Consider the following 144,179-nt stretch of genomic DNA (forward strand, 5'->3'; position numbering starts at 1 on the left):
CCGTGTACTCGAGATAGATGCGAGTAGTCTCTTGTATGTGGATGGAAAGTATGCCAAATATCGAAAATGTCTCCTTTTTTACAAATAGTTGTCAGTTTTTTGGCTTGTTTAACTAAGTTTTTATCTACTAAACCATCATTAGGAATTTTTTTATCCAGGCTCGGATCCATTATACAGTTAAAATCACCCGCTATGAGTAGGCAACCTTTTTGAATCTTTTCGGCTCTATCTATAATTTTTTGAAAAAGCAAAATAGGATTCTTATTTGGAAGATATACATTAATGAACGTAAAGATAGATTGTTCTATTTTACATACAAGGATAATAAAGCGACCCTCAGGGTCTAAGTCCTGACATAGAATATTTATTTGTAGATTTTCCACAAAGACAATGGCTACACCCCTCTTTTTTTTTCCGCTAAAGAGGCCTGAATTATTAGTGGGAATTTCTTACCCCCCCATGATTGTTTATCTGACTTTTTCCAGTGGGTCTCTTGGAGGAAACCCACTTGAATATTGTTTTTTATTAATGTATCGTAAAGTAGGCCTCTTTTTCGCGGTGAATTTAACCCTTGGATATTGAGAGACATAACTCTTATAGCCATTTAATAACTAATTCTCTCCTCGTTCCTCCTCCCAATTCTAGAGTTATATATAAACAGGACACTACTCCTGTTATCAGTGGCGACTCTAGAAACAATATATAGGGGGGGCACACAAGATATCACATTCAAACTGGGGGGGCATTAATAATTTCCAAAAATAATGTTCTATGGAATTATACTTTTGTTACTGGGCTAAAATAATACTTGATCATTCAACATGGGAAGCCTGAAGCCACAATTGAGTGCAACTAATCCTTGAAATAAATATTATAACACAATAAATAACTTTTCCACTAAATGATTTCAGGGCCTTGAACGTTTTGTCCCCTGAAGTCACTACAACTTCAGGAGGGCATTTTATCTCTGGATAAATATAAATTAAATAATTCCTACTGTAAGTTAAGTGCCAGGAACAGATGACCAAACACACACACCAACACAGGCTCTGTCACACCAACACCCAGACACACACACCAGGACAGGCTCTGTCACACCAACACCCAGACACACACACCAGGACAGGCTCTGCCACACCGACACCCAGACACACACACCAAGACAGGCTCTGCCACACCGACAACCAAAAACACACACACACACACACACATCAGGACAGGCTCTGCCACACCCACATCCAAACACACACACACACACCAGGACAGGCTCTGACACACTGACACCCAGACACACACACCAACACAGGCTCTGTCACACCAACACTCAGACACACACACCAACACAGGCTCTGTCACACCAACACTCAGACACACACATACCAGGACAGGCTCTGCGACACCGACAACCAAACATACACACACACACCAGGACAGGCTCTGCCACACAGACACCCACACACATCAGGACAGGCTCTGCCACACCCACATCCAAACACACACACACACCAGGACAGGCTCTGCCACACAGACACCCACACACATCAGGACAGGCTTTGCCACATCCAAACACACACACACACACCAGGACAGGCTCTGCCACACAGACACCCACACACACCAGGACAGGCTCTGCCACACTGACAACTGAACACACACATCAGGGCAGGCTCTTCCACACCCACATCCAAACACACACACACACACAGACAGGCTCTGACACACTGACACCCAAACACACACCCTAGGACAGGCTCTGCCACACTGACAACTAAACACACACCAGGACAGGCTCTGCCACACCAACACCTATACACACACACCCGAGGACAGGCTCTGCTACACTGATAACCAAAAACACACAAACAGCAGGACACAATCCACGTCACAGACGTCTGCATCAGGATGGATTTTTCACACTGCATTGTCGTTTATACCCCCCTTAGTGTTTTTGCCCCTGCTGCCCATATATATTAATATTAGCCCCAGTTGCCGATAGCAGGTATAGATCAACACATTAACACACAAACCAAGCTTTGCATGGATAGATCAACTGAAATTCACCTGTGATCTCAGCACTGAAGATATATATCAAATAAACAGAATCAGACATACAAATCCTGTATTTGCAGGTATACAGTAGTATATGAAACGTAGCATTGCAAGTATAGATCAAATAAATACATGGAAACAGCATTGCAGGTATTAATCAACTGAATAAGACATATAAACACTGTATTTGCAGGTATACATAAATAATGTATGGAAATATATAGATATGGATCTACAGAATAACGCAAAAACCCAGCTTTGCAGGTAAAGATCAATTGGAATTCACATAAAAACACAGTATTAAAAGGTATATTTAAAACCCCCTAAATTACATGCATAGATCACAGGTTGCGCACCCCAAAGCCGGCCCTGCCGTCCACACTGCCCACACAGCAATCACACTCCTATCATACCCAGGCAACCAGTAAATGCTGGTACCTAGGCATGATGGGACTGTGCTTGCTGTGATTGCTGTTAGCAATCACACTCCTATCATGCCAGGTCAGCCAGTACATGCTGGAACAGGGTGGCTGTAAGTGATGTGCAGACCCCATACTGCTGGCAGCATCAATACACAAGGGGGGCAGCTAGCTAGGTTTTAGCATGTACTGGCTGACTTGGCATGATAGGAGTGTGATTGCTAACAGCAATCAAAGTCCCATCATGCCTAGGTTCCAGCACTTACACATCCAACCAGTAAATGCTGAAACCTTGGCATGATGGGACTGTGATTGCTGTTAGCAATCACACTCCTATCATGCCAAGTCAGCCAGTACATGCTGGTACAGGATGGCTGTAAGTGATGTGCAGACCCCATACTGCTGGCAGCATCCATAGACAAGGGGGGCAGCTAGCTAGGTTTCAGCATGTACTGGCTGACTTGGCATGATAGGAGTTTGATTGCTAACAGCAATCAAAGTCCCATCATGCCTAGGTTCCAGCACTTACACATCCAACCAGTAAATGCTGAAAAATAGGGATGATGGGACTGTGATTGCTGTTAGCAATCACACTCCTATCATGCCAAGTCAGCCAGTACATGCTGGTACAGGATGGCTGTAAGTGATGTGCAGACCCCATACTGCTGGCAGCATCCATAGACAAGGGGGGCAGCTAGCTAGGTTTCAGCATGTACTGGCTGACTTGGCATGATAGGAGTGTGATTGCTAACAGCAATCACAGTCCCATCATGCCTAGGTTCCAGCACTTACACATCCATGCTATCACACACTTCATTCACAGATTCATTCCCTCAATCATACATTCTCATTCAAACTCCCTCCCCACCCCCTTGCCTGCACTGCAGCTCCTTGATGCCGCTCACAGACTTCAGCAGAGGGCGCGGCCTCCCTCTGCGTTCTCTGGTAAAGCACAGAGGAAGCGGGACTGGAGCAGAGTCATGTGATGTCACGTGAACTCTGCTAGGTTCCGCTTCCTCTTTACAGTACAGAAGACCCTCCCACAGGTAAGTAGCCGGGCTCGAGGTGCGGCCCGCGTAAGATCGGTTGCCTTGGCTGCCGATCTTACTCGGGCCGCACCCTCTCTCTCCTCCGCGTTTAAAAATAAATTAAAAAAAAGAAAGAAAGACGGGATCCAAATTTAGCAGGGGGGCAACAGGGGGGGCAAAGATTAACCTAGGGGGGGCAATTGCCCCCCCTTGCCCCCCTGTAGCGACGCCACTGCCTGTTATAGACTCCCTATCACAAAAAAGGAGTACTCTACCAGACAAAAGCTCCATCTAAGTTCTTTCCAAAACATTATATTTGGGAAGAAACTAAGGTGCTCTGCGTCTAAGGCGCAGTAGGCGGAATGTTATACGGTAGGATCCTCTACTTTTAATTGTAAGTATCCCTAACTCGCAGTGGAGACCAGAGAGAAAAAAATAAATAAATAAATAAAAACCCCTTATAATATGTAAATATATATATATATATATATATATATATATATATATATATATATATATATATGATAATAATTTTACAAAAATAAAAATAAAGAAGTGTCTAATATATCCCCCTAAAGTGTTTAAACGAGAATTTCATACTATTTCTTATATAGATATGACATATGTGTCCCTGCAATAATTTAAGTTTAATGGCATTTAATAACCACACTGTTAACTACATAATTTGTGTTCCCTGTTTCATATATAATAATATAGTCCAGTGTAACTCTAAGAGAGTTTATTTGTTATAGTACTAATTAATTGAATTTAAGAAAAGACAAAGAGATAGCTCTTATATTTTTTATTGTATCTTAATCTAGTAAGAAAAGACTAGAATCTAGTATATCCCTATAGTGATGTAAGTTTAATGTCACTTAATACCAGCCTTATTGACTGGATATTTAGTATTCTCCATTTCATATATAAATTTTAATCAGAATAACCCTGGAATAGTTTATTTGTAATAACACTAATTAATTTAGTTAAAGAGAAAGGCAAAAGGAGAAGGAGTAATATTACATTTTAATATAAAGAAGTGTCTAGTGTATCCCCCTGAGGTGTTTAAGCGGAAAAGTTCATACTATTTCTTATATAAATATGGCATATGAGTCCCTGCAGTAATTTAAGTTTAATGCCATTAAATAACCACATTAACTGCATAATTTGTGTTCCCCATTTTTAAATTGTAACAAAAAAACACAAAATCTAGTGACGATGCGTAAATTATAAGTGATTTAATATTTAGAGAAAAATTTTCATACTATTTCTCATATAGATGTAACAAGTGTGTCCCTACCGTAATTTAATTAAAAAAAAAATAAAAAAATTGTAATGTGTAAGTGTATGTATGTATATTTGGATTAATAATAATTTAACACTAATATTAAATTTCAGTATAAAAAAGTGTCTAGTGTATCCCCCTGAAATGTTTAAGCAGAAAATTCATACTATTTCTTATATAGATATAGCAAATGTGTCCCTGCAATAATTTGAGTTAAACGGCATTTAATAACCATTAACTGCATAATTTGTGTTCCCCATTTTTTATTATAGCGAAAGAACAAAATCTAGTGACGTTTCATAAATTATAAGTGATTAAATGTTTAGGGGAAACTTTCATACTATTTCTCATATAAATATAACGAGTGTATCCCTGCAGTGATTTAAATTTAGTATCGTTTAATACCAGCCCTATTGACTGGATATTTAGTATTCCCCATTTCAAATATATATTTAAACCCGTGAGACCCTAAGGTAATTTGTTTGTAATAGTACTAATTGATTTAATTTAAGAGGAGGAAAAAATCAAAAGAATAAAGACCAAGCTCTAGTATCAGTGCATAAAAAAAAACACCTTATAATATGTAAGTGTATGTATGTATATATAGATTAATAATAATTTAACAATAGTATTACATTTAAATATAAGTGTCTAATATATCCCCCTGAAGTGTTTAAGCAGAAAATTCATACTATTTCCTTATATAAATATGGCATATGTGAATGCAGTAATTTGAGTTTAATGGCATTTAATAGCCACATTAACTGCATAATTTGTGTGCCCTATTTTTTAATTATAACAAAAGAACAAATTCTAGTGACGTTGTGAAAAATAAAATGTTTAGAGAAAATGTTCATACTATTTTTCGTATAGATGTAGCGAGTGTGTCCCTACAGTGATTTAAATTTAGTATCGCTTACTACCAGCCCTATTGACTGGATAGGGGTTGTAGTGCAGTATTGTCAGTGTCTGGCTCAATGTATAGTGATAGGCACACATTGACGTCAATGTGTGCCTCAGTATATAATAACAGTTATGCTGTACCCCTGTCAATGTTTGCCTAACCATAGAAACTATGCAGTTTTAAAGTGTGTGTAGAGGGGTGCCACATACAGTATATGCCACAGGTGCCAAATACTCTAGGTACGCCCCTGCATCGTGCAGCAGTCAGACCCAATGGCCATGCCTCAGCTCTTTGTCCCACATCTTAAAAGGGGTGGGGTGAAGAGCCGAGGCACGACCATAGGGCGGCGCAGTGCGTGCACGCCGGCCGCTTTAATTTCATTAGGCGCCGGTGGAGTGACTGCCACACGACGGGCGCTTTCAATGTCGCTCGCAGCAGCTTTGGTGGCGCAATGGGCCAGTTGACTAGACTTGCCCCCAGGCCTTAGGCTGCCAGCCCTCCCCTGCCGATGTGGCGGCAAAACGAATACGAAGACACACAACACGACAAATCTTCGTGTTTATCTTCATTTACTAATCTCCCTGGGCACTTTTCCATCTAGCCTACCTTATCTACGCAGCATTGCAGAGGTTAACGGGAGCGGAAACACGTAAATTCACCATCAGGAATTAAAGGGCCATGGCCGTTACATAGATTACCTGCTATTAATTTGGAAGGGCGGTGCAGACTGCAGACTCTCCAAGTTGCGCCGTCAGGAGTTAAAGGGCCAGGCGAGTGACTTTATTGGTCGCCTGCTGGGGCCTCCTCTGGCATCAACCAATCTACAAAAATGTGGGACCGCTCCAACAACCCAGAAACAGGTTGGCAAAGGAAGGGGCAAAACAGGTGCCTGTCGCAGTCCTATGCTTTTGGAGAAAAAAATCACCACCCTCTTGCAACCGTTTCACTTTGCATAAAGCCGCCACCATCTTGTGAGAGCCACTTTGCCTCTCACTATGGCACTTGTGATCGCTCCAGAGTGTGATCACATGGCGCCCCTGCATATTTGTTTAGTGTTTCTGAATGCTTCAATATTGAGGCATTGCAACAACACCAGCTGACCGAAGAAAGTTTTTTTAGGCTCATTTAACCCTGGTAGCTGTTCTGGTAACTAGGTGTTCACTTTACCATTACCATCTGGCTGCTCAGCATTGCATTCTTTTGCCCTAGTGGGAAAAGGTCCTTGGATGACTGTATTGACATGTTATTCAGTAGAGCATCATTTTGTTTGTCCAAATTATTTTCTTATCCTTATAATGGGATAAGGTACTTACAGCACCAAAGAGACTAGGTGAAATGTTTTTTGTATGCACCGTTTGTATCCAAAAACACTACTGCTCCTTGTATCCAAGTCAGAAAAAGGACACAGCGCTTAGCTAATGCTGTAGAAAAGTGTACAGCTCTGATAAAGGAGCTTGGTTGCTCTGAAACCCAAGTGGTTTGTTTGTGTCTGATGTCAAGATATGCATTAATGTAAAAGAGGTTAAATACAAAAATTTCATAGTTCTATGTTGGATATTCAGGATAATTACAATATTATACAAAATATACAAAGTTTATATTAAATTTGAGTAAAGGGCATAACTGTCTCTTTAATACCGTATTTGCTCGATTATAAGACGACCCTGATTATAAGACGACCCCCCAAATCTTAATATTAATTTAGAAAAAAAAAGAAAAAGCCTGAATATAAGACGACCCTATAGGAAAAAAGTTTTACCAGTAAATGTTAATTCATTTAAACTATTTTTTTAATAAAAGCTATGATTGAGAAAAATATTTTGGTTTTATTTCCTTCTATTTTCCAACCTGCCCCCCAGTTATGCACATCTGCCCCCGAAATGCCTTATACCCCCTATATGCCACTGTGCCCCATGATATGACTTTTAACCCTCTGAATGCCACTGTGCCCCATGATATGCCTTTTAACCCTATATGCCACTGTGCCCCATGATATGCCTTTTAATCCTATATGCCACTCTGGCACTTAGAGGGTTAAAAGGCATATTATGGGGAAGAGTGGCATATAGGGAGGTTTAAGGCATATAGGGAGGTTTAAGGCATTTCAGGAGGCAGAGTGGCGTATAGAGGGTTAAAAAGGCATTTCTGGAGGCAGAGTGGCATTAAGGGGGTTAAAAGGCATTTCACAGAGCACCCTGCCTCCAGAAATGCCTTATGCCCCCATTTAACACCCCCCCCGCCCCACTTACCGGTACTTCTGAGTCTCCTGTCATGTAGCTGGGGCAGCGTGTAGACTCACGCTGCAGCCGGAAGGAGGCGTGGCTAGCAGCGGGGGTTGTCTGCTAGCCACGCCACGCTGTCAGAGATCAGAGTTCCTTGCGCCGGCGCCGGCGTTATGCACCGGCGTTATGCACGCCGGTGCCGGCCTTAGACGTTATGCACCGGCGTTATGCACCGGCGCAAGGAACTCTGATCTCTGACAGCCGGGGAATGTCTGCACGATGCAATCAGACAACCCCCGCTGCTAGCCACGCCTCCTTCCGGCTGCAGCGTGAGTCTACACGCTGCCCCAGCTACATGACAGCTGCACACCGGGGACTCTGAAGTACCGGTAAGTGGGGCGGGGGGGTTGAGACAGGAGGATCCAGATCCCCTGCAGCTGCGGGGGATCTGGATCTTAGTCGTCTCATAGTCAGACTTTGAGGTCTGATTATAAGACGACCCCGTTTATAAGACTTATAATCGAGCAAATACGGTATATCTCTTAAGTCTATAGTCTATAGTCTTGATGTCTTTATATATATTTCTATCCATATACACCGATCAGCCATATCATTATGACTACTGGCAGGTGAAGTTAAAAAGTAATGGATTCCGCTTAGGTGCGCTCGTATAAATCGGTCCCAAAAAATATATACATAAGAAAACGAAAGACTTGATAGTGTAGAAATCAATGGGACACCTTGTATCTTAAAAAGCTCGCATTACACTCACAATATATCTGTGATGTTCTGGACCTTCAAGATCTGTATGTAGCTTGCATGTCAGGAAACACAAACAGGAGAAGACCATAGGGTAGTAATTTCACACAAAGAAGATCAAAAGGTGAGATGCACTTATACTTAAGTAGATATTCACAGTTGGTATATAAATACCATGGGTATCCAGGTATAATTGCCGTTTGATATTTGTTAAAGGTTCAATCTGCAGATCCACGGTCTGGTTCACCTGAATCCTCTGGTTAGTTCCTCTGGTGTTTCTCAATATCTCCAAATATATAGGTAGATATAAAGTGCAGGTGCAATAGGGGGTTGGTGGGAGAACCTGGTATACCACTCAAACCACTGTGAGCCTCTCTTTAAAGAGTTAAGAAAAATCTCAATTTATTATGGGACCAAGCCCAATGTGAAATAATTTATCAGGGAGAATTCGCGTACATGATTATAAATAAATATTCCAAAAAATAAATATTTAAAATGTCTAAAAGTCCCGAAAAAGTAGATAAAATCATTGTATATAAAAAATTGTATAAAAGGCCAATAAATACTGGTAAGACAGTTCCTTAGTATCTCGACGCGTTTCGCCACCGTGGCTTCCTCAGGAGTTTGTCCGTCCAATGTTCCGCTCGTCTTTTATGTGTATGGCGCCATCTTCCGTTTTTTCACGTCTGTGTTCTGTCCTCTACCTCCTCCTTCCAACGTGATGACGTCTACGTTGTTCGTTCCGCCTCCTAGAATCTGCATGCCGTCCCACAAGGGTGTGCAGCCTTGCTCTTCCTCTCGGCGTTAGAATCCGCTGCCTCCTTCGTTCTAAAACGCTGCTCCACTGGCATGTGGTGCTTCAACGTATAAGCGGAGTTATAAAAGGATAGAGGTTAGATGTAGTGGACATGATTTTAAACCTTTTTCTCTGGCAGCCTACTGCTCGTATGTATTATAAAAGTAATTATTCTATGATCCCATATGGAGCTGAATGTTGATGTATAAGAACAGATAAAGAATGAGAACAGATAAAAAATGAAAAAAAATGGGTTATTATGAAACAGATGTTCCTTCTTAAATAAATAAATGTTTACTCTCCTAATATTAGTGTTGCGTATTATTTATTTATTTATATTCTTACTTGTATGTGTATGTCTCTTCAGGTAAGTACTGTATTGTTATGCACATTAATGAAGTGTGGGATAAGAATTCCCCATCTTTGGATATAAACAAGGGTCACATACAGGTAAGTAAAAGGCTGGTATCAAGCCTTTTCCCCATCTTTGGATATAGACAAGGATCACATACAGGTAAGTAAAAGGCTGATTTCAAGAGAAATAATAATATCAAGAAAATAGTGTATTTTGAGTTCAATGAGGGCTCCCAGAAATCAACTCTTAGTAGGGGGTTAACATGTTATGGATCAAAAAAGGGGAGGGAGGGGGCATCTGTTTAACCACATGGATCTATTTAAGGGTGGACCATAAAAAGGACCTGGTTCATCAGATAAAAGCTAGTATATCTAGTTCCATATTGAGACCCCCTTTTTAAAAAGTTTTTAATTTAAATATCCATTCTGTCTCACGTTTAGACAGGTTCTCCACATAATCACCACCCCTCCAATTAGGAGGGACCCAGTCTATGCCTATGATTTTTAGGGTTTCGAAAGAGAATAGGGGGCCTGTATTACAATGTCTTACATAGTTACATAGTTCATAAGGTTTAAAAAAGACCTAAGTCCATCAAGTTCAACCCTTCTACCTAACCTTTCTATTCTTGATCCAAAAGAAGGCAAAAAAACCCTAATTAAGCTACTTCAAATTCTGCCATCAGGGGAAAAAATTCCTTCTTGACTCCAAGAGGCAATCGGATTTCTCCTTGGATCAAGAAGCTCTAAAATATTAATATTATTCTATTTATATCCCTGTATATCGTGCCTTTCTAAGAAAATATCGAGGCCCCTTTTGAAGGTATCAAATGTATTGGATAACACTACCTCCCTTGGAAGTGAATTCCATACCTTTATTCTCCTCACTGTGAAGAATCCCTTCCTTTGTCGTCTATGAAACCTGCGCTCTTCCAGTCTCAGAGGGTGACCTCTTGTTCTCTTCATAACTAGTATCTCCCAATCCCCTTATTAATTTCGTAGCCCTCCTTTACTTTTTTTAATTCCATAATGTCCTTTTTAAGGACGGGTGCCCAGAATTGTACCGTATATCCAAGGTGAGGTCTTACCAACGACCTGTACAGAGGCAAGATGATATCCTCCTCCCTTGAATCAATACCTCTTTTTATGCATGCCAAAACCTTATTGGCCCTCGCAGCTGCTTGCTGGCATTGCGCACTGTTGTCAAGTCTGTTGTCAACCGTTATTCCTAAATCCTTCTCATTGGTAGTTTCCCCCAAGGATATTCCTTTTAAAGAATAGGTTGCATTTTTATTATTTTTACCATAATGCATAACTTTGCATTTCTCTATATTGAACCTTATCTGCCACTTGCACGCCCAGTCCCCAACTCTGTCTAGATCTTCCTGCAATGAAAAAACATCAAGATTAGTCTGAATTACCCGGCCTAATTTTGTGTCATCAGCAAAAACTGTGACATGGCTCTTAATGCAGCTTGGGAGATCATTTATAAATAAATTAAAAAGAAGAGGACCGAGGACAGACCCCTGAGGCACTCCACTTAATACCTGCGTACAGGCTGAGAAACATCCATTCACAACAACCCTCTGCATTCTATCTTTTAGCCAATTTCTAATCCACATACAGACATTTGCCCCTAAGCCTATTTCTGTTAATTTATAGGGTAGCCTTTTATGCGGAACCGTATCAAACTTGATGAAATTTTCTATTTTAAATGTGTTAAAGTTTATTTTACACTTATGATCAATGAATTTATTTATATGTATATAGAGTATTATGCACATGATTTATTGATTTGTCAATATGCATTATATGCAAGAGGAGATATATGTATTTTTTGCACATTATCACTTTAATTATTAATCATATTTATTTATATATTATATTTATTTATCAATAGAAACTTTATGCACTTTATATTTATATTTATATGTACATATTTATTGGGCTCATTTCTTGGAGATGTACTTAAGGTTTATGTTGGCATAATATAACTGTTGTACAACCTTAAGAAGTTCCGAATCGAAACCTAGTGCGCCGGCGCGGCGATGGCCGTCCTGAGGTCCTGCTCTCGGTTGGGCGCCCCGCCCGTGGCACGCAGGCTCGGGAGATAAACTCTCGGGCTTGCGTGCCATGGGAGGGGCGTCCGATACGGGGCAGTGAATCGTGGGGCGGAGGCGCAGCGCCGGCGCCAATTAAGGTTTCGGCGCGAAACTTCTGAGGGGAGGGGTATAAATATTAGTACAAGATAAGGAAATAGCAGCGACCCCTTGAAAAAGGAAAACCGAAACGGCGTTGGGGAAGTGGATGACAATATGGGTAAGGAGCACATTGCTCTTAGTTATTATTCTGATTTATTGGAATTGCTTGAATATTTATTATAAATGTCAACAAGTGCTTTATATATCTATTAACTCCATAGTGAGGATTTTGAACCATATAAATTCTTTATGATTATAGAATGGATAGGTGCACTCTATATAGAGTAAGATACAATTGTACTTGAATGATTCAGCACTGTATAATTCTTATGATGGTTTACATGCACTCAAGACACTTTATATATATATAGCCATATTGCCTCCATATGCTCTTATTATTTTCCTATAATAACCTCTGTTGTCTATATAATGAAATGTTTTTTAGGAATTAAATTTTTGTATAATAAAATAATATATTTTATATAAGGGCTTGTGTGGAACTCCCCTTTTTTTCTGTTAGGTGTACAAGTTTACAGGAGTTCCCCTGTTTTTGAGGATGAGATCCTTTATACATGCCACAATATTTATAACATTATGTTATTTGTGAAAAGTGTGGTTGGATTCTTTTGTGTTACATTTTTGGAAGTGCAGTTTATAAAATATTTGATCTCGTATGTTAGTCCTGTTTTTGTCCCTATAAATTGAGTGGTCTTTTTGGGAAGAGAGGTACACATTTTGCAGTGCCCACAAATAAAGAAGCCCTTTGGTTTATTATCCAAAAAAGTTTTTTGTTTGGTTCCCTTTAGGGGAGAGAATTGTTTTGAGGGTCCCTGCTTTTTTAAATAAAAAATTATCTGTGGTCTTTTGGGCAATAGTGTGCCTAAAACCTTGTCATTTTTAAGGATATGCCAATGTCTTTCTAAAATGTTCTTAATTTTATTGGCTTGTGTATTGTACTTAGTGAAGAAAGAAAAACTAAAATCCCTCCTCTTTTGTCCTTCTATCTTTCTTTCTCTTCCCACTAGTAGTTGACCCCTATCTAGGCTGCTGTCTAACCTCTCGACAGGGTACTGTTCTTTCTTCGGCTTTTATTTCAAAGTCTTCTTTTTTGGTACAATTTCTCTTTGCTCTCATTAATTGTCCTTTCGGTATGTTATTTCACCATAGTGGATGATGGCAACTGGTGTACTGTATGTAGCTGTTTTTATCCGTGGGCTTAGTGTCATTCCTGGAAAAAATTCTGTTATGTTCGAAGAATAGTTGTACATCTAAAAATTCTATTTGTTCAGTGTGGATGTTGGAAGTGAACTTTAAATTGAAATGGTTATTGTTGGTATATTGTATAAAGGAATGTAGGTCTTCCTGTGTGCCCTTCCAGATTATTAAGATGTCATCAATGTACCTCTTCCAGAGCACCAGGTCTGCACCATAGGGATTGTTGCGCCACACGAAATCTCTCTCCCATTCACCAACAAAAAGGTTTGCATAACTAGGTGCAAACCTGGTGCCCATTGCCGTACCGCATAATTGAAGTAAAAATTTGTTTTCAAACCAAAAATAATTGAACTTTAGTATGAATTCTATACATTCTAAAATAAAGGTCTTTTGTGTGGGATTCATATCTTTATCCCTGGATAGAGTTTTGTCAATTGCTTCTATCCCTTGTTCATGGCTAATAACTGTATATAGTGAGGATACATCCATTGTGGCCCAGAGCCAGCCCTGGGACCACTGTATGTCTTTAAGAATGTTTAAGAGGTGAGTAGTGTCTTTTAGGTATGCTGGAATTTCTTGGACATACTTTTGTAAAAAATGATCTACATATTCCGACGTGTTACACGTTAGAGACTCCAGGCCACTTGTAATAGGTCTATCAGGAGGTTCCTTGAGATCTTCATGTATTTTAGGGAGAAAACCGGTGCTTTTGGGTGTTCCTTTCTCAGGTACTTATGTTCTTTGGTAGTCAAGATGCCTTTCTCTAGCCATGCCTGCAGTATCCCATATAATAGAGTGTTTTCTCTAGTTGGATCTCTATATGTGGCCGTATCCCCTAATATCAATGGAAACATACATCAAGACAAATTTTCACAGCATTTTTTGCTCATTTCTGCCAAGGGTGCCAATATTAGTGGAGGGCACTGTATACCTTTATACAGCAGTATAGCTTTTTCTGGTCACTTTTGTGGGTTAAACACCAAGAAACTACCAAAATAAATATAAATACCAGCCATATGAGGTGTTTCCAAAATCAAGGCAAATACCTAAATAAAGGTTTGTCTTTTTTATTTTTATTACTTTGCACTGGCTATGTATATTTTTTAATAGAATAAACTGTGAAAAAAATGTCTTCTAAAAACCACAATATATAATTTGTGGGGATGCACTGAATGAGTTTCTAGGAAATCATAGTTGAATAAAGATGGAAATGTAAAAATTATTTTTTTTGGAAAGCATTGTAAAAAAAAAATGCTGGTCATTAACGGGTTAATCATAGCCTTAAATAAATGTTACCAATTTAATTATGTATTATGCAGGGCCAATTTGGAAATGTTTTAACAGCAGAATAAGTCTAGTTTGGTCCAGTTTAACACATGTCTAAATCAGCATATTGTAAATATCCAGCTCTATTTGGTGGCTTAAGTTAATCTATCTCAGCTCATTCAATACCATAGACTGAAATACAACATTTTTAATCATAAAAACAATAACGGATTTATCTCACATAATTGGATAGAACCCACTATCTCAGTTTATTTTAGTTAATACATATCACTTTAAGCCTCATCATTACAATTAAACCATTTATCTAATTTACTAGGGCAATGTTTACTTTATTTGAAGTTGCTTGCTGTAGTATGAGATGGTTTACTTTAGTTAGTGTTGAGAAATGTAGAATTTGCTTTTCAGCTCAGTTATATTGGCCACATAGTCATATAGCCATAATTTAGTTTGAGATTTCCATCAAATCCTTGGACCAAGTGCCTAAACACTCCACACCAAGAAAAGAAGGGCATGAAATGAATGAACTTGTTGCATGGGATCACCTAGCCCCCTGGAACCTGCACCAACAGATTCAGATAACAAATTGCTAGAAACAGTAAAAGAACAGATTTTGCAGACACTGGATCCTGGACAATGGCTTTGTGATGAAGCTATTGAAGAAGCCATAAGCTACTTCATCTGCCAGAGAAATCTTACAGAAAACATTTTGATGTGCCCCACCTACATTTACCAAAGTTTGGTGCGAGGAAGAGCAGACATTTTCTACAGCTTCTTGGGGGAAAATGTCGCCTTAAACAAAGACATTCTGTTGGTTCCTTTTAACACAGATTCCTGGGACTCCGGACAGCACTGGTGCCTTGGTGTAGTCCTTTTTAATACCAGGGAAGTGATAGATTCCATGAAGGAAAAAGAAAGAGCAAAAGACAATTGTGACATATTATTGTCTATTGCAGCTGCTTGTTACCAACTAGCAAACATGTTTTATCAGAGAAGAGTGGATGGCATACTTGTGCGAGGACTCAATTGAATGCTCACTCTATCATTTTTGGGAAGCCATACAATGACTTTGTGAGTCACCATGTCTGGAAATGGATTGCTGTTAACATAGCACAACACAAAGAGTGCAAATGTAAAACACAGAACAGGAAAAAATGGAGCAGTGGTTCATATAGTAAGCACAAAGCGCTTCTGAAAATGAACATGAATGTCACTGTATTTGAAAGACCATTGGTTACATATCTTTCATCTCTTCTCCAAAATGAGAGTAGCAGATGATCCACATGTGCAGAGGATGCATGCCCAGAGACATTTTCTCCCTCTGATTGCATGGTTTTATGCTGCCTCTGTCGCTAATGGTATCATACAGCATGCCTTTTGCAAAGCACCTCAAAACTGCCAACATATTACAAGTGTCACCAATGTTCAAAATGACTAAGATCTATATATGTCAGATGTTTTTATCGCAGAAAAAACAGTTTGATTTTTCTCCCATTATATGCTATGGGCATTCACTCAATTCTGTAATTCACCTGCCATTCCCTAGAAAACCAATATAACCCCACATAATCTGAGTTTTAGAACCTATAACTGTACTAGGGGAGTATATCTGCCAAAGATCTAGCTTTTATGTCAGATGGTTTTCTCTGAAACAATAGTTTCATTTTTCTCCCATTAGATCCTATGGGCATTCACTCAATGCTGTCATTCACCTGCCATTCCATTGAAAACAGCTATAATTCCACTTAATCTGGGTTTTAGAACCTATAACTGTACTAGGGGAGTATACATGACAAAAATCTATCTATTTTTCTGAAACACAGGTTAGATTTTTCTCCCATTATATCCTATGGGCATTCCCTCAACACTGTCATTCAAAGGTCATTCCCTGGAACACAGCCATATTTCCACCTAATCTGACACTTAGATCATGTGTCTGTAATAGAGGAGTATGTGTGCCAAAGATCTACGTTATATGTCTGATGTTTTTCTCTGAAAAACAAATATAATTTTTCTTCCATTATATCCTATGGGCATTCACTCAATACTGTCATTCACCTGTCATTCCATAGCAAACAGCTATAATGCAACATAATCTGAGTTTTAGATCCTGTGTGTGTACTAGGGGAGTATGTGTTCCAAAGATCTATATGATATGCCAGAGGGTTTTCTCTGAAAAACAAGTTAAATTTTTCTCCCATTACATCCTATGGGCATTTGTTACCTTGTCGGCGGATCCGTTGTGTCCTCGAGCAGGGGAGCCGAGACGCAGCTCGCGTGGGCAGTCCCCTGCTCGTCCCGCTTGCGGGAGACGCGGTGAGGTCCGTCCTGCCGCTAGACACACGCCCCCGTGTGGATCGAGAGATCTAGACGGGACGCGCGCCTCGACGTCATGAGAGCTCAATACTGTCATTCACCTGTCATTCCATAGAATACAGCTATAATTCCACTTAATATGAGGTTTAAAACCTATAACTGTACTAGGAGAGTATACATGACAAAGATCTATATGATATGTCAGAGTGTTTTGTCTGAAAAACAAGTTTCATTTTTCTCCCGTCATATCCTATGGGCATTCACTCAATACTGACATTCACCTGTCATTCCATAGAACACAGCTATAATCCCACATAATCTGAGTTTTAGATCCTGTGTCTGTACTAGAGGACTATATGTGCTAAAGATCTAGATGATATGTTTTAAGATTTTATTTAAAAATCAATTATTCTTTTGCTTTTTTTTTTCCAAATGATTTTGAAATAACAAAACACTATTTGTAATTATTGCCCAATAACTTGCAGGAAAAAGCAAAAAAAACAAACAAACATAAAAACATTGGGTATTTCTAAACTCAGGACAAATAGTAGAATCTATTTAGCAGGTATTTTCATTAGTTTTTGCAGATGTGTAAAAGATTTTTCAAATAAAAAAAATTGTGTAAATTAGATGATATGATAAAAATAAAGCCCTGTTTGTGCTGAAAAAAACAATATATAATGTGTGGGTACGTTATTGAAAAAGAAGAAAATTACAGCTAAACAGCAACACTGCAAAAATGTTAAAAAAACAGACTGTCCCAAAGTGTACTACGATAGGGTGACCATATATCCCCGGATTGAGGACACTGTCCCCAGACAAATTATGTACCGGATGCAGGGCAGGTTTAATGTCCTACTTCCAGAGCTGCAGAGCTTACCTCATGGGAAGCAAGAACCCAGCGGAGTCACATGACTTTACGTCATGTCACATGACCTCGCTCCGTTCCTGCTTTCCCTGGGAGGGCAAGAGAAGTTGTTTGCATGGATCTGCAGTTCAAGTAAGGGGGTGGGGAAGGGTGTAAGAACGAGTATGCGTGATTGAGGGAATGAATATCAGTGAATGATTAGTATCTGAATGAATGAGTGTGTGTGTGATAGCATGGATGCATAAGTGGGGGGGCATGGCACAGGGAGGCTGTAAGTGATGTGCATGTATTGGCTGCTTGTGCGTGACAGGAGTGTGATTGCTGTATTAAATATATATGATTGTTAACAGCAATCCCACTCCTACCATGCCCAGGCATACCCAGATTCCAGCATGTACTGGCTGACTTGGCATGATAGGAGTATGATTGCTAACAGCAATCACACTCCTATCATGCCCCAGTTCTAGCACGTACTGGCCGACTTGGCATGATAGGAGTGGGATTGCTGTTAACAATCATATAAAAAAAAAAATTCTCCAATTTTGGTGTGTTACTTACTTTTAATTAAAGTGTGGATATTTTTTTATTTAAAGGTGGGCAGGTCATTTTCGGTTTCCGTCAAGAGCTGCGGGGAACTCTCCTGTCTGACAACTGGGGAAGGTCTGCGCCATGGATGCAGACAACCCCCGCTGCTAACGGCACCTCCTTCTGGCTGCAGTGGAAGTTGCCTACGCGAATCGCATAGACATCTACCCACTACCCCGACTACACACCAGGGACTGAAAAGCACCAGCAGCGGAGGTTACCAGACCTCTAATTGAGGTCTGATTATAAGATGAACCCGATTATAAGACGAGGGGTATTTTTCAGAGCATTTGCAGAGCATCTGAAAAAAAACTTGTCTTATAATCGAGCAACTACAGTAATAATGTATGGAAACATAGCATAGCAGGTATAGATCAACACATTAACACACAAAACCCAGCTTTGCATGTATAGATCAACTGGAATTCACATGTGAGTTGGGGTAAATACAAAGTATGTATATTTGTAATTAATATGTGCTTGATTAAGTTTATGTGTGTATAGATGTATGTATGATAGCTGCAAGCCACTTAGGGGGAAAGTAACAGGAAAGACAGCTGTAAGAAGATATCACACCTACATACTATGTTGAGAAGGAGGGAAATGCATCACCTGGAGATAGGCATGGGAAACATAGCAAGTCAATAACATCACATCACTTGGGAACACAGGACAGGGACCTCATTTACACATCAATAGAGAAATCCCTTAAAAAGACATTGTAGAAACACACACTAAAGGAGACTAGATTGGTGAGTCTCACCTTTGGCACATCACCCACACAGCATACACACTTAGCAGCAGATATTAGATAGATGGGATGTTTGTGAGTGGGATGAATGATTGTCATCTGTATATCACTGTAACTCTGGTTTTGTCTTTGCTGTAATCTGGGTAGATTCTAATTCTCTCTGGTAGGAATCTTGGGTTGGCTGTTTTAATGTAATATCAAGTAGATTAGTAGAACTAGACATATATATTATCTGAAAAAGGGGATACGGTCATATGTTAGTTCTTGGAGGAGGTAACAAGGGTATTACATTTATCATTAATACACAATGCAGAGCGGATTATTCTCCACGCATATCAATTGGTGGTATTGGTTTGAGAGAGGAGAAGTATATACAACAATGTGAACTCAGCACTGAAGGTATAGATCAAATAAACAGAATCAGACATACAAATCATGTATTTGCAGGTATACAATAATAATGTATGGAAACATAGTATTGCAGGTGTTGTGGAAATCAAACGTTGTGCTGACCACCAGACTTCTTTGAATGTATAAAAGTTTATTCCGTATACAAGCAGCTGCAGGGAGATATGCACAAAAGCAGGCAAATCTAACAGCTTTACATTTTCACACACTATATATACATTGATAACAAAAGAAAATTAGTAAACTCCTACTAAAGGCTGGCACACTTGTAATATCTCTGGTTTTACCATAAAAGGCAAAAGCCTAACCTACATAACATTAATATGTATGATATGGGTGGGGTTTCAGTTATTTAAAGCAGACATCCTGTGCCATGAAGTTGACCCCAAGTTTACACTTATGGTCCAGTTTCTCACCAGCTGATTTAGTTTATGTAATTTGACCTATCCCCCCTCTACCATATATATCATGTTCCTCAACAGAACAATACTACCTCCCAGTGCATCAGACTCTTATCACCAAATTGCAGAAAACAGTTAACCTCTTCCTACCCACACTCTCCACATCCTAAGATTCCACAGTCCCCCCTTTCATGCTTAAAGATTCCATGAAGCATGACTCTTAGGCATTCACCCATTGTGTTTAATACATTTGTGGGCAGCCAAATCTTGGTCAGCGTCATAAACAGATAATAAACGTGTAAATTCTTGGTATTGATATTAGAATCTCCATTCGCACTAGGGGGACATTCATGAAGGGTCTTATCAATTAGAACAGGGTAATGGGCAATAGATGAGGTTGCAGAATTCCAACATTTAAGGAGTAGAAGCTTCAACACTGCTATGGAGGCAAATATGGTTGTGAGGAACAAAGCCCATATAATCAAACCATAGAAAATTTTTGATCCTAACACCCCAAACCAACTACTTATTCCCCAATCCCCAGAAGAAATTTTCAGGGAACTGTGCATTTCGAGTACATTTTTAGAGACGTCTGGAACATAAGTGCAACATTCGGAGCCCACTAGTGAGCATATCAACTAAAATGAAATCAAGAGCCATACAATTCTGTATGGCACCCAATCGTAGTGCTTGCATTTCTTCTGTAATACTTGTGAGAGCGTTTTCTGTTTAATTGGCCACCATTTCTAACATGATGGTTAAAGCTCTGATTCTTCCCCAATTATCTTAGACCCTAGTGGAAGGAATAATTATACTTATGAAATTATCCAAGCTACCCAAAATTTCTGAAAACGTGGGTTCATCTTTATGGTGCCTTTTAGTTCTATGAACCCCAAATACAACTATTGCTCTCTCTTTAGTATGTCTTATTGTAGGGAATATGTAGGCCATATAACATGATCCTTGACAATTCTCAGGTAATCTAGGAAATGCATAATTTCCACACACCTAATAAAACCCATTTAATGTCACATAAATATGTGCTTTACCTATAACCCAACATCTTCTTCCCATGCAATATTAACAAGATGTACAATGACACCTGATCCCTGCACTTACTTGTGACACTTCCTAGTTCCTACAAAAATACCTCCCTCAATATTTGTATGTTCTAAACACAAACCACCAATGGTCTGAACTACTGTTATTCTTCCTCATTTCTCTTTGAAGAATTATAAGACTGAACATATTCAATTTAGTTTTATGACATCCAGAAAGGGAGGATAAAGAGTTTTAGGGAGACCTGGGAATAGAACTTGAGTCTTATTTCTAAATCCTACGATTTCATCAATACAATAATCAGTGCAATATAATGAGTCGGGTATAAAAAAGGAACAACCCTGTCTGAACTATGAGGCATATGAATATAAACATAACACAGAGAATCTTGTACATTCTTAACATTACTATTGGTAAGAGCAATATAAGAGTTCCGTTCATAACTCTGAAATAGAATAACAAAGGATAGAAAAACAAACATTTGTAAAATTAGACTTTTTTAAAACTTCCTGCTTTCTCTGTGTTAAAATACATGTTAATTATACAATCTAAATCTTAATAAGCAACATAAAATAAAACAAAACAAGTATCTGAAATATAAAATTACTAGGAGAATTTCAGTCTTTTAAATCTTTTGGGGGAGGAGCAAGCTTGCAATGGGAGATATGGATCCAAGAAACAAACAAATCTGTGTTGTACATAATACTTGATAAGCTTATTTCCAGTGTGGTTCCTTTGGAAGGACCAAGTCTCTAGATTGGATATGGTGCACATTTTTCTTCATATATTGTTGGCTGTACAGCTTTGACCTGTAGATGTCGAGACTCCAATAGTGGCATATCCACATTTATAAATTGTCCTCTTGTATGATTTTGATAGCAAATAAGACTGTCCACTGTCCATTTTCCCAATATAAGGCCCATATCCCAATCAGCCCACGGTCCCGCCCTAGACTCAAGAGCCACATGCCCATGTCCTGTATTTTACATTTCCTCATTGTACCAGCATTTACCACTTCTGCTGGTAGGCAGCTCCATACATCTACCACATAACTCCGTAAAGAAAAACCTCCTTACATTACATCTAAATACACATTGCATTGACATACTTATTACCTAGACTAAAAGTACAAATATACTTAGAGAATACAAGCACAACATTTTTGTAATTATTTTCATTTAAGTTTGAAAAAGAAAGTGGTTAGAAGTCTTAATTTCATGGGATAGAATCTAAAAAGATGTGAACCTGTATCTGTGGATTTAGAATTACCTTATTACCTTAATGCAGATTTGTACTAAATTAGAATTGCAATAAAATAAATTCATAACCTAAATTAATCCCCTAGCTACTCGGTCAAGTCATGACTTTATGTGAACATTCTTGTTACAAAGTAACCAGTCACCAGGCGTTCAACTTTCTTTCAGATCTGAGTTCTGATGGCTTGAGAACTCTGTTAAGATATAACTCAAATCATAATGGTTAGTTCATCAATATTCTAATACAATCTGACATTGCACGTACATAAATATACTTGACATATGGATGTCGTTGTAACCTAAACTGATATTTCCTAATGAACACAATTATAATCTCACATACATTTAATACTAAAAAATATTCCTGATAGAAAATTAGGGAACTATTCCAATGAAGGGATATGGGTGTATTCTATTATATATTTTCCAAATCCAATCTGCTTAATCCATTTTACACGCATTATAACAATATCCATGTTCCTTTTCAACATTCATTCACACTTCATTCGTATCACACACACACTGGTAAAGCAGATTGGAGTAGAAACAACTTTTACGATAGCAGTTATCTTATGCGCATTGTATTCACTAGTATTAGTACTACCATACTTAGACACAATTATCTACTTGCGCTTGCTCTGAGTCTACTACATCAACGTCACCATGGCCAGTCTCCTCCCTTAAAGGTATTTATATTAATGGCAGGGAGCTCACTGGCAGGGCGCACGGCAGGGAGCTTACTGGCAGGGCAGACGACAGGAAGCCCACTGGCAGGGCAGACGGCAGGAAGCCCACTGGCAGGGCAGATGGCAGGATGCCGTGCGCCCTGCCAGTGAGCTCCCTGCCATCTCCCTTGCCAGTGGGCTCCCTGCCGTCTGCCTGGCCAGTGGGCCATACCCACTGGATCTATACCTGTGTGGAATCTTAGGATGTGGAGAGTGTCAAAAGGCAATCTGGTTTGGTAGGCAAGCAGCGGTTGAATAGCAAAAGGGCAAAATAGTCAAAAGGGCGGTCCGGGTCAGTAGCTGAAGTTCAGAAACAGGATAACAGGATCCCAGGAATAAACCAGGACCAGGTACAGAGCCAAAGCAAATAGGTAGCTGACACTATAACGCAAAGGCCCTGTCTGAGGGGCTGAGCAGGTATATATAGGCAGGGCTCCACTCAGGTAATCAGGCTCAGCTGTTCTAAGCAATCAATAACGGGTGCTCCAGAGAGGGAAGAGTGGCCACTAGTGGTTGCAGAAACACATGTCTCTCACTCATTCACACAATTCATCCACGCATTAATTCATACTCTCACTCACTCACACAATTCATCCACACATTAATTCATTCATTTTCTCACTCATTCTTACTCTTTATTTATTTCAATAAATACCCCCCCTCTCTCTCCCTTCTCACTATCTACCTCCTCTCTTCCTCCCTAAAACATTGAAGCAATAGAAATTTTAGAGCATATCTCCTTTTTTAAATTTAATTGTATCAAATAGACAAAAACAAACAAAAATTACAAAAAACTACATATACAGGATACAAAATGTCCTTCATTATAAACTATTATTTAAATATTTAAGACAAATTGGTTAAAACTACAATATACAAGGGGGGGGCGTCCCGGTGCTTGAGGAAGATGGTCGCACATTGAGTTAGCTCCCGCTCTTTACTCGGCAATGGCAGTTTTCACAGCCTTTCCATTTGCCTATATCCGAACATTTTTGCTACCCTTTCGCCCAGCAGCGAGATGTCCACCTGTAGGGGCGGAAAGCCGGGTGTTTCCTTCGAGATGCCGGACTTTTTTAAGAAGAAGGACGCCGTGCGGGGTGAGGGCCTCAGGAGTGTGGATGAAGCGGGGCCTAGCACACGCAGCGACATCGTGGACCTCAAGGCCTGCATACTATCGGTGAAACAGGACCTGCAATCAGATCTCTAAGCGGGGTTTAAGGCTATCTCTGCTGATCTTACTGTCCACTTGGAAGCACTGGTTTACCACCTTAACTCTGTGCAACAGGACCGCGAGGTGGCTATTGCTTGTCTGGAAGCCACGTGCGCAGACCTTCAGGACTCCATGGAGGACATGGACAACCGCTCCAGGTACTCCAACCTGCGGGTCAGGGGTGTTCCAGAATCCCTGGCCGATGCCCACACGTTTATCCATCGCTACCTGCGGCAACTCCTTCTTGACACGCCAGAAGAAGAGCTGCACCTGGAGCGGATCCATAGAGCGCTGTGCCCGAAACCAGGGTATGGAGAACCACCCAGGGACATTGTTATGATCTCCACATGATTGCATCTTGTTATTTTGCTTTTTTATTATATGCTATTATCGTTCTTGGGCAGCGGTTCTCAACCTGTGGGTCCCAACCCCTTTGGGGGTCGAATGACCCTTTCACAGGGGGCCGCCTAAGACCATCAGAAAACACATATTTCCAATTGGGCCGGTTGGTCTGTGGGCGCAGGCGGTCGGCAGACCAACACTCAAAACAGCCACTAAACGGCTTTGTGCACGCGCCGCCCAATGGCCGTACCTCAGCACTTCGTCCCACGTCTTAGAAGGGGTGAGACGAAGAGCTGAGGCACGGCCATAGGGCGCCAGCCCCTTTAATTTCATGAATGCCAGCCTCCACCCGCTTTTAACACTTTTGCTTTCTGGCATTTTAATACAAATAATGTGATAAAACAATGTTTTATAGTTATTTGTATGGCAAATAGTGTGACTCGGGTATGGAGCTCGACCACTAGATAAACTATATGGGGCTGGTCTCCAAATGTTTCCAGGGCTGCTTTTCATTCCCAGTCCGGCCCTGCCGATGGTCTTAGGAACCGAGACACCACTCCTCTATCCGTCTCCAAGCGGGTCCGCCCACATGCAGATAAGCCCACATATGAGTACCCGGCGTGATGACATCATCGTGTCAACCCCATCACATACAGGGTGTATGTGACAGGGTTAGCGCCATAATGCGGACCAGTCACACATGTGTAGAGACCAGCTACTGTGTAGAGAGCGGCTACTGTGTAGAAAGCAGCTGCTGTGTTGAAAGTAGCTACTCTGTTGTGTTGAAAGCAGCAGTATTGGAGGAACAATGACACTTCATAAATTATAATTACTGGGTAAATGTAAAATCATGTACTGTAAAATCAACTACTGCAAAAAAAAAAATCTGTTATGAAGTAGCAGTGACAGAACCCTCCATCGCTGGGGCCCCTGGAGAGGCCTGAGAGCCAACCTCCTCCCTATTGACTATGGGCCCAGGCCTTGTAGAGACTTCTGTGTGTGGACACAGGTGGTCAGTTTCTACTGATTTTCCCAATGTTTTACTACTCAGATTCTCAAAACTGTAATGTCAGCTGGACATCCTGTTGTAGGAAGAAGGCTGATTGTCTTTGCATTGTTGTTTGTATAGGTGTGAAGTGACTAATTGTCACTGCTGCATACCTAAATATCAATTACACAACAGGTAGCTGTTCATCCTGAGAGCTCCTGTTATCCCTGTGTCCTACCCATTGTCTGTCTCAAGGCAATTATATGTCTATCATCATTCCACATCTACGTCCCCAACTAATGTAATTATTTATGTCTCATGTCATTCTGTCCTTCCCCTGGATATTGTGTCGCAGAATTTGATCTAATCCTTCCTGACATGGTAATTAGATCATGTGATATTTGTCTTGCCCCTTTTCTTACTTGTATATATATTGCTCTGTATTTGGTTTAAATAAAAGGAGTCCTGTTTTCACATGAGTGTTGCCTGATGCTTGGGGTGGGCTAAGCTTCAGATAGCCACAGTGCCAATGCAGCTCCGGTGCAGCGACGTCCCCCCTTCTATCTACAACGCTGGTTCTGCCTGGCGCTGAAGGTGTTAATTGTTGGTGTCCCGGCAGGAGGAAGCAACAATTGGCGGGAGTACCCAGTTGGAGTACAGGTCGGTCACGTCACAGTAGCAACTAAAATAATTTTATGGTTGGGGTCACCACAACATGAGGAACTGTATTAAACGGTCACAGCATTAGGAAGGTTGAGAACCACTGTTCTAGGGGGACTTTTAAAAAATTTGAAAAAGGTTTTTTTTGTGTTTTGAGCATGTACATCTTTCTCCACCATGTGACCAGCCGTGCCCGGTTTCCTAACCATTCTGCGTTGGACCGTCTCCCTTTTTTTATTATTATTATTGTCGCATTGTGCCCGTTGTCTCTGATGCCTCCACCCTTGCATAGGGGGCCAAAGTCCTACTGAGGTGGTGCGGGCTTTCATATGTCTGAGATGTCTCAATGCATGTTCGATATTACCGGGTACACCGGTGTGTTTCCATTGTCCATTCACGTATTTGTACCATTCTGGATGTCATATTGAAACGTTTCTATGATTGTGCCGCAGCTAATTCAGTCTCGATATGGGTTCACCTCATTCATCAGCTTTACACCCGGTATGGGGGCTTTGGTTTCGACCACACTTTCACACACCAAAGTTTTTTTATTATTTAATATTACACAATATGTCTGTGAGGGCTATGGCTCCAACATGCATTCACAAACACCCCCTTAATTTTTACCCCTTACCAGTGGCGTCGCTACAGGGGGGCAAGGGGGGGCAATTGCCCCCCTAGGTTATTCCTTGCCCCCCCTGTTGCCCCCCCGCCGAATTTGTAACCACCCAGGACAGTCCCAGTCAGGTGCTAATGACGGCACCTTGCCGTCAGTAGCACTACCTTACCTTGATGGAGGTCTGTGGACCTCCATCACCACCTACCCCGGCGATCTGCCCCTCAAACTGAAGGGCATCACCGGGGCCACCCGATCCGCCCGGTGCCGTCTCGCGCAATGACGCGATGACGTCACCGCGCAACTTTATTAACAACTGACAATTGTCAGTTAAAGAGGTATGGGGGCATGCTGCTTAGATGCCTGTATATCAGGCATCTAAGCAGCTACATACCCCCAACATATACCGTTGGAAAGGTAATCGCCTCACCTTTCCAACAGTATATAGATTGTAAAAAAAGAATAACAAATATTAAGTTAAAAAAATAAAAATGTAAAAAGAATTAAATTATTTAAACATAAAGTAGTTTAACTTTAAAAAAAAAAAAAAAGTTTAAGTATTCTAGCTAAATGATCACTGTGGTAGCCAATGTTACCACAGTGATCATATAGCTATTAAAAGTTACATTCCCTTTTTAAAAATGGCCGATACTAATTTTAAATCCTATTATGCCTTTGATCATGGGGTTAAATTTAGCCAACAGTAGAGGGAGGGAATTTTTGAAATCCTGATGAACTGCAAATATTATTAAAATCAGCCATTTAGCCCGTGCGGTACGTGAGTAACCATCTCATCCCTGGAGCGCCTTGCATTTTTTTTGGGGATTGTAACGGAAAAGAATGGTGTGTGCTTCTGCGAGTGAATGGAGATATGAAAGGCGTGTGAATGGTCAGTAATTAGGGTTAAAGCCTTGACGTGGCATTACTGCTCACGTAAGAAGTTAAATTATGGCACAAAAAGTACACATTTGCAAAAACGACATCCCTTGGCGCATCAAATGAGGGGCTGCATGTGTTTCTAGTACAAACCTGGAGTGCGCAAGACAAAAATGAACATGTCGCTATGGTTAGAAAAACCATATTTTCTAGCCAAAGCGACATATTCCATCATTATTTGTGCACTCAACTTTTGTCCTAGAAATACATGTAGCCCCTCATTTGAAGCTCCAAGCGGTGTAGTTTCTTAAAATGGATGAATTGCATGAATGAGGGAGAACATGAGTTAATATGTTGATGAATTGTCTGAATGAGGGAGAGCATGAGTTAATATGTGGATGAACTGTCTGAATGAGGGAGAGCATGAGTTAATGTGTTTGTGTGTATCATAGATGTATAATTATGTAAGCAGGATGTTTGAGCCTTGGGGACCAAGATGGCACAGGCAGGGTGTATATGGGACAAAGATGGCAAATCTTATGTGTGTTATCTGGGTGCTGACCAGGTTCTATGTGGGCAGGGTGGTTGGGGTGTGCAACCTGTGATCTATCCCTGTAATTTAGGGGTTTTAAATATACCTTTAATGCCGTGTTTTTATGTGAATTCCAATTGATCTGTACCTGCAAAGCTGGGTTTGTGTGTTCTTCTGTAGATCCATATCTGCTATGCTATGTTTCCATACATTATTTATGTATACCTGTAAATACAGGGTTTGTATGTCTTGTTCAGTTGATTAATACCTGCAATGCTGTTTCCATGTATTTATTTGATCTATACCTGCAATGCTACATTTCATATATTATTATTGTATACCTGCAAATACAGGATTTGTATGTCTGATTCAGTTTATTTGATATATACCTTCAGTGCTGAGATCACAAGTGAATTTCAATTGATCTATACATGCAAAGCTGGGTTTGTGTGTTAATGTGTTGATCTATACCTGCTATCGGCAGCAGGGTCTAATATTTATATATATATTTATATATATATCGTCAGCAGGGACTAATATTAATATATATGGGCAGCAGGGGCCAATATATATATATATCAGCAGCAGGATCTAATATTTATATATATCAGCAGCAGGATCTAATATTAGGCCCTGAAATCATTTAGTGCAAAAGTTAAGGTATTGTGTTGTTTAAAGGATTTCAAGGATTAGTCTTACTAAATTGTGGCTTCAGGCTTCCCATGTTGAATGTACAAGTATTGTATTGGCCAATAACAAAAGTATAATTCCATAGCACATGAATGAAGTAGCGTCCAGTTTCGGTACCTCTTTTCAAATAAAACAAGAGACACTTCTTTATTCTTAAATTTCTTAAAATAACTTCAGCACCGCGACACTCAACCTTTATTAATATGTTACAAAGTGTCAAATATTATTAACACAACCAATTTGACACAATATATATCAATAATTTATTGTAAAATGAAAGCAAACATAACCAATTGTAACCATTTAATAACCACTTAATAACCAAATTAATAACCAAATAAGTAACCTGCTGGTATGGGCGTAACAACCTGTATCCCTGCTGAAACTGCCGGCGTCCCCTAGCGCGGCAGTCACATGACCATACGATTCACAGGGGCGCATGCCCCTGGAGTGTCCTGCACTTACACCTCTGTGCACCACAAGTAACCATACCTAGATGGTTAACTCCTGCACCGTACCAGCTTAAAAACCAGAGTACCCGGCCAAAGCAGAAGAACGCGACCCCCTTGCGCTTCACCGGCTCCCCAACACAGCCTCGGCCCTCTCCAGTCCGGACCGAACGTCCAGCAGCCAAATGTCCAGACCAATGTCAGACATGAACACCGTCGTCACGGAACAACCCCGTAACGTCACCCTCCAAGTCCCTATGCCTAACCACAACACCCCCCCCTAAAAGCCACAAAACGCGAAACCGACCTATTAACCTGCTTGCGTGCCCTCTCAATGCCAGCCAACGAGTTGGCCCCACGCCAACGCAAACGGTGAACTATCTCCGACCAAACAAACACAGTCTCCGGGTAAGCGGCCCAAAGCTGAAGCAGGTCCGCCTTAATATCGGCTATCAGCACCCGGATAGGGACCGAACATAAATCGTTCCCACCGACATGCAGGAGCAGATCATGGATTTGAACGTGGCGAGATACCTCCCAGGACACACGATCCCAATGCATACCTCGGAAACCGAGCCAGCGGACCGTCAACTGCGCGGGATCAAGACCCAGCTGCCTCCCATTCGGATGCACAGCAGCCCGTCTCGCCGCCCAGAAAACATAGGAGTAGCCCAGGATCCAAACTGCTCCTAAAAAAAAAAACAAAGAAAAACAAACGTCAAGAAACCAAACATCACAGCAAATGAGGACGAACATACGACTGAAAACGGCTAGACTCCCACCTACCCAACCTCATAATGACCTCCTGACGCAACCCCCATCGTTGCGGCACGTGCAGGGCCAGAAGGGAGGGGGTAATTACCCTCCCTGGGGGGTATATAAGGAAGGGTCATGGCCTATAGGGGTCCTGTCCTCTTCGCCGGCTCCGGGACCTTCTTCTGCTCCTGGGTCGTCGAGGTCCGGTCGATCCAGGGTCTCTCGTCCCCCCGTCAGGCTGAGCCCGGAGGTGTATGGCCGGAGAGTGGCTGCAGCGTCTCCGGCCCGCCCTGCGGCCCGTTCGGGGCCTACCAAGCGCCGGAGTTCCCGCCCGGCGAGATCTGGGAGGGCCGGTAGGCCTCGCCCGGACGTGCAGCCGCACCGGTCATCCCCGCCACTGTCTCCATCCAGCTCCGGGGAGGAGCTGGGCGGCGCAGTCGAAAGCTCCCTTACCGGTGTGTCCGGAGCTTCTGGAGCCGCCGGCGATTCAGGCCGCGACCGCGGCATCGATTCTCGGCGCCCCGGTGCTCGCGCCCGGGTGCGATCTTCGCGGGGGGGTGCTTCCCCGCTGAGGGCTCCATCCACCACGCAGGCCGTGTCGCGGCCTAGTTTGCGGGCCAGTGCTGGGACCCCGGGAGTGCTGGGTAGCTGCAGAGAGACTGGAGAGGCTGCTGCTGGCCGTCGCTCGGTGGCTCCACGCACTGAGGCGGAGGATGATCTGCTGGACACTCCTGCTGCTTTCTGGTCCGGTGATTCTGCTGCACATTCTCCGGAGGCTATGCCTTCTGCATCTCAGGGTGAGCATTTGGTTCCATTAATTTCTCCTCTTTCTTCGCACTCTGCACCTGTTAGTGGGTTGGCTGGGAGTGATGGGAGTTCTTCTGTTTTACTGGGGAACTCGCCTGCGGTTTCTGGGGATAGCTCGGCGGTAGCGCTCCAATTGCTTTCAGTTTTTCGTGATCTGGTGGCGACTTGTGGTTTGGGGGGTCAGGGTGCGCCGCCGGCACAGGTGTGGGGGTCATTTGGTGCGCCTGGGGCTGGAGGTCTCAGTGCTTTGCGGGGTGGTAGTGTTGCACCGGCAGTTCCTGGGGTGCCGTCTGGGGCTGTGGGGCTGGTAGCGCCGGCTCCGGTTACTGCTCCTGTTACTGCTCCTGTTACTGCTCCTGTTACTGCTCCTGTTAGCGCTAGCAGCGTTTCTGCCGACCCTGGTGCTGGGGGTACGCGCGCTGACGTTGATTCTGTTCGGCTAGCTGACGCTGCCTGTGGAGAGGTATATGTTTGTTTTGAGGCTCCTTTGGGTACGCATTTAAAGCAAGAAGTGCGGGACAAGATTTGGAAGAGGGAATATGTAGAAATATTTTCGCTCCTTCCTCTGGAGAAGTTCAATCTGGATAGGCCGTCTAAGAATGAGGCCACTAAAAAAGAGGATGAGGAGAAGCGGCGATACCGTTTGATTCCTCGCACCTTTTCTAATTGGCTGCAGGCTTTTGCCATTTTGGCCAGTGTCATTGGTCAGAAGGCGCCTGAGCATTGTTCCGGGTTATTTTGCTACCTTGACTCGATTGGGGAAGCGTATCGGGTTTATGGTGGGCAAGCCTGGTTGCGGTACGATGAGCAGTTCCGTCAGCACATGGAGGTGCGTCCTGGGGTCCGTTGGGACCATAAGGATATAGCGCTGTGGCTGCGTGTTATGACGCCTGGTCGTCCTGGGTCTCAGCCTTTTCAGACGGGAGCCGGCACTTCCGGATCAGGGGTGTCGGCTGGGCAACAGAAAGGATATTGCTGGAAGTTTAATGAGGGGCAGTGCAAGTAGGGCACATTGTGTCGCTTTAAGCACTAATGCTCCGGCTGTAGTGGCGCACACCCGCTTACTAAGTGCCTCAAGCGGCAGAAAGGGAGTAAGGCCGGTGCTGGAAAAAGGGGTGACTCCGGTGCGGCTGGAGATGATGCTGCCGTGGCTGATTAAATACCCCGATCGGGATGCTGCCCAGTTGCTGGAGGAGGGTTTTCGGGACGGTTTTCGCATTCCGTCTAAAGTTGAGGGTTTATCTGCTCGGTCGCGTAATATTAAATCAGCGCTTGCCTACCCGTCTGTTGTTTCTGACAAGTTGCTTAAGGAGGTGCGGTTGGGTAGGATGGCGGGTCCGTTTCCTTTCCCCCCTATCCCTGATTTTCGGGTGTCCCCGTTGGGCCTGGTTCCCAAGAAGGAACCAAACAAGTTTCGGTTGATCCATCATCTGTCGTATCCGAAAGGGCAGTCGGTGAATGATGGTATTGACCCAGCACTGTGTATGGTCTCTTACGCGTCTTTTGATAGGGCGGCACATTGGGTGAGGGTGTCTGGTAGGGGGGCGTTATTGGCAAAGGTTGATATTGAGGCTGCCTTTCGTCTCCTGCCTGTTCATCCGGAAAGTTTTCATTTATTGGGGTGTTGTTGGGGTGATGGTTTTTTTGTTGACAGGTGTCTCCCGATGGGTTGCTCCATTTCTTGCTCGTACTTTGAGAAGTTTAGCACATTCCTGGAGTGGGTGGTTAGGGAAGTTGCGGGTCTCCCTTCCATTATTCATTATTTGGACGATTTTTTGTGTGTTGGTCCGGCGGGTTCTTCTCAGTGTGCGGTTTTGTTGGCCACAATGCAACAGGTGGCGCGTCTTTTTGGTGTCCCGTTGGCACCTGATAAAACTGAGGGGCCGTGTAGTTCCTTGTGTTTCTTGGGTATTGAAATTGATTCGGGGGACATGTCTTATCGGCTCCCTGAGGCAAAGGTGGTTGAGCTTCGTTTTTTGGTTGCGAGTTTTCGGCGGCTGCACAAGGTCACTTCGCGGCAATTGCAGTCCTTGTTGGGAAAGTTGAATTTTGCGTCTCGGGTTATGCCGATGGGCAGGGTTTTTTCGAGGCGTTTGTCATTGGCGACTGCTGGTGTATCGGCCCCGCATCATTTTGTGCGGCTTACGAGATCCCTGAAGGAGGATCTTGAGACGTGGGATTTGTTTCTGCGCGACTATAATGGTCGGACGTTGTGGATGGAGGAGCCGGTCACTAACGTGGACCTAGAGTTGTGGACGGATTCCGCGGGTGCGGTGGGGTTCGGTGCTTATTTTAGGGGTAGTTGGTGTGTGGGGAGCTGGCCGGCCGGCTGGGCTAGAGCAGGTTTAACTAGGAATTTAACTTTCTTGGAGTTGTTTCCCATTTTGGTGGCGGTGGAGGTTTGGGGTGATCGTCTCGCTAATCGCCAGGTTCGGTTTTGGTGTGACAACCTTGCGGTGGTTCAGGCGATTTCTAATCTCACCTCTTCGGTTCCCGTGTTGCGCTTGTTGCTGCGCTTGGTGTTGCGTTATCTTCAGCTCAATATGTGCCTCAGGGCTTCTCATGTTCCTGGTGTTGACAATTGTATAGCTGACTCCCTTTCTCGTTTGCAGTGGGACCGGTTCTTCGCTTTGGCGCCCGGGGCAGACAAGGTGGGCACGGATTTTCCGGCTTGGATGTGGAGTCTGGGCGAGCTGAAGTAGAGGTCCTGCTGCAACGTTCCCTGGTCCCTTCTACGCGTGGTTTTTACGATCAGGTTTGGGGTGAATGGACTGCTTTTTGGGCTGAGGCGTCCAACTTGGAACGGGGTCTTAGTAGGGCGGAGGGCCTGTTGTGGCTGGTGGGTTATTGGTTTAGTAGTGGGGTATCTGTTGCGGGTTTGGGTCGCGGATGCGGCGCTTGCTTTCCATTTTAAGGCTGGGGGTGAGCCTGATTTCACTAAACACTTTATGGTACGTCTAGGAGGCCGGTTTCCTACCCTCTGCTGTTGGATTTGGTGGCGTTTCTAGACGGGGCTTGTGTGTCGCGGGAGGAGTTCTTGTTGTTTCGGCTGGCGTTCGTCCTCGCCTTTTTTGGTGCCTTCCGTATTGGTGAGCTTGTGAGCCCCAGCAAGTCTGTCCCTGGGGGCCTGCTGTTTGATGATGTTTTGCTGTCCGGTGGGGGTGTCCGGTTGGGTCTTCGGAGGTCCAAGATGGACCAGGAGGGCAGGGGGCGTTTTATTGTTTTGCAGGCTCTGCCCGGTTCTGCGGTTTGCCCGCATGACTATCTGGAGGCTTATCTTGCAGTACGGCCTCGGGTTGGGGGGCCTTTGCTGTTGCATATGGACGGTTCCTTTTTGTCCCGGTTCCAGTTTATTGACTTGTTTAAGCGGGCTCTGGCGAGCCTCGGTTTGTCGGTTAATGAGTATGGTTCCCATTCCTTCCGGATTGGGGCGGCTACGGAAGCACTTTCAGTGCCAAAATTTCCGCTTAGTCATGCCTTAACCCCTTAAACAGGCATGACCATGGGTACCTCGTCCGCACTACATTCATGTGGCCCCTCTGTCCAATTTTTTCCCTCCGGGGCTGTTCTTTACTTTTGGCAATATATATATATATATATATATATATATATATATATATATATATATATATGTGTGTTTTTTCAGTGGTATGATTTAATGGTGGAAATTTTTAATGCCCCCCCAGTTTGACTGTGGTATCTTGTGTGCCCCCCCTATATATTGTTTCTAGAGTCGCCACTGCCCCTTACATAATATGTTTGGCCCTTGTTTCCGTCCATTAGGGGGTCTTCTCCCTATATCGGCATTTACCCTCGCTTGAGGGATATAGCCTCAAACCACTTCAACATACACACCTTTTATTTTTACCTCATATGCACTGTGTCTTGCACTTATTTCCGCCTGTGAGGAGGTCGTCTCCCTATATCAGCGTTTACCCTTACAAGAGGACTATGGCTCCAAAACGCATTCACATACAATTTTTTTTTACTACATATACTGTATGTTTTGCACCTGTTTCCATTCATGATGTGGGGCGTCCCTATGTGGGTGTTCGCCCTTACAAGAGGGCTCTGGCCCCAAAATGTATTTACATACTCACTTTTTATTTTTTTCTTCATATTTTATATGTTTTGCACTTATTCCTATCTACGAGGAGGTTTTCCTCCTATATGGGCGCTTACCTTTCCTAGAGGGATGTGGCTCTCTCTTGCACTCTCTCCAGCCTATGAGGAGGTCTTCTCCCTATACAGACGTTCACCTTCACCAGAGAGCTATGGCTCCAACATGCATCTACACACAAACTCTTTTTTTTTTTCTCTTTCCCTCACACACACCATATCTCCTCATGTGACTCCCGTTCTCGACAGGCATCTACTGCTTTTCTGGGACTGTTCAGCGCATAATTTTGTCTCGGACACCTATTTGTTATGACTATCTCACTCTGGTTGGGTTTGCTTTGTTAAATGGATATCATACGTTTTCACGGATTGTTGGCGGGGGAGCATCCTTCCAGTCTCCTCACCCAGTTTCCCCTGTGTTCCTCTCAAATAGACATACCTGTGTTTAGTCTATTACTTCTGTGTTGCATTGCTCTTTCCCTGGTGGTCTTTCCCGACCAGTGTTCTTCTTTTTTCCTGTTCCCCCTTCTCTCCACTTCCCTTCTTTCCTTTTTTTCTCTCTGCCTCCAGGTCCAGTCCTCTGACGAATGGCTTCCTCACATGGGCTGGGGCTTAAGATAATATCCCATAATGTGAAGGGGCTGCTCTCCCCGCAGAAACGACGTATGGTGATGAGATTCTATTCTATTCGATCAAATGCTGATATTGTTCTTCTCCAGGAGACCCACTTCCATCAGAAGAGTATTCCCACGATATCCCATGCACTTTCATTCTGCTGCCCCTGACAAGCATATCCATTCTCATACATAAACGGCTCCCTTTCCGTATCCTTCAAATGTTTTCGGACCCAGATTTCTTCGATTGCACGGACTGCTTGACGACCAACCAGTACGTTCTTCGATACGCTCGCACAGTCGCTCCTCATGACCCCGCCAGGTGGCATCGTTCTTGTAGGGGATTTTAACTCAGTTATAGATCTGCTCCAACTTGCCCAAGACCCATTTTTAAACCTTTGCAAAACTCTGTCAAATCTCTGCTGGGTGCAAAGTGCTGGGGCAAGGTGCTGGGGCAAGGTGCAAAGTGCTGATGCTTGGGCAAGTGCAAATGTGGGTGCTGGGAAAACTACACTGCAATAATAATACACCAAACTTATTTTTGTATTCTAGCTGCAAAGAACACCGCACATAATAATAAAAATGGCCCAAGTCCTCTAAGGCATGGGAGCATTTTACTTCATGGCTCACTTCCTACCTCTCTGATCGTACCTTCAGTGTCTCTGTCTCCAGTAACACTTCCCCTCCCCTCCCTTTCTCAGTTGGGGTACCCCAAGGCTCAGTTTTAGGACCCCTTCTGTTTTCTCTTTACACTTCCTCCCTTGGCAAACTGATCTCATCCTTCGGCTTTCAATACCACCTGTACGTTGATGACACCCAGATCTATCTATCCTCCCCTGATCTCTCTCTCCCTCTGTCTTAGATCGTGTAACTAACTGCCTTGCATCTGTCTCTAACTGGATGTCTGAATGTTTCTTGAAACTCAGCCTCTCCAAAACTGAACTCCTCATCTTCCCTCCCTCCAATGCTAAGATTCCCCCATCTATCTGGTGCTATCATCTCCCCATCTACTCATGCACGCTGTCTTGGTGTCACCCTTGATTCCGACCTTTCGTTCACACCCCACATTCAGTCTGTCGCCTTCATCTTAAAAACATTGCCCGCATCCGTCCCTTCCTAACACAGGATGCCACTAAGGCTCTTGTCCATGCCCTGATTATCTCCCGTCTTGACTAATGTAACTGTATCTTAGCCGGTCTCCCTCTTAACCGTCTCACCCCTCTACAATCCACCATGAATGCTGCCGCCAGACGTATCTTCCTCTCACATCGCTTTACCAACATTTCTCCCCTCTGTCAGTCTCTTCACTGGCTGCCTGTGCGCGTCAGGATTCATTTCAAAATCCTCACTCTTACTTTCAAAGCCCTTCACAGCGGTTCCCCTCCCACATCTCCTCCCTCATCTCTAAATACATTTCTAACCAGTCTCTCCGCTCATCCAACGATCTCCTTCTGTCCTCTCCTCTGATTTCTAGCTCTCATGCCCGCTTACAAGAGTTCTCAAGGGCTGCCCCTATCCTCTGGAATGCCCTCCCCCAGTCTATCCGTCTCTCCCCCTGCCTTTATTCCTTCAAAAAATCCCTCAAGACCACTTCTTTAAGGATGCTTACAACAGCACATTAACCCCTTTCCTCCCATATTCCTTTAGCGTACCCTTCCTACTCCCTCCCCTGCAATACTTTTACTAGCGTGGCTGGTCTATCCCCAACAGTGGCACTTTTACCTTTTGTGTAATACAACCCAACTCCCTCTAGACTGTAAGCTCGTTTGAGCAGGGCCCTCCACACCTGTTGTCTCTGTTAGTCAATTTATGTTACATTCTACTTGTTATGTCATGTCTACCCTTTATACAGCGCTACGGAATTTGATGGCTCTATATAAAAACAATAAATAATAATAATATATGCCAAACTCGAAAAGTGTCATTTCCTTCCTGGGATATTCCATCACCCATGGGAACATACAAATGAACAATTCTAAAATAACTGCAATAAAAGTATTGCCCCACCCACATCCAAGAAGGCCTTACAATGGTTTTCTGGTTTTTCAAATTTCTATGGGAAATTTATAAAAAGATTCCCAAACATAGTATCCCTCTTGACACAACTCACTGGAAAGGACAAATTTCAGTGACTCCTTCCGATCCTACCGTATTTGCTCGATTATAAAATGACCCCCCAAAATTTGAATATTAATTTAGAAAAGAAAAAGAATGAAAAGCATTTGTTTTGCAAAAAACCTTGTCTTGTCAAGCAAATATGGTACTAAAGGACAGTTTTACCTCAGCACCAATCTTGAAAATGCCAAACCCCAATCTTCACTGAATAATCTCTAAGTGGAAGCTCTGGATACTGCCATAAGCGCTGTTCTCTCAGATCAAAACTCTTCAACGTCTCCTCTTCATCCCAATTTTGTCTTTTAAAAAAAAACTATTATGGAAGTGCAAACTCTCGGCAGTAGCCCCTTTTATATCTCCTGAGCACAGTGATACCACCCATACATAGGTTTGTTGTTTGGAGGCTAAAAGACCACATTTGGGAGGTACAAATTTTCTTTTCTTCTTGACATCTGGTCAGTCTGCGCCCATGTCCTAACTGGGGCATCTTTGAACCCGGTCAATTCAATTTACCCCATCGAACCAGCTTATTTTACCTCTCTAGAGTGGTCACAGTGCGCCCAGGGTGGTGGGTATTCAGTGTCGCTGAATGCCTCGATATTGAGGCATTTCAATGGCACCGTATAAGCCTCCTAAGCGGTTTTAAATGAGGCTTATGTTGCCATATAGTATATGGCAGAATTTGATGCTGTGGGGAGGGGCCACACGGGCCCCTGGAATAAATAAATAGTGTTGCTGAATGCATCGACATTGAGGCATTACAGCAACAAAGTTTAAGCAAAGAAAGCTATCTTAGATTTCTTGGATCATACGCAGTATAGTCTACATTGGCCAGGTACTGGCATGAGCATCTGTGTGCCCCTAATGCAGAGGCGTATATAGGGTATGGCAGACATGGCACGTGCCTTGGGCGCCACCTCAAGGGGGGCACCGATGAGCGGCTTTTAAATGCCGTTTTTTTTTTTAATGCGGAGGAGAGAGAGGGGCGCCTAGCAACCACTCGGCTCCCCTCATTCTCCTCCACGAGCCCTCTACCCCCGTCCCGGTGCCGGCATTTCATGCAGAGCGCCGCAATATGGCGGCGCTCAGCATGAAATGCCGGCACCAGCGAGCGGCTTTTAAACACCGATTCTCCCCCGCATCAAAAAAAAGAAGACAGCGTTTAAAAGCCGCTCGCTGGTGCCCGCTGCTTCACTGATGGGCGCAGAAATATGATGTCATATTACGGCGCTCAGCAGTGAAGCAGCGGGCACCAGCGAGCGGTGCAGGAAGACAGCAGCATCGTGCTCCCGTCGCTGGACTTCAAGGTGAGAGGGGGGGGTATATAGTGGGTAAGGGGGGGGAGAGGGGTTAGAAAGTGATAAGGGAGGGAGAGGGGGTTAAAAAGTGATAAGGGAGGGATAGGGGGTTAAAAAGTGATACGGGAGGGAGAGGGGGGTAAAAAGTGATAAGGGAGGGAGATGGGGGGGTAGAAAGTGATAGGGGAGGGAGAGGGGGTAGATATAAGTAAAGAGTGTGCATTAATGTGTGGATGCATTGAGTGAATGAGAGAGAGCATGAGTTAATATGTGAATGTATTGTCTGAATGAGGGAGAGCATGAGTTAATGTGTGGATGAGTTGTCTGAATTAAAGTGTGAATTAGTGAGTGACTGTAAAAGTGTTTGTGTATCATAGATGTATAATTGTGGAAGGGCAAAGATGGCACTAGCAGGAGGTTTGAGCCTTGGGGACCAAGATGGCACAGGCAGGGTGTATATGGCACAAAGATGGCACTGGCCGGACTGTTTGGGGACAAAGTTGACTTGTGCTGGGCTATTTGGGGACAAAGATTGCAAATCTTATGTGTGTAATCTGGGTGCTGGCCAGGTTCTATGTGGGCAGTGTGGACGCCAGGGCTGGCTTTGGGGTGCAACCTGTGATCTATGCCTGTAATTTAGGGGGTTTTAAATATACCTTTAATGCCGTGTTTTTATGTGAATTCCAATTGATTTTTACCTGCAAAGCTGGGTTTTTGTGTTATTCTGTAGATCCATATCTGCTATGCTATGTTTCCATACATTATTTATGTGTACCTGCAAATACAAGGTTAATATGTCTTATTCAGTTGATCTACACCTGCGATGCTACGTTTCATATATTTATTGTATACCTGCAAATACAGGATTTGTATGTCTGATTCTGTTTATTTGATATATACCTTCAGTGCTGCGATCACAAGTGAATTTCAATTGATCTGGGTTTGTGTGTTGATCTATACCTGCTATCGGCAGCAGGGACTAATATTTATATATATATGGGCAGCAGGGGCTAGTAAATGGGTTTTAGATATTTGGACAGGGGCGCAATTTCAGTGCTTGCCATAGGCGCTATTTTCAGTAGATACGCCTCTGCCCTAATGCATTTGGTTTAGCAAAGTTCTTCCTTTAAAAGTAAAATATTGCACAGCAGCCAAAATGAGAATTCACAAATTATAATAAACACTAAATTACATTTATTTATAAACCGCCGGCAGATTCCGCAGCGCTGTTACAGTCAGTAGAACAATTTCACATACAAACAAACTGGTGCAAAGGAGAGGAGGGCCCTGCTCTTGCAAGCTTACAATCTAGTCGATGGTTGAGGGGGAAGCGAGACAATAGGAGATGACTGCTTGGATGTGAATGAGCTGATCTGGTTCCAATCATGTGTTGAAGCTGTTGATGGCTTGGGAGTACTAGGAAGGAAAGTTGTAGGTTTTCAGAGAGGTTTTGAAAGTTGCGTACATGGTAGAGAGTCTGACGGATGGGCAAGGGAATTCCACAGGAGGGGTGTGGCGCGAGTGAAATCCTGCTTTCTGTAGTGGTACTTGGTATGTAGTTTCCCTCCAGTTTAACTCCAGTGTAACTCTGCCCACTTATGAAGAGTCCACATGGGGTAAGGCCACAGCAGTTACATTTCCAAGCAAGCTTTTTTCCAAGTGAGGCCTAGGAATTTTTAGGGCTGCCTCAGAAGTGGTCAGATAAGGTGATTGCATACAGGAGGCAGATGTTTCACACCTTGGCTAACAAACGCAATTAAGCTACACTAGACGGCACCAAATATAACCCTTTGAGAGAAGCAGGGTATGGAGACATGCAGGATAAAGACATACCGGCTGGACAACAGGGGTAACAGCAGGAAATGAGGGGTTCAGGTGAAAGGTGTGAGTCATACCGGGTAAAAAAAAACAGGGGTAACAGCAGGAAATTAGGGGTTCAGGTGAAAGGTGCGAGTCATACCTGTAAAAGAAGGCGATATGGCAGACATTAGTGATTGCCAGAGGAGTAGTTGGATGAAAGCATGAAGACCAGGGATGGATGTCTGGATAGTCCAGTGTAACTCTTAACTGCCCACTAATAAAGACTTATAGGAGATTCCAACATTTACTTACATTGCACAAGTTGCATATAAATTGGCTCAGAAAGCACTTTAATTATACAGTACAAATATCAGCAAATGCAGAAACATAAGATATCTGTATACATCATAACAGGTCTATAAATCCAGCAATAATAAAGTAATGTAGACAACCAAGAAAAATAAATCACTACCAGAAAATTAGGCTCATTTTATTTACTTAAAGAATTTATCCATAGTAATGTTACCTTTTAAAACAGAACATTAATGTTAGAGCTGCATTTACGATAGGTCAACTCACATATTTGCTATAAGCACAGATTATGTCTTCAGTTTTCATTTTTCTTGTTATTAATAAACATGTATGTTAAACACCAACTACCTTTATTTCACTTCAGTCTTCTTGTGATTAGTAGGACCTTTACATTACAATTCATCTCAACTTGAGTACACTAAGAATAATACTACATTAGGCAAATGTGATTTTAGAATTTGCAGCATGCTTTCATGTTGAAGAAAAAAACATTGAACTTTAATCTCTCCATCTGTGCCCACACTGTGAATTGCAACACTTATAAAATGTAGTCATAGGTTCATCAGCGGACCGTGTCTGTATCTGCATGAAATATGCACGTGGATGCTCACACTTGGGGCAAGTTTCTGGAAACATAAATATAAAAAAATTAATTAAAAAAAATAGAAAATATAGATGTCTTTGCAATCTTATCATAAGCAATATTCTTCTTTAATATTCTGTTTAAAATGTACCCACAACTTTTTAATTTCAGACCCTTTAGATCCTTTGTTTTATGACCAATCCCTTCAACCCCAAGCTCCTTATGTCGTTGTTTGCCTGCCTGATCCAGAGTAAATTGCAGTTCAGTTGGAATTTTTTAAAATATCTACTTGTCTACTATACCTTTCTCAGAACACTTATCCTTGCACTCAAAGCCATTTTATACTTTCTTATTGACCGCTGTAACTAAATTTGGTGTAATCAACTATTCCAAGATCAAAAGTGGTCTAGCACTACCCTGGATTTCACAAAAGCTACTTAGTATCACACCTCTCACGTATTCTTAAATGGGCTATATTTTTTAACTATAGATCACTGCCGCAGCTCCAACTATTTATCCCCCTGAATGTGTTGATATAGCTAACTCAGAGGCGAACAGACCTGTCTGTAAGTCTGTGAAAGGTTGCATTTATTTTAGCTCAGAAGGGAGCTATGCCCTTGCATAAGACATTCCCCATTGGTTTCTATTGCTCAGAGTATTTATGTGTGAGACAGAATCTCTTCCCACACTATGTATCGCTCAGGGAGATGTTTAAGGAGTTTTTCCATGTACTCACAGGAAGGTTAAGGTTGCTAGAGGCCACTAACATCTTATTTAGGAGGGAGATCCCATGTGGGGGTAGTGCCCCTCTCACTATAAGCACCTCAAACTGTGACAGAGGCCTTGAGAGATTGTGCTTTTGTGAAACAGCTCAAATAAAAAGTTCCCTATCTGCAGGTAATGAAATTGGTCTAATGCCGTTGGCGTCCTAGAGTCCCTTAGGGGCTATAATCTGTCATTGTCTGTACGTTTCGTGACAGTGGAAGGTTTATCCAATGTTGTTTGGAGGAAATTCTCAGAGGCAAGCCCAGGTGTGAAGTTGGGGATATGTTGTAAGGGTGTAAGAGGGGACGGGTATGAGGTTAATTGATAGTTTTGATGGCATGCATCAAGAGTGAGATTAAGACGAGAAGATGGTCTCTAATCATGGCTTGAGTGTGTTGGGGTTGAAGCCAGGGAAGAATTCTGTCCCCCCCCCCCGGACCATATAAATTTCAAAAACATTGTACGGCCCAAGGTAAAATAGGCTGGAGGGATCGTAATCAGAATAGTTTGGAAAAGGTATAAAAGGCAAGGCAGGATATCTATTTTCAATGAGTTAAATCTGCCTGTCCAGGATATATGTAAGGAGCTCCATATGCTTAAATCTTTTTGTAGTATGGACAGAATGGTCAGAAAGTTGTGTTGATACAATTGGGAAGGAAATGGCCCCTCACTACACATTTATGTGCTACCTGAACTGTGTGTGGGGAAATGTCTAGAGTTATGATGTATGTAAAGTAGTCTGGTAGCAGGGATCTAGTGAACTTCAGAACAGAGTCACTCAATTTTCAGGTAGCAAGGCAGTATCTGACCAGGTAGTTAGCCCGTATCTTAGTACAGGAAGGTGGGAAAGTGTGACACACAGGCAGTGGATGCGTGAGTATCTTACACGTGAAATGGAGTAGTTTCTTAATTTTCTGTGTGATATATACAGAGGTAAAAGAGTATCCAGAGGAGGTACCAAAATCGGCACAAAGCAGAGGAGATCTGTTATGGTGTAGTCTGGGTAAGTCATGTTCTGTAGCGAGTACTGGCGGGGAGAAGGCCTCCAGGCTGAGTGGCCAGATCTGTCAGCGATGAACTTGGCTTCACCATATCCCCTGGGGTTGGGGGGGTCTATTGTGGTTCTTCTGTTTCTTCCTATAATGTGAGATGTGATGGATTGCCATATTGAGAAGGTGCAGGAGCTCAGTCCTCATGTGGACATCTTCCTTCACGGCCAGCCACATCCCTGAGCCAGCCCTCTTTGACTGCTTCCTAAGCCCCCCTTTTTTTGTTTAGTAGCTGGGCGCCACTATATTTTTAAAGCATACAGCTTTTCAATATGGCTATTGTGTGGCTCCTGACATTTTCTTCTGGTGCTGCCCCAATGTACAAGTTGCAGATCAAATGCTAGATCCTATTAGTTAAGATGTTAATCTTGTTGTGTATGAACAAAGAGTCCTGCATTTTTGCTAAAATGCTACTCAACGGGTTACCATAAGGATCTAACAAGAAGATCTAAATTAATAGCTCCATTTGTTATCCAATAAATTTCCACCAACACATCATTTTGATGTACCCTCCTGTCCTACTTTCATTCCACTCATTTGGTAACAATATTCAAATCAAATTGTCTGCATAACTAATGTACACTTAAGCGTGCAACAAAAGCACCTACCATTACCACCAGGGTTTCATCAAATCAGTTTACAAAAAGATATATCTAGGTAGGTACATAATTTAATGAAGTCATCTTACAATGGGTGACATGCATACAAAAAAGAACACATTCTCAAGTGAAAAGATAGGGAGAATGTTCGAAAAGTTTCCACACTTTTATATTTCCGTTAGAAACGGTGAAGGCGGGAGGAGTAGTAACTGGTCATGCCTTAGTGCATCATGTGACTAGTTCTGTCTGGCAAGCCGGCTGCCCTTGCAGTTTAGTATAAGACTTTTCACCCCGCGGTGAAGATGGCTACAAAACTTATAAACTTTGTACTGGTGCGACGGATGCAGAGCGCTCTGGACATCCAGCTACAGCCATGACCATGAGGAATGATGAAAGAACCCTGGAACTGAAAAAGTTGAAAAAGTCTTCCAGGTGGGTGCCTAAGCAGTTGACAGAGGAGCATAAGTGCAAGCGCTTAGACGTCTGCTCCTGAAACATGGCCCACTATCGTAAAGAAGGTGATTATTTTCTGCAGAAGATAGTCAATGTTGATGAAACCTGTGTTCACCATTACGAGCCCGAAAGCAGAGTATGCAGCGGAAGCATCCATCAGAGGTTGACCGTCGAAAAATTGGTTTAACGTTGGGAAAATTGCATCACAAAGGAAGGTGACTATGTTAAAAAGTGATTTAATTTGTTTTTACTGTGGGGAGCTTAATTAGTATCTAATTAAAGACTTGTCCAATCCAGGATCTTAGCTTATATAGAAACCCTCTTTCAATCTACATCAATAGTTGATTTGTGATTGCACTTCTCCCTCCAGGCAATTTGCACTTTTTTCCAATTTCTTGAGCCTTAAAGAATTTGAATGACTAGTCTTTCCCGAGACCAGGTAAAATCAGGAAAATCTAAATCAAACAGAAACATATGTAAGGAAATCATTCTAATCCCAAACAACTTCAACCAGGCACGTCATCTACGATCAACTTTCTTTGTTTTAATCAATGTCGAGGCATTCCTCAACACCGAGATTGGCATCATGGGCCCCGTGAGGCCCCTCCCTGGGGCTTCAACGTCTGCCATACACTGTATGGCAGGGGACACCTATTTTAAAAGAGTTTAGGATGTGATCAACAATCGCCCCCCTAAGCTTCAATGCTGTCGCTGAAATGCCTGGATAGTAAGGCATTCTGTGACAACGGAAACCCACCCCAGGACGCACTGTGACTGCACCGGAGAGCGGCCACAAGCGCCACTGTGAGAGATATTGTCTCTCGCAAGATGGCCGCGGCCTTTAAAAAAAATAAACAAGTTTCCAAGAAGGTACAGGTACTGCATTAAACCATGCAAGTCAATGGAGCCCGGCTTTCTAATTGCAATGTGATTAGTAAAATATATATATAAAAATATATATATAAATATATAAAAATGTGGTAACATTTAACATTTTGTCACCAACAGGGGGAACCATCCAGTTCCAACATAAAAAATGTAAAAATAAAAGTCCAAAAACATTAGAAGAATATTGGTAAAAAGTGCTAAATTTACCACTGTATCTTCCCAAAAATCCTTACATAGAAACATAGAAAGTGATGGCAGATAAGAACCAGTAGGCCCATCCAGTCTACCCAACCTCTGAGTACTTTCCTTTAGTACCTGCCCTTATCCTATATCTAGCTTGGCCTTATTACTTTGCATTTATCCACATTAAATGCCAGTTGCCACAGCTCTGACCATTTTTCCAGTTTACCTAAATCATTTGCCATTTGGCTTCTTCCTCCAGGAACATCAACCCTGTTGCAATACCTTTCTATCAAGACCATCTGCAATATCACTAATAAAAATATTAAAGAGCATAGGTCCAAGTACAGATCCTTGAGGTATCCCACTGGTAACAAGACCTTGTTCTGAATATACGCCATTGACTACAACCCTCTGTTGTCTGCCACTCCTTAATCCATTCAACAACATTGGGATCTAAACTCAGAGATTAAGTCTGCTATGTGGCACAGTGAACTGAAATACAGATACGCAATGTCTACTGCACCACCTTGATCAATTACTTTAGTCACCCAATCAAAAAAATCAATAAGATTCGTTTGGCATGATCTTCCTGAGGAAAACCCATGTTTTTGATCTTGAAACCCATGTGACTTCAGATGTTCAACAATCTTTTCCTTTGACATTGTTAAATAAATTTGTTTAGTTTAGAAAAACGGCACCTCAGAGGGGATATGATAGCATTATATAAATATATTCGGGGCCAATACAAACCATTGTGTGGAAATCTATTCAGAAACGGGACTATGCATAGGACATGTGGTCACGCATTTATACTGGAAGAAAGGAGCCTAATCCATTGGTGTAACATCTCCGGTTGGGGCTTGACTTGAAAATCCTTTGAACAGCTCTTCCTATCCAGCTAGGGCACAAATACAAAAATAATTTTATTAGTCTCCATGGGAGAAATCAGTCTGAAAACCTCCTTTTACTGAAGCACATTATATAAAAGATCTGAATCATTAAAATATTTGCTCCTTTTTCTTTCATCTATTGTCAGGAAAAGCCAGAAACAGACAAAAATGACCACACAACATTGAGTAGATATAGCTAGGTATATCTAAAACATCCAAGGTATGCAGGATTCCTTTCAACTTTCAAAAACCCAACAATATCTCAATAGCAAAAATATGGTGGAAGTCTCAGACATACTTTATGTTTACAGAATGTGTGAATGTGAGTTTCCATCAAGACAACAAACAAGAGAATGCAGAGTTCAGAAGGAAGCCTGAGCCACTTAGGGTTCAAGTATGGCACTGTGATCAAAAGCAGGAGAACAGTACTACTGCTCTGGAGATTAAGGCAGGCAGCAAGTTAAAATGCAGTATAGTGAGCAAGCCAAGGGTAAGGGTAAAAGACAACCGGACGGCCACCGGAGAGGAGGATACAGGCCCCCTGCAGCGCTGCGGGGGATCCACCTCTCTGGCAGCCAGCGAACTTTGGGCAATGCGCGCAGACACCTCCACTGCTGCTGGATGGTACTTCCGCCGGGGCTTCCATGGTGGAGCACCAGAAGGTCATGTCACACTGGTGCTCCATCACAGGAGCACCGGCGGAAGTGGAGGACAGCAGCGGAGGATGTCTGCACGCATCACACAGATGCCTGCTGGCTGTCAGAGAGGAGGATCCGGGATCTGGATCTTAGTGTTATTATCCAACCTCTATTTGAGGTTGGATTATAAGACAAAGGGTAAACCTCATTTTATATTCGATAAAATCGATTTAACTAATCGATAACGAAAATTGTTGGCAAAGATTTTCATTATCGATTACTTGTTGCAGCTCTAAGGCAATTCTTTGTCCTGGATAAAGATACCAAGAAGCTGTATAAAAGTTCTGAGTCCAAGATATTGCTACTGGCTCCTGAATCAATTGCTGCTGAAAGAGCGATTGAGTCTTCATTCCACTGTAACGATATGGAAAGCACAGATGATTGGAAAAATGAGGAGACCATTCTTTTTAACAGGGTATTGCTTACCCTATGAAGAACGTGATTTGGCTTTGCATTCATTGGCATAGTGGCCCTTATTTCCTCAATAAAGACATAAGTCAAGAGTCTTGGGACATTCTTTTGGCTATAGACATAGAACCTCTGATGAGACTCAATTGCATAGGTTCCTCCATAGTATCCCTAGGTGTAGTTTTGACCATTGTCCGTATTGCGGACCAGTTGGAAGGAGAGGTTGTTTGGCCTTTCTTTCCTGAAGTCTCCTGTTGATTTGCATAATTAGCCTGGCAAATTCATCTAAGGAATTGGGAATGTTAGTATGGACCAATTAATCTCTGATTGTTTCTGACAGGCCCAGAAGGAACTGATCACGTAGCGCTGATTTAGGTGATGGGCCCAGAGCTGGGGTTCTTCCGACAACAGTGAGATGACCGTATGAATCGATGTAGTCTGATGTGAATGTTCATGGTTTTAGATTAAACATAATCTGGCAGGAGGTCATCGACGTATTATACTTCTTATGATCTCCGGAGTACCTCTCTGGCATGGGTATCTGTGGTTTAGGAGAGGCTGTCCCCTATATAACTACAAACTCTGGAAGCATAGGAGGTACTGGAAATGGATCTCCAGGAACATTGGGGTTAATTTGCATTTGGTGCATTTGTGGCCATATATGACTCTGTTCTGCTTGGACGTCTTGTAAGGACTGGTTAAAAGCTGCCATCTGTTGTGCGTGTACGGTGACAGCTTCAGACAATCCTGCATGGTCCAGAATGGCTTGCTTGTTATGTTAGGAACAAATCAGACGAGGAACCCAGTATGCAGAAATACGACTAATGGTCATAATTCCATTCAATAGAATGGAAGATCAAGCCAGGTCATGAGCGGAGAGGGCAAACGAAGCCACAGGCAAAATCAGCAACTGAAGAAATTGTAGATATACTACTGCAAATAGCAGTGAGCCCAGCCAATACAACAACAGAGCACTGAATGAAAGGCAGTGCTTAGCTTTTAAATGTACTGTAGACTGTAGGGTCTCCATATTACTGTATCTGATCAAGCCATTGACGTGCCTGAGAGATCTATGACCAACCTGTACTTCCCAGAGGCCTTTGGCACCATGAAGATCTGAGAGTCAGCGTCCCGAAACTGTTCTTGTTAAGGAGCAGTCAAAATTCACGAGAAGCTGAAACAAAATGCTGTTTTCTCGTCAGTAGCTCCAAGACATACCGTGAATGAATTCTAGAGCTCAAGAAATCTTGGCCCATTTCTGGAGAAAGAAACAAAGCCTGCCTCCTACTGGTATGAGCATTGTATCAGAATCTGTGTTCAGGGTTGGCCCTTTCCTTTTTCCCTCTGTGCTTGACCTCTGGAGAACTGATAGGGTTTATCCCGACAGGAGCCAAAAGGAACTAGATTGACCCTTAATCCTTGATTAACAAATGGGATTTGATTTGAACTTGAGGAAATTTCATTTAAGGAAGCCAATTCTTATCTGCAGTGGTTCTCTCCAAGATGTTCTCCAGTTAAGATTCAAACAGATCACTCCCCTGAAAGGGAATGCCGCAGAGACGAAAAAGTCAATAGCCAGGAAGGTGTCAAGAGATATTCCTAGTCACTTGTTTGGACCAGGGATGGCAGACAGATCTTCTAGGGCTTGTTGGAGCCAGACCTTGGCAACGCTTGCATGGAAGTTAGCCGCAGCTGCCTCGAAGGCCCTCTGTGCAGCTCACTCTGTCATTTTATCCATAGGATCCTTGAAGTGGGACGTGTCTTCCAAATAAGTCACATTTATTATAGCGACTTTAGCCATCGAAGCATCCACTCGAGGAGTAGCCTAGAAACGGAAAAGCTTCTCAACTCTCCTAGATCCTCCACTGATCAGAGATGATTACAGCCAAGGACTCATGAACTGGAAAGGTCTCATGCTTTCTTGTAAAGCCCAGAAATGTATCTGACTTATCGGGGTCAACCTGCTGACCCATGTCCAAAGTATCTCTGACCACTGAAATGAGCTTGTCAATTTCCTCTACGGGGAAGACAAAGGCATCTTCTTTGACCTTACCTCTTCCGAAGAGTGAGCGTAGTACATGAGTAGGTCCACCACCTGAGGAAGTGTCGGCTTCATCCTCTTGCTGGAAGGAACAGGCACGGAGGCAACACCACAGACTGGGCAGGGTGATGTAGAAACTTTGGAGATGTCCAAAGGTCGACTGGAGCTCCTCTTTCAGCCAAGAGGCAAATTCTACTGCAGATTCCTGCTTAGCAAAGGTCTTTTTGCATGAGGAACAAGTCTGGTGCTCTGTTTTAGAGTAGGCCTTTCTAGGGACATCCGATGATGCTTTCTCCTCCAGAGGAGTAAAGTTGCAAAAGGGGGATAGAGCAGCAAGAACTAACAGAAGTGATGCCAGGAAGCACTGAAGAAGCAGCTTCACCAGGAGCCGCTGCCAGTCAGTCTCACTGGATACCTTGACCGGTCCCTACAGACTCCATGTACAGCCCCCATGGATAGAATAGCCCCCCAATAGCCCAAATCATGTCCCCAAATACTCATGCTCGCCTGAAGCATGTAGTTGGTGAGGGATCCAGGCTCTCCAAGAGGGGAGAGAGGCTGAGGTGTAACTTTTTATTTGTTTCTATTCTACGTGACAGAGCTCTCTCTCTCTGTGCCACCAGGAATGGCAAGGAAATTATTCTCGACCCAGTAAGAAAATCTGTCCATTATTCTATCATTCTCCATTTCCTGTTGATGTAAGCCACTACTAACCTATTGATAGTATTCTGGCTGCTTTAATCTGTCTCTGTCTCTTAGACTGCTAGGCTTTCCAAATAAGTAAAAATGAAAAAGAAGTTGATTGCCCAAGAGAGCCTTCTCTTTATTTAATCCATCATTCACCATGTTCTGATAACATACAAGATCTAATAGATAAATCAAGTTGCTTCTTGTAGAAACATTCAAGGAAATAAAGATTGATTTTTTCAGTTGAGCCTGTCATGAGCCAGCCTATTTGTACATAAGACATACAGCTATTTATATTTCTAATATCTCAACCAAATATGTATCTATTAAGGGGCGCTTATGCAATTGGGACCAAAAAGACAAAAAAAATCTTTTTTTTGTCTTTTTGGTCCCAATTGCATAAGCGCCCCTTAATAGATACATATTTGGTTGAGATATTAGAAATTGGGCTTTTTAGGCTGCTGATGTACATTGTTGTTATACAAGTATCTCCCTTTTTAAGGGAGATACTTGTGCTATACTATTTAAGGCTGGTCACACTGTTTTTTTGGTTCTAGTGTAAGCAACCACAGAATTTGAACCAGCAACCATGACCATGGGAGGTCATGCACCTACCCATGTCACCAGCAGGAGGCTATGTGGTCACTGGGATCTTCCATGACCAGTTCCCGACAACACCTGGGGCTTGTCTGTTAATTAGCCGCATACATAAACCAGCATTGTTCCAAGCTCCTGACTTTTGATATTTGTTCTTTGTAGTTACACTGCTAATATGTTATGTTTTTGGCTTCAGTTTGGGCTTTGTTCACATTCCTTTGGTACCATAATTTTGATCGGCTGCTGCTCATATTTGACCCAACTCAGAAAGTGTATGTTCCTGTCTTGACCGATTGGTTCCACTCTTGGCTCCCTAATAATCTGGTTACAGATTCTGACAGACTGAGTTTCCGCCCTTTGTCATACGCCTCTCTACCATATTCTGCTTCTTACTGTGCACAACCTTGGATAACTAATTTGCCACAGACATCAGTATGCCAAGCCACTTGTTTCTTAGCCTTGATACAAGGTAGCACCAATCACAGACACAGACAGCCTTCACCTGCCAAAGACTCTACCAGCCCCAAGCAAGATTTTTAACAAACACCAGTCCCTATAGATGTCACGACCACCCTTACACTGGCGCTCACCGCGGAAGTTTTTCCACCTGGAATACTACAACCAAAGGAGAAGCCCCTGGCAGCAGCACCCCAGGATTTAGATGATCCCAACAGCAAGGAGGCCAGGTAAGATAGGTATAGGTTATAGGAACGGAGTTGGCTGAACAAGGTGCAGGGCAAAGCAAAGTCAGGAAAGCCGAGTCAGTGCACAAACACGGGTAGTCATACAAGCCGGGGTCCAGATCCAGAGAGGGTAGTCATACAAGCCGGGGTCCAGGTCCAGAGAGGGTAGTAAGACAAGCAAAATTCGGCAACAGGATCAGAAAAGCAACAGTACCAAATCGGCAGGCAAAGAGACGTCAGGCAAGCGAAGGGTCAAAATTACAGGAAACAACTTGGAACACAACTGAACGCTTAGACCACAACAGGATAACTGGCTAGAGCATTTCCGAATTTTTAAATCCGGCACCAGACCCAAACCCCAAGATGACGTCACCGCTGTAGCTCCAGCCGGAGCTAGTATTTTAACTCTTTCCATGCACCATATCTACCACCAGTCTTTGTCAAACTTTGTGATAGTCATTTTTTCCATTTGTTTTGTCACACACATTTTACTTCAGGTATGAATTAAAAAGTTCTTGTATATGTCACTATCACAAAACACCCCAATATGTGTTCAGCAACATCTCCTGAGCGCAGTGATACCCCACATGAATGATTTTGCCTGGCTGTTCGGGGGCAAAAGGGCCACATTTGGGGCATGCACATTTTTCAATGTTGAACTTTGGCATTTGGGGATCCACTGCCCATGCCCTATTTGGTACATCTTTGAGCCGGGCCATTTCAGTGTGCCCAACAAAACCATATATTTTTGAAAACTAGAAACCCCAGGGTATTTTAACTCTTTGCATGCACACATTTTACCACCAGCATTTTTTCAAAGTTTGCAGTAGTATTTTTGTGTGTGTATTTTTCCCACACACACCTACTTTATGTATGAATTTACAGCTCCTGGTATATGCCGCTGTCACACGACACCCCAATATGTGTTCAGCAACATCTCCTGAGTACAGTGATACCCCACATGCATGGGTTTGTCATTTTTGGGGGGAACTAAAAGGCCACATTTGGTACGTGTGCATTTTTCTAATTGGAAATTAGATGTGTGGCCATCCTTCCCCCCGTGTTAATTGGGACCTTGTTGAACCCGGCCAATTCAATTTACCCCATCAAATCATACATTTTTTAAAAGTAGACACCCCATGGGCATTTAATATGCCAGTATTTTAACTCTTTCCATGCGAGAATTGTTTTAAGCTAATATGCTAATTTTAGGACTTGCTCACAAAAATATATTTTTTATATATATATTTTAATTTTTTGCCTTTTTTAAAAAATTTTTAACATTTTTTTTCAACTTGAAGGTTCCCCTGATAGTGACATCAGTGGGAAATTATTTTTACATTTTACTGTTTTTTTACTATTTTTTTTCTAATTATTATTAATTTTATTTTTAATTTATTTTTTCTAATCACACTGTGATTAGAAAGCTGAGCTCCATTGACTTGCATGGTTGAATGCAGTACCTATATTCAACCTGCAAGTGGAGCCAGAGTTCTCTAGAGGGTCTGGAGACCGTCTAGCGAACTTTTTAGACTTTATTGTTTTTCTTTATTGAATTTTCATCTTGCAGATGGCGAAGATCACCGGCAGCTGCGGCTGTGACCGCTCTCCGGAGCGGTCACAGTCCATCCCCAGGTAAGTGTTTGGTGTCGCTGGATGCCTCCTGATCGTTGATCGCCTCCTAAACGCTTTTAAAACGGGCGTCCGCCGCCATACAAAGTATGGCGGATGTTGATGCCACGGGGAGGGGCCAGAGATGGCCCCTTTGTGCCGATAATGGCAACGCCGTTTCGGTGCAGAAAGCGAAAATAGATCGCTTTCTGCACCCGTTTAATGACGTGCCGGTCCTGGCACGTCATTTGTCGTTATCGACTTGAATTTCCGTGACGTGCCCGGACCGGCAATTGTCATCAAGGGGTTAAAGCTGCTGTTCCCGCACACATTGTGAAATAGCAAAAATGTATTGAAAGTATTGCTGCTCAGATAGGAGAATCAAATGTCTAGTAGTTTTCTTTGTACTCTTGCTAGCAGAACCCGACACGTGTTTTGCCAGTATACACAGCAGAAGCAGGTAGTAAGTTTAATTACCAAGTTTCCAGGCTACTATTGGTTGATTCACATGCTGTACGTGCGCACGGAAACAGTAAGTTCTGCTTACAGAGAGCCTTTTAACCCTCTATACACCACTGTGCCCCATAATATGCCTTATACCTCCCTATATGCCACTGTGCCTCATAATATGCCTTTTAACCCCCCTAAATGCCAGAGTGGCATATAGGGGTATAAGGCATTTCTGGAGGCAGAGTGGCATATAGAGGGTTAAAAGGCATATAATGGGGCACAGTGTCATATAGGGGGGTTAAGGCATTTATGGGGCAGAGTGACAAGCCTGGGGGCAGATGTGCATAACAGGGGGGGGCAGGTTGGAAAATAAAAGGAATTAAAAACAAAATATTTTTCTCAATCATAGCTTTTATTAAAAAAAATAGTTTACATGAATTAACATTTACTGGTAAAACTTTTTTCCTAAATTAATATTCAGATTTTTTTGGGGGGGGGTCGTCTTATCGAGCAAATATGGTAATAGCCTCCTTCTCTGTACCTCAAAAACTTACTCCCAGATAGCCCCAGTGAATAGCAATGATCACATAGGAAAGAAAATATAATGCAACAAATGTATTCAAAGAAGGGAGGGATTGGCATGAAAAAGAAGCTCTCAGTAAGTAGAACTTACTGTTTCCCTGTCATCCCAGGTGACACTACTGATAGATATCCCAAAGACGAAGAGTGGGAACAACTAAGAGAAAGAAAAAAACAGCTTCCAAGACCTTTTGGTAATTCTTCTTTAGCCATACTTTTGAGTCTGTAACGCTGGGTGAAAGTGGTAGGTGGCAGTCCTACAGATCTGGTCAGGTGAGATGAGACATCGTTCAGCCCAGGAGGTGGATACTGCCCAAGTAGAGGGGGCCTGGATCCCCGCTGGAGCTGCAGAATACAGCCGACACAATCCACCTGGCAATGGAGCGTTTGGAAACGCTCAATCCTCTGTTAGGACCGGGTGAGGCCTTTTCTTCAGACAATCGGGGAGACAGAAAAAGGTCAGTAACACGATCTCCTGGTTCTTGTGGAAGGCTGACTGAACCTTGTAAATTCAGGAGGCAGAGAAAGAACCACTTCATCCTTAAAATAAAAAATTGTTCCCTCATAGACAGAGCGTGAAGTTTGCCAATGCGACTAGCTGAGGTAATGGCCACCAAAAATAATGTCTTCAGAGACAACAAATGCAGGGATACAGACCGAAGGAGCTCAAAAGGCGGGAGCATTAGTCTACGGAGGACCAGATTAGGGTCCCAGGGAACCATCTTGGGCAAAATGCAGACTAAATGCCTGAAAACCGGCAATTATGTGATTTCAAATCCCAGCAAGGCTGAACCTTGAAAGCTGAACCTTGATAGTGAAGGGTTGAAGGCCACGGTCAGAAAACCCTCCCACAAAAAGTCCAAAATCAACCTAGGGTGGGGGGAAGAGGAGGGTGGAACAAAACCTCCAGAACTGCGCCATGAACAAAATTTCTTCCAGATCTTATCTGAGGAAAATAACCCTTTTCCTACTGTGAAGCAGCAACAGAAAACACCTTAGCTTTCCTCTGTTCAACAGCCAGGCCATCAGCTGGAAGATCTCGGGGTTTTGGTGAAGAAACTTGCCTTGATGAAGGTTTCTCTGAGCAGGAAGACTCAGGGGGGTCATGGAACTGAGGTAGATCAAATCCGTATACCAGATGTGTATTGGCCAGTTTGGAGCTATCAGAATTACTGATGCGTGGTCGTTCTTGATCTTCTGCAGAAATTTGAAGATCAGGTGGGAAAACGTAAGCGAGCCAGAAATTCCAGGTCTGAGCGAAAGCGTCCACAGCCAATAGCTGGTCCTCTGAAACGAGGGAAAAGAAGGTCAGGACCTGAGCATTGTTTATGGACGTCATCAGGTCGATATCTGGCAGTCCCCACCTCAAGACAATGAACCTGAAGGCCACAGAATTCAGTGACCACTCGCTTTCTGGACAGGAGCTCTGTTCAAGAAATCCACCAGAGTGTTACATGACCCCTTGAAGTGTATAGCGGTCAGGGTAATAGAACGGGCTTCTGCCCAGGAGATCCTGAGAGATATGCGAAGCAAACTAGGGCTCCGGATAACAAGCTCCTTGCTTGTTGATATACGCCACTATGGACTGATTGTCTGAGTGTAGCAGGATGTTCTTGCCTAACAGCAACGGTTCCCAATGACGCAGGGCGTTTTCCACCACAAGCAACTCCAGGCACTTTGAACGAAGGAACTGAGTAGCAGGAGACCAAAGGCCTTGAACAAATCTATCTAGACAAGTAGCCCCCCGTCCTCTGATGTTTGCGTCGGTGGTCAGGATTTCCTTGGCCGATAACGACTACACCTTCCCTGCAAAGAGAGATATCACTTCGAAGCCACCAGGTGAAAGATGCTCTGACATGAGAAGCGAGGCAAATGAGCTTGTCTAGGGTGAGCAGAATCCCGTTACAACAATGCAGAAGAAAAATCTGGAGAATCCTCAGGTGGGCCAGAGCCCAAGGCACAGCGTATCTTGTGGAGGCCCATTCTGCCCAGCAGTGACATACAAGTCCTTAAAGAGCTCTTGCGAGAAGATAGCACTGGAGGACGAGAGAACAAATGCTGTCTATCTTGGAACCCAGACATAGGCCCAAGAACATGGCTACCTGAGAGGGAATGATGCTTGATTTGGCCCAATTCAGGATCCAACCAAGCTTCCATTTGAAAGGCAAGACTGGAGAACAGGAGCCGAAAAGGCATGGATAAGCGATGACTGAAATCCCTGCAGGTCTCAGAACTGATCGATGGCAGACAACAAGAAGGCACGCCTCGCTTGGTCTTGAGGAAGGTGGGAAATCAGGAAACAATCTGGAGGTCTGAAAAGGAACTGTAAGCGATACCAGTCTGTTATGATGCACCTCACCCAGGGATCTCGAGTGATGGCAAGCCAGCTGTCCATGAAGAACTTGCGCCGTCCTCCCAGGAATAGGAGTGGCGTCATACCGAGCTCTTAGGGAAGGAGAATTTGTCAAACCTTCCCTTTCACAGCCTTGCTCATGTGAAGAGTGAGGAAATTTGGAATCATAAGCCTCTGGACTGCCCAGGAAAGTATGACTGAAAGGACTGAAGCCTGTAGTCTTCTCCAACAGGGACTCCAGTTCTTCACAAACAGGGATTTACCCTTAAACGGGATGTTAAGCAGTCTATTCTTACAGGCATAATCCGCAACCCCAAGCTTTTAGCCATAAGGCTCATCTAGCCGCAACCGAGACAGCAGAGGTCCTGGCCGTCATTCTCATGGTCTCGATAGAGGCAGAGAGAAAATCCACGGCCATCTTAACAACAGCGACGTTCTTGAGGATTACTTCCCTGGAGGTTTTGGAAGCAATATCCTCCTCAATCTGTGAAAGCCAGACCTTAACTGCTCTGGACATGGAGGCTGAGGAAATTCCCAACTTAAAAACTGAAGCAGAGGCCTCAAAAGACTTCTTAACAGTTGCTTTAGCTTTCTTCTCTCAGAAAGAAAGTCAGAAAAATAGTAACCTCAATCGGCAAGGTGTTTTTTCTGGAAACTCTTATAACCACAGTATCCACCAAAGGAGTAGCACAGAGGGAAAAGTCCTCATCAAAAGGAAACAGATACTTAACACGCCTAGGTAGGTTAACCCTTTCTTCCTGGTGATGCCATTCTTGCTTGATGATATCAGACAGAGCAGGATGAACTGGAAAAGATGCAGAACTTCTGGGTTGTAGTTTCCTCTAGATGCATCCTCAGACCTCACAGCGGAGATAAGGGTAACTATCTCCTCCACCGGAAAAAGAAAAGAATTGTCCTCCCGGACTTCACCTTCTTCAGAAGAAAGCTCCTCCACGTCAGGGTAATCTAATTCAGAATCCGAAAATTGGGACGGCTGGTGACCCAGGAGAGTGGGATCATGCACCGCAAGGAGGTGAAGGCAGGAATATGCAGGGACAGCTTGCTGATGAAAGGCAGAGAAGGAAGACTGCATCTCCTCTTTTAGCCAGGCAGCTTCAATCCCAGTCACGTCAGAGTCTGCCATCAACTTCAGGCAAGAGGAGCAAAGCTTCTTTCTGGAGCCTTGTAAGTTTTTTTGGCAACTACAGCATTGTGCATGCTCACTTTTCATTTAAGCCTTCTTGTGCTTGTCCTCAACAGAGGGGTGCTCAGGGTTATCAGGAACAGACATGCTAATTCAGGATAAAACAGCACCATATAGAACAAAACAGCAGCGAGTGGGAATGGAATACAACACTATCCTACTCACCCAGCCGCTTAAATAGTCTGCAAACAAGTTCCAGGCCACAACAGCAGTGAAATGACGTGAACATTATCAAAATCCTCCAAAAGTGAGGCTAGGAACGCTCTAAAGGAAGTAGTCTCGCCCCAGAAGGAAGAAGCTCGCCATGATGGATGACGCTATTGATCTTGCATGGCTCCAAGAAACACCGGAGCATCTCTGCAACAGCAATGTACCGGCTGCCCTGACACCCGTAAAACACCTGCCCCATGAGAAGAGGCGCCAGGAGCGGAGAAGATGCCGAGAAAGGTAAGTGGCGCCGGCCAACAGGCTATGGTGCAACAGGTATCCCCCGACTAAGGGGGCTTAGCCCAGGAAGCCAGCTCAACCTAGAGACGTATAAAATAACAAAGGAGGCAACGGGTCCTCCCTACCTGATGTAAAGCAGGAAAAATACTGGGGCTATCTGGGAGGGTAGGGGCTTTCACCTGGGATGGCAGGCATATGTTTTTACTTCTACAACGCTCACCAGTGTATTTTAAAGAATCACTGGATATGATTTCAATTAATTTTGTAATAAATGTTTTTATTTTTGACCATTCCTCAGTTCCTAATTATCGAAACAGGAAGTTCTACTTACTGAGAGCTTCTTTTCACTGCCAATCCCTGGTGACACTAAGGATAGACTCCTCCTCCGTACCTGAGATAGGGCAGGACTCAAAACTTTAAAAGCCCCTCCCCTCCTACTAACCCCAGTGAATATCAAAGACCACATAGGAAAAGCAATCCGATGCAACAAAATTTATTGAAAGGAAGGGAGGGAACAAAAACGTGTCACCGGGGATTGGCAGGGAAAAGAAGCTCTCGGTAAGTAGAACTTCCTGTTTCCCTGCCATCCCAGGTGACACTAAGGATAGATGTACCAAAGCAGAAGGGTGGGTAAACTTAAGGAGACAAAACAGCCTCAAGGACCTTCTGACCAAAAAGAGAGTCCTCCTGAGACGGTAATGCTGTACAAAAGTGTGGAGAGTTCGCCAAGTAGCCGCCTTGCAGACCTGGTCAGGCGAAATACAGCATCTCTCGGCCCAGGAAGTGGAGACCGCCCTAGTAGAGTGGGCACGGATCCCCACAGGAGCAGGTTGGCCAGCCGCAGAATATGCCAAGTTGATGGCCGCAACAATCCACTTAGCGATGGAAGACTTGGAGATGCGGTCACCCCTGTTGGGCCCCGAAGAGGCCACAAACAAACGAGAGGACTGATGTAGGGGCAGAGTCCGTTCCAAATAGATGGTGAGGCATCTCTTCAGATCTAGAGTGTGAAGAGCTTCTTCTTCAGCTGAGCCAGGAGCAGGAAAAAAGGTAGGCAGCACGATCTCCTAGTTCTTGTGGAAAGCCGAGTGAACCTTGGGTGCAAACTCCAGCGGTAGAGAGAGAACCACCTTATCAGGGAAAAAGAAGATATGAATCTGAGCATTGTCTCTGGATGCCATCAGGTCGATTTCGGGTAAGCCCCACTGTTGGACGATGAGGTCGAAGGCTGCCGGATGCAGAGCCCACTCGCCGCTCAGCACAGGAGTTCTGCTCAGGAAATCCACTTGAGAGTTCAAAGGCCCTCTGAGGTTGATAGCGGACAGAGTCATGAGACGGGACTCCGCCCAAAAGGAAATTCTGAGCGATATACAGAGAAGTCGAGGACTTCTTGTGCCCCCGTCTGTTGACATAGGCCACTACAGCCTGATTGTCGGAGCGCAGCAAAATGTCCTTGCCGGCGAGCAGATGTTCCCAGTGATGCAGAGGTCTTTCTACTGCAAGCAACTCCAGACAGTTTGAAGGAAGAAGTTTCGCGGCTGGGGACCAGAGACCCTGCACGAACAGGTCCCGATACGTAGCTCCCCACCCCTTGATGCTGGCGTCGGTGGTGAGAAGAACCTTGGAGACAAGAGACCATCTTCTCCCCGCAGCAAGGATGTTTTGTTGGAGCCACCAGGAGAGGGAAGCTCTGACATGCGGTGGAAGACAGACAAGCCTGTCCAGAGCCAAAGGGTTGTCTTCTAGATGGTCGGGGACAAATCTCTGAAGAACTCTCATGTGGGCCAGAGCCCAGGGCACCGCAGGGACATGCATAACCTCAAGGAGCTTCAGCGCGCAGAGCAAACCCTGCATACTAGGAGCCGAACCCCTTCGATCCTGGCAGGAGGAAGGAAAGCTTTCCCGGAGCAGGAATCCAGACGAAGACCTAGAAACATCAGTTGTTGAGAGGGAATGGTGCAGGATTTGTCCCAGTTCAGAATCCAGCCGAGATCTTGTAACGTGTCAACCACCGTGGAAAAGTGAACCCGAAGAATTGGTGCCGCCCTGGCATGGACAAGCCAATCGTCCAGATAAGGAATCACCGAAATTCCCTGAACCCGGAAATGGGCAGCCATGACTTGAACCTGAAAAAGGCTTGAAACTGAAAATGCTGGACAGCCGAACCTCGAGGAATCGCCACTCTCAGGAAACGTTGATGCGATGGATTGATGGGAACGTGGAAATACGCATCCTTCAGATCCAATGAAGCCATGAAGTCGTGGCGGCATAAGGTGTCGAGGGTGGCTCTCACGGTTTCCATCTTGAACCGGACAAACTGGAGGTGACTGTTCAAAAAGCGTAAGTCTATGATTAGACGAAGACCTCCCGTCCTCTTGGGGACCAGAAAAACCGGAGAATAAACCACCTGGCCTTGTTCTGGCCAAGGGACAGGAACCAGGACTCTGAGGTCTGTCAACTGCTGAATGGTGGATAACAGGACCGACCACCTTGCCTGGTCTGGAGGAAGGTGGGAGATCAAAAAACGGTCTGAAGGTCTGGTCCGGAATTGAAGACGATAGCCGTGCGATACAATGGCTCTCCCCCGAGAGTCTCGGGTGAGAGAGAACCAATTGTCCCTGAAAAATCGGAGCCTTCCTCCCATCGGAATGGAGGAGGCGTCATGCAGAGTTCTTGGGGTCTTGAAACGCTTTGGGAAAGGCGAGCCTGTCAAGTCTCCCCCTTCCTCGAGGGAATCTGCCTCGGAAGTTCTGTTCTCTGGATGAGGGGTTGAATCTAGAACTATGGCCTCTAGATTGTCCCGGGAATATGTCAGAAGGAGGTTTTCGCTGAGGCATCCAATGCTTGTCCCCTGTGGTTTTCTCCAAAAGGGACTCCAGCTGTTCCCCGAATAAAGTCTTACCCTTAAAAGGGATATTAAGAAGCCTGTTTTTAGAGGCATTATCCGCCGCCCAAGCCTTAAGCCACAAGGCCCTTCTAGCTGCAACTGAAAGCGCCGAAGCTCTGGCTGTCATTCTGATGTTTTCAATGGAGGCATCACAGAGAAAATCCACGGCCAATCTCACTGCAGCAACATTCTTGAGAATAGTCTCCCTGGAGGTCCTGGCAGCAATATCCTCTTCTATCTGGGAGAGCCAAATCTTGACTGCTCTGAAAACTGAGGCCGAAGCAATTCCTGGTTTAAGGACGGCAGCGGAAGCCTCAAATTATTTCTTTACTGCAGCCTCGGCTTTCTTTTCCATCTGGTCAGAGAAATGAGAGCCATCCTCAAGCGGTAAAGCAGTCTTTCTGGAGACCCTCATAACAGCAGTGTCTACCAGCGGGGTAGCACAGAACTGAGCAAAGTCTTCATCAAAGGGAAACATGCACTTAACCCTTCTAGACAGGTTAACCCTCCTTTCCGGGTGGTGCCATTAATGCTTGATAATGTCAGATAACGCAGGATGAACAGGAAAAGAGACAGACTGCTTGGAGAAGCTGGCACCAAAGAAAGGCTCACTCTTCTGGGTGGAGGACTCCTCCAAATGCATGGCTGATCTAACAGCGGAAATCAAAGTCTCAATCTCTTCCACCGGGAACAAAAAAGAACTTTCCTCCCGGATCTCTCCTTCCTCCGAGGAACCTTCCTCTACCTCTGGATAGTCAAATTCAGAGTCAGATAACAAAGGCTGACGTCCCAGGAGAGCGGAGTCTTGCATTGCTGGAAGGTGGTGATAGGCAGGAACAGGAACGGTCTGACGGAAGGCAGAGAAGGTAGACTGCATCTCCTCCTTAAGCCAGGTCAAAAACTCCCTACCCCCAGAAGGCTCAGAATCCGCCACGGATCTCAGGCAAGTGGAGCAAAGCTTCTTGCTTGAATCCTGCAAAGCCTTGTGACACCCGGAGCACTGGACATGCTTGGATTTAGCAACGGCCTTCTTAGGCTTGTCCTCAAAAGAGGGCGGCTCAGAGTTATCAGGGGCCGAGAATGAAAGATGCAACAGCACCCAGCCAAAAGCAGTAAGCAGGAACACACATACAGTGGGGCAAAAAAGTATTTAGTCAGCCACCAATTGTGCAAGTTCGCCCACTTACAAAGATGAGAGAGCTTGTAATTTTCACCATAGGTACACTTTAACTATGAGAGACAGAATGAGACAACAAAGTCCATAAATCACATTGTCTGGTTTTTAAAGAATTTATTTGCAAATCATGGTTGAAAAAAGTATTTGGTCAATAACAAAAGTTCATATCAATACTTTGTTATATACCCTTTGTTGGCAATGACAGAGGTCAAACGTCTTCTGTAAGTCTTCACAAGGTTTTCACACACTGTTGCTAGTATTTTGGACCATTCCTCCATGCAGATCTCCTCTAGACCAGTGATGATTTGGGGCTGTCGCTGGGCAACACGGACTTTCAACTCCCTCCAAGGGTTTTCTATGGGGTTGAGCTCTTGAGACTGGCTAGGCCACTCCAGGACCTTGAAATGCTTCTTACGAAGCCACTCCTTCGTTGCCTGGGCGGTGTGTTTGGGATCATTGTCATGCTGAAAGACCCAGCCATGTTTCATCTTCAACGATACATGGCCCCATTCATTCTTTCCTTTATACGGATCAGTCATCCTGGTCCCTTAGCAGAAAAACAGCCCCAAAGCATGATGTTTCCACCCCCATGCTTCACCATAGGTATGGTGTTCTTTGGATGTAACTCAGCATTCTTTCTCCTCCAAACACGATGGCAAGAAGCCCTCAAGCAGGGCACACGGCTGGAAGCCTTCAAGCAGGGCACACGGCTGGAAGCCTTCAAGCAGGGCACACGGCTGGACACAAGCCCTCAGGCAGGTCAGACATAGACAGGCAGGCCGGGTCAGAACCAGAACAGTAGCAAAGCCAAATCGTAATCCGGGAGTACAGTCAGAAGCAAGCCAGGTCACAACGTGTAATCCAAAACAGGAGAACAAGGACCAAAGCCAAACAATGCAAAGGCCCCCGACTGCAGGAAGCTGCACGGCTGCAGGTAATGAGGCAAGGTGACAACAATAGGAGGAGAGCAGAAAGGCAGGGGGGTCACTAGAGGCTGAACTAGTAACTGCCCAAAAACCTGAATGCACAATACAGGTGCCAGGAAACCAGGGCAGAATGTCACAGTGCCTACAACTGGACCACAGAGCAATGGAAGAAGGTGGCCTGGTCTGATGAATCTCGTTTTCTTTTGCATCACGTAGATGGCTGGGTTGCGTGCGTTGCTTACCTGGAGAACGCATGGCACCAGGATGCACTATGGGAAGAAGGCAAGCCAGCAGAGGGAGTGTGATGCTTTGAGCAATCTTCTCCTGGGAAACCTTGGGTCATGTGGATGTTACTTTAGACATGTATCACCTACCTAAGCATTGTTGCGGACAATGTACACCCTTTCATGGACACGGTATTCCCTGATGGCATTGGCCTTTTTCAGCAGGATAATGCGCTGTCACAAAGCAAAATTGGTTCAGGAATGGTTTGAGGAACACAACGAGTTCAAGGTGTTGACTTAGCTTCCAAATTCCCCAGATCTCGATCCTAATCAAGCATCTGTGGGATGTCCGATCCATGGAGGCCCCACCTCACAACTTAGAGGACTTAAAGGATCTGCTGCTAACATCTTGGTGCCAGATAACACAGCACACCTTCAGAGGTCAAGTGGAGTCCATGCCTGGATGGGTCAGGGCTGTTTTGGCAGCAAAAGGGAGACCTACACAATATTAGGCAGATGGTCATAATGTTATGGCTGATCAGTGTGTGCGTGCATATATATTATTAATTGTTCTATAATCAAATTCCCTAGCACTGTACAACGGGTAGACAGGACATAACAAGTATGTAACAAATATAACAAATTGTCTTAGAGCCAACAGGTGAGGAGGACCCTGCTCAAACAAGCTTACAATCTAGACCAATATATTATATACACACTAATATATATATATATATATTGTGGCAGGACGGCCCGATCAAAACAAGAAACTCCGAACACCAGCAGAATAAAAGCAAGATGTGGTTTATTGTAGCTTTGAATAGTCCACAGTATTGCACTTCATAGTGTAAATAAACCAAAACAAAAACAAATCCTTTTGATAAAGTCTGAGGGCCTCTGGCTTGACTGCCTCTCTCCCTGTTTCCAGACCCCTAATGCCTCTAACGGCCGCCCTTTAAGCACCTGAGTGCAGGTTAATTGGCTCCACCTTGCTGACCTCCAGCAATTAACCTCCTCATGCTGGGAATAATGAGCGTTCCAATCTGCCACTTATGTAGACAGACTCCATAACCTTGCCACAATATATATATATATACACACACACACATATATATTATATACACACACACACACACAAATTTCAAAAGAGCCCTACTTGTCTTGAAAGAAAAGAAAAAGATATGGGTGTAATCTAAGTGATCTAGTGGAAAATCACACTTGAATAAAGACAAATACAAAACCTGCTTTTGTTGCTTTACATTGTAAAATAACTTTGCTCTTTAAGGGATTAAATTACAAAAACTGCAAAACCACTTAATAAAATCTTTGACAGAATTGATAATTTTGTTTATTTTTTAAATGATAGTATACATATGATAAAACTTAAGGGAGAATATCAAGATCTTATATTTAATCCACCACAATATAGATACTTAGTAACAGAACCGAATATGGCTACTATAATTTCAACCCTAATACTCATGGAGTTAAAGAGTACAAGTAGACCTAGATGCTTCAGTGAAGATGCTGTATTTGGAAAGAAAAAGATTCCAGCAGGAGGGATAATTAATCAAGATCTTCAAGAAAGGGGACCTCAGCTATTTTGTTGACTATAGAGGAATCAATCGGGTCCTTCTGGAGAGAATTAAGAATGCCGTTGATCCACAGCTATAAGATGGAAATGTACACCTCCAGCAGAACAGATCATGTCCCATAGATAGAACACAATTGCATCATACTACGTATTGTACATAAATGGTCAACATGGACCAATGTGAGTCTATGGCACAACACTTCGATGATCCCATCAATCCCAATACCCTTATCTTTCTTATGCTGCATCTTCAATCAAAGAAGGTGTTAAGAGTATCTGTTCAGAACTCAGAACATTGGCAAAAAAAACAAAACATGGGGCTGAGGCAAGCCCAAACGGAACTCACAAGAAAAATCCTTCTGATTGGCAAATAATTTTATGCATCTTGACGATCAAAGGTGGCCAGAAGAAAATGTCTAGAGTGGACCTTAAGGACTGCATCTTTAATATTTGGTTAAGAATAAATCAGTTCAAGAACCTGATATCTTTAATCAACTTGAAGCCTCCTGAATACTTTAGAAGGAAAAAAAAATCTAGACATCATATTTGGATCTTCTGGATAAATATTGAGAGTTGGTAGACCTCAGGGACACTCAAATGAGAAGAATTACACCCTTTAGAGATAAATTTTCATAAATGAAAATTGATAGTAGACTCAATGTACCCAAAAGAAATAAAATAACCAAAGAAATTTAAAAATTTCTTTGAATTCAAAGAAAAGTAAAAATATATAAATTTAATAACAGGGGAATTAAAAGGCTAACTCCCAAAAGATGTGGCATTTTATAAAAACATTATAAAATGCGAATCAGTTTATTTGGAAGTCCCGGATGGGGGGGTTCTCAACCTCATGATGTACATGGGCAAAGTCACTTTAAGAAATAAGTGGTGTGTCAGAGGATGAAAAGTGCAACAAAACAAAGGGAACACCTTAGGTAGAGAAGTTGAATTTATTTCAACTAGAAAGTGTCTTACATGGGATAGGATATAACTTTACAGATGCGTACAGGGCAATACAAGCCACTCCCCGATGACATGTTCATTAATAGGACTGTGCAAAGAACAAGGTTATCAATTGAAAGTTGAAAAATGCATTTTCTAATACCGCAGCAAAAAAGGGGTTGTTATCATTGTAACAAATATGTGCAATTAACTATTCACACAGAACAAATAAGGGCTGGATGATTTCTCTTTTAGCAAAGAATACTATACAGGGAGTATGTTTAGCCTGTTGATCCGGTGAGGTCAGATTTTCTTTTTTCTCCAACCCAAGCTTGCATGGAAAAATCTGTTGAAACGTTGTACTAGACCAGGTCCGGTGTTAGATAGGTAACTGTGTCCCATTGTTACTCAAATACCTAAGCTTCAAATACACACTGTTCTATGTATTTGAGACATCCATATTTTCTTTAATAATGTACAATTCATTTTGATAGTATACACAAATAGTAGCGTTTGTTTAATATGCATTTCTCTTTTCTGTAAAGAGTTTATTAACATTTTCTGTAGTTTACTTGTGCCTCTCCGACATACTTGTAAATTACTATTTGTGTGTGGAACGTTGGGAAAGATTATAATTTAGTCCAGAGGTTAAGAACTGTTAGGGGGAAGACACTTATGTTCAGCAATATTCCTACAGTACAGCACTACCCCACATCCATATGTTTTTGTGTTTTGTTCCCTTTCCTACAACATGATTTTATATTCCTAGTGGGAGACATGCAGGGTGTTTGGGCGCTTTAAAATATTTTATTAAAAGATCCCTTTAGTGTTCCCTCCCCTAACCAGAAGGTACCCCATTTGATGACGTGATCATTGAGGTTAATTTATTTTTGTTTGTTTCAATTTCATGTTTATTTTTATTTTTTTATCTTTACTTAAATGGTCATAAGGGACATGGTTCCTTAGAAAGTAATCTGTCCCTAGGACATGAAAGGATTACTTTAACTAACATTTCAAAAGTAAGCACTGATATTTTAGAATAGACGTTACATTTTCAGCATGAAAATTAACCCCTTAATGACAAAGATCGCACATGTCAAAATGCATTGTTTTCAATGGGTTTAGGGACTGCCCATTGTCCTTAAGGGGTTAAACTTTGTAGTTGGATACAAATAATTACCTGCAGTTGAATCAACATTTTCCCATGCAGCAGAACCTCCAAGAACATCATCCACTTCTTTAAGTTTAGGATATTTTCTGCCAGTTACCTTGTAGGAGAAAAAGTTGTGTGTTTACTACTGTTAATACAATAACACAGAGGGAAACTGGGAAATTATTTTTCCTTATATAATTCCCCTTTATGCAAAATGCTTGAACTACAGCCAGGTATTAGCTACGTCCTAAGTTTACATAAGCGCATCACAACACCCTCTAGATACCTCATCATCAACTAGGTTATTCTGGGCATCCCTTAAGATGTAGGGAAAGTACAATTTTAACCACAGAGGTTTTGTAATCAGTAGCTTTAAGAAAGAGCTGGAAAATATTTAACATTTATAACAGTTAACATAAATACAAGTATATTCTTTAGCCAAGTACCCCCTGTCACAACCCTGGGTTGAAAAGTGCTGTTTAATATCATTGCTGTGATAGTTATGTATATCTATCTGTGTGTCTGTCTTCTGTGCCTTTGTTCTCCCTCCCGTGCCGCTGCTGTCCATTTTCCACATGCCCTGCCACATACTTTAACCCCTCGTATCCCGGATGCCATCAGCCCTCACCTACCGCACCATTTACCTTGCTATTAACCCACCGGGGTGGGGTATGGAGCAAGACCAATTCGGGGGAAAAAGCCTCTCAGGACAGTTACAGTACCGGCTACGCTTCGGCGAGCTACGGTGCTCGTTCAGCAAAGAATCCAAGCCACATTCCTGGTCCGTTCCCCGCTACTATAGGCTACAGCTGGAAGTGGTTAACCCTTGTGGTTCCGGGAGGAAGCAACAAAGAATCGACAGGTGTACCCAGCCGGGGTACCCGAGGCCCGTCACACCCTCTACAACTACTTGAACTAAAATAAAATGGTGTTTTTTGTGTGTGATTTTTGGTCTTCTATTGTGATCAAAAGCAATGGAGAGGTGTGCATTGTGTAAACTAATGTATGTTTATGTTCAACCACAATTATCACCTAACACTATATGAAGTTTATTTAGTTTTAGTGTAGTAGTCTTACCCACTATCCAATACAGTATACCAAAGGAACAATCATGATAATATTAACCCCTTAAGGACAATGGGCGGTCCCTAAACCCATTTAAAACAATGCATTTTGAGCCCGTACATGTACGTGCTTTGTCATTAAGGGGTTAAGAAGGTTAATATAAGGTGCAATTAGAAGTAAAGGGGTGCAAACTAAGGGAAACCTAAATCCTGGGGGCAGTGAAGATTAATCCTGTATTTAGTGATAAAAGTATAATTGTGTCCTGTGGTGTACTGTATACTGATGACTTGAATATGTTCTGAACTCTGAAACAGTGAACTGGTGACTAAGTGCTGATCTGAACATAAACTGATGAGCTGTAACCTGAGCTTGGAGTCTGTGTGCTCTGCAGATGACTCACTCTAGGATCATATTACCAGTGCAGTTAATGATTCACAAACTGGACTGTTACAAATCGGTAACAAAATCAGATTCGTTCAGTTCATTGAAAAGAAACAGTGCAAAAGAACCATTCGTTCATGAACTAGACATCACTAATTGCAATTATGCTGATGTCACTTACAGAGCTCTCTCGGGCTCAAAGTGCATCTATTTTTTAATGCACGTATATCATTGCAATAAAACATTTTCAAAACATAAAGAGAAAATCCAGTGCTATATAGAGGTAGCCCATTTCATGAATATAGCATTATTATTCTGCAGTAAAAACTGCAACTTACAACTTCCTCAAGTAATATTGGCACCCTTGGTAAATATAAACAAAATAAGGCTACGAAAAATTCTGTTTAACCTTTTGATTTTTTCTTCTTCAAAACATACATGAAAATAATCTGCCATCATGGATAGAAAACACCAAAGGTTTATAAAAAAATTAAAAAAAATTAAAAAAAAGTGCGGCATAATTATTGGCACCCTTTCAGTCAATAGTCAATAATTTGTGCTACCTTGTTTTGCCAAGAAAACAGCTCTGAATCTTCTCCTGTAATGCATGGCAATTTATTTCATATTCTTCAAGGGGTGGACTCTCCTCTTCAGTTCACCCCACAGGTTATCTATGGGGTTAAAGTCATAGGACTGGGATGGTTATGGTAGGACCTTCATTTTTTGGTCTTTTGTGTTTATTTTGATGCATGTTTTGGATCATTGTTCTGCTAGAAGAATATATCTTGATATTTGATAGGATACATGGGAACATGGACTCTAAATGTCTAACATAAAAACAGCCCTGAAACATTTAAGAGCCACCACCATATTTAACAGTGGCATGAGGTACTTTTCCATATGGCTACCTCTCTGTGTGGCATAAACCCACCTCTTGTGTGCGTTGCCAAAAAGTTCTATTTTGGTTTCATCTGATCATAGAACCTGATCACATTTGAAGTTTGTTTTTGGATAAGAAAGAGTTGTTTTTTTTCTGAAACCCTTCCAAACAACTTATGATGATGGAAGGGAAGTTGGTTTGCAGTTTTGGAGACTTTCAAACCCCAAGACAAAACTTCTGCAATTCTCCAGCTTTGATGCTTGGAGATTTGTTGGCCACTCAAACCATTCTCTTCACAGGGCATTGAGACAATGAAGACATACATCCTCTTCCAGTTCACTCAAACGTCTTAATTATTGCCCTGATTGAGGTAATGCGTTTTCTAATTTTGTATAACTACTTCCCATTTTGTGAAGCTCAACCTTTTGTCGAAAGTCACAGCTATATTGCTTGGTCTTACCATTGTGATTAACAGCTAAAGTAATCTGGTTTATGCATTACCTAATATTTCTACCCCTGTGATACAGGAAGTTTTGGCTGAACAACTGCCTGTTCCTAGTCACGGTGTACTACAAATATAAAATATCAATAGGAATATGTCAAATATATTTTTCTGATATAAATTCATAGGGTTGCTAATAATTCTGCCATACATATTGTTACAGGGTCACCGTACCCAAGGCTGGGTACCCCTGTTTGAGGGCTGAGGAATCACCAGTCAGTCCCTCATACGGATAGCACTCAGCTATCCACAGGTCAGTCAGACCACCATTCTGAGTAAAACCAGAAGAAGAACTCTTTATTGCACAACAAACCAAACTTATATAGATCCTTAATTCAACGAACACAAAACCCAGCCCCCAATCTCATCAGTCACATCCCATCACAAATCCCATCGGTATACAGGGGATGTATCAGGTGAGGGGATTAAGGGATACAATGGATTCCCCCACCTGTGTTATCCCCCCTGTAGTGCGGGTGCCGTCTGGGCAGACAGGGCTGTGCTGTCTGATTAAGAGCCCCAGCCAGATTATCGGATCGTCTCTTTGAAGGCTGGAGCTGCAGCCACATCAGTCTATGGGCCGAATACACAATAAACCGGGTCATGGTATCACAAACTGAATACAAAAACGCTCCATGACCCGGCTAACTTAACATGAAAATAATAGCCTGTTAGCCTGACCCTGTGACACATATACTTAACATTTTTTTTGCAGAAACCTGTGTTGTATTTGCAATTGTTTGATATCCACTAGTTTTGTGTATTTTTTCAGGAAAAGATCAAAGGGTTAAACAATAAAGATAAATAAATAAACAGAGGGGGTCTCCCTTTCCTCTGTGGCGGTGGCTGAAGCCGTTGGCTGGCAGAGGAAGGTCTCCCTCTCCTCCGTGGCGGGGGCTGAGGCTGCTGGCAGACAGAGGGGGGTGGGTCTCCCTCTTTTCCGTGGCGGCTGGTGAACCAGGTAGGTAACAGTTTGTATTATATTTTCCCCTCTAAATCCGCACAAAATTAGGTAAAGTGACAGAGGGTTATACCTTTTAGATACTTGAGGTCGTCTTATAATCAGACCTCAAAGAGAGACCTGACTACAAGACTAATCGCTGCGGGGGACCTGGATCCTCCTCTCTGGCAGCCTCTGCTGCTGCCGGCACTTCCTCTGGGGGCTTCTATGACGGAGCGCCAGCGGGACATGACCTTCCTGTGCTCCATCATAGAATGCATCATATGCATCTGGTTCCTTCTCCTTGACAGCCAGTTAACGTCTTCGTGCTGCGCGTAGACAATCTCTGTTGCTCGTTACTTCCGCTGGGTTTTCTATGACTGAGCACCGGAAGGTCATGTCATGATGGTGCTCCGTCATAGAAGCCCCGGCAACAGAGCTTAGCTACGCTCAGCACACAGACGTCCACCAGCTGCCCCCACTAGACACCAGGGAGTCTGAAGTACGTGGGACAAGTCTGGGGAAGTATTGGTAAGTCGGGGGGGGGTGCAGAATGTCAAATAGGGGGTTAAAAGGCATTTCTGTAGGCAGAGTGGCATATCAGGGGGGTATAAGGCATATCGGGGCAGAGCGGCAAGCTTGGGGGCAGATGCGCATAACTGGGGGGCAGGTTGGCAACTAAAAGTAAAAAAAACAAAAAATCTTTTTTCTCAATCATAGTTTTTATTAAATATGAAAAAGTTTACATGAGAATATTTACAAGTAAAACATTTTTCCTATAGGGTAGTCTCATATTCAGGCTTTTTGTTTTTTCCCCCTAAAATAACATTAAAATTTTGGGGGCTCATCAAATATGGTACTTTACTGCAGGGGCGTACCTAGAGTATTTGGCACCCAGGGCGGATCCTTTATGCGGCACACCCACCACACACACAAGAATATTTCACAAATTTGTAATCTATCAACTGAAATAAATTATTACATTATAATTAAACAGTTTAAATAAATAGCATTTACTGAACAGATACGGTACAGCATAACTCCTATTACTATATGCCACGCCAGACATCGACGTGCTAGGCCTCTGCGCAGATGTCTAAGCAGCCCGACTGCTACCTAATGCCCGCCCAGGGGGAGCAGGAACACGAGAGGGAAAAGTTGTCTCGCATATTGTATGGGCGCCACAGTGGTAAGCTGCACGCCTGTATTAGGCGGTCATCGCAGCACCCACCTGGTGAGTGGCACCTTGGGTGCACCTCCCCCTTTAGGTAGGCTACTGCTTTACTGAGAGTATAGTGGATGCATACTATAGCCTTCCAGCAGAATTGGTAGATGTTAATACAGCGAAGGAGTTTAAGCAAGCATAAGATAAGGTCTGGAACTAAGAAAAACATTCAGAAATTAGGCAGACCGTATTCTACTTTTTCTATCCATGTCTGGCTAAAGGTTTGCCGATGAATGGCTATGCTACAATACATTCACATGTATAATGAGGGTTAATAATATATAGCCTATATAGTACCAAAGGTTACTTTATTGTCCCATTAAGCTCATGTAAAACACTTGCTCAATCCCCGCTAAAACAAAGTGTTAATAAGTCACTGGGTTTTGGAAAATTGGACCTTTCAGGTCTATAAGCCCCTGCAAACCTGGCAGTGAGGTGGGTAATCAGGGAAAGGATTATATACAGAATGTCAAACAGGGGGTGCTCCCTAGGGGGCACAGGCTGTTGTCACTAAAATGCATGAAATGAAGCCAATCAATCTTCCCCGCATGGAAAGAAAGATGCCTAGCCACACACCGGGACATCCATTTTCGTTAAGGGTATGTGAATCAATCCCAAGGAATTAAAATCTACAGTAAGACTTTAATGTCTACAGCAAGGAAGTAAGTCTAAAGTAAAATTCTTTAAAGTACATAAATTCTAAAAAAAACCCAAAAAATGGAAACGTAGGTTCATTAAAAACAGAGATGGGAGTGTTGGTTAAGGAGGACCAGGAAAAAGCAGAAACTTTAAATAACTATTTTTCCTCAGTATAAATTAAGGAGGAAGCTATGGCAATGGATATACATAGGACTACTGAAAAAACAGGAATTTTATACTCACAGTAAATTCTTTTTTCCTTAACCCCTTCCGGACCGGGAGGTACCTGGTACTTCCTGAGCAGATGTCACCACCAGACCGGGACATACCAGGTATGTCATCTCAAAAAAATGCCCCCACGTTGCCACAGCCAACCAGAGCCCACCCCCGGGCCTTAGATCACTTCCACGGAGTGATCTTGTCGGCTCAAAATCCGCTTTTCATAAAATTGAATGGCATTGAAGGGGTTAACGCTGCACTGACGCTCTCACGGAGCAAACCGGATAGCTTCAGGCAAGTGTGAGGACCTGCTACAACACTCCCCTGCTGCCTGATCGCTCCATGAGAGCGTCAGTGCAGTGTTAACCCCTTCAATGGCTTCAATAACCCCCTTCAATGGCATTTTAGGGGTTAATATCCGTTTTGTATGGTGTTCTGCTGCTGGTGGTCTAACAGGCAGACAAGCAACAGCAAAAACGAGCCTCCACAAGCCCTTTGATCAGTCCTGTAAGACTGATCAAAGAGACTCCTCCCTGCAATCTCCGGTCTACGGGAGATTGTGTCCCAGCTGCCAGAGGCACCTTCAGGGACAGGGAGACAGGGTTCTCCAGTCTCCACATGAGTGTGGAGACCAGCCCCCACCCCCTCCCTTGCTCAATTAACCCCTACCCCCTCTCTTGCTCAAGTAACCCCTTCAATGCCGCAATTGTGTATGACCCCCATCACAGCATTGCAGGGGTTAATATTGGTCCCCACAAGCTAAATATCAGTCAATGCTGTGCTTCAATGGAGCATCAGCATTGAAAGAGTTAAAAAAAACAAAACACAAAACAAACAAAAAAAAAAAAAACAACATTAAAAAGAAATAAATAAAATAACAGCACTGACCTGAAAGTCCAGGGTGCTTCCAGGTCAAATGCTGGGCTAGGCTGATGATGATCAGATCACTCCTGGCCAACAGGAGTGATCTGATCATTATGGCAGCCCCTGGATGACCCCGCCCTACAAAGAGATTGAGGTCATCTAGGGTAATTATGAAAAAAAACACAAATTATTAATAAAGTCACTAATTATTGATCGGTCTCCCTGATCAATGTCAGCGGCCTAAACTTGTCACTTACAAGTAATCTGATAAAGAAAATATTTTAAAAACTGAAATGTGCATGTTCCAGTTTTTACTTGACAATGTCTGAGAAATATGACTTATCTATGCATGTGGGGTATCGGTGTATTCGGGGGTATTACTGAACACAAATAAAGACCTATTTTGTTTTTTCACACATCCATGGTGAAACCGCAAAGTGGATGTGAAAATTTTTTTCTTTTTTTGTTAGACTAAATTTGGAAGGCGCCGGTTTGAAATCAGCTGCATGGTATGGGCCAATACGCCCCTAACTAGATTCCCTGAGCTGTTTAAGGAAATATATAGTTTTAGGGGGGTAAAATGAAATATGGGACGTCTACCGTGTCCCAGATGAGACCTGGACCCAGCAAACTGATCTGTCAAAATTCCATGTTCGAAAACTGAAATGCGCATGTTCCAATTTTGAACCCGTAGTGCCAAAGAGACATGCCCTACCCATGTATATGGGGTATTCCTGTACTCGGGGGGTGTTTCTAAATACAAATCACAAGTTGTTTCAGTCATTTTATGTACCCAGGAAAAAAAAATACTGAAATACTGTGTTTTGATTAAATGGGTTTGTTAAAAATGAAAAAAATTAAATTGTACTGCAATGTTTAGGACAGACTAGCACTAAAATGGTTAAATAAAAAGTGTTAAAATGCCCCAAGTAAAATACTTTGGGATGTCATCTTTCAAAAAAATATATACTTTTGTTGGGCAGTTTCTCTTTTTCTGGGGCGCAAGTCCCAGGATACCACATTTAAAAAAAAATCTTGTTTAGAAACAGCAATGCGTGTCAATTGCCCCCACATTTTTAGATATTTTTCATACTTAATGATGGTATATATATATATATATATATATATATATATATATATATACTTAATGATGGTATATATATATATATATATATATATATATATGTAATTATTTCAATAGAAAGCCCTACTTGTGCTGAAAAAAAATAATATATGATTTGTGTGGGTGCACTAATGGATATGAGAGAAATTACAGTTGAAGAAAGACATAACAAAAAACGGCTCCGGTGCTTTGGCGACACCTTAGTATCAAAATCCCGGTCCTGAAGGGGTTAATATAGTGGCAGTACAGAAGGGGTGTTGTTCTTTCTTAGGGACAAGTATCTGAAATACAAAGAGTTAAACCCCCCCCTTCCGTAACTCCTCCAAGAATACAAACGTGCTTGCAAAATATATTTAATGGTAGACAACATGAGGGAGGGAAACATGTACTGCCACTACAAAAAGAATTTACAGGTAGTATAAAATTCCTGTTTTTCCTGGCATATAGTGGCAGTACAGATGGGATATAGCTAGACAAGATAACCAATGGGAGGGGAATACTCAAGAGGCCACTGACTGGCGCATCCTGCGCCAGAAAAACGCCACAGAGGAGGAGAATATGTCTAGTCAGTAATGCTGGACAAATGTATCAAAGGAAGACCGGGTAGCTGCCTTACATATATTTCTTCAGGAGATGAGGTCGACTTTTCAACCCTAGACGCAGACATAGCTAGTTGAATGGTCTCTGTAAGCCACCTTATTGTACAAAAAAACCCACCACAAATAATTGATCCGTATTGCGGAAAACAGCGGTGTGATCTGGAGAAATATCTTAGAGCTCTTCGGACATCCCATCTGTGCCATTGTCTCCGGAAATACCCGATCCTGATGGACAAAAAGGTGAATTCAGCAGTTGAGGACAGAGCTAGTAGTTACCCAGTTGCCTTGCTGAAGTAATAGCCACCAACAATGCCGTCTTCAGTGACAAACACTTGAGAGACTTCTTCCAGAGGCTCGAAGGGTACAGAATAACACTTGAGAGACTTCTTCCAGAGGCTCGAAGGGTACAGAATAGAGAGCAAGTAAAATCAAGGTAAAAAACCCAGGAAGGAAAATGAGACTGCCGAATAGTTGCCGCTTAAAGAAATACCTGATCAGAACATACAAGGCCAAATCCGAAATGCCCTTTTGAGGTTGAAACATTTACACCTGCTGAGAATCCGTCTTGCAAAAAAAACACGAGGACGGAACTAGTAGAAATAAAAAACCCTGCATCCTCCAAGCCTGAAACCTCCGAATAAAGAGGAGGACATCAGCCACATCATGGGAAAGTCCATTATCTCTAAGGATATTCCAAAGCTAGGCCGTCAAAATGACCATCTGAATTCTGTTCTCCACCAGATGGGCCGAAAATGGCAGCTCCCAAACCCTTGAGGCCATATTTAAACCTGTTTAGTTTAGAAAAACGGCGCCTCAGAGGGAATATGATAGCATTATATAATAATATATTCGGGGCCAATACAAACCATTGTGTGGAAATCTGTTCATAAACAGGACTATGCATAGGACACGTGCTCACGCGTTTAGACTAGAAGAAAGGAGATTTAGTCTAAGGCAGAGGAAAAGGTTTTTTATAGTAAGGACAACAAGGATGTGGAATTCTCTGCCTGCAGAGGTAGTTTTATCGGAGTCTGTACAGACGTTTAAACAGCAACTGGATGGATACTCAAGGATATAATCTTTAATTATAGGGAAACATCTTATTGATCCAAGGAGAAATCTGACTGCCGTTTTGGGGTCAAGAAGGAATTTTTTCCCTGGTTAGTGCAAAATTGGAGAGAGCCGAACTGCAGTTTTTTGCCTTCTTTTGGATCAACAGCAACAAATTAACAGATATAGGAAAGGCTGAATGTGACACAATGACCAGTCATACAGGTACCTAAAGATGGCTCCAGCCTGGCTGCCAAACAGGCAGGAACTCCATTGTGTAAAGTAATCCCATTAACAGGATTGCTGCCACGGGAGATTCAGTAAAAGGGGATTAAAGGTTGGATTGTCTACATGTACCTATTTATCAATGTTAATTTATGTTAATGAAGTTCTGTGGATATACGAGTCTATGTTTTACAACAATAAACTGTTCATTCCTACTGTACTCAATTCAAGGTAGTTGTGTCTACTTATTAGGTACACATAGCAGAGTTCCAAGGTATGCATGCTGGCTGGAAGTTATTCCTGAGACAACAGGAGGATACATCTGGGTGATCTCTGGGAGTTACAACAGCTCTCTTGGTAAACCCGTTACATTGGCGGCAGCGGCGGGATCCTCCTTGCAAAAGTCCCAGTGGAGTACCACAGCAGGTATACCAGCAGCAGGCTAAAGATGGTTCCAGCACTACAGGACGTGTTGGTGTGCAGCAGAGTCGCGAGTTACTTAAATGCCTGGATGGAGGCTCTCAGAGTGGACCAGGGTGTCCGGGGAATAGTCCTCCCATCCTTCAAGGAATGGTACATGCTACAACTAGATTGGCGAATGTACCTGGGAGAGCAGCCCCAAGAGGACTTGGTGGCTTAGTTGGAGAAGCTGCTTCCACTTGAAGTGACTAGATCGTGGATAACGGGCCCTGTATTGGCAGGCCACACAGTGGTGTCCAGAGCTGAAGGATGACTACCTGCCAGAGGGTGATGACTGTGGCGGCCCGGGATTGATAATGGAAAGCCTACAGGAGGACCGAGAATTTGGGAGCCCATCGAAATAATGGTGCGAGGAGATCCGGGAGTTCAGGGAAGGGATTCTCGCAGATGTGCCCTGTTACCTGCCCGACTTGTGGACCGATTTCGATTATTTGGTTTACCAAGAATGGATCCTGGAGCAGGCCTACCGAGAACTCTTATCGTGCTCAGCGGACGTGGATCCTGTGAGTATTGTGCCCCCACCAGAAGCATGAACAGCCTCACCCCAGACACTTTGCCCTATTCCCTGCAATATGGCCCAGAAACTGACCGAGAACCCCCCTTGCATGTCCCAGCCAGATCCCCCAGCTGAACTGCTGGCTTCGAGGCATTGTTACATGTTGTAGGTGCATATAAAGGACAATGTTTATAACATGCATGTGGTAATGGCATTATAAGTATCTGTTAAATAAAAAAAAAAACCCTTCCTTGCTGCCCCATCAGTAACCCACATTCCCATTTCTACAGCCATTCCACTCCGCCTGCATCTTCCTAATAGCTGCCAAAATGTGAGCCGATGTGTCCTGCTCATCTATAACCTCAGAATGGAATAGGAACAACCTATAATCATGGAGAAGGAAGCATCTCCCAACAGTGATAAGTTGACCAAGCAGTCGCCTCACCTTATTTGACTGCTGCTTTGACGTACCCCTTGAATGGAAAGCCCCAAAGCGTTCTAGAGTATTCTGGTGCAGTGGATGTCTATGCCCTACTTGTCTCTGGGAAATCCATCACACTCCTCAAGAAGTCCGAGGCCTCACCATGCCCTTTGCTTTGGCAGCTGCGGGTTTGCAGTTGTCGCCAATGTCTTCAGTTTCCAAAGCTGCAGTATGGAGTTTACCTAGGTTTTGATTAATCCCAGAATTGGTGAAATGTCCTTTCACTTTACACCTGCTCACTACCTTACGACATAACTTGCCCTGCACACATCTCCCACAATCTCCCAATGCCCCTTTGCTTTGCAACAAAGTTGCCCACCAGATGGGGAAGCAGTGGTATTAGTGTCCCCCCCCCATAACTGTATTCATGATGCCATTGTGGTGCTGCCAGTGCATGAAGGGGAACCTGTTTCATAGGTACATTGCTGCCGCTTCTGCATAGTAAAATGAGGAACACATTATACACATACTGGAAGATGTGTTGCTTGACTCCCGAGTCTGGCTCATAATCTAAATCCAGGTAATTGTCATCACCAACATAGTCGTCAAAAGATAACCATATCTCTTTCCACCTTGGCAGAAGGCGGAGTAAGGTCCACTCCTGCTGCAAGAGTAGACCTTTCCTCTTCCTCCTCACTATATTTGCTACTATCTGACAGTGCCAATGCTTTGCTCTGGAGAGTGCTGCCAGCACTTATGGTAGTGGTAGCACCAGGGGCGGTAGTGGTTGCCTCAAAGGTGGTTGTGCTTGCACTGGCAGTGGTGGTTTTATTCCATGCTTCATCATAAAATAGCTTGCAAAGTATCTTCGTCCTGGATTTTGACCCCTTAGTGAGTCCTTGGTTGAAAATGTTACTAAAACCTTGCCTTACTTTGGTAGGTGGAGTAGACACTAGTAGTAGATTCAGGATGTTCGTCAGCACTGCTGCAGCAACTGCATAAAACTTGTGGTAGGGGTAGTTCAACTCCAAGCAACAAGGCTTCTGCCTCCTTAGGACAGGTATACCAGCGGTCACCTGATTACTACTTTTTTGTAGGATCAAATTTCAATTAGGGGTGCTCATGTAAGAAAAACGAAAACAAAACAATAGTGTAGACTGTTCAAACAATCCAGTATTAATTGTGTTGGTTGTAGGGCTGAAACAACTAATCAATAAAATCGATAATGAAAATCATTGTCAACGATTTTCATTATCGATTAGTAGAATCGATTTTTATCGACTATAAAAAGTGGTTTTTTCCAGATCAAATGCTCTGAAAAACTCCTCTCCTTATATAATCCGACCTCAGAGATCGGATTATAACACTAGAATCCGGATCCCCCGCAATGCTGCAGGGGACCTGGATTCCCCTCACTGTCGGCCGGCGGGTGTCCGTGCGATGCGCACAGACAACTTCCGTCTCTCCCCTCCACTTCCATACACCCCTCTGACTCCTCCCCCCTCCCATACACCGCTCTGCCTCTCTCCCGACTCCCTGGTGTTTTGTGAACCTCCGTTGCTGACAGGCACTTTCACTGCAGCTTCATAGAAGCCTCAGCGTAAGTGAAGGCGAGTAACGGAAGCTGTCTGTGCACATCGTGCAGACCCCCACCGGCTGACAGAGAATCGAGGTTTCCTGCAGAGGATCATCCTCTCTGTCAGCTGGTGGGGGTCTGCACGATGCGCACAGACAGCTTCCGTTACTCACCTTCACTTGCGCTGAGGCTTCTATGAAGCTGCAGTGAAAGTGCCTGTCAGCAACGGAGGTTCACAAGACACCAGGGAGTCGGGAGAGAGGCAGAGTGGTGTATGGGAGGGGGGGAGGCAGAGTGGTGTATGGGAGCCACCCTCCCCATACAACACTGGCTCCTCCCCCTCCCATACACCACCCTGCATCTCTACCCGGCTCCCTGGTGTCTTGTGAACCGCCGTTGCTGACAGGAGGCAGAGTGGAGTATGGGAGGGGGGAAAGAGGCAGAGTGGAGTATGGGAGGGGGAGGAGCCAGAGTGGTGTATGGGAGGGGGAGGAGCCAGAGTGGTGTATGGGAGGGGGAGGAGCCAGAGTGGTGTATGGGAGGGGGAGGAGCCAGAGTGGTGTATGGGAGGGGGAGGAGCCAGAGTTGTGTATAGGTGGTATAATGAATTTCAGGGTAGCAGAGTGGTGTATGGGGGTGCAATGAATTTCAGGGAGGCAGAATGGCATATCTGGGAGAGGTAGAGTGGTGTATAGGGAGAGGTAGAGTGGTGTATAAGGAGAGGTAGAGTGGTGTATAAGGGGGTATAATGAATTTCAGAGTGGCATATCTGGGGGAGGCAGAGTGGTGAATCAGGGAGTATAATGAATTTCAGGGTGGTGCAGGGCATTTATAGGGAGGGGAGTGGCATATCAGGGTGCACAGTGGCATATAGGGAGGTATAAGGCATAAATGGGGGCGAGTGGCATATTGGAAGTTATAAGACATATAGGGGGTATAAGGCATATCGATATTAGGCATATCAGGGGGGTATAAGACATATCTGGGGTAAAAGGTATATCAGGGGGCTCAGTTGCATATCACTGGCATATAAGGAGTATAAGGCATATCGGGGGCACAGTGGCATATCAGGGGGCACAGTGGAATCTCTGGCATATAAGAGGTATAAGGCATATATGGGGGCAGAGTGGCAAGCTGGGGGTCAGATGTGCATAACTGGGGACAGTTTGGTAAATAAAATATAAACAAGGCTTTTTTCTCAGCTTTTATTAAATATGAAAAATAGTTAACATATGAATTAATATTTACTAATAACTTTGTATTAAAACTAGGGCTGCAACTAACGATTTTAATAATCGATTAGTTGGCCGATTATTTTTTCGATTAATCGATTAATCGGATAAAAAAATGCAATTTTTTAAAATTTTAAATAATGTAATAAAAAACGTACAATTAACACTTTCATCTCTTTATTGCAATGGCCTCTCTCTATTCACCTTCTTATTTTACTGACATAATAATAAAAGCTACAAGAACCCAAACACGGTGTTTCTCAAACTAGGTTTTAATACAGTTATTAGTAAACATTAATTCATATGTTAACTATTTTTCATATTTAATAAAAACTATGAGGAAAAAAATCCTTATTTAAATTTTTTTTATTTACCAAACTGCCCCCGGTTATGCACATCAGACCCCCAGCTTGCCACTCTGCCCCCATATATGCCTTATACCTCTTATATGCCAGATTCCGCTGTGCCCCTGATATGCCTTATACTCCTTATATGCCAGCGATATGCAACTGAGCCCCCTGATATACCTTTTACCCCCAGATGTTTTATGACCCCCTGATATGCCTAATATCGATATGCCTTATACCCCCTATATTCCCTGAAATTCATAATACCCCCCATACACCACTATAACTCACCCATACACAACTCTGGCTCCTCCCCCTCCCATACACCACTCTGGCTCCTCCCCCTCCCATGCACCACTCTGGCTCCTCCCCCTCCCATGCACCACTCTGGCTCCTCCCCCCCATACTCCACTCTGCCACCTCCCCCCATACACCACTCTGGCTCCTCCCCCCCATACTCCACTCTGCCGCCTCCCCCATACACCACTCTGGCTCCTCCCCCTCCCATACTCCACTCTGGCTCCTCCCCCTCCCATACACCACGCTGGCTCCTCCCCCTCCCATACGCCACTCTGGCTCCTCCCCCTCCCATACGCCACTCTGGCTCCTCCCCTCCCATATACCACTCTGGCCCCTCCCCCTCCCATACTCCACTCTGGCTCCTCCCCTCCCATACATCACTCTGGCTCCTCCCCCTCCCATACACCACTCTGGCTCCTCCCATACACCACTCTGGCTCCTCCCCTCCCATACACCACTCTGGCCCCTCCCCCTCCCATACACCACTCTGGCCCCTCCCCCTCATATACACCACTCTGGCTCCTCCCCCTCCTATACTCCACTCTGCCTCCTTCCCCTCCCATACTCCACTCTGCCTCCTGTCAGCAACGGATCTTCACTAGACAAGGACTTTCACTGCAGCTTCATAGAAGCCACAGTGTAAGTGAAGTGCAGTAACGGACACTCACAGGCTGACAGAAAATCATCCTCTCTGGGGGGGAGGAGCCACAGTGGTGTATGGGAGGGTGGCTCCCATACACCCTTCTGACTCCTCCCCCCTCCCATACACCGCTCTGCCTCTCTACCCGGCTCCGTTACTGACAGTAACGGAGGCTGTCTGTGCGATGCAGACCCCCACCAGCTGACAGAGAGGATGATTCTCTGTCAGCCTGTGAGTGTCTGCATCGCACAGACAGCCTCCGTTACTGCACTTCACTTACACTGTGGCTTCTATGAAGCTGCAGTGAAAGTCCTTGTCAGTAACGGAGCCGGGAGAGAGGCAGAGTGACGTATGGGAGGGGGAGGAGTCAGAGGGGTGTATGGGAGGGGGGAGAGAGACGGAAGCGAGAGACCGGCCGACAGTGAGGGGAATCCAGGTCTCCTGCAGCGTTGCGGGGGATCTGGATTCCGGTGTTATAATCCGATCTCTGTTTGAGATCGGATTATTATAAGGAGAGGAGTTTTTCAGAGCATTTGCTCTGAAAAAAAACCCTCTTTTTATAATTGATAAAAATCGATTCGATTAATCGATGATGAAATTCGTTGCCAACAATTTTCATAATCGATTATCGATTTTATCGATTAGTTGTTTCAGCCTTAATTAAAACCTAGTTTGAGAAAGTGTTTGGGTTCTTGTAGCTTTTATTATTATGTCAGTAAAATAAGAAGGTTTAAAGTGTAAATTGTAAGTTTTTTATTACATTATTTTAAATAAAAAAATATTTATCCGATGAATCGAAAAAATAATCGGCCAACTAATCGAATATTAAAATAATCGTTAGTTGCAGCCCTAGTTGGTTGCACTCATAATACTGATGAAAGTTTGCACGTATCACTCCCCTTTCATAACAGGATTAAACATCACTGGAGAAAAAGAGAGGGCACAAGCAATAGTGTGATATTGTTTACACTTGTTTATAAGTGGAACAACAAATGGTTGCACTATGCAAAAAAAATGGTTGCGATAATGCAAAATGATGTGCAAGTTGTGCTCAGAGTGGAGCCCCACCGTGTCCAGGATCTCTCCTCTAAACGTCATGGATATTCAGATCCAATCCCCCAAAAGCTGTGATGTTGCACAGGAACTTCTTTCAACCAGGGAGCGGGGAATCCACCCCCATCACTAGTGATTAGAAAGCTGGGCTCCATTGACTTGAATGGTTGAATGCAGTACCTGTATTACAACCTGCAAGGGGAGCCTAAGTTCTCAGGTTTTTAAGCACACCGACATCTTGCCAGAGGCAAAATCTCTCACAGTGGCGCTTGTGACCGCTCTCCGGGGGTGGGATTTAGGCGATAGCCTCCTAAGCTCTTTTAAACCAGGTGTCCACTGCCATACAATATTTGGAGGACGTTTAACCCCTTTGTGACAAAGGCTGTTTACTTTTTGTACCCTTCGTGACAATGGCCGTTTTAACATTTCTGCGCTGCTCGTGTTTAGCTGTAATTTTCTTCTTTCCCGTTGACTGAACCCACACACATTAGATATTGTTTTCTTCAGGACAAGAAGGGCTTTCTTTAGATGACATTGTTTTGATTGTATCATATTATTTACTATTAAAAAAAGTATAAAATATGGTGAAAAATTTAGAAAAAATGACTGTTTCTAACTTTTAATTGAAAAATCTTTTACTCATCTATAAAAGGTAATGAAAAAACCTGCTAAATAGATTCTACTATTTTTCCTGAGTTTTTGCTTTTTTCTACACATTATGGGGCAATAAGTACAGGTAGCGTTTTGCTATTTCAAAGCCATTTTTTCCAAATCTGGTAATTCTTCCCCCCATGTGCCATTTCGGGTATATTTGAAGCCGGCCCACACAATTTACCCCACCAAATCATATATTTTTGAAAACAAGACAGCCCAGGGTATTCCAAATGCTAGTATTTTAACCCTTTCCAAGCACTAATTCTACCATCAGCCTTTGTCAAACTTTATGGTAGTAATTTTTTTTGCATTTGTTTTTTCACACACATTTTACTTTAGGTATATGTCACAATCATAAAACACCTCAATATGTGTTTAGCAACATCTCCTGAGTACAGCGATACCTCACATGCATGATTTTGCCTGGCTGTTTTGGGGCAAAAGGGCCACATTTGTGGCATGCACATTTTTCAATGTTGGCATTTGGGGATCCACTGCCCATGCCCTATTTGGTACATCTTTGAGCCGGGCCATTTCAGTGTGCCCAACAAAACCATATATTTTTGAAAACTAGACACCCCAGGGTATTTTAAATGCTGGTATTTTAACTCTTTGCATGCACAAATTTTACCACCAGAATTTTTTCAAAGTTTGCAATAGTATTTTTGTGTGTGTATTTTTCCCCCACACACCTACTTTATGTATGAATTTACAGCTCCTGGTTTATGCCGCTGTCACACGACACCCCAATATGTGTTCAGCAACATCTCCTGAGTACAGTGATACCCCACATGCATGGGTTTGTCATTTTTTGGGGGAACTAAAAGGCCACATTTGGTACGTGTGCATTTTTCTAATTGGAAATTAGATGTGTGGCCATCCTCCCCCCCCCCGCGTGTTATTTGGGACATTGTTGAACCCAGCCAATTCATTTTACAAGTAGACACCCCATGGGCATTTAATATGCCAGTATTTTAACTCTTTCTATGCGAGATAATATGCTAATTTTAGGACTTGCTCACAAAAATATATTTTTTATATATATATATATTTTATTTTTTTGCCTTTTTTTAATTTTTTTTAACATTTTTTTCAACTTGAAGGTTCCCCTGATAGTGACATCGGTGGGAAATAATTTTTACATTTAACTTTTTTTTTTTACTATTTTTTTCTAATTATTATTAATTTTATTTTATTTTTTAAATTTATTTTTACTAATCACACTGATTAGAAAGCTGGGCTCCATTGACTTGCATGGTTGAATGCAGTACCTGTATTCAACCTACAAGTGGAGCCAGAGTTCTCTAGAGGGTCTGGAGACCATCTAGCGAACTTTTTCGTCTTTATTGTTTTTTCTCCTGGGCCGCCACCATCTTGCTGATGGTGAAGATCACCGGCAGCGGCGGCTGTGACCGCTCTCCGGAGCCAGAGATGGCCCCTAGTGCCGATCGTGGCGTTGCTGAATGCCTCGAGGTCGAGGCATTACAGCAACGCCGTTTGGGTGCAGAAAGCGAAAGTAGATCGCTTTCTGCACCCGTTTAAAGACGTGCCGGTCCTGGCACGTCAATTGTCGTTAACGACTTGATTTTCCGTGACGTGCCCAGACCGGCAATTGTCGTCAAGAGGTTATTAAAGGTGCAAGGAGCTAAGAAAGTGACAGTGAAAGATTTAGAGAAGTTGCTAGGTCTTTTTGCGTTTACATCAAGACTATCACCAATGGGCAGGGTATTCACAAGAAAAATATCACTGGCTATATCTGGGAGAAAAATCTCTTTTTTTATATGTTAGAATTTTTAAGGCACTTTAATGGGTGTGCTATTTAGCAACAAGGTTTTGTTTTTAATGTAGATTTAAATTTCTTTACCGACTCAACTGGTTCAATTGGTTTTGGTGTATTCTGGGATAGTAAATTGAGTTTTGGTAAATGCCCTCTAAGTTGGTTTTATGCAGGTTGGACAAGAAATTATTACCGATTATGTTTGAATAAAAAATTTGAGGTTAAAAATAAAAAATTCGTGATAATAAAAGCGTGGTGGAAGCAATAAATCCGCTTCATGTCTCCTGCCCGCAAGTGGTTACTTTATTACGAAGGTTGGTTTTGCTATGTTTGTGCAATAATATTTGGCTCAGGGCAGCGCATACTGGGGGCAAAATTAACACAGGTGACGCTATTTCTAGTTCACAGTGATCAAGGTTCAAGGAGCTGGCACCAAATGCAGAAAAAAAGCCAGTGCAAGTGCCTTCAGACGTGTGGGAATTCATTATACAATTTTAAATAAATTTCTTTTGGCTTCTGTGGCTAAGGCTACATAGATTAATTATATCAAGGCTTGGCAGATTCGGTTACATTTTGCTGCAGTTAGACAGGTTAATTCTTCAAGTATGAGTTTAGAAGAAGCAATTTGCTTAGTATTACAGCAAACACAGAATAAGTTGTCCAAATCTTCATTACAAAAGAGGGGATCCAGGTTTCAGTAAGAGCTAGGAGGTGAAAAGCATGGGATAAACATTAAGTTCTACTTACCGAGAGCTTCTTTTCCCTGCCAATCCCTGGTGACACTATGAGAGACTCCTCCTCCGTACCCAAGAAAGGGCAGGACTCAAACAGTTAAAAAGGCCCCTCCCCTCCTAGCACCCTCAGTGAATATCAAAGACCACACAGGAAAACAGAATCGCTGCAAAAAATATTTATTAAAAGGAAGGGAGGGAACTAAACGTGTCACCAGGGATTGGCAGGGAAAAGAAGCTCTCGGTAAGTAGAACTTAATGTTTCCCTGCCATCCCAGGTGACACTATGAGAGATATAACAAAGAAGAAGGGTGGGAAACAAAGAAACTCAGGGGAAAAACACAGCCCCAAGAAATGTACGACCGAACAGGGCATCCTCTTGTGCCATCTGATCGAGTCTATAATGTCGAACAAGAGTTCCCCACGCAGCTGTCTTGCAGATGTGTTCAGGCGAGACGAGACATTGTTCAGCCCATGAAGTGGAAACTGCGCGGGTAGAGTGGGCACGAATCCCGGGAGGGGGAACCCCGCCAGCTGCTGTGTAAGCTAAACAGATAGTTGACACAATCCATTTTGCCATCGTACGCTTAGAAATGCTAAGACCTCTACTGGGACCAGAAGAGGCTACAAACAAACTCGATGATTTGCGCAGAGGCTGCGTGCGTTCCAGATAAATTGAAAGACATCTTTTTAAGTCCAACGTATGGAGCGCTTCCTCTTCCGCCGATTGAGGGGACGAGAAGAACGTAGGCAACACAATTTCTTGGTCCCTGTGAAACGCCGTCTGGACTTTGGGTGAGAATTCAGGGGGCAAAGCGAGGATGACCTTATCCGGAAAAAAACACAGGAATGGTTCCTTCATTGAAAGGGCCTGGAGTTCACTAATACGCCTCGCAGAGGTAATGGCCACCAGGAAGGCCGTCTTCAGAGACAACAGGTGTAGGGAAACCGATTGAAGAGGCTCAAAAGGTGGCAACATGAGCCTGCGAAGGACCAGGTTCAGGTCCCAGGGCACCATCTTGGAGACAGGGCGAGGACGAATACGCACCATAGCCCTAGAGAAACGCCTGATGACTGGAACAGAAATCAAATCGAAGCCAAGTAAAGCACTAATGGCAGCAATCTGGACCTTGATGGTAGAAGGCTGAAGTCCATGGTCAAACCCCATCTGTAAAAATTCCAGAATGGCAGCCGGAGAACTGTCTGAAGGAAGAATTTTCCTGGATCCACACCAGCTACAAAACTTCTTCCACACTTTAATGTATCTGAGGGATGTGACCTTCTTACGACTGCGAAGAAGTGTTTCCGTGACCGACTCAGAGAAGCCTCGAGACCTCAGAATTCTCCGTTCAACCTCCAAGCCGTCAGCCGAAATACCGCAGGATTTGGATGAAGGAACTGACCCTGGTGAAGCAGGTCTTCCCAGGCCGGGAGCCGCAGGGGCGGTGCGTGGCTGAGTGAGACTAAGCCCGCGTACCAGACACGTCTAGGCCAGTCTGGGGCAACCAGAATAACCGACGCCCGGTCGAACTTGATCTTCTGCAGAACCTTGGATATCAGAGGAAATGGAGGGAAAACATAGGCGAGGCTGAAACTCCAAGTCTGAGCGAAGGCATCCACTGCCAGAGGCTGGTCCCGAGGATTGAGAGAAAAGAACGCTGGAACTTGAGCATTGTCCCTGGAGGCCATAAGATCTATTTCGGGCATTCCCCACCGTTGGACAATCATGTGGAAGGCTGCCGGATGCAAAGCCCATTCGTTGCTTTGAACGGGAGTCCTGCTCAGAAAGTCGGCTTGGGAATTCAAAGCCCCCTGAAGGTGAACCGCAGACAAAGTCATTAGACGAGATTCTGCCCAAAAGGAAATCCTGAGAGCTAGGTGCAGCAGGATGTTCTTGCCGAAGAGCTGCTTTTCCCAGTGATGTAGGGCATTCTCCACCGCCAGCAGCTCCAGGCAGTTTGAGGGTAGGAGCTGAGTGGCAGGCGACCAGAGACCTTGAACAAAGCCGTCCCGATAGGTGGCTCCCCAGCCTGTTCTGCTTGCGTCCGTGGTAAGGAGCTCTTTGGATGACCAGGCCCATCGTCTTCCTGAGGCCAGAGTGTCTCGTAGGAGCCACCAGGAGAGGGATGCCTTGACATGCGGAGGAAGACGAACCAGTCTGTCCAGGGCGAATGGGTTCTCTTCCATCAGATGAAGAATATGGTTCTGAAGAACCCTCGTGTGAGCCAGGGCCCAGGGAACTGCATACCTTGCTGAAGTCATCTTGCCGAGAAGAGACATACATTGCCTTAGTGGACTTTTGCGTGCAGCAAGCACCTTGCAGGTTAGGGAATAAATACCGCTGATCTTGCTTGAAGGAAGAAAAGCTTTTCCTTCGCAGGAATCCAGGAAGGATTCCACGAAGGCCGAGGAACACCAATTGTTGAGAAGGAACTAAATTGGACTTCTCCCAATTTAGAATCCAGCCGAGATCCTGAAGCGTCTGGACCACCCTGGAAAGGTGAGACTGAAGGAGAGCAGCTGAATGAGTGTGAATCAGCCAATCGTCCAGGTAAGGGATGACCGAAATACCCTGACGTCTGAAATGGGCCACCACCACTGCAAGGAGCTTTGTAAACACTCTGGGGGCTGGAGACAGTCCAAATGGAAGGGCTTGAAATTGAAAATGACTGATTCTTGAACCCCAAGGAATAGCTATCCGCAGAAACCGTTGATGGGAGGGGTGCATAGGGACATGAAGATACGCATCCTTTAGGTCTATGGAGACCATGAAGTCTCGAAGATTTAGAGAGTCCACAGCTGATCATACGGTCTCCATCTTGAACCTTAGGAAACGAAGGTGACGGTTCAGGAAACGTAGGTCTATAATGAGACGAAACCCCTTTGGTGCTTTTGGAACCAAAAAGACACGAGAATAAACCCCTTCACTCTGTTCCTGCAGGGGCACGGGAATAAGGACTTCTGTATCTACAAACTGTTGGACGGCAGACAACAGGAATCCCCGCTGTTCCACGTTCTGAGGAAGGTGGGAAATCAAAAACTGGTCTGCAGGCTTGCTTACGAATTGTAGTCGATAACCCTGGGATATGATGGATCTCACCCAGGAATCTTGGGTGATGAAGAACCAATAGTCTATGAAATGCCGAAGTCTTCCCCCCACCGGGATGCCTGCCGAGTCATGCAAAACCTTTGGGGTCCTGGGCAGCTTTGGGGAAGGCGAACCTGTCATATCTACCCCTTTCACGATGAAATCTGCCCCGGAAGGCATGTTCCCTTGCAGGGCGAGAGAAACCGGACCTGGACTGGCCTGGAAAGTATGGACGAAAGGACTGCCGCCTCCTGGAAGCAGTTCTGCGTTGTGGCATCCAATGTTTATCACCAGTCGTTTTCTCAAGCAGGGACTCCAGTTCCTCGCCAGAGACCCTCCTTTAAAAGGGATATTAAGCAGTCTGTTCTTTGAGGCATTGTCAGCCCCCCAGGCTTTAAGCCATAAGGCCCGTCTGGCCGCCACAGAAAGTGCAGAGGCCCTGGCTGACATCCTGACATTTTCAATTGAGGCATCGCAGAGAAAATCCACTGCCAACTTGAGAGCAGCAATGTTCTTGAGGATAGTTTCTCTAGGCGTTTTTGCTGCAACCTCTTCCTCGATCTGCGACAGCCAGATTTTAACAGCTCGAGACACCTAGGCAGATGCTATGCCAGGTTTAAAAGCAGCGGTGGAAGCTTCAAAAGATTTCTTAACGGCTGCTTCAGCCTTCTTTTCCATAAGATCCGAAAAATGAGAGCCATCCTCCAGCGGCAAGGCAGTCTTTCTGGAAACTTTCATCACTGCGGTGTCAACCAGCGGGTTTGCACAGAATTTGACAAAGTCCTCCTCAAACGGAAAAAGGCGTTTCACCCGCCTGGACAGGTTAATTCTCCATTCCTGCTTAATGATGTCGGATAAAGCAGGGTGTACAGGAAAAGACGGTGACTGCTTGGAGAAGCCGGAAAAAAAAGTGATCTTTTTTAGGTGTAGCTGTATCCTCCAAGTTCATGGCCGACTTTACAGCAGAGACGAGAGTATCAATCTCTTCCACCGGAAACAAAAAGGAACTTTCCTCCTGGATTTCACCTTCCTCTGAAGAATACTCCTCCAGCTCAGGGTAATCGAACTCGGAGTCAGAAAGCTGTTGATAACCCAGGAAAGATGGTTCCCGTACTGCCGGAAGATGGGGAGGAGCAGGAACTGACTGACGAAAGGCAGAAAAGATAGACTGCATCTCTTCCTTAAGCCAGGCTAAAAATTCTCTCCCACCAGAGGCTTCAGAATCCGCCACAGACTTTAGACAGGCGGAACAGAGCTTTTTCTTAGAATCCTGCAGAGGCTTGTGACAACCAGAACACTGCGCATGCTTAGTCTTAGATAAAGCCTTTTTCCTCAACAGAGGGAGGCTCAGAATTATCTGGAGCAGACATAATTAAACAGGATGCAACAGCACCGAAGAAAATATATATATAAACAGCTCTCAACTCACCACACTGCTTAAATAGCTTCATACCAGGCTACAAACTGCAACAGCAGCAAATTTGGCGCCAAAATTTTGAATTGACCCGAAAACGAGGCTAGGAACGCATACCGGACATGCCTAGAACTCCTCGCCGGAAGAAGCAGGGACGCCATATTGAAACACGCCGAGACGCCGGAACCGCGGCGTCTAACACAGAAGACGCCGGCAGATCAGCAAAGGAAGGCGCGGGAGCTGAGGGAAGGAAGCCGGACGGACCACCGCTCAGCCACGGTGAGTATGCGCGGGGCAGCGCGGCACCAGCCACCCGGCTATGGTGCAGGCACCAGCCACCCGGCCATGGTGCAGGCATCCCCCACCCGGGGGGGCTTAGCCCTAGGGAGAACCGGCTCAACCTAGAGCCGTGAAAAAATAACAAACGGGAGACGAGTCCTCCCTACCTGATGTAGGGCAGGAAAAAACACTGAGGGTGCTAGGAGGGGAGGGGCCTTTTAACTGTTTGAGTCCTGCCCTATCTCAGGTACGGAGGAGGAGTCTCTCATAGTGTCACCTGGGATGGCAGGGAAAAAGGTCATGTATACAAGCAAGTTTGTTGCATACCGAGCGGGCATTTCATAAGGCACAGCTAAAGACGGGAGGGAGTTTATGGTTGGAGATGACAGGAATAAGATTGGTTAGGTTGCGCATGTTGGTTGAGTTTGGTGGTTGAGAGTGATATGTGGGGGACAGAAGTAGCAGAGCAAATACAGGTAGGTTTCACATATAAAAGGTTTAGTGTAGAGGTACTGGGATAGCTGTGAGGACAGAGAAATGGAACAGGATAGGATTTGGAATGGTTTAACGGGGAGTAGAGGGTAATAAAGGGATCCATAGTTTGGTGCCCTCTACTGGCATGTTTAAATAGATCAGGTAGTTAACTGTCTATATATTAGGACAACACTGGGGCGGGTAAGAAATTCAGGTGATTGTGGGGAATATGAAGGCGGATATTGCAGGCTTTGAGGGCTGTAATAGAGAGTGTTAAATACTGTTAAAGTTGACAGGGGCAGTAAGAGGGCAGAATGTGGCATTGTAGCCCCCAAACAACCAGAAACCCATGCATGGGAGGCATCACTGTACTCGGAAGATGTTGCTGAACACATATTGAATGCATGACAGTGACATATAACAGGAGCTGTACATACCTGAAGCACATCGTGTGTGTGTGTGGGGGGGTAAACACACACAAAAAAATAAATGTATTTTTTAACAAAGGCTGGTGGTAGAATTAGTGCATGGAAAGGGTTAAAATACCCGGGGGGGGGGGTCTAGTTTTCAAAGATATATGGTTTGCTGGGGGTAAATTGAACTGACCATCTTCAAAGATGTCCCAAATAGGGCATGGTGGCAGAAGGACCATATGTCAAAGCTCCAAGTTAAAAAATGTGGCGTTATACCTCCCAAACCCAACAAACCCATGGTGGTATCACTGTACTTGGGAGATGTTGCTGAACACATCTTGGGATGTTGTTTGACAGTGACCTGTACCACAAGCTGCACATCCATACCTGAAGTACAATTTGTGTGGAAAAAATACAAAATAAAAGTAAATTACTACCACAAACTTTGGAAAAGGCTAGTAGTGGTAGATTATCGTGCATGAAAAAAGGTTAAACTACCAGCACCTTGGGGTGTCCAGTTTTAAAAAATAAATGGTTTGATGGGGTTATATTGCATTGACCAGCTTCAAAGATGTCACAAATAACAAATGGGGCAGAATGACCAGATAAATATATATTAAAAAAAAATAATAATAAATAAATTATATATATTCCAAAAGTAGTTGCAGGCACTCATGGGACTCAATTTCACGAAACTCTGTGTTACAAGTGCAACTAATTTCGGAATTTATATGCATCACTGCTGCAGTTACCAGGCACCGGGCAGAGCAATTAAGGTTGGTGTGCAATTGTATATCTTGGATTATATATATTAGGGCTGCAACAACAAATCAATAAAATCAATAATAAATCGATTATGAAAATCGTTGTCAACGATTTTCATTATCGATTAGTTGAATCGATTTATAAAATGAGTTTTTTTCCAGAGCAAATGCTCTGAAAATAATAATCTGGTCTATAATCCGACCTCATCTAGAGATCGGATTATAACACTAGAATCCAGATCCCCTGCAGCGCTGCAGGAGACCTGGATTATCCTCTGTCAGCAGGTGGGGGTCTGTGCAAAACGCGCAGACATCCTCCGCTTCTCCCTGAGTCCCCTTCACTTCCGCTTCTCCCCTCCACTTCCGCTGGGGCTTCTATTACTGAACGCTGGCGTCACGTGATTTTACGGACCGGCTCACCATCATGGAAGCCCCAACGGAAGTGGAGGGGAGAAAGCGGCTGTCTGCGCTGCGCGCATCGCACAGGACTCCCACAGGCTGCCGGACAGCATCCAGGTCCCCTGCAGGGGATTTGGATTTTATCGTGCAATGTGCGCAACCTCCGCTACTTCCCTTCACTTCCACTTCTACCTGCCCAACCAGGGGTTAATATATCAACAGAAGAAAAACGGGACAAATAAGCACCACTGGGTAAGCTAAGCCTGGAGTATTATCTTTATTTTTATGTTTATTTGCCCCGTGTTTCTTCTGTTGATATATTAACCCCTGGTGGGGCAGGTAGAATTTTTTGGGGATCTATTATGTGCATTCTTTAATTTGTGTTTTTTATTTTTTGATTGCTGTAATATTTGATTTATTGTTTGTATTGTCCATATATTTATATTGTATTGTGTATTATCTATTCTTTTTGTCTTTTTATTAAAGCATATTTTTATACCTATTTTAGCGCTGTCAGTTTTTCTTATATCAGGGGGGTATAAGGCATATCAGGGGGCACAGTGGCATCTCTAGCATATAGGAGGTATAAGGCATTTCTGGGGGCAGAGTGGCAAGCTGGGGGTGAGATGTGCATAACTGGGGGCAGGTTGGCAAATAAAAGAAAATATAAGAGGCATTTTTCTCAATCATAGCTTTTATTAAATATGAAAAAATAGTTTACATGAATGAATATTTACTAGTAAAACCTTTTTTGGTATTTTGGTAAAACTTAGTTTGAGAAATAATGTATTTTGGGTTCTTGTACCTTTAAAATATAGCTTAAAATAAGAAGGCAAATAGAAAAATGCCATTGTGATAAAGAGATAAATGACACATCTTAATGTAAATTATACGTTTTTATTTTAACCCCTTGGCTGCTAAGCCATTTCCCACCTGGGTGCTAAACTGGTTTTCGGCATTTTGGTGCATCTCACGTTTAAACGAGTTTAGAAGTACATTTCTTGGGAATAAACTATACAAGCCATACATTGTTTTTTTCAGCACACCCAGCAGATTCCAAATATATTTTGCAAAATAAAGCCAAAAATGGGAAAAAAAAGTTTATTTTTTCACTTCTGACTCAATAAAAACTAGTTTGTAATTTTCTTTTTCTAAACTCTAATATCAAAACCTGTGTTGCTAAATATTTGTAGTAGGTAACCGGTCTAAAATAAACAGAAATTGAGAACAGTAGACTGTGTTTTTCTAATATTTTATTTCTAAAAGTTCAATTTACTAGACTATCACAAAATACATCTTTAAATTTAATGCATGGCTGCTGTCAATTAAACAGCTCTAGCTGCCTGGGATGTTAAAATATGCCAACAAAACTATATATTTTTAGAAACTACACCCCCAGCTGTGGCAAATGAGGTCTTATTTGTATTTGTATCACAAATCTGAAGTGCACAAAAAATAAGTGAATATCACATTTAAAAAATGTTTTTTAAAGCGACAAGTTCATTTATGTCTTGTGCACTCCAGTCTTGTGCTACTAATACATGCAGCCCCTCAATTGATGCGCCAAGGGGTGTAGTTTCTGCAAATGTATACTTTATGTACCATAATTTTACTTTCAATGAAAAATAAAACAGAGAAAAAAATATATAGTGTAGGAGTAAAACAGTGTGTTATGCCCTGCGTATCGCAGATTTCCCACTCACAGTGTGTTGATGGGGTTCAGTGCGTCATAGAGATGGCCTTGGGGTCCATATACAGGAATATATACCGAGGAAACAAACCAGAAAAGAATCCAATAGCGTATTGTGTATATAGCGCTAGGTACGCAACAAGTGGAGACATACTTACACTTAAATAAGTGTCAAGATGCCCGTAATTTCTGGCGATAATCTGGTCACATCCGTATATTCTTCTGGTTTGAAGGGTCCGATGGTAGGATACCAATGTGTGTGTGGTGTATAGAAACAGCCACTATCCACATAGAAAGTATGTAAAAAGAAGTATTTATTCTTAGTTAGCAGCCAGCTGGATCCATATCAGCTGCAGCTATAAAAAGTTTTTTTAAAATAACATAAAAAGTACTAATACAAATAAAAATGCTGATACAAATAAAAAATATATCATAAAAGTCCTTAAAAAAGTCACTCTACGCGTTTCGCCGTGTGCGGCTTCATCAGGAGTATTTTCTTCTCGTATGCGGAGATCTTTTTAAATGTGCTGCACATTTAAAAAGATCTCCACATACGAGAAGAAAATACTCCCCTGTAGTGGGTTAGAAGGCCCCTTACCCGTCACAAGCTCTTCAATACATCTGTCTTTATCTGCTTTAGCTCAATTTGTGGTCAGTGCCACTTGCCCTTTCAATTTTCTAGGAGCGGATTTTCTCAGCAAAATCCAAGCTAATATCTCTTTTACTGACAATGGAACTGTCACTCTCAACACTGCTCTTGCCCCTGAAGAAACTTGTTGCATACGCAGGGCATAACACACTGTTTTACTCCTACACTATATATTTTTTTCTCTGTTTTATTTTTCATTGAATGGAACATACGAGCGCCCCCTAGTGGACTTTTTGCTGTATTACTTCAACACCCGGAGAGTGTTGCTTAAGGGTTGCAGCTGTGGTTCCAGATACACAAGGAAAGTCATTAAGGTTGATTATTCCTACCATTCATTATCCTATTCCCTATACTGGTTTTTCTCCCCTTTTTTACCATAATTTTACTTCCCAGCTGTCTAGAGCTGTCTAATTGCAGGCATCACCCCTAAATGCTTTAAGACTATTTTTTAACAAAGTGGTCTAGACCAGGGCTCGACAAATCCCAGGCACCAGGTCGCTATGGCGACTGATAATTTTGTCCTGGCGCCTAGGTGTTTGCGAGCCAAACCGGCGGCCGAAACACATCTTTGGGAAAAAAAGCAGAAAAAAAAAAATGGCTAAAAATAATGCCCGCAGGGGCCGCACTGCTTAACCGCGTGTTGCTCTTACTGTGCAAGCAGCATCTCTTGTGCTGGCCATAGGACGCAGGAAACCAGAGGAGTCACATGAATTCATCTCACGTCACATGACTGCTCTGTTCCTCCTCCTAGTGGGCGGGACAAGAGAAGTTCGTGCAGAGACAGAGCTCTCTCTGTCTCAGCAGCAGGGCCCTTATGGAAGTCTGCGTGTGAGAGATCTGCAGTGCAGGTAAGGGGGTGAAGGAGGGTGTATGAATGAGTATATGTGTGTGATAACATGGTTGTGTAAGTGGGGGGAGAAGCATGGCACAGGGGGCTCTAAGTGATGTGCAGCATCAATACACAAAAGGGGGCAGCAAGCCAGGTTTCTGCATGTACTATCATGCCAAGTCAGCCAGTACATGCTGGAACCTGGGTATGTCTGGGCAGGACTGTGATTGCTATTAATATATATATATATATATATATATATATATATATATATATTTGAGCGAGTGCAATGTGCGTTGCTGGGTCAAGGCGCGAGGCTGAGTGCCGGGTCAAGGCGCGGGGCTGAGTGCCGGGTCAAGGCGCGGGGCTGAGTGCCGGGTCAAGGCGCGGGGCTGAGTGCCGGGTCAAGGCGCGGGGCTGAGTGCCGGGTCAAGGCGCGGGGCTGAGTGCCGGGTCAAGGCGCGGGGCTGAGTGCCGGGTCAAGGCGCGGGGCTGAGTGCCGGGTCAAGGCGCGGGGCTGAGTGCCGGGTCAAGGCGCGGGGCTGAGTGCCGGGTCAAGGCGCGGGGCTGAGTGCCGGGTCAAGGCGCGAGGCTGAGTGCCGGGTCAAGGCGTGAGGCTGAGTGCCGGGTCAAGGCGTGAGTGCTGGGGCAAAAAAAGTCCTGGCTCCTAATTTTTTAGCTGGCTCCTCGATTTAAAACAAATTTGTCAAGCCCTGGTCTAGACATTTGGGAAGTTAAATTAGGGTACATAAAGTACAGATTTCAAGAAACCTTTTTCAAGATTTCAAATGAGGGGGCTATATGTATTTCTAGGACAAAAGTTGAGTGCACAAATAATGATGGAATATGTCGCTTTGGCTAGAAAATATCCCAGGTTTGTACTAGAAACACATGCAGCCCCTCATTTGATACACCAAGCGGTGTAGTTTTTGCAAATGTGTACTTGTTGTGCCATAATTTAACTTCCTACTTGAGCAGTAATACCACATGTCACGAACGCACTCTACTCCAAGCGTGCGCGTGACTTGGTTCTGGTGGTAAAAGGGTTAAAATTCACTATCTGTCTGCCCTAGACCGAAAATAGTGATAAAAATACAAATATCCACCCTTAATACCACCCGCAATTAACTATAATGATATAACAAATATCAAAATAACGCTGCCGCCACCACCAAGAAAATTTAGAAATGGGGTGCCTTGGTACCCCAAATGAATCAGACTAAAAAAAACCCACACAATATATTTTAACACAATAATTATGTGATTTCAGATTACCGATAAAATGGTCTAATCAGGTAACGTGAGTCTTTACCAGACAAAGGCAGAACTTAATAAACGAATATTTATTATGAACAAAAAAACCACAGTGCATACAAAAAAGATGATAAACAGATTTACACCAACAGATAAAAATAAAAAAGGAGAAAATTACAGAAAACCTAACTACTCACTGAATGGTCAAGTAACAGTTTTTCTGTCCGTAGGGCTCCGGCAAGGAAAGATGGCGACTTACTCAAAATTAGATCTTGGCCCCTAGTAAGCACAATGACCAATCTTCTCTCCTTAATTTTATACCCTTTCCCAGTTCATCTCGAGTTTCCAAGCCGGCCCAGAGGTGGTATAAGCGGAGGGGAAGGGGTACCATAAGTGACCTCCCCCTTGTGTGGTGGAAACATATCAGTCCAAATAACTTATTTTCATTTTACCGTCCCTCCTGTGCTTGCCACAGCCATAATTTGTGCATTTAGGAATTTCCTGTAAATTGTGAAGTCCATAGATATGTCACACTTGCTACTTATGACTAGACATCATAGACTTCACAATTCCTTCCAAACTGGCTAAGTGGCGCCACCATGTTTGTACTCTTTTTGTAGGGTGCACTTTCCCCGTTCTAGGTATGCACACAAGGAGGTATGATAATGAATATATGAGTTATTATTGATATGTGTTGGATATGACCTGGATATGAAATGGTTTTCCTGACTGCTAGTGGTCACTTAGCATATCAAAGAATCCATTATATATGAGGGGATACAGGCATATGGTGAATGACTCGGCTAGCAGACTTAAAGGCACCGCCTCCCCGTGAAATTTCACACCTTGCAGAGGGCCTTGGTTGGAGTCCCAGCTTCAAAAGACCAATTTATCTAAAAAGACCTTTTGGCGCCATATGCCTATACAATCGAATTAACCCCTCACATACTGAAATTGGCTGTGCCATCTTTACCGGATTGCCAGTCCATGTACGTACTACACCGGTTGGTGTGACACCACGCAAAGGCTTCAACCCTAATTACTGACCATTCACACGCCTTTCATATCTCCATTCACAGAAACACACACGCCATACTTTCCATACATTCACTCACAGAAGCACACACCAGTCGTCCCCCTTAAAATCCCAAATAAATTATGGTAAAGGGAGGGAGAAAAAAAAAAAATCAAAAAAAAAAAAATCAAATAAAAAAATCACTTTTACAGCAAAAATAAGTTTTGCAGTAAAAATGCAAGGCGCTCTAGGGATGAGATGGTTACTCACGTACCACACAGGCTAAATGGCTGATTTTAATAATATTTGCAGTTCACCAGGATTTCAAAAATTCATTCCTCTACCATTGGCTAAAGGGGCGGGGGGGTCAGCCGGTCAGTGCTCAGACCATATGCCACACACTGCGTCAAATTGATCTGCATGGCTGTCGTCCCAGAAGGAAGCCTCTTCTAAAGATGATGCACAAGAAAGCCTGCAAACAGTTTGCTGAAGACAAGACTAAAGACATGGATTACTGGGACCATGTCCTGTGCTCCTATGAGACCAAGATAAACTTATTATTAAGTGAGGAGTACAAAGACAAGTTTGTCTTGCCTACAGTCAAGCATGGGGGTGGGAGTGTCATGGTCTGGGCCTGCATGAGTGCTGCCGGCACTGGGGAGCAACAGTTCATTGAGGGAACCATGAATGTCAACATGTACTGTGACATACGGAAGCAGAGCATGATCCCCCTCCCTTCGGAGACTTCGGCCACAGGGCAGTATTCCAACATGACACACCTCCAAGATGACCACTGCCTTGCTAAAAAAGCTGAGGGTAAAGGTGATGGACTGGCCAAGCATGTCTCCAGATCTAATCCCTATTGAGCATCTGTGGGGCATCTGTGGCGCAAGGTCTCTAACATCCACCAGCTGCGTGATGTCATCATGGAAGAGGACTCCAGTGGCAACCTGTGAAGCTCTGGTGAACTCCATGCCCAAGAGGGTTAAGGCAGTGCTGGAAAATAATGGTGGCCACACACAATATTGACACTTTGGGCCCAATATGGAAATTTCCACATAGGGGTGTACTCACTTTTGTTGCCAAGGTTTAGACATTAATGGCTGTGTGTTGAGTTATGTTTGGAGGGGACAGCAAATTTACACTGCTATACAGCCTGTACACTCACTACTTTGTAGCAGAGTGTCATTTCTTCAGTGTTGTCACATGAAAAGATATAATACAATATTTACAAAAATGTGAGGGGTGTACTCACTTTCGAGATACTGTGTGTGTGTATTTATATATATATATATATATATATATATATATATATATATATATATATATATATATATATAGTGAGATAGAGGTCAAGGGACAAGTGCCCGTCTTCATTCAAACCAGGCAAACAGCAGTAAGTTCGTGCAATCTGACACAGGGTCAGGTTTATTACAAAGGTTGCAAAGACAAAAGAAATATAACAACACAGCAACAAAAGAAATACCTTGCCTGTCCAGTGCTTACTATACAAGGGATGTCCCTCACTACCAGCTGGAGAGCTTGTCTCTGCCAACTTAACACAATACGTCCAGCAACCTTTACTCACTTTGCTCAAATAGCTCTCCCACAGACAGGCTTTCTGTGTCCTTAGCCAGAGAGCTATCTTTTATATCCGCCCTCTCATTCACCTAAATTAATCATCTAGCAGGTGGAAGACTCAGGTGTTACTTCACATAGGAAAGGAATCTAGGAGAAACATACCTCCCCTCCACCACCAATCCTACATGAATGTCACAATATATATTATATATATATACACACACACACTGTATTGGCTCAAATATAGGCATTTTTTCTAATGAACAGGCATTTGTGTATTTTAACATTTCTGGTATCCATTATACATGTTATATACAAACAGAAAACCAATAATCATTTTAAGGTCCCCCTGTCACGGTCAGGAGTACTTGCCAAGCCGTGATGGTATGGAGGGAGTGGGCATGAAGGGGTTAATAGCACCAGGCCCCTGGATTTACTAACTTTGCCCCTTAACAAGGCATAATTTACACCAAATTAACCCCCAAATCCTGCCTGTATCCCCCCAGGTAGTCTGCCACCACTCACGATTTTGATCCCAGACTTGTGAGATATCCGAATGAAAATACTGTATTGGCTCGGATATAGGCCGCACCCTAAACGTTTGGTGCTTTTTTAAAGAAAAGGTTTTGTAATAAATATGCTGCCACTCTGTCCCCCCCCCCCCCCCCCGAGATATGCTGCCACTCTGCCCTCCCCCCCGACTTACCAGAGGAGACTCCCGGGTGTCTTGCGGGGCCGGAGGGGGACATCTACGCAATACGCGTATACAACTCCCGGTGCCGGCACTCAGCGGAAGTAAACAACCTCCACTGCCGGCACGTCTGCATGATGTGCTTTAACAATCTACCTTGCTGGAACTCCCCTCGTGGGAAGCACCGGCGGAGGTGCCAGCAGCAGAGGTTGTCTAAGCGCATTGCGCAGATGTCCACAGCTGCCGGAGAGGAGGGCCCCTGCAGCGCTGCGGGGGATCTGGATCCTAAACCTTGCTGCTTACCCGCCCGGACTGCATGTCGGGTGACACGAACTGCGCATTCCTGCGCTAAACCCCGAATATAGGCTGCACCCCCACTTTAAAGACCTAAAGGGGGGGTGCTGCCTATGTTCAGGCCAATACGGTACATACATACACATATATATATATATATATATATATGTACACTAAATAGGAGAGGAAAAAATTACAGCTAAACACAAGCACTACAAGTGTTAAAACAGCCTTGTTCACAAAGGGTACTGAAAATTTAAAAATATATATCTTTTTGTAGCGATATATGCGTGAGAAGTCTTCCCAATCCAGTCAAAATTGTCTCATATCTTTATTGCTGTTGGAATTATACACCTAATGCTAATCTGAAACAGAAAGCATCTGACTCATTGACCAATGTTTGAAACTGATATCTTGACTTCTGTGGAGAAAGGTAGGGTTGTGTATGAGACAATTATCTCTCTATATCTCTTTCGTCTATATCTAATCTATTTCACAAAATCCCATTGTGAATTTATAACACGTGGTTTGACTTTGGGAGTTCTATACTTTAAAGAACCCACAGTTAAACTTGATCTGCAGCATAGTCTTTGATAAGCACACTGCAAAAAAAAAAACCCCAAAAAACAGTATCTAAAGGAATCTTGGAAGACGGGGGAGAAGATATCATACATCAGATTTCTCAGATATATTTTGTACAAAACATAAAGACTTTTCCATTCAGTACCTTACGATTGATGTTGTGGACATACGGACAAGTACTGCATGCAAATCTATAACACTTCTGTCCCTCTTCGACGATAAGCACGTTACCACAAGTCGGACAAAACAGCAGCATATTAGCTAATATAAAGCACGCATTTCAAACTTCCCATTACACGATATCTCCCCCCGAGTCGCCCAGGTTACATGACGCAGTTCCGCCTAATTCACAGAGAGTTCTAAATGCTAAAGTCTTCCCTCTGTATGAACGACTTTGTGCTTCATTACGGATATTTTTTTTCCCCGTTAAACAAGGCCCCTCTTTGGTATATTATTTTTCTCCATCTCAAGAGTTTCCTTGTGCCGCATTTGTACGCTTGCCGAGAGTTTATGGAGGACTGTTGTAATATGGCAGGTATTCGCATTTAGTACATTGATTATGGCGTAATTGTGTTGTATGAAATGTTACGTACGTTGCGAGAAAATGGTATTTTCATGACACGGAACATTTCGATAGCAGAAAATGATGTGCATTATGGTCTGCGGACAGATGCCTAACTATAATAAATACTAAACGAACACTACAGCACTCCGTGGATGCATAGCAAACTTTTGTGAAATGACTTCTTTTTGAAGACCAGCGCACGATTTTACATATAGTTTGATTAAGTAAGGAGGACTTAAAATCTACTGGGTCACTCACGTTACAGTACAAATACGAAGGGTTCACTTCTTTATGTAAAATCCAGAGTGTTTAAACTTCGACCATTTTCCTTCCGTAGAAAATAATTTTTAAAAATGATCAATGTGGGGACGTACTAAACTGCATAATGGGATGATTGGCTGCAATGTTCATTACTATAGCTAGATGTCGGTACACTTTTTACACTCATGGTAAATCAAAGTATGTTCTTTTCTGTAGTTCTTGATACTAAGTTGCAACGACTAAATTGCAAAAAGAAGCTGCAAATGTTTAACTATTCACTTGCTGAAATAAATACAGTTTTATAACGGAATCATAGTAAATTCTATAGAAATAATAGAAAAATAAGTCAAAACATTTGTAGGGCTGGATTATTGATTTAATATGGTACATGTATGCGCAACGACCACATTTTACCTGTTTTGATTATCATTGATTATTTTTTTAAACATGGAGATTATGGGTGGAATATTATGGTTACACATTCCAAGAAACACATTTGACCTGTTTCTGATAAGAATATGGGTATAATATTTTTTAAACATGGGGTTTATGGCTAGGTTTCCACTTGGGTTTTTGTCCTGCGTTATTTTCTTGATGAAAAACGCCAAGAAAACTGCCACTGCGTTTTGGCGTTTTTTCTGGCGTTTTAGCCTTTCTGTGGAAATTGCTTTTTTTGACCTTAGGCAGTTTTTCCAGCCTTTACAAGTTAGAAGTTTCACCCAGCTAAAAGGGATTAGGATAAATGGCAAGTATCTGCCCCCTCCTGATGTTATTTCCTTGGTAGAGTTCTACTTAAACGCCCCGGCGGACCCTTTTGTCTCTTTTCTGTGGTTTGTAAGGCATGCTTTATTCCGAATGTCTGCTCCTCTAGGAAGATTGGCCCCAAATGATGGTGCAAATTGTTTGCTGTTGCTTTTGGCACGCAGGATCCAGTTGGGTATGTTTGTTTGTAATGGCATGTTTGTTCCAAATGGTGTAAAATTGTGGAATTGAAGGGGTTAACGCTGCACTGTCACTCTCATGGAGCGATCAGGCAGCAGGGGGGTGTTGGGGCTGGTCTCCACACTCATGTGGAGACCAAAGAACCCTCTCCCCCTGTTCCTGAAGCGAAGCATTTTTTTTTTTTAATTTATATATATTTTTTATATATTTTAGGGCAGGAGAAGGGCAGGACGTACCGGTATGCCCATAATGGATTCTTGGGATGCGTTTTTTGGACGTACCGGTACTTCATAGGGGACTGAAGGGGTTAAAGAGACCTAGAAGTGTGATGCATGCACACACACACAATATCACATTATGATCTGAAAGAATGAAAAAACCCTGTGTAAATAGCACAGGGTTACATGTGGTTGTTGGGGAAGCTAAGGATGTGAAGGGGTTAAGTCTGCAGGGGTCAGGCAAAGGACAGCATGGTTTGTGTTTGGCATGCGCTCGCGCCGCTCAGTTTTGCCCGCCTTTTTTGAAAAGAATGTTCTGGTAGCGGCTCGCGCCGCTTAGTTTGCCTCGCGCTGCTGCTTTTTGTTGCGCTCGCGGACAGCTCGCGCTATGGTTTGGGCGGGATTTTGCCCTATATAAGCGCTGTTCCTGAGGCGTGCGTTTCACTACCCCAGGCTGCGTTAACCGACTGCACTGACCTTTATTGCGTCTGGTGAGCGGCGGTTTTCAGCAAGGCTTCGGGGGGGCAGCATGGAAGAGCTGCTGAATTGTCGCCCGCCCTCCTCCCCCTTTTTATTTTACGTATATGTATTTTTCTATTTTATAAGAAAAGAGTATATATTTCATGTCGTGACTTTTATTGGGGTTAAGTTGCTTTCTGTAAAGAGAGTGAACATAGGGGTTGTTTCAGTGGTAGGCCGACCGGCTTTGGGGCAGTCGGCCTTGTTTTAATTTATTAACTCTGTGGTTTGGGCCAAGAGTTGTGGTTATTTATGAAGTTGATACTAAGTTATTGGTTGTGTGTTTATATGGTAAATTTGTTATAAGCTAAATAAAAGACCACGGCCTTTGTTCATCCAAAGAAATTGTATCTGTGTTTTATTTATTATCTGGTTACATTGTAATACACCATACAACCACATGAAGAGGAACACTTAAAGTGACAGTCTGTCCCAGAACGTCAAAAAAAGCATGCATGTTAAAGTACCCTGTAAGTACTTTAGTAAGCATTATTGTCTTTTAGAAGTGGCACCTCAACATCTCTTCCGTGGTCTTTAGTTTATCTAATATTAGGTTGTGCCCGTGTTATATTCATAGCCAGTCAGATCCAACACCAAGATTGTGAAAACGAGGGCACTGCGTGGCAGCTTCTTAAATCTGTATATGTTTTGAGGGTGTATGTGTGTGTAATTATATTTATATATATATATATATATATATATATCTCTGTGTGTGGGTACTGGTGAATAGTATAAAAATGATGGTGAAAATTGTTTATTGATGTGAAATACCCCTACTATGAAGGGGTTAAAATGCATACCATCACTTTCTTTCTGCAGATAATATGGATATATTGATGGAATCAGAGCAGGATAATGACACCACAAGCTGTAATCCTGCACACAAATTAAAACAAGAAGATTTAGAGGAAGTACCACATGCGGAAGTTGTGGATATATTTCAGGAAGGCCTGGCCATGTTGGTTCAGGACCCTTTGCTGTGTGACTTACCTATTCAGGTAAGAGGGTGGTAAATAAAAAAAAAATAAAAAATAAACACATTACCTTATTTGTGTAAGTTGTTGGGTTTTTTCTTTTCATTTAATTCTCTGGGTTTGGAAATACCCTATATAGGGGTTTTTGTGGAAGTTACAGAGCACTAAGCTGTTGCTTGTGATTTTTACTAGGCTCGTGACTTGGTTTCAGTGGTTCACCGGTTTATGAAAGAACAGAAAATTACGTATTAACAAAAATCTAAAACTGTATTTGCGCGAATATAAGAATCCGAGGTCTGACTATAAAACTAAGATCCAGTGGCATGTAGGGGGTATAAGGTATATCTAGGTGGCAGAGTGGCATAGAGTTGGGTATAAGGCTTATCTGGGAGGCAGAGTGGCAAGCCCGGGGTCAGATGTCCATAACTGGCGAGCAGGTTGGCACATAAAAGGAAATTGGTGTACATGTGAATTAGGGCTGCAACTAACTATTATTTTCATAATCGATTAGTTGGCCTATTAATTTTTTTTGATTAAGCGCGTAAAAAAAAAAAATATGCAAATTCGTTTATTTAAAATAAAAACGTATAATTTACATTAAGATGTGCCATTAACACTTTTATCTCTTTATCACAATGGTATTTCACTATTTGCCGCCTTATTTTACTGACATAATAATTAAAGCTATATTTTAACAAGAACCCCCAAAATACCAAAAAAAGCTTTACTAGTAAATATTAATTCATGTAAACTATTTTTTCATATTTAATAAAAAATGCCTCTTATATTTTCTTTTATTTGCCAACCTGCCCCCCCGTTATGCACATCTCACCCCCAGCATGCCTCTCTGCCCCAGAAATGCCTTATACCCCTATACGCCACTCTGCCCCATATATGCCACTGTGCCCCAATATGCCTTATACCCCCTTTATGCCACTGTGCCCCCTGATATGCCTTATAGCCCCTTTATGCCACTGTACCTCCCTGATATGTCTTATGCCCCCCCCTGATATAAGAAAAACTGACATCGCTAAAATAGGTATAAAAATATATGCTTTAATAAATATAGACAAAAAAAATAGATAATACACAATACAATATAAATATATGGACAATATAAACAATAAATCAAATATTAGAGCAATTAAAAAATAAAAAAACACAAATTAAAGAATGCACATAATTAATAGATCCCGAAAAAATTCTACCTGCCCCACCAGGGGTTACTATATCAACAGAAGAAACACTGGGCAAATGATCGTAAAAATAAAGATAATACTCCAGGCTTAGCTTACCCAGTGGTGCTTATTTGTCCAGTTTTTCTTCTGTTGATATATTAACCCCTGGTGGGGCAGGTGGAAGTGAAGTAGCGGAGGTTGCGCACATTGCGCACTAAAATCCAAATCCCCTGCAGCGCAGCAGGGGACCTGGATCCTCCTATCTGGCAGCTGCTGGACGTGGTGTGATGCGCACAGACAACCTCCGCTGCTGCCGGCACTTTGTCATAGAAGCCCGGTGCTCCACCATAGAAACCCCAGCTGAAGTACCGGCCAGCAGCAGCGGAGATTGTCTACTCACATTGAGCATACATTCACTGGCTGCCAGAGAGGAGCATCCCCCGCAGCGCTGCAGGAGACCTGGATCCTCTGGCAGCTGGTGAGGTCTGACAACCTCCACTGCTGCCCAACACGTCTGCCGGGGCTTCTGTAACGGAGCACCGGTGTGACGTGACCTTCCGGTGCTCAGTCATAGCGGATGTTCCAGGTAGCAGCGGAGGTTGTGCGCATTGCACATACGTCCACTTGCTGCCAGAGAGGAGGATCCGAATCTTAGTCAGAGCTCTATTTGAGGTCGGATTATAAAACGACCTGGAATATAAAATGAGGGGTATTTTTCAGAGCATCGATTGGATTACCTTCCAGTGCTCGGTCATAGAAGCCCCGACGGAAGTCCCGGGTAGCAGCGGAGGTTGTGTGCGAGCGTTGCGCAGAAGTCCGCTCACTTCCCCCCACTTGACACCAGGGAGTCTGGGGATGCATCAGTAAGTCGGGGGGAAAATAGGGGGGTATAAGGCATATCAGGGGGCAGTTTGGCAAATAGGGGTATAAGGCATATCTGGGGGGGCAGAGTGGTAAATACGGGGTATTAGGCATATCTGGGGGGCAGACTAACAAATAGCGGGTATAAGCCAAATCAGGGGGGCAGAGTGGAATATATGGGGTATAAGGCATATCTCTGGGGGCAGAGTGGCATATAGGGGGGTATAAGGCATATCTGGGGGAAGAGTAGCAAGCCATTGGGCAGATGTGCAGGGGGGGCAGGTTGGCAAATAAAACAATATAAAAACAAGAAATGCATTTTTCTCAATCATAGTCTTTACTAAATATGAAAATAACTTTTTTCTATAGGGTAGTCTTATATTCAGGCTTCATTTTTTTCTAAATTAATCCTATTTCGGGAGGTCGTCTTATAATCAAGCAAATACAGTATTTGCACAGCATGTAAGCATTGTACATGGCAACCTAGGTCAGATATGTGACCTTTTTGTACCACATTTTGATCTTCCGCAGTACAAGGTACAGCTTTATATATTTATCAGCTAGATCAAACATTTCCAAATATACTCAAATGTGCATTGGGGGTTGTTTACTTGTCCATGACCAGTTCAACTTATATTGTTGAAAGGACATAAACATTTTATTGGTGTACCTAGCTGCTAGTACAGGGATATCCAAGTTTTGTTCTGCAGTGAGCCACTTCATCATGTATATGTGCATGGGCCGCACTCATTTTTTACTGAGAGAAAATATGGCCTTTAATAAGCGGGTAAAACAGCTTCAGCTTTCCTGGAAATGACCACTTACACAGCGCTCACCCCTAATATTAATAGCCCATTAAGCCCTAGACAAACCACCCCAAGGTTCTAAAGCCTTCTTTAAGCATGCTATCTATGATTGTGAAGAACTTAAACTCCATACACAAGGACTGGTTTTGTGGGAGAAAGCTAGAATGTGCATAAAACAGAAATCAGAGGCAAACTTGTTAGTCTCGCTTCCCACCTAAAGAAACAGACACTCATAGTTAAGTTCTACGTGCTTCAACAAAAGAGACTTGAAGGATATTATAATTCAATAATTTAAGAGAATAAAAACTCAGCTAACAGATCTACACTACACATGCTGCTGCACCTGAAACAAAAATATTTTTCCAAGGACAATAAAGTTGACACTCAGACAAAAAATTACATCCCAAAGACCACAACTAATCAGGGATGAAGGAGACAAAGCAGTTACTAAGCTGTCACAGATGGTGGAGATCTTCGCAAAATATTGTGCCAAGCTCTACTATGTCAGTTCTAGGGCTGAAACAACTAATCGATAAAATCGATAATAAACGATAATAAAAATCGTTGAGAACGATTTTCATTATCGATTAGTCTAATCGATTTTTATCGATTTATAAAAAGTTTATTTTCAGAGCAAATGCTCTGAAAAACTCCTTAATTTATGTAATCCGACCTCAAACAGAGATCGGATTATAACACTAGAATCCAGATCCCCCGCAATTCTGCAGGGGATCTGGATTCCCCTCACTGTCAGCCGGTGGGTGTCCGTGCGATGCGCACAGACAACTCCCGCCTCTCCCCTCCACTATCGCTCCTACGATGCAGTGGCAGCATCAAGTGATGTGTGATTCCAATTCCGATGTAAGGGCACTTGTGATTACCATACCTAAACTGGGTAAACCCAACAACAGGTGTCCTAACTTTCGTCCCATATCACTACTTAACACGCATATCAAATATTACAAAATCTTGGACAATAGGGTAATCCTACCCTCTTTGCTACACCAAAATTAAGTGGGCATTCATGGAGGGCAGGCAACCAACAGACAACACTCATTCATAACATTATATTGGGAGGCTTTTTCTTTGATACAGAAAAGGTCTTTGATATGCTTCATTGGATCTTTCTTATAACAGTCCAAATTTAAATTCCCAAGTTTTATGATCCAAACTATTATGGCTTTATGTAGATATCCCTCTGCCTGTGTGAGCATGATGGGATTCCTCTGTAAGCCTATCCCTATCACGAATGGCCCATGTCAAGAGTGCTCCCTACCTCTGTTGATACACCTTTAGTACTGGAGCCCTTAGTTGCAAAAATCAGGGCAGATCCTGAGTCTCAAACTTCCCTTTGAAAGAGAGGTCTGAAGTCACTGTAGGCCTGTATGCAGATAACACACTAGCTTCATCACCAACCCAGAGACCTCCCTCCTTACACTCCTTTAACTATTACACCACTACTACCTAGTGGTTCTTAGGGTGAGTTTAGGAACACAAGTGAAGGGTGGTCTTTCACCTTTGTTCCTAAATGCACCCTAACAACCAAAATAAGTAGGTGAAATGTTTTGATTACAAATAGATGTTATTAAAAATACATACATTTTATATAGAAGTACTAGGTTAATCTTTACTGCCCCCAGGATTTAGATTCCCCTTAAGTTGCCCCCTTTATCTCTAACTGCACCTTAAGTTAACGTTATTAAATTAATTAAATTAACCCTCAGTCCTCCTCATTAACCCTAAACACCCCATTAACCACAACTGCCCCTAAATTAACCCTAAAGACCCCATTAACCACAGCTGCCCCTAAATGAACCCTAAACACTTTCAGGGCAATTGGGAACTTCTCCAATAAGGTGTATTATTCTTACCATATTTGCTCGATTATAAGACCACCCTAATTATAAGATGACCCCCCAAAATCTGAATATTAAGTTAGGAAAAAAAGAAAAAGCCTGAATATAAGACAACCCTATAGGAAAAAAGTTTTACTAGTAAATGTTAATTCATGTAAACTATTTTTAAAAAGCTATTATTTTTTCAACCTGCCCCCCCGTTATGCACATCTGCCCCCAGGCTTGCCACTCGGCCCCAGAAATGCCTTTTACCCCCTATATGCCACTGTGCCCCATGATATGCCTTTTGACCCCCTATGTTCCACTCTGCCTCCAGAAATGGCTTATAGCCCTATATGCCACTCTGGCATTTAGGGGGTTAAAAGGCATATTATGGGGCAGAGTGGCAAATAGGGAAGTATAAGGCATTTCAGGAGGCAGAGTGGCGTATGGACGCGGACAACCCCCGTTGTTAACCGCACCTCCTTCCGGCTGCATATGTGCTTAATTATAATACGAACCCCCCCCAAAACTTTTTTTTTAAAATATTAATTTAGGAAAAAAAGCCTGAATATAAGACTACCCTAAAAATCCCCCCTGCCGCGTTGCCTTGGGGGTCTACTATTGCAAACAGACTGCCAAGATGGAGTAAATTAAACTTTGGGACTGGCAGGGGGTCCAAAAACAGACATGGGCCCATCACATAAAAATACATGAAAATCATAGGCATGTCAGGTATTTCTAATCTCAGGACAAATATGTGAATGTATTTTGGGGCAGTTTTCTTTAGTTGAGCTAGTTTTCTATAAATTACGTTTAGCAAAACTGGGGAAAATTATTTTTTTTTTGCATAATTTCATCCATTTGTCCATGTTAATAAGAGTAAACAAAGGGTTAATTCTCTAAAGATGGTTTCAAAAGAAAGCCCTGTTTGTCTTTAAAAAAAAAAAAATAATATATAATATGTGGGGATTCATTCAAAAAACAAGTGTGCAATTCTGTTTGAATGCACACATAGCTAAAGTAGCAAAATGGCTCTTATCCCAGACAAACATTTAAGAAAATAAACCATTGTCCTTAAGGGGTTAAAGCAGGCCCAATCAGTCATAGAAGCCAACAACTTAGAAGGGTGGCGAGGGCAGGGCCGGCCCAAGACAAAACGCTGCCTGGGGCGAAGTTTAAAATGCCGCCCCCTCCCCCCCATTATCTACCCTTCCTCTCCCTCCGTCCCTGCTGCCCCCCATTATCTACCCTACCCCCCCTAAAAGGTAACTTTTAGCAGTCCGGCGGCGAGTCTCCCTGTTCGGTCTCGGTGCCAATCCACAAACATACCAATCCACACATACACCAATCCACACATATACCAATCCACTCTCACTGAATGCTTTCCTACCTTTCCTCTTTTCTCCTTACAGCTCCTTTTCCTTCTCTTCGGTCCTCTTCTTCAGTTCTTCTTCCGTCTTCTTCCGGGTCAGAGGGCACGGACAGTGGTGAGCGCGGCTTCAGTGTTGTGCGCCGGGATCTGACAACAAACCCCGGCGCACAGCAGCTGTTGCCGCGCGGATCACAAGGGAGCGGTATCAGAGGTCTTTAACAGACCTCCGGCTCCCTTGAGTGATTTTAAGTCGGGTTCAAGGGAGATCCTTGAACCGGATTAAAATCACTCAAGGGAGCCGGCGGTCTGTCCGTCTCTGGAGGGGTGCCGGGTGCCCCCCTGATGAGCGGCACCCAATGCGGACCGCCCCCCCACTAGGTACGCTGCTGGCGGCAGCGGTACGCTACGGTGGTGGCGTGCCCCCTGGAGTGTGGTCGCACAGGTCGCACACCCCAAAGGCCGGCCCTGGTTACACACTTCCATAGTTAACATAGGCTGAAAAAAGACATGCATCCATCTAGGGCTGCAACTAACGATTATTTTCAGGCGCTGCACGGGACCTGGATCCTCTGCGGCAGCCGGTAGGAGTCTGTGCGATGCGCGCAGACAGCCGCTTCTCCCCTCCGCTTCCGGTGGCAGAGAGGATCCAGGTCTCCTGCAGCTTTGCGGGGGGTCTGGATTCTACTGTTATAATCCGATCTCTATTTGAGATCGGATTATAGAAGGACGGGAGTTTTTCAGAGCGTTTGCTCTGAAAAACATAATTTTATAAATCGATAAAAATCGATTATGAAAATCGTTGAAAACGATTTTCATAATCGATTATTATATTTTAGTTGTGGCAGCCCTACATCAATCAAGTTCAGCCTTTCTTATATCTGTTAATTACTGTTGATCCAAAAGAAGTCAAAAAAATATCCAATTTGTGGCTCTTTCCAATTTTGCAACAAACTAGAGGGAAAAATCCTTCTAGACCCCACAATGGCAGTCCTTGGATCATAAAGCTGTTTCCCTGTAATTTAAAAATTATATCCCTGAATATTATGTATTCATCCGGTTGCTGTTTAAACGTCTTTACAGACTCTGATAAAACTACCTTTGCAGGCAGAGAATTTCACATCCTTATTGTCCTTACTGTAAAAACCATTTCCTTTGTGTTAGACTAAATCTCCTTTCTTCCAATCTAAACACGTGACTGTGTGTCCTATAAATAGTCCTGTTCACGAACAGGTTTCCAGACAATGGTTTGTATTGGCCCCAAATATATTTATAAAATGCTATCATATCCCCTCTGAGGTGCCGTTTTTCTAAACTAAATTAGTTAGCCTTTCTTCATAACTAATGTGTTCCATTCCTTTTATTAATTTTGCAGCCTGCCTCTGCACCCAATAGGTGCCCATAATTGCACAGCGTATTCAAGGTGTGATCTTACCATTGATTTATACAGAGGCAAAATTATATTTTTATCCCACGAATTGATGCCCCTTTTTATACACGACAATACCTTACTGACATTGCACATTGTTGCCTAGGTTCTTGTCTATAACCATTCCCAAATCCTTCTCATTTATTGTTTTCCCTAATTCACTACCATTTAGGGTGTAAGTTGCTTATGCATTCCTTCCCCCGAAGTGCATAACTTTGCATTTCTGTGCCCCAGTCTATCTAAATCCCTCTGCATCAAAGTAATATCCTGCTCACATTGTATTACTTTACAGAGTTTAGTGTCACCTGAAAACACGGAAACATGACTTTCAACGCCAAGATCATTTATAAATATGTTGAATAAATGTGATCCCAGAACAGAACCCTTAGGGACTTACCACTTTTGACATGACAGTGTAGTAGTCTTTGTTGTCAACTTCTATAAATAAAGATTTGTAAGAAGTACACTATGTATTCCTGGGGAGATGAAAAGCCATCATACACACAAGTGATGAAAAGCCGATCGAAGAACGATTTTAAATTGGAATGTTTGGCATGTGCATGTTTGAAATATATATTGCTGTTTGCATGCTTTAATGTAATTTTTAATGTAATTGTTTTTTTCCTTCACAATTTCCAGGTTACATTAGAAGAAGTACATTCACAGATTGCACTTGAATTTGGACAGGCAATGACTGTTAGGATTTGCAAAGCAGATGGGGAAATGATGCGTGAGAAACTTAAAACACAATATTTCTATTATATAAACATATGCACATGCACACTAAAACTCAACAAATGTATTTTTTATTTTTTTTTGTCCAGCTGTAGTTGTTGTGCAAACAGCAACAGTCCTTGATTTAAAAAGAGCCATCCAGAGATATACTCAGCTAAAGCACCAACGTGAAGGAGGGGTACAGCATATTAGCTGGTAAGATTTTGCTTACTGAAAGTAAAAGTATGTATATATTGATTTCACAAACAACTATATATATATATGAGAGGGCGGATATAAAAGATAGCTCTCTGGCTAAGGACACAGAAAGCCTGTCTGTGGGAGAGCTATTTGAGCAAAGTGAGTAAAGGTTGCTGGACGTATTGTGTTAAGTTGGCAGAGACAAGCTCTCCAGCTGGTAGTGAGGGACATCCCTTGTATAGTAAGCACTGGACAGGCAAGGTATTTCTTTTGTTGCTGTGTTGTTATATTTCTTTTGTCTTTGCAACCTTTGTAATAAACTTGACCCTGTGTCAGATTGCACGAACTTACTGCTGTTTGCCTGGTTTGAATGAAGACGGGCACTTGTCCCTTGACCTCTATCTCACTATATATATATATATATATATATATATATATATATAATATATAAATACACACACACAGTATCTCGAAAGTGAGTACACCCCTCACATTTTTGTAAATATTTTATTATATCTTTTCATGTGACAACACTGAAGAAACACTGCTACAAAGTATAACAGTGTAAATTTGCTGTCACATCAAAATAACTCAGCCATTAATGTCTAAACCTTGGAAACAAAAGTGAGTACACCCCTAAGTGGAAATGTCCAAATTGGACCCAAAGTGTCAATATTTTGTGTGGCCACCATTATTTTCCTGCACTGCCTTAACCCTCTTGGGCATGGAGTTCACCAGAGCTTTACAGGTTATTATTATTATCATTTATTGTTTATATAGCGCCATCAAATTCCTTAGCAGTGTAGAATGGGTAGACAGGACATAAGTAGTATATAACATATAGCCATTTCCCCTCCCCGGTGTCATGTGACTCGTTACTGTTACAAGGTCTCAGGTGTGAACGGGGAGCAGGTGTGTTAAATTTGGTGTTATCGCTCTCTCTCTCTCTCTCATACTGGTCACTGGAAGTTCCACGTGGCACTGCATGGCAAAGAACTCTCTGAGGATCTGAAAAAAAGAATTGTTGCTCTACGTAAAGATGGCCTAGGCTATAAGAAGATTGCCAAAACCCTGAAACTGAGCTGCAGGGCAAGACCATACAGCGGTTTCACAGGACAGGTTCCACTCAGAACAGGCCTCACCATGGTCGACCAAAGAAGTTGAGTGCACGTGCTCAGCGTCATATCCAGAGGTTGTCTTTGGAAAATAGACATATGAGTGCTGCCAGCATTGCTGCAGAGGTTGAAGGGGTGCTGGGTCAGCCTGTCGGTGCTCAGACCATACGCCGCACACTGCATCAAATTGGTCTGCATGGTTGTCCCAGAAGGAAGCCTCTTCTAAAGATGATGCGCAAGAAAGCCTGCAAACAGTTTGCTGAAGACAAGCAGACTTAAGACATGGATTACTGAAACCATGTCCTGTGGTCCTATGAGACCAAGATAAACTTATTTGGTTCAGAAAAAATACACATTCGCCTCCTGTCTTTAATAAAATTTAGATTATGCCTTCACCGAGGCTAAGATAATCTAAAATTTTACCACAAGACAGGAGGCTTCGTAATTTGCAGTTTTAACGCTCAATTAAAGAGGACGCGGCATGTGAAACCGGACGAAAGTAAAAGGTGCGAAAAGTAGATGCTCTGGACCAATCTGCCGATCGTAAGACATCAGTCAAGGAGGCGCCAAGTGAGATAGCACCGGAGGCCGCTGCCCCCCTGACAGAGTGAGCCCCGAACCTAGAATCAATGCCTGCCAGATGTAACAGCCAACTCACCCACCTGGCAATAGTAGGAGAAGAAACAGGTCAGAATTGACGGAAGTGTTAGTGGAGTCTCTGCAGACAACTCCAGAAGGGATGGGAACCAGGGTTGATCCGGCCAAAAAGGGGTGATGAGCATCACAGACACCTGCTGCAGACGAATCACGTCCTTGCTCCCGAGGTCCATGAGGCGTGGATCAAGTCGAAGGAGGGCAGCACGGCGACGTTCCGTGGACACGTTGCCCACTAAGATAACACACCGATGTATCCATTCTCTGGCTAATGGTGCATCCATCGGGGTACCTGACATAACCGCTTTGTCAGCCATGAGAAATAGTTGTGTCAGAGGACCTGTAATGTCCAACAATTTGTCTTGGGCCCCTTTTAATCCACGTTCTGCCCCTTTCTTAGGGTCCCGACCCGTTTTGGCCATATAGGTTGCCATGGTGGGATCGAATTCAGATGTCAGAATTCAGAATTTAGCACCTTGTGTGGAATAATTGGTCTTGGGCATTCCGCCTGAAGCTTATTTCGTACCTCCCTCTCCACAGGCTTCCGAATCCACTTCACAAGGAAATTGGATATGTGCTCCGGGGGCGTCCATTCTGCGGAGCGAGGATGTTGGATTAGTTCCAGGTCAAACCAGGGTTCGCCTGCAGCATCCAGATTCAGAGTCGTGTGAGTCTCCTTGCCACTCATCTACTAGGGCATAGGAGCCAGCAGCCTCGTCATCCTCAGATGAGGAACTATGATTAACCCCACTGAGCTCTGGGGTGGAGCCAACGGGGGTACGTATAGCGCGATGTTTCCCCTTACTGGTGCCAAACACGACTCCTTTACGAGGACGTTTGTGAGCACAGCCTTCAGGATCAGGGGCTGATAGGATAACTTTGTCTCTGCGGCATACCCCGTGGGGAAAACGCCTGAGGAATAGCCGAAGTCTGAGGTTTGGAGGTTAAAGCCTGTTGGAGGGCTGTATCAAATGCCGGTATCGTCTGCCATGATATTTAGTAGTATGTCTGTCTCACAACTGTAAGAGAACAGTTATGGTTGGTGGCACCAGAATTGAAGCAATAAATCATAAATGTGCAGAGCACAATGACAAAACCACAAGGTGGCGGTAGAGGCTGAGGTCAGTTAAGGCTATACTGACTGGCCCAATATGGGGACACGGGCCAAGAATATATGTGTGTAATATATATAAGTATACGTAAGTACTTTAGTGTGGATCACCCTGCTGATTGACAGTATGAAGTGGGGGATGAGCCTTAGCAATTGTAGTATATGTAAATACTTTTGTATGGATCACCCTGCTGATTGACAGTGTGAAGCTGGGGACAAGCCTTCAGCAATTGTAAAATAAAATAGTTTCAACATAATTTTTTTTTTTTTTTATTTTTTTTTAAATAGCCCCACTGGGCATTGAACCAGCAACTGCATCTCTGAGAGACACAGTACTGAACCACTAGACCAGCCGGTGGCATGGTCTGAGTAAAAGCAAATCAGAGTGGCTAAATGGTGAATAAGATGAGAATAAGAAATAATTAAACAATGAACCAAGAGAACTAACTAATGAAGAAAAGTTTATTTATAAGAAGACTGGCAGCCTGGAACAGCTGCAGCAAGGAAGGGGTTAACTGATGGAGCACAAGGGAGAACTCCAGAAGAGAGAACGCACGGAAATAAATAATTAAAGACGCAATGGAAATAAATAATTAAAGATGCGATTGTGGAAATAAATAATTAAAGACAGATAACAAGAGGAGGGAAGAAGCAGAAGAAGACACTGGAACATCAGACGAGGTAAGAACTGAGAGGGAGAGGAGGGAGAGATAAGGCCAAAAAAGAAAGTGAAAGACTAATGGATAAAAGTGAAGAGGAGGAAGGGCCACACGCTAAACAGCGCGATTACGGCCTAAATAGGGAGCCACATAGCTGGCAAGGTAAGCAGCCAAAACCCAGTTGTACGAAAGGGAGACCAGATATATAGGAAAAATATAAGAAAGAAATAAAATAGAGAAAATGGACAAATTAAAGTAATAAAGTGTGAATATATATAACGCAATAATAATGAATAGAATAGAGTAATGTGAAAATTTGACCTGACCTTGCTGGTGGCAGCAGCAAAGAAGAGGAGTGACAGTTGGGACATTATATATGTTATGTTGGTCATTCATTGGCTATATTTCTTTGTTGTTTTGAGTTTTATTTTCTGCTGTTGGTGGTACAGTAAAGAAGGTTTATGCAAATTATGAAGCCTCCTGTCTTGAGGTAAAATTTTGTCTTTGATTAGATAGGTTACTGCTAAATATTTTCATTTGAAACAGGAAATACATATGGAGGACATACAATTTGTCTTTTTCTGGACTGAAGCTGGAGAACGACAACAAAAGTCTTCGAGAGTGAGTACTCTACTGTTAAAATTTGTAGTAAAGTTGGAGAGTGGATTGAACAATAAATATTCACTAAAACACACAAACATGCTTCCAGATATTTTCTGAAGTGTGAAAACAATTTTAAATATTGTAAACTCATATTGTAAACTCATTCTGTGAGTCTAATTGTTATTTCATTATGTGGGTTGTGGACAACTGGTCTAATTTAAATAACTAAACATTTTATAAATGATTGTTTAACAGAATTTTTCATAAAAAATGTAAATATTTCCTGTCTTCTAGATATGGTATTAAAAATAGAGATGAAGTGGTGTTTGTAAAGAAGCTGAAAAATAAATAGTGTTTTGGTAAGTCCTAAAACCCTTCATTTACATAAACTGCTCCCAATGTATGCAGTTGTTTATGGAGAATATCCAGTGGAAGGTCTTGTTACTTAAGGGGTTTCTCTTTTTTGTTTTTCTTACTGATATTACAAGAAGTCTTAATAGTAAGGTGGTATGTGTCATGGTCAGGGCTACTTGCCAAGCCGTGGCGGTGTGGAGGGTGTGGGCATGAAGGGGTTAAAAGCACCAGGCCTCTGGCTCTGGATTTACTAACTTCACCCCTTAACAAGGCATCAGTTATACCAAATTAATCCCCAAATCCTGCCTGTATTCCCCCACCACTCACGATTTTGATACCGGATTTGTGAGATATGCAAATTAAAATATCTATCTCTCTCTATATTTCAACCCACCCCGGGCAAACAACATATATATATATCCTCTAGAAATTAGGAAATAACAATTTGGTGACGTGTTATGCTCTCTTAGGGTTTGTGGCTATCAATACTAGAGCCCAAAGATAGATTTGGATTATGAATATTTTAATAACAAAAAGACAAATGCTACACAGTGCCACAATTACAAAAACCAAAACATACAAAAGAAAAATAAAACAAGCAAACAGTTCTTAAAATCAATGGGGCTTAAAACCCTCACTCACGAGGTTCATCAATAAGCAGGCCTGTGGAAACGCCTTAAGTCCAGGTGGTTTCTTATGATGTTGTTCCAATCAGAGTAAATCATGGAGTTCCCTTTTGACGTCCCTGTATTGCCCCTAAATCAGACTTTTGGAAAGAAAACGCCCCTCTGGCCACATGACCAATTATATGACACATTTTCCAAGGATTGATTCCCATCTTTGATCTGCCAATAAGTTATGCTGGGGTAAAAGTGATGGAAAACCCCTCCAATTAAGCTAGTGGAAAATAACTAATGAATAGTTGTTTTTGATAGTTTTATAAAATTAGATATGTAATTTTTAAAACAAAAAGAAGAAATGTGACATGTTCAATTCAAAAAGTAGCAATTGCTTGGCACAGCTTGTCCATTACAGCATACCCTTCATTTCCTGTTTGTGTTTATTTACACCATCCACTCTCATGTACGGGGGGCTGCATTTTGCAGTTTAATTTTAGAGGAAGATAACATTCACCTTTTTTTTGTTTTTGTAAGGAAAAAGATATGTCTGTAAGACACAGACACCACTATTGCCCGAAATAGACACAGTAGGAAAGATCTCAGGATTGCTCTATTGAGTGGAACTTCAGACACAGAAAAGAAGGCATTACAATATTTATAATTGATTCATACACGGGAACCAAAAGAGAAAACAGGGAAAGGCAGAAGTATGTATGTGTGCTGCTTTCTCCCTTTTTCCCTATCCACAAGAGATAACTTGATGAGCTAATGCAAATTTATAATGTGAATTACCTATAGGTGTTTAATAAAACATACTTTATATATATATATAAAAAAAAACCTGTGTCTTTCTCTCACAGCCCTTCTTTTTATGTATTTTCTCTTCCTGTAAATAGGCATAGTTACGGCTAAAAAGTATTACCATGGTGTATACCAGAGATCATTTGCAGAAAAAACTTTTCTTCTCTGACATTTTGTCATTTACTCTGTTTTTTTTAAATGGCGCAGGAACTGCATGTGATGGCAACATGTTCTTCAAAAAAAAAAAAAAGAGTTGGCAAAGTTTCCGAAAGGGTCTTTTTAGACCCTCTGAGAACTTAAAAAATAATAATAATAATAAAAAAATGTTAACCATCAGTTCCAAAAAATGTTAAACAAAATAAATGTTTTATAATTAACACCAGGTGACTGCGCTAAATTAAATCCAATCAGTAAAAAAGTATCTTATAAATAAATGGATAATACCTAATAGGTGTGTTGAGCAATGTGTGAATCTGACATGAAAAATATAAAAACAGAAACAAAAAATAGTGCAATATGTAGTTATTCAAAAATAATTTTTTAAAGGATCAGTGGACTCTTACATTTGATGGGGCTTCCCCAAGCCCATATAATGCGCCTATTCCGGAGTGAAGGTGCTGCCTTTCATCCGGACTTTATCTCATCAGAATCAGGAGATGATAATCCAGGTTGGTGGTTTTAAACAAGGTGTTGTAGTTCAGCTTCTTTATAAATACAATCCGCAATGTGTGAGTAGGTAAAGAGTAAAAAGGTTCACTTGTTCCTTTCTCAGCAGTCTTGGATTCAGATTCAAATTTGCGGCGTCCCGTGTGATGTTACTAATCTGTATACTATTATAGAACACCAAAAGGGGTGCAAAGCAGTTAGAAATATTTTAAAACAAGATGACACACTCCAAGAAAGACAGATTGATTTTATTAAGGTCTTAATATCCCACAGAAGAGATGGTCTTTTAATGACTTCCTCCATAAAGAGGAGATTCAGGTGGTTATGGTTCAGGAGACTCACCGGAGAAAGCAGGACAAGACAAGGTGGTATGGGAAACACTACCCTTTGATAATTGATTCTTCTAGAGCTAAAGAGACGAGAAGTGGAGTAGCAATCCTTTTCTCAAAAAATCTTAATCTAGAAATCAAGCATACAGACCTAGATCCAGAAGGTAGATATATGATAATAGTCTGTACAACAGATAACGAATTATATTCTTTAGGTAAATGAAAGTTTATTAAGTTTTTTAGAATAAAGTACAATAAACATCAAGACAAATACAAAAAACAAAATGTAAACAAGGCGATATCAGAAAAGACAATGTCCCCTAAGCAAGTAGGGGCTTGAAGACTAGAGGTGATCATACAGAGGGGCCTTGCAAAGACCGCACCTCTCCTCTGAGACAAGAAACAGGAGTTGTGGAGCAATGCGGAGTGGTGAGCCCATAAAAGTAAACACAAAATTGAAGTCGCTGCATGCCCCGGACATTGCGAGAAAAAAAAAAAAAAAAAGTATGGGGGGGACAGACAGACCAAAACAAACATGTAACACACAAGACAAAAAGGAGGAGAACAGAGACGGACGAGGGAGGGGAAAAAATTAATAAATAAAGAAAATTAAAAAAAAACATAAAAAAAAAAAAGGGGGGGGAACGGTAGGGGGGAGGGGGGGAAACGGTAGGGGGGAGGGGGGATCGGTAGGGGGGGGATCGGTGAGGGGGAAGGAGGGGACAAGAGAGGCGTAGGGAAGCATCAGAGAGCAGGCACGAAGGAAGGAAAAGGGTAAGCAGTTAGCAAAGAATCTATTGCCGAAGCAATAAGGCCAAAACAGGTGAGGATTGGAAGGACAGCCAGCATGCCCATGTCCCGGTGTAAGTCTCCATCCTATCGGTGGCCAGGTGGACCAGTTCTTCCATGCCCCGTATCTCCTCCACCCGGGACACCCACTGACGCAAAGTAGGGACTTTGGCACGCCGCCAATAAAGCGGGATAAGACTACGGGCCGCGTTGAGAAGATGGCGGATGACCGAGCGTTTCATTTGACCCAAAGATCTCCCCGAATGAAGAAGAAGACCCATTCCCGGGGACAGCGGGACCGGTTCCCCCGAGACCTCCCCCAAGCAACGGAACACACCAGCCCAAAAGGGCTGAAGGCGACCACAACTCCACCAGACATGTAGGTAGGTACCCCTCTACGCCCCACACCTCCAGCACGTCGGATCACTCCCCAGTCCCATCCTGCTGAGTGCCACTGGAGTCCTATACCACATCGTCAGTATTTTGTAAGCCGTCTCCTGGTATCGTGAGGCGATAGAACATTTGTGCGCTAGGATGCAGACCGTCTCCCACTGACGATTTGAGAGAGTTTCACCGAGCTCAGTTTCCCACCTACCCAGAAACGTAGGAGGTACCAATGAGTCCCGCTCGAGGAGCAGACGGTAAATGATAGAAATCCCTCCCCTAGGGAGGTAGGCTCGTCTGGCAAGTTGTTCGAAAGGAGTTAAGGCTCTAGACAGATGATGCTTGCCCGGGAGCGCCTTGACATACTGCACCAACTGGGCGTAGCGAAAGCGCTGCAGCAAAGCACCTCGGGCCGTGGGGATCGCCCGATCAAAAGGCAAGGGGGCCGAACCACTCCATGTCAGAGAGACGTTGGCGTCAGGAGACAACTCCAAGGGCCCTAATCCCTTTGACCTCTTCCTAGACACCCAAAAATATCTAAGAAAGCTTACGGTGAAAAGATTCTTCTGTAAAAAGGAGAAAATAACAGAACAGATAGGAAACACCAGCACAAACAATCAGGATCAATTCATACATACAAACTTGAGACCAAAATCTAAGTTTTTTCCATACAGCGATAGGAGCGAACACATTGAGGTGTTTACGGATTTAGTCCTAAAAGAGATGGAAAATTTAACAACAAAAAAACAGAAAGTATTTAATCTTAGTAGAGAGGAACAATCAGCGCTCCGCTCTCTAAAAGAAAAATATGACATAGTAGTTAAACAGGCAGATAAGGGAGGTGGAATAGTAGTGATGGACAGAACATATTACCTGAAAGAAGCCCATAGGATTCTGGGGGATACGGTTACATATAAGACATTAGATAAAGATCCAACTAAGGATTTTGGTGCAAAACTATATGGAATACTGGGTAGGGGTCTTGATTCGGGCATTCTAAACAAAAAGGAATATGATTACCTTAAGAAAGAACACCCAAAGATACCGGTATTTTACTTTCTCCCAAAGATACACAAAAACCTTAGCGAACCTCCAGGTAGACCAATCATTAGCGGCCTTGATTCATTAACCTGTAATACGTCAGAGTACGTAGACCATTTTTTACAGAAATATGTATCTAGATCCCGGCATATTTAAAAGACACTACACATTTATTAAATATTTTGAAGGATATAGAATGGGCTCCAGGATGGTTCTGGGCGACGATGGATGTGTCCTCATTATATACGGTCATTGATCACAGACAGGGTATAGAGGCAATAAATGTAACTTTATCCCGGGATCCAAATATGAAGGCGGAACAAAAATCTTTCATCCTAGAATGTATCGAATACATCCTTAAACATAATTACTTCTGGTTTGAGGAACAGTTCTATTTACAATTATGCGGTACAGCTATGGGCACCAGGTTTGCACCCAGCTACGCAAACCTCTTCATGGCTGAGTGGGAATTTCAATCTATATGGAACAACAATCCCCATGGTGCAGACCTGGTGCTCTGGAAGAGGTGTATATAGACGACATCCTCATTATTTGGAAAGCAACGGAAGATAACTTACACACCTTCATACAATATATAAATAACAACCAGGTGAACCTTAAATTCACGTCCAACATTCAGACTACCCACATCGAATTTCTGGACGTCGAGCTATTTATTGAGAATAATAATATTATGTCCAGGAATTATACGAAACCTACTGATAAAAATGGGTACATACACTATACCAGCTGTCATCATCCTCAATGGCTTGATAACATACCTAAAGGGCAACTCATGAGGGTCAAACGTAATTGCTCAAAAAATTAAGATTGGGAAGAAAAAGCAGATGAAATAACAAAGAAATTTGTAGAAAAACAATACCCAAGGGAGAAACTAATAAACAGCTACCAGCAAGTAGAAAACATGGACAGACAACAACTACTTATACAGAAAAAGAAACCCTTAGAAACAAAGAGAAGGACTTTAGTTTCTCCTTCTTCACTAAATATAACACACAGGCTCATAGAATAAAGGGGATTCTCAATAAACATTGGCACATTCTACAAAATGATGAAGTTTTGGGAAAAATCTTGCCAACAAAACCTCAGATAATTTTTAAAAAGACAGACTCTTTAAAAACCATCTTGGCCCCAAGTGTCTTACCAAGACAAAACACCAATTTGGATTCCCAAACATTTTTGGGTACCAGACCCAATGGTTTCCACAAATGTGGCAACTGTAAAATGTGCACATTTCTGCCCAAAAAAACTGAACATTTCACATGTAATAACACTGGTCGTGTATATACTATCAAACATTTTATCAGCTGCTCCACAAAGAATGTGGTATACCTATTACAATGTAATTGTGGTTTACAGTATATGGGAAGAACGATCAGACCTATGAAAGAGAGGATCCTCGAGCATTTAGGTAATATCAGGAATAAAAACCAGAAACACTCGGTCCCTAGACACTGTAATACATGTCCCCTGTTTTCAGTCCAGACTTTAAAAATAATTGGCATAGAATGGGTATCCAAGAATTGGAGGGGTGGGGACACTATAGAAAATCTATCAAAAAAGGAAACAGAATGGATTTTTAAACTGAAGACATTTAAGAACGGAGGATTAAATATGGAATTGGACATTTTAGCTCACATTTTTCCCTATATATATACACATAGAATGTTGGATGTAAAATAATGACTATCACCCACTTACTGAATATTATCTTTTATTTATTGATTGGTATTTTTGCATACACCTACAGAACACCATTTTGTTTATCTTATTTTATTTTATCTTATATATATATTTTTATTTTTTATTTTTCATTCAACATTTTTACAATACAGCTCATACATTTATTTGCCTGATCACACACATATACACATAATACAGTTCATAATACAGTTCATTCATTTAATTCATGTATTTATTTCTCTTTCTTTACACACATATACACACAGTACCATATTCTACATACATTATATACTCATACTATTACACAGACACAACACGGAATTTTCTCTAATCCAGGTATTCATACAATTCTGTATTCATGATTTTTCATTTAGTATTTGATTTTTCTTTATATATACATATTCATTACAAAATTCATTTACTTATTCGATTTTTTATTTCTTATCTTTTTTTAAATATACATAGTTTATTATATTATTTCATTACCTCCTCAACAAATTTATATACATGGATTATCCTGCATACTTACATTTTTCTTCTGTTCATCTGACTATGCTGTATCGGAGAGAATTATGCCGATCGAAACCCGGAAGTAGGGCATCTCCTCACTAGAAGCCGTCACGTCAGACGCTGATACACCATGCCGTCAGACGCACTGATGGACCGATTCGTCAGACGCACAAACGGACGGTGCGAAACTTTAAAAAGACACCGGCAAAATACCTCCGAACACTCCTGATGAAGCCAAACCAGGCGAAACGCGTAGAGTTGGAAATCTAGGACTACCTTTTCTTTCACCCGGACTTTGGACTATCTTTTAATAGCTTTTTTAAAAGCTTTTTGAATCTTTTAAAGCAATTCTCGGAAAGGCTTTTGTAAAAGCCTCATACTGCAGTTTTTTTATATTTTCATATAGTCGCTTTTTCTGCTATTTTATATAGAGGTCTTCTCTAACTATATATGGTGAGAAGACCCTGAAAAAATCAGATAATAAAATATTTTATTTAATTTTCGGTGTGCAGTATCTTCATTTGTGAAGAATTTTTTCTGCCATTGGAATCCAATTACAAGGAGGAACATCTCGATACTACGGGCACAAATCATTCTACCTAAGCGTAAGTGCAACTTCATTCTTGCGGTTCCCACCTCTAAGCAATATTACACTATTGGCTTGTTTATGTGTTTTGTTTTATATATGCCGCATCCGTAACCCATCAGGCGGACGGTTGAGATATTACCTTGATCGACTCAGACTAAGTGTGAGTGCAAAATTTGGGACATATTGACTGTAAAATATATCTCTACATCTACACTATCATTTGATTTTTGTTTTGTTGAGATACACGAGCGCCCCCTAGTGGATTTCTGATTTTGAGACAACTCCAAGGAAGCAAGGTAACCCTCTTCCAGACCCGGGACAAAGTCGGGATTGCCAGCTATAGGGGTCAGAGGTGACGGATAGGAGGATAGAGCGCCACTAATCCGCCTCCTACGCCAGACCCCCCAGGAGGCCCTCACGAAGGGATTGGAGCTAAGGGAGGGCTGGAGAGCTTCGGGCCGAAGCCCAATGCAGCCAGAAAGGGGGATCTGGGTATCAGCCTGCTCCATGGCTACCCAGATCTTAGGAACAGGATGATACCTCCACTCGAGGAAGCGTAGCAAATGAGCGGCACAGTAATAGCCGAAGAAGTCAGGTAGGGAGAGGCCAGCCCTGTCCTTGGGACGCGTAAGTACGTTATAGCTGAGTCTGGGACGGCCGCTCCTCCAGATATATCTAGTCACTAACGTGCGCAGATCCGTAAAGAACGATCTTGGGACCGTCACTGGCAAGGTTTGATAAAGATATAAAACCCGTGGGAGGACATTCATCTTTATCACATTAACTCGCCCGTGCCATGATACGTGAGGGAGGGCCCAGCGGGTGAGGTCAGCCTGCAGTTGTTGTAGGAGCTTTGGGAAGTTCACCCTGTAAGTCGACGAAAGGTCCCGTGGGAGCCACACACCCAAGTATTTGATATGGTCTTGACACCATCCAGAACCTCAGATTTGTCCGCATTAATCTTGAAATGGGAGAGGGAGCCGTAGACCCTCAACGCGTCATGGATGTGCAGAAGCGAGACAACCGGCTGAGAAACCGAGAAAAGCAGATCATCCGCGTAAGCGGACACCTTAAACTCGCGGCCGGAGCAGGATAAACCATGGATGCTGGAATTATTCCGGATAGCCTGCAAGAAGGGCTCCAGGGAGATAGCGAAGAGCAGGGGTGACAAGGGGCACCCCTGGCAGGTGCCATTGCGAATGGGGAAGGAGGCCGTGAGGGCCCCATTCAGGCGAATACGTGCTGACGGGGCAGAATAAAGAGACATAATCCAATGGAGCCAGGATCGACCAAAGCCCATGACCCGGAGTGTCTGAAACATGAAGTCCCAGGCCACCCTGTCGAACGCCTTCTCCGCGTCCGTAGACAGGAGAAGAATCTTCTGGCCCGTCGACTGGGCAAAGTGTATAGTATTGAGGGCTCTATATGTCCCATCACGCCCCTCACTCCCCAAGATGAACCCCGATTGGTCGGGGTGTATCAATGAGCCCAACACTCCCTGCAGTCGAGTAGCCAACACCTTGGCGAATATCTTCAGATCGACATTTAAGAGAGATATGGGTCGATAACTTTGACACAGCAGCGGGTCTTTGCCGTCCTTTGGTAAGACAGTGATCGTCGCCATCAGGGAGTGCGGGTGCAAAAGTTCACCCGTCCGGATAGCATTGAGGAGCGTCGTGAAGGGGGTCTTTAACTGCTCCCAAAAGATACGATAATATCTCAAAGGGAGACCGTCAGGCCCCGGCGCCTTCCCCGTTGCCATTGACTTCAACGCGGCCCACACCTCAGCTTCCCCAATCTCCCCCTCCAATGCCTCCGACTGCTCTGCAGTCAGTTTACTACTGACATGTGCGTCCAAATAGGCCCTGATAAGGGTGGTACGGTGGGCATCAGTGGAGGAGCATGGAAGATTGTACAGAGAACGATAATAATGACAAAAAGACTCCGCAATATCAGCGGGGGAGCTGGAAACCAATCCGGCAGGCGTTTTAATCCTATCGATATAAAGAGTTTGTTGTCTAGCCCGCAGCGCTCTGGCCAAGAGGCACCCACTTTTGTTCCCGTGTTTATAAAAGAGAGAGCGGGTACGCAGAAACGACCTCTGGACGTCATAGTTAAGCAATGTGGTCAGGCGGCGCCTTAAGTCAGACAGTTCAAGATAAGTCTGTTCGTCACAGGAGCGCTTGTGGACCGATTCCAGCGCAGCTATACGCCGCGTGAGATCGGAGATCTCCTGCGTCCGGAGCTTTTTAAGGTAGGAAGCCTTGCCGATAAAGACACCCCTAATCGTGCTCTTGTGGGCTTCCCATACCGTGGGACAATTTACCTCCGAGTCAGCGTGTTCTCAAAAAAAGTGCGACAGTTGCTCAGAGACCTCCTGAATCACCTCCTCATTAGACAGGAGGGAGTCGTTAAGACGCCAAGAAGTCACGGTAGGCCGAAAGAGCCGAGCCCTGAGGTTCAAAGTTACCGGGGAGTGGTCGGAAACCGCTGCCGAGCCAATAGCGCAGCCGTCCGCCTGACCAAGGTGGTAGTGCTCCATCAGGAAGAGGTCAATCCTGGAATACGAGCGGTGTGGGGCCGAGTAGCAGGTGAAGTCGCGCTCCCCCGCGGGGAACGCCCTCCAGCAATCTACAAGTCTATATTTCCTCAGAACCGAATTAAATTGCCGTACGTGAGACGGCAGGGCCCCAGATGGGCGCGTAGTGGAATCCACGCGAGGATCCGGCGCAACATTGAAGTCACCCCCCACGACTAATATGCCCTCTTTGAAGTCCATGAGCGCACGGAGGATACGGGACAGGGCTGAACATTGACCCCGGTTGGGAAGGTACACAGACGCAAAGGTAAACAGTTGTTCACGTATAGTACCTTTGACAAACGTGAATCGACCATTGGGATCATCCTTCAAAGCAGTTGGGAGAAAGGGGGTATAGTGGGAAAACAGGATAGCCGTACCACGCGATTTAGAACCCGTGAAATGGCTGCTGAAGACCTGCGGGAAGGCCGGGTGTCGGAGTCGGGGCGCATCAGCACCGCGTAGATGCATCTCCTGCAGGAGGACCACCGAGGGAGCGAAGCTGCGGAGGGTCCGAAAGACCCCCGACCGTTTCTCCGGCGAATTGAGTCCCCGAACGTTAAGGCTCAAGACCGCCAAGTTCGACGCGCGGAAGGCAGGGGCCGGGCAGGGCATTGTGCGTGTGCGAAAAAGTGCACGGAGAGCAGGGGAGAGGGGATCTAGGAGAGAGAAAAAGAGAGAGAGAGAGAAGGGGGGGGGGGGGAAAAAGGGAGGGGGAGAAAGTCAGGAAGGGGATCCTAGGAAGAAGGGGGCGAGAGGAAAGGAAGGAGAAGGAAAGGAAGGATAGGGGAGGGAGGGAGGGGAACACACCACAGGGAGACGAAACACACGACACACACACGTGGAAGCCCGATGGGCGGGTATAGCCGTGTATCAGCAGAGATCGGGGAGAACGATGGCGGGGAAGCCAAGCACTCCGAAAGATGTGGTCCGATCTGGTAGGGGCGAACGGAAGCACCGCCTTGGATAGCAGCGAGAAGGGAAGGAACAAAAAGAAGAAAAAGTAGTTCACTCCGCGTTACTCCACAGCCTTAGCTCACAATTTAATAAAAAGAACAAACCATCCGTGAACAAACATAGGTCACAATAACCATCCAAATAAACCCCCCCCCCACCCGGATAAGCAAATCCACCCCCCCAGCGCCAAGTCCGCACAGAATATAGCAATGTAGCAATATGAACGGGCCTGGGAAAACGACAGCCCTAAGTTGGACATAGAATTTGAGCATAGGGACAACGGACCCCAAACGAGGTGGCTACAGGGACCCACTTTTTCCCGTGTAAATAAAAAAAAAAAATTAGAAGGTGAGTGAGGGGCCTCGTCTGAAGCCGTCGTGCTCGCAGGGGAGGGCGCCATGTTGGGTGAAGGGGGCTGCGTGTCCAAGGCTGCGGGGGTCTGGAAATACTGCCGGAGCGAGTGCCCCGAGGATCTCGGCTGTGACTCCGGGGGCTCCTGGCGCTGAGAGGGTCGTCTCATCTTGCCCATGGTGAACTACGTGGTCGGATGGATGCGGATGAAGACGAGCTGGCTGCGGAGCAGGAGATTCAAGCTGCCATCTTCAAGCGAGGCAAGCCACGCCCTTCGAATTATATTCTTTAATAAATGTATATTTACCAAATATCTACCCAGTGGGTCTCCTGAACCACATTTTAGACAGAGCTGAAAGAGTCTCAGTAGGCATACAGGTGATTGCTAGAGATTTCAAAAGTATCATGATAATAATGCCGTTCTTTTACGTTTTTATTTGTTTCTCTTAGAAGAGAAATTTTATTTATTTTCATAATTTTCTTTACGTGTTTTGTCATTTTCAATAAAACTTTTTGGGTGGTTAAATTTGTATTTGTCCTGAATAAATCTCATATCTCTCTTATTCACACTGATGTATTGGGCTGAAGGCTTTGCTGCATTTAATTTATAATTAGAGACCTTTAGTATGGTTTCAATTTCATTCAGAACTAGGGGAAGCGATTTAACTGGATCGACAATACTTAACAAGATATCATGGGGTAGAGTAAACATTTAAGAGCATATACTTTGCCCAAATGGGCATACCTATTCCACATGTTACCTTTATCAATCCCATTCACTTGGTTAAATATGGTCCAAACCTTGTTTACAAATTTTGTTTGGAAAGGCAAGAAGCCGAGAATTAAAATGGCTGTAATGGCTAATAGAGTGAAAAAGGAAGGTTTGGGCCTACCCATCGTAAAAAAACATGTCGGCGAGCAAGATCAAGCCGTTGTCGAGCTCTGTACCGGCTTTTTTCGAGCCAAAATCCAGACGTCGGGCCTCTTCCCGCGCTTTACCTACCATCCGCGACAATGCGGAGGACTCCGACGCTTCACAAGGCCCGGACACTGGCCCCTTGCCACACTCACCTTCTCCTCCTCCGAGTTCTCCAGGCGAAGGCGTCTTAACCGTCACCACCATGAAAAGGCTCCTGGACGAGATGCGCTGTAATTTTAAATCAGACATGCCTTGTCCAAACTCCACGTGGACCTCCAAGAGCTTGGAACTCGCATGTCCCACTTAGAGGACAAAATGGAAGAATTTTCTTCGGCACATAACACAGTGGCTGATGCGTGCACCTCCTTACGAGATGAGATTGACACGCTTAAACACAAATTGGGCGACCTGGAAGACCGTTCCAGACGCAATAATCTCCGCATTAGAGGCATCACTGAGGATATCACCACGGACAAACTGCGCACTTACACCTCCACTCTAATCCAGGCCATCCTGAACCTCCCGCCTTCTGCAGACATCCGAATTGACAGGATACACAGGCTACCTCGCCCGAAAATGGTGAAGGGGTCTCCTCCTAGAGATGTGATACTACGCATTCATTTCTATGATTTGAAGGAACAACTCATGCTGAAGGTGCGTCATAAGCAAGATCTACCGGCTCAATACTCACACCTGCAATTTTTCCAAGACCTGTCGCAACACACACTACTTCAAAGAAGGGCCTTCTCTTCCGTCACCTCTACTCTCCGAGCACACAAGATTCCCTACCGCTGGGGCTTCCCCACGCGCATCAACCTTTCCAAGGATGGAGTTGCTATCTCCATTGCTTCATCGCTGGAAGGCCTGCAGCCCCTTTCGGACTGGGGACTTGCCATCTCATCGCAGGATTCATCGTCACCGCGCACCGCCAGGACCCGCTCACCTGTTCCTGCATCCTCTCCGAAACGCCTCCAGCTGGAATGGGATACAGTCCCCACCAAGGCACCTGCCTCACTTACCTGATCTCACCACCGCCGGTATCCTTTTTCTGGTAACTGCCTAGCTGTTCGACTCACACGCCATTCATACACGGTTGATTTTTATTTTTTCGCATTACCAGTTCAAACACGTCTCAGCTCTTTGGAGTTGGGGGTTCTCCTCCGCTGTTTAAGGGGCTACCCTTCCCCTTTCGATGGGTACCATGTTACGGTACACCTGGACGGGGTTCCCTCCCCCTTGTGGCGCCCATACACGTTCTGGGCTGCCAACTGCTTTTTGGCTACACAGCACTTTTTTTTTTTTTTTTATGTTCACACGTTATGTTTTCAGCTTTCATTGTTCATGTCCTGATGGCGGTAACTTTTTGTCTTACACTCACTCTGCACCACAAATTTATAATTCGGTAGTCATGCTCTGGCACATCGTCTCTACAGTCTGCACATGTTTCGGTACACACACACCATTTTCTTTCTCACAATTGCGCTCCCGTTACGTGGTACTCAATTCTTATTTATTTTGTTTGGGGCATTGGACGCGGCTCTCCTGTGTTGTGCTGCCTTCTCTGGGGGTCTCCACCGTCTTCCATCATACACCACACGAACCCACTTTAACATTCAATTTTTTTTTACGCATTTACTTATTTTCACATTAATGTCCTCTCTTAAGTTATTATCTATAAATGCTAATGGCCTTAACACCCCACATAAGAGGAGGATGTTATTCTCAGACGCAAAAAAGGCCCACGCCCAAATTTTGTGTGTACAAGAGACGCATCTAAAATGCTCAAAACCTGCTCACATTTACTCTAAAGATTTTCCATGGCAATTTCATTCCATGGCCTCATCTTGTAGGGCTGGGGTCTCTATTTTTCTCTCCCGACATGTATCTTTTCAACTACTAGACCAGATGGTGGACCCCCAGGGACGGTTTTTATTCCTCAACTGCATCATCAACACAGTCACATACACATTAGTTGCTTTCTATACACCTAATACCTCTCAATTACTTTTTTTTCAGAGGTTGCTCCGCAAAGCCACTTCTTTTAAGAAAGGTTCCCTTATCTTATGTTGCGACCTAAATGCTATGTTTGACCCTATGTTGGATGCCTCGACTCCCCCGTCGGGCACTTATGGTAAACGTATACGCTCCCTGGCCGCGGCTCTCACCTCCACCCTGCATTCCTCTCAGTTATACGATGTGTGGCGTTTGCTCCACCCTTCAGAAAGGGATTACTCCTTTTTCTCTGCATTACACAAGTCACACACGAGGATAGATGTTATTTTGGTTGACAAGTTTCTTTTACAATCGATTCGGGACTGCTCTTTAGACGTTATTAGTTGGTCGGATCATGCCCCTTTATGTTTATCTTTTAGTGATCCTCACCCTTTCAGGGGCAAAGGTTCCTGGCGCCTCAACAACTCTCTGCTCTCCGACCCAGCTATAGTTGCGCAAATTCATTCACAGCTAGAATTATATTTTCAGGAAAACCAGGACTCGGTTACGTCGATTGAATCATTGTGGAACGCACACAAAGCCGTTGTCAGGGGCAAGTTTATATCTATAGCGTCCCATCTCAAGCGGGAGAGAGAGAGGGAGGGTGATAAACCTTAACAAACAAGCCTCCTCTCCTCAACTAATCTCAGACATCCAACAGGTTAAATCTAGGTTGGCAGCGATACAGGCCCAATCGACAGCCAAAATGCTCCTTTCCCTTCTTCAACGCTTTTATTCTAAGGGCAACAAAGCTGACACGATGCTGGCAAATAAGCTCCGGCATGCGATGGCCCTGTCACGTCCCCAATTTATTTTCTCGGCTTCAGGCTCCACTTTAAAAAATCCTTCCCACATAGCTGAGGAATTTGCTCCCCAACCCAATCATGACGCCATTAATCGGTATTTGGATTCGCTGACTCTCCCCAAACTTACTACCGACATGATCCATACCTTAGAATCCCCATTAGAAATTGATGAGATTCAAGCTACAATCTCTCAGATCAAAGCTAAGTCTGCCCCTGGTCCAGATGGTTTTTCTAGTCATTATTATAAGACTTTTTTTTCGATTCTGGGGCCGCACATTCTAAAACTTTTTCGCTCTTTTATGTCCACTGGCACCATTCCGACAGAAAACTTACATGCCCACATAGTTACGTTACCTAAACCGGGTAAATCCCCTGACAAATGTGCACATTTTCGCCCGATCTCTCTCCTTAACACGGATGTTAAGATTGATGCCAAAATTATCGCTAATCGACTCTCCTTACTCTTGCCTTCTCTCCTCCATAATGACCAAGTAGGCTTTGTTAGACACCGACAAGCAGTGGACAATACCCGTAATTTTTTGGCATTATCTTGGGACGCAGCAAGAACCTCTACCCCTGGCCTTTTAATTTCTTTTGATGCGGAAAAGGCCTTTGACCGTTTAAATTGGGTTTTTCTTTCGTCGGTCCTTAGTAAATTTGCTTTTCTTCCTTCCGTGAATCGCACTATCATGGCCTTGTACTCTACGCCTTCGGCTTCGGTTAATTTTTCTGGTTTTCTTTCTGCTCCTTTCTCCATTTCCAATGGGACGAGACAGGGCTGTCCCCTTTCCCCACTGCTATATACCCTAGCTTTGGAGCCTTTGGCCCAAAAGATACGGTCCGATCCCCTTATAACTGTTTTTTCAGGACGCAGTGGTGACTCCTCTGTTCTTGGTTTGTTTGCAGATGATATATTAGCGGCAATTACAAATCCTTGCTCCTCTCTACCAGCATTGTTGGAACAATTCGATAGTTACGCCCGAGTTTCTTATCACAAGCTCAATATTAGTAAAACGCAGGCTATGCCTTTAAATTTACCTCTTTCGCTCTCCCGTTCCCTTCGCTCTTCTTATGAATTCGACTGGCGGAAGGATTTTATCTCTTACCTAGGGTTTAAACTCCCTAAAAATCTGGCTAAACTTAATACTTTTAATGCATTTCAGACATGGAAATCTATCCAAGGTGAGCTCCAGGCCTGGCGTTCGTTCGATCTTTCCTGGTTGGGCAGGATAGCCTCAGTTAAAATGATGGTCCTCCCCAGGTTGTTATATGTCTTCAGAGCAGTCCCGATCGTCATTCCACATAGTTTTTTTACGCAAGTACAACACATTCTGAACAAATTCATTAACAAAGGGGGGAGATCGAGGATCTCGAGACAAGCTTTTTTTGCACCGCGCTTTAAAGGCGGTTTGGGGGCTCCCAATATTGAAGCGTACTATAGGGCCGCTATCTTATCCCAGGCGGTTATCTTTCATTCCAGAGAGGATATTCCTAGTTGGGTGCCTCTCGAAAACTCCATGTTAGCCCCACTTTCAGTGAGTCAACTACTATGGCTACCCTCTCGCCTTCGCCCCACACTCCCTCCTTTTCCCACACCACAGTATGCACGTTCCATGTCTGGTCTGCAGTGTCACGGTTCCTACCTGTCTTATCCTCCATCACGAAGGCCACCCCGCTAACTTCACTCATGTGCCTCATCCCAGACCTAGACATACACTATTGGAATTTTTCACATCCCCGACGTATAGGAGATTTATTTCACAAACAAGACATGTGTGCATTCACTGACATACAAACTCGATTGTCCATCCCGTCACGCGATCTTTATAAATATCTTCAAATCAGGCATCTGCTAAACTCCCGCTCTAAATCTCCTCTGGTCGATATCGTTTCATCTCATCCTATAGTTCGCTTATGCTGCAGGTCCTCTCCTAAAAGAGGTATGCTCTCCATTTGTTATTCTGCACTCATCTCCTGTATGTGGGACCACAAGCTTCCCCATATGTTTGCCTGGGAGAAGGAACTCGGCTCTTCCTTTCCACTGGAAAGGTGGCTGGTCTCTGAGGAGGCTATGAGGGGAGTCACATATTGCACTAACCACCTCAAATTGCAGAAAAAAATTGTTTGCAGATGGTACCTCACTCCACTTCGCCTTTCCCATTTATTTCCTTCCAGTTCACCTATATGTTGGAGTGGATGCCAGGATATCAGCTCTATGTTACATGTCTGGTGGTTGTGTCCTTCTATTTTGTCCACCTGGCGAAAAGTATTTACGTTCATCTCCTCCTCTTTGGGTGTGTACCTTCCCCTTGAACCTGAGATAGCTATTTTACATATGTTTCCAGACTATGTGGATTCTCCAACTCGTAAACTTATTATTCATATTTTTTTGGCCATGAAATCCCTCATAGCTCGTTTCTTTAGCTTCTTTTATTAACGAGCTACAGCTTCCTTTATATGATAAAATATGGTCCACATGGCTCCAACACAGGTCGGAGCCTTGCTGGCGCTCTTAACGTGCAATATATTGGGGTATGATATGGAGAGTCGCGTCCAGTCCACATTATTTTGTATAATTTCTTTATTGAGTGTTATTGATGCAACTGTTTCATGATTCAGTGGCTAACATATGCTTGCCGCTTGTGCCTCTTGCGCTCCGAGTCTGTCATGCTCATTTATTATGAGCGCCTTATCCGCATATCACTCAACCACAGCACCTCGCCATTGGGACATTTTCTTTTTCTGTTTCTGATTACTGTCTTATGTTCTCTACATGGTTATACTGCCTTCGAATGTGTGGAATCGCGCCGCCTCCTCGCTCGTTACTATGTAACGTTTGCACTTTTGTATTCGTACCAACTGCTTGATTTTATCGGCCTGTAACATCTGTCCTGTGACGCGAGTACTATGATGTAACCATGTCGCTTTCCATGCATTTTCGTACGAAAAGAAAAATATAAAACAATAAAAATTTTAAGTTAAAAAAAAAAACATGAAGAAGGAAGGATGGTATAGTCTAGAGCAGGCATGTCCAAAGTCATGATAAGGCCCCACAGATAAGTTGCCCAAATATAGATCTTAGCCCCCCCCCTAGTGAGCCCCTGAGCGCCGCTCAGGGCTCCTGGGATCTCTCGCCGTGGGACTGGACGTCATCAGCCGGCGCAGGGAGAAGGAAAACCCAGCAGTCGTGAGATTTGGAATTTCCTTCTCCCTGCGTCTCCACACACAGCCACAAGGGCGACCGTTAAGGGCTATTGAAGAAGAAAAAAAACTTCTGCCTACCAAACACCTTGACAAGGAGCAGTAACTGCACAGACAACACACTGACAGGCAGACAGGGCTGTGTACTCAGGATACATGTATAAAGCAGACAAGGGAGCATATAGGAATCTGTGGTAGCAAGCTGTCATACCCTTCATTAACCACTGACTGTCCGTGACTGCGCTATAATTCTATTATCTGATAGACTAGTCTATGTGCTGCAGTCCAGATCTCAGTTTCACCCTTCACATTAGTGCAGGCAAGTTTTTTTTCAATTGAGATGAAAACATTGTAAAATCTCAGTTAATGTCAGTTATAAATATATTTGAACACATGTATACTTGGTGTTATGTTCCTGTTCACATTTTTTGAACTTAACAGTTGACAGACAACCTTTATTACTTTGTGTAATGTACTTTACAATGTTCCTGATATATTTCAGCTTCCTGTTTTTTTTATATTAAACAAAAATAGGGGGCGCTTGTGTATACCATTTGGATTATGTAGGGAACAGAAAAAATACTAATAGTGTAGAGTAGACTTGGGCACCAGGGGGCTCTTCGTGTTCGTCTAAGTGCTCGTCTCCGGCAAAAAAAAAACTTCGTATTCCACGAATATTCGCCTGGTCCTGTCTTCTCTTCGGGCGAATATTCGCGGACATTCTTCGTGTTCGGGTTTTCTTCGTTTTCCTCGGTGAAGGAGTTAATACGGGATTAAAGCCGCTCTGGCGCCAGGAGTTTAAATGTCCGTATGAGCAACTCTATTGGTCGTCAGCAGGGGGCTCGTCTGCCATTGGTTGATGGCAGACAAGCCCCCTGCTGGCGACCAATAGGGTCGCTCGTACAGACTGTTAAACTCCTGGTGCCGTAATTGTCCGGCAGATCCCGCTGGTCTCCCTGTTCTATCATTTATTAACTGATAGAACAGGGAGACCAGTGGGATCTGCCGGGTAAGTTGCAGCATTGGGGTTTTAAAAGTCTGCACGAGCCACTCTGTTGGTCGCTCGTGCAGACTTTTAAAACCCCAATGCTGCAACTTACCCAGCACATCACACTGGTCTCCCTCCCTGTTCAATTAATGAAATGTCCGTACGAGCGAACAATAAAGTCGCTCTTATGGACATGTAACTAATGGAACAGGGAGGGAGACCAGTGGCATCGGCAGGGTAAGTTGCAGCATTGAGGTTTTAAAACCCCAATGCTGCAACTTGCCCTGCAGATGCCACTGGTCTTTAACTAATTGAACAGGGAGGGAGACCAGTGGCATCTGCAGGGTAAGTTGCAGCATTGGGGTTTTAAAACCCCAATGCTGCAACTTACCCGGCACATCCCACTGGTCTCCCTCCCTGTTCAATTAGTTAAAGACCAGTGGCATCTGCAGGGCAAGTTGCAGCATTGGGGTTTTAAAACCTTTAACCTATGGATTTCCGCTCCCTTTAACCTATGGATTTCCGCTCCCGTTAACCCCTTCGATGCTGTGTTAGATAACGCAGCATCGAAGGGGTTAATGGGAGCGGAAATCCATAGGTTCGCTGTCAGGGGTTACAAAGACCGTGAGCCTATTGGTCACCTGCAGGGTCTTCCTCTGGCATCAACCCATTGGTTGATGCCAGAGGAGGTCCCTGTAGGACACCAATAGGCTAATTCTCACTGCCCTGTAACCCGTGACGGCGAACCTGCGGATTTCCACTTCCAGGAATTGCCGCGAAGCCGCAAAGACAAGGTAAGTTAGAAGAGGGGGTGGGGGGAATGGAAGACGAAGACAATCACGAAGATCTTCGTGGTGTGTGTCTTCGTCTTCGCCTACGTTTTACCGCCGCCGTCTTCTCTTCGGCGTGTCTTCGGAACAGTACGATTAACAGAACTATACCCCAAGGCTAAGAAGTGTTCGAGGTGAAGCGAGATCCCTCAAACCGCTGCGTGAGTCACACAGGACCATACAGAGATCAAGGGAAGACAGCCCCACAATGTGACACAAAGTAAATTTTCCTGTAGTGGGGGTATATCTAACCAGGGTAATAAAAGGAGGGAAGGGAGAAACAAAAATAGGGGAAGGGGGGAGAGGGATGGCGGTATGTGAGAAAATATGAGCGGTTATGTATCATGGTGAGTAGCCTTCCCCTCCCGGCAGGCGGCTTGGCGGTTCGAGTGAAATGACAACGAGATGTATCGTGATAGAACATAAAGGATGGGGTACTATCACAGGTAAGTTTCAGTGAGACTGGACTGGGAGGACCGTGTAGTATGAGAGATCCGGACAGCCGGGTCGATACCTCGAGTGTAAGTTATAAAGTGGGTGGAGGCTGGCAGTGTAAGATGGTGGTGAATCCGGTTCCAGGAATTGGTTCCAGAGGAGCCACTTTAGATCATTTTTGTAGCCCCGGCCCCTAGCTGTGGACACCAGATCCTCAATGTTGCATATGTATATAACCTGTCTAACCAAGGCCTCTATAGGAGGTGGCTGGACTGACCTCCAAAATCTGGGTACAATGGTTCTGGCCGCAGTAATGAGATGAAAGGTGAGTGATTGTGTTGAAGTAGAACTAACGCAGGGGTGAGTCTAATGTCAGGATCGCTCACCTCTCTGATGACATCCTCTACCCTTTCCCAAAAAGGACGAATCAACGTGTATTCCCACCATATGTGAAGGTATGTGCCCTGAGCCAGGTCACACCTCCAACACATGGGTGAGATTGGGGGGAAAAAACGATGCAGATCCACGGGTAGCTTGTACCATCTGGATAATAGTTTGAAAGCTGTTTCCTGTGTCTTACTAGAAATAGAACCCTTATGCATCAGAAGGACCATGGAGTCCCAGTCCTCCAGAGAAAAGACCTGGTTTAAATCGTGTTCCCACAGTCTGAAGTAGTATGGCTTATCAGGAAGGCGCGGCGTGACCAAGATAGCGTACAGTCTGGATAAGAGGTGGGCAGGTTCCGCAGCGGCCCCACAGAGTGTCTCAAGTAACGTAAGTGGTCTATGGAAAGATGGGTTGGTGAGGAGTGTGGATAGGAAGTGACGCAGTTGATGATAGAAGAAAGTCAGGAGAGGCGGGGGAGGCTGCGAGCGTATGACATCCGACAGCGGACGGAGGTGCCCATCAGCGATCACATTAGATATCCGCAGAACCCGAGACCCAGCCGGCATTAGCAGTTGAACGGTAGGATTACACATGCCAGGAGGGAATTCCAGATTGTCCGTGATCGGGAACAGTGGGCCAGGGTAGGAGAACACAGAACCCTGAGAGTACAACCGGGAGATCACCCTGAGGGTCGGGAAAAAGGTGGGGTGTCGGGGTATGCTAGGGGTGCGAAATTGCTTCCAGAATCCACAGGATAGCCGAGACATCGTCTGAGAAGAGAGAGTTCTCGGTCTGAATCCACGGCTTGCTGGAGTGTAGGGTCCACTCCACCATCCTGCGAAGGTGCGAGGAAACCCAGTACATTTCCAAATCAGGTAGTCCCATACACCCCTGAAGACGAGGCCTGGAGAGGTGGTGGTACGACAGACGAACTGGTTTGTTGTCCCATATCAATTTTGTGAACAATCTGCGACACCATGTGAAAAAAGACTTGGGAAGGAAAATCGTGAGTGACTGGAAAAGATATAGGAAACGCGGCAGGATGTTCATCTTTATTATACTCATATGCCCGAACCAAGACACATGGGGGAAGGCCCACCTCCGGAGGTCCCCACGGACAGAAGATAACAAGGGGTAGTAATTGAGGGAGGCTAATTCACCGACATCCTTTGAGAGGTATATGCCAAGATACTTAATGGATGTTAATTGCCAACGAAAGGGGAATTTACGTCTGATCTTTTTTTGCAAGGAAGATGGGATACTAAGGCGGAGCATCTCCAATTTCTGCATACTTACTTTGAAAATTGGAGACCTCGTGAAAAAGTTTTAAAGCCGCAGCTACGTGATCTTAAGGGTCCGATAAGGTAAATAAAATATCATCCGCGTAGATGGATAGCTTGTGTGAGGCTCAATACCTCTAATAGAATCGTCAGCACGGATGGCGTTAGCCAGTGGCTCTAAGGGGAGGATGAAAAGTAGAGGGGAGAGGGGACAGCCCTGCCTAGTGGCCTTTGAGATCGGCACCGGATCGGACAGGGTTCCATTAACTTTGATCTTTGCAGTGGGATGAGTATACAAGGAGGTGACAATTTTCCTGAGGACACCAAATAAGAAGTGCCAAACTACCCTATCAAAAGCTTTCTCCGCGTCCATGGAGACCAACAGGGAAGGGCCCCCCCGACTGCGGATAAAGGTGAGGAGGTCCAAGGCTCTCATGGTATTGTCCCTTGCCTCCCTCCCCGGGATGAACCCAACTTGATCCAACTGAACCAAGCCAGGGATAAGCAGTTGCAGTCTGGTTGCCAACATTTTTGCAAGGATCTTAAGATCCGTGTTAAGTGAGATCGGTCTATAATTGCCACAGTGGTCTTTATCTTTATTGGGTTTCGGGATGACCGTGATATGTGCAAAATTGCTGTGAGGGTGGAGTGGGGTCCTGGCCGCAAGGGATTTAAACAAAGTAATCATTTGTGGACCAAGTACTGGCAGCATTTTTTTGTAGTATAAAGGTGTGAGACCGTCTGGCCCAGGACATTTGCCCGGTGGCAGCGCCTTGAGGGCCATGGCGATATCTGTTAATTGAATCGGGGCGTCCAAAACGGATCTGTCAGCCACTGAGATATGTTTGTGGAGATGTTTCTATAGACATAGCCGCTGATGAAGGGGTCCCTCCCGGCGGAGAGAGATTGTAAAGGGAGTGGTAATAGTGATAAATGTCTCAGTTATTTTATCGGTGTGGTGGTGTAGGGTGCCCGAGGCGTCCCGGATTCTAGGGATAAAAGTGGAAGATCGTTTTGCTCTCAACGCCCTGGCCAACAGCTTCCCGGGTTTATTACCTAAATCATAAAAGTAGCATTTAGTCAGTAAAAATTGTCTTCTAACTTTGTCATTTAACAGGGAAGCCAGAGAGGTGCGAAGTGCCTGAGTTTGTAAGAGAGTGTTAGGGGAGCGCGTAGCCTTGAGTTGTGCGTCCAGTCGGGCCAGTTGTTGAGAAAGTGAAAGGATCTTAGCCCGTTCCAATCTCTTCCACTCGGCCCCCATTTTAATTAGATGACTGCGAATGACAGGTTTGTGTGCCTACCAGGTGGTCGGGAAATAGACCTTGGGGGAGATATTTTCGTTAAAGAAGTGTCGCAGATGTTCAGTAAGTGTTGTGACATTATGGGGATTATCAATTAGGTTTTCATTTAGTCTCCAGGACCAAGTCCTAGGGGGCAGGGAAGTAATGGCTAGAGAGACATGTATTGGGGCGTGATCGCTTATAGTTGCCGTACCAATTTCGGAAAAGAGAAGGGAACTTAAATGATGGTGAGATAAGAAGAAGTAGTCAATTCTGGTGTGTCTGTCATGCATTGGCGAGTAGTATGTATAGTCTAGGTCTGAAGGGTGCTGGGCCCGCCATGTGTCCGTCAATTGATTTAATAAAAGGTGTCTTTTGATTGAATTGATACTGGAATAAGGGATATGGGAGACCCTTGCCGAGCAGTCAAGGAGAGGGTTAAAGACCATGTTAAAGTCACCGCCTAACAACGTCGCACCTTCTTGAAAGTCCGCCAAATGATTCAAGACATGTTTAAAGAAGGAAATCTGGGATTTATTTGGAGCGTAGACATTGGCCAAAGTGAATTTTTGCGTGCCTATGTGACATTTCAGAAAAATATATCGGCCCTCCGGATCCCTCCAGACCTCCAACGGCTGCAGGGGGACATCTTTATGGATCAGAATGGCTACACCCTTCGTTTTGGAATTCAGTGAACTGGCAAAAAAAGCCGATTGGAAATATTTGTTAGTTAAGGAAGGATGTTTGGATTGTAGGAAGTGTGTTTCCTGGATAAACACAATTTTTGTGTGGAAGGTCCGTAACATATATAGAAGCTTGGATCTTTGTTGTGGTTTATTAAGTCCCCGAATATTAATGGACGTGAATTTAGTACCTAAGACAGTCATGAAGGAGGTCTGGAACGAACCCTAAACAACTCGCGTTTGCCGCCCGCCAGGAGTGTCACGGTCAGGACTACTTGCCAAGCCGTGACTGTGTGGAGGGTGTGGACATGAAGGGGTTAATAGCACCAGGTCTCTGGATTTACTAACTTGACCCCTTAACAAGGCATAAGCTACACCAAATTAACCCCCAAATCCTGCCTGTATCCCCCCAGGTAGTCTGCCACCACTCACGATTTTGATACCAGATTCGTGAGAAATCCGAATTAGAACCTTTATCTCTATATATATATATCAACCCCCCTGGGCAACCAACATATATATATACCCTGTAGAACTTAATAACAATATGGTAACGTGTTATCCTCTCTTAGGGTTTGTGGATATCGATACTAGAGCCCAAAGACAGACTTGGATTATGAATATTTTAATAACAAAAAGACAAAGATTACACAGTGCCAGAATTACAAAAACAAGACATACAAAAGAAAAATAAAACAGCAACAGTTCTTAAAAACAATGGGACTTAAACACAGGACCCTCACTCACGAGTTTCTCCAATAAGTAGGCCTGTGGGAACTCCTTAAGTCCAGATGGATTCTTACGATGTTGTTCCGATCAGAGTATATCATGGAGTTCTGCTTTGAGGTCGCTGCATTGTCCCTAAATCAGACTTTTGCAAGCAAATGCCCCTCTGACCACATGACTGATTATATGACACCATCCCCAAGAATTGGGTCCCATCTTTGATGTGCCAATAAGTTATGGTGGGGTAAAGGTGATGGAAACCCCTCCACTTAAGATAGGAATGGAATTCCTATAACTCAGGGTCCTTATCTGTTAGGCCATGAATCACCACAGGGGTCCTTTGGGAAGATGACACCTCTAGCCAGAACAGATACAGACATTTAAATCGACCTCAGATTAACTCATTGAATGCTTAAACAAAGAAACTAACCACCTCTGCTGGGTTACCCTTCCATGCATCCACTACGTTATATGAGTTAATCATGACAAGGAGAGTATCTCGAACAGAGTAAAATGAAACTAAACATGAGAAGGGGAATAACAATGGCTGTAAGAAAGCCAGATGCCTAGGCATCGAAAATTGAGCCGAAAGTCGAAAATTCGGATGCGACCCGAAACCGTCAGCCCTGACCACAAAAGGCCAGGGAAGGTCGGCCCTGGTAGGGCGATACATAGATGTAAACACCTAAATGACCAGAGGAAGCTCGTGACTAGGGGGTACGCAGACCCCTGAGCTGTGGTATTGCAATGAACAACAAAGAAAAAGCAATATAAACAACCTCAAGATAGATAAAGAAAAACAAGTACCTCAATGGAGTATTGCAAACGCACCGTGAAGGTGTCGAGGGGAAGAGTGTAAGTGTGCATGTATGTCTGTGTGGGTGGGATTTGTGGGAACCCACGGAACATTTGGTAAGATAATGGGAGAGCGTCAGGCTCCATGAGTCACCACATGAAAGTGAATGTAGGCTGCGTGAGTGGAAGAGTAGTGAG

General features: G+C 43.6%; 2 protein-coding genes across 2 annotated transcripts; one reads left to right on the forward strand and one right to left on the reverse strand.

Moving 5' to 3' along the window:
* Window positions 1–41,561: 41,561 nt before the first annotated feature.
* On the reverse strand, window positions 41,562–102,225 carry LOC149279325 (DNA-directed RNA polymerase III subunit RPC10). Its single transcript, XM_089501325.1, has 3 exons — window positions 102,115–102,225; window positions 67,162–67,249; window positions 41,562–41,689 (listed from the first exon to the last, which is right to left on the reverse strand). Exons 1-3 carry the CDS (start codon window positions 102,223–102,225, stop codon window positions 41,562–41,564), a joined length of 327 nt encoding a protein of 108 aa, XP_089357451.1.
* Window positions 102,226–105,430: 3,205 nt separating this feature from the next.
* On the forward strand, window positions 105,431–118,338 carry LOC149279326 (U11/U12 small nuclear ribonucleoprotein 25 kDa protein-like). Its single transcript, XM_089501327.1, has 5 exons — window positions 105,431–105,472; window positions 113,569–113,659; window positions 113,754–113,859; window positions 117,930–118,004; window positions 118,281–118,338. The coding sequence occupies exons 1-5, from the start codon at window positions 105,431–105,433 to the stop codon at window positions 118,336–118,338; spliced, it is 372 nt and encodes a 123-aa protein (XP_089357453.1).
* Window positions 118,339–144,179: the final 25,841 nt, after the last annotated feature.

The sequence above is a fragment of the Sceloporus occidentalis genome, unplaced genomic scaffold, assembly GCF_023333645.1.
Source record: "Sceloporus occidentalis isolate IW3139 unplaced genomic scaffold, rSceOcc1.0.p SCAF_171, whole genome shotgun sequence".
NCBI classification, from domain to species: domain Eukaryota; kingdom Metazoa; phylum Chordata; class Lepidosauria; order Squamata; family Phrynosomatidae; genus Sceloporus; species Sceloporus occidentalis.

Excerpts from the sequence above, each read along its gene's own strand:
- LOC149279325 (XM_089501325.1), bottom strand. The coding sequence starts at position 102,225 with ATGCTGCTGTTTTGTCCGACTTGTGGTAACGTGCTTATCGTCGAAGAG. Across the intron at positions 67,250-102,114 it reads TCCACAACATCAATCGTAAG|GTAACTGGCAGAAAATATCC; the intron begins GTACTGAATGGA and ends TTCTCCTACAAG. Across the intron at positions 41,690-67,161 it reads AAATGTTGATTCAACTGCAG|AAACTTGCCCCAAGTGTGAG; the intron begins GTAATTATTTGT and ends TTATGTTTCCAG.
- LOC149279326 (XM_089501327.1), top strand. The coding sequence starts at position 105,431 with ATGTTGGTTCAGGACCCTTTGCTGTGTGACTTACCTATTCAG. Across the intron at positions 113,860-117,929 it reads GGGGTACAGCATATTAGCTG|GAAATACATATGGAGGACAT; the intron begins GTAAGATTTTGC and ends CATTTGAAACAG. Across the intron at positions 118,005-118,280 it reads GACAACAAAAGTCTTCGAGA|ATATGGTATTAAAAATAGAG; the intron begins GTGAGTACTCTA and ends CCTGTCTTCTAG.